General features: G+C 40.2%; 2 protein-coding genes across 4 annotated transcripts in view; one reads left to right on the top strand and one right to left on the bottom strand.

The window, feature by feature from the left end:
• The first annotated feature begins 42,101 nt into the window (after window positions 1–42,101).
• LOC148037930 (beta-glucosidase 4-like) lies at window positions 42,102–96,368 on the top strand. Of its 2 annotated transcripts, none has more exons than XM_087676950.1 (13): window positions 42,102–42,601; window positions 52,460–52,526; window positions 52,638–52,696; window positions 52,781–52,856; window positions 52,964–53,038; window positions 53,123–53,210; window positions 80,359–80,515; window positions 83,695–83,810; window positions 84,743–84,963; window positions 94,012–94,043; window positions 94,176–94,278; window positions 95,696–95,804; window positions 95,922–96,368. In XM_087676950.1, exons 1-13 carry the CDS (start codon window positions 42,296–42,298, stop codon window positions 96,100–96,102), a joined length of 1,590 nt encoding a protein of 529 aa, XP_087533076.1. In that variant the 5' UTR covers window positions 42,102–42,295; the 3' UTR covers window positions 96,103–96,368. The 2 variants fall into 2 exon arrangements, with proteins under 2 accessions (XP_087533076.1, XP_087533075.1); XM_087676949.1 differs by having other exon boundaries at window positions 42,103–42,601; window positions 80,359–80,608.
• Window positions 96,369–144,107: 47,739 nt separating this feature from the next.
• Window positions 144,108–144,179, bottom strand: part of LOC148037929 (nodulation receptor kinase-like) — an 11,782-nt gene continuing 11,710 nt past the window's right edge. For both annotated transcript variants that reach the window (XM_087676947.1, XM_087676948.1), the window contains one exon: window positions 144,108–144,179. This exon is cut by the window's right edge and continues 156 nt beyond it. The gene's annotated coding sequence lies outside the window, so the exon portion shown is untranslated.

Below are 144,179 nucleotides of genomic sequence, written 5' to 3'. Positions count from 1 at the left end.
TTTTGTAGGTACATCTTAAATTGAAGTGGCCATAGCACTTGTCAATGATGGCCAATACTATTTGCTAGAGAAGAGCGGAGAAAAGGTTACAAAGAAGGATAATTGTGTTAGATATTCACTAAGCCTTTGTGACCCAAGGGCATGGATTGGTGTTCACCAACACTTTTTTGTTTGAAGAGTTAATCAAAGGTCTAAATGCCTCTCTTGTGCAAAGTCAAAATAGCTCACAATATATTTGAAGAGTTTATGAAATTTCTCATTAGGATATCAAGGAGTTGTAAGGTTCATAGAAGAGGTTTTTGACATGGGCGCATAGGATAGAGTAGTGTTTCTCTAGCTGGTACACCTGTATGAGCTTGATCTAAAGATCATGTTGTTGCTCTATCGAGCTTGATCTAAGGATCATGCTATTGCTCTATTAGATACACCTACACAAAAAGAGCATTGTTCAAAGTGTATTATTTTATTTGAGTTCTTTGTAAATATATTTATAGGTTGATATGCTTGCTAACAAAGATATATAGTCTCATCTCAACCTTCTCTAAACTTCATGAATTGTGCTAGAAGTATATGGCCTCATCTCTTCCTTGTCTCAAATTCATGAATTGTGCTAAAGGTTAGAGAGAGAGAGAGAGAGAGAGAGAGAGAGAGAGAGAGAGAGAGAGAGAGAGAGAGAGAGAGAGAGAGAGAGAGAGAGAGAGAGAGAGAGAGAGTTTTAAGCATTTCTGTAGAGTTTTAAGTTATTTGAACATTTGATTTGAAATAGAGGAGCACACTTTTTAAAAATGTAGACAAAAATAATCATACATGACTCAAGTATATGGTTATTAGAGATAAAGTCACTTGCTACTTGCATCATAAATAGCATGTGCACAATCTCACAAAGATACAAACATATTATGCATTTTTTGATGAGCTTTGGGGTGAAAATGGTGAGAGCTTGCATCTAGACATGCTACAAGACTTGCAAAAAGAAGAGATAATTACTTGAAAATGGTAAACATAACTTAGGATAGAGCAAGGCCACACCTACTATGCTTACCATGTAGAAGGTTCTCTTTTTAATATATAGTGTCTACATGAAGAGAGTATATTGCCTTCAAGATACTTTGTTCGTGAGGGACTTTTTAATGGGATTGTTCCTTTTCTTTGTGAGGTCCAAAGAAGGTCCTAGCATTATAGCTATACTCTCTTGGAGCCTACTTCATGGCCTCAATCTTTGCACTTGCTATGTACATACTCTATTACTCTAAGCTATCATTTGTATCCTTATCTCTCCTTTATCGAAGAACCATACTTGTACTCTTTACCTATCTCTTGAAGGGAAGATTTGGGTATCTAGGACTTGATCTATGTCTTTTTCCCAAAGGATATAGAGCTTCGAACATATGAAACTAGCAACCTAAGATTACCATGATGGTGTAAGTGCTTTAGTATCCTAGTGAAGGAAAGTTGAGCTTTCTACTAGTCCAAGGTGTCAATCACTAACAACTCCCTTGTTATACCGCCTTAGGGACTTCTTGGCTCTTTGTAGACCCACTCATCCTAAGAGCCCATTGAGTCAAGTTTCAAAGTTAATGTTGAGGCCTTATAGCCCTCATACTGTGAATACATATACTGAGTACATATGTAATACTGAAGGCACATAAATTCACATATAAATAGTATAATAAATGCACAATAAAGACACACCTATACATAATTTTAAAAATTATTTGGATACATACACCCCATTAACTCTATGTTAAAGCATGAATGTACACACACACATATATAAGCACTAATCGTAATAGATAGTAAACATGTAAGTTACAATGTTAATCACAACCTTCATGAGAGAGAGAGAGAGAGAGAGAGTATTGATTATTAATAAGTTATCTAAAAGCAATCTATTAAATTGAAAAAAATGTAAGAAATACTATCAAATATATATAATATAATAATAAAGACATGGATTTACATATATGTAGACTAGTAAATGCATAATAAAGACACATCTATTCATATTTTAAAAAATTGTATGCACACACACACCCCCTTAACTCTATGTTAAAGCATAAATATATACACATAAAAAGCAATTAATCGAGAGAGAGAGAGAGAGAGAGAGAGAGAGAGAGAGAGAGAGAGAGAGAGAGAGAGAGAGAGAGAGAGAGAGAGAGAGAGAGAGAGAGAGAGAGAGAGAGAGAGAGAGAGAGAGAGAGAGAGAGAGAGAGAGAGAGAGATCATGTTAAACACCATAGAATTTGGACTGTCATCAAAAGTGCTATGAATTTTCAAATAAGGAAGTGAAAAGAAGAGGCTCTTAACAAGTTGTTGCATTATGACCTATTGGATATGGAGAACTCATGTGACACCTCTAACTACACTTCAATATTGCAACCATGTAGCCTATTTTGACTCTAGCTCCTCCTTTGGACTTTGTACTCTTGTCTATCCCTATTATTTTAATTGTGAGGGTGTCCCCAACCATCTTCCTCAACATTGTATCTCCTTTGTTGAGCCCTCTCATGTGTGGAAATTGCACACAAAAAAAGAGAGCAAGTGTTGCTAAGGAATTGTTGATTGCCTTGAATCCATGATACCATTTAGTCCAACAACTTTGCCATCGTGCATGGGGAATGTCTAACGTTTAGTATACTAGGTAAAACACTTGGATTCATGAATTCAAGATAATAGAATATGTTCCAAGAAAGTGCAACTATGGTGTACTTGGCAATGCCAAAACCTTGTAAGTTTAAATATCAATTATGATTATGTAGGCATCTTTAACGATTTTATGAATTTGTTCTTGTTTGAAAAGTGCTAAAGCAAGACAAACATTGGTACCAAGTGGAATCTTGCATGAGCATTATAGTGCACTAGACTTGGGATTCACCACCTTTTTCCACTTTGATTCATACAGTTGAAGGGTAACAAACATCTCAATAATTTTTTCACTACATCAAGACCCATGTCACCAACTTGTATTTCTCAAAAGGAAAATGTAATATGATGCAATACTTTCTCCTTTTAATACAATGTCCATGCACTAAGACTATGATACTTTTCCAACACAAATAGGTCCACCACTTACTTTCTGAAGCAATGAAAAAATACCGGTCAACATATTATTTTTTAATTGATAAAAGAAAAGAGGAAATAAAAGAGATGCATGCCATCCACAAGCCATGAGACCCAAAAAGAAGAGATGATTACTTGAAAAAGAAAAGGGAAATGTTCACCTTACCACATGCATACACTATGCATAATGCAACAAACAACAAAACTATTTGATGTTGGACAATGCAATGGACTAGGTGGTCCATTTCCTGTGGACCACTATGCCCTCTAGTTCTTATTTCTAGTCCTATGATTACATTGGATGAAGTTGCTCCAAATGACTCCAAATATCCTGAACATTGACTAATGTGGGTTCAAGTCCTCTATGCATGCCATGTGTTGGGTGCTAGACAATACACCAAACATCAAATGGATAGTCACAATGTATGGTTGAGATGAATAATCGTGTATCAATAGTTATGTCTTTCACGATTTGTTGATCAATAGTGTGGCTTTAACCACATATGTATTATGTTTTCTTGACATTCCATCAAGGGTGATGATCATAATGAAGACAAAATGTTGTGCTCTGTGCAATCTTTGTTTTATGTGTTCTTTGTGTATTCTTTCTTTGAGTACTTCATTCACTATGATGGGGTATTTGTTTCTTTGTGTAGACTTTGGATATGGTGTACCAATGTATTTTGTGGAGATATCTTTAGCCAATTATGAAAATCAAGTAACTCATATGATTTAATGAGAATTAAGTAACCCATCTAATGTAATGAGCATCTAGTATTCGCATGGAAATTACATTCCTTCAAATCCAAAAGTTTGGAGGCCATACATAACTAATATACATATATTTGCATCATTAAGTTGGAGGCTACAAATAACAAAATAATATATATCACTCAATGTAATGAGCATCAAACCAAGAAGTGGATTCTTTTTTTAAAAAGAACAATATGTCCTAAAACCTAGTTGAGAAAAGGACAATATGTGTAAGTAGGCTAGATGTGTGAAAGGGTTTCCTATATATAGTTCATTGTTGCTACAAAGATTCCAGGTGCTATCTTCTCTCCTTCTATCTTATCAAAAGGGTGTGGCTACACCTTTTCAATGGTATACCATGGGAAGAAGTATATCAAGTTGTGAGCAATACCACAACGCAATGATCATTTATAATTTAACAGCTATATGCATGTTCAATAGCACTTTCAATTTACCCTCACATGGACCTTGTTATCATAATTTATTTGGCTATATCTTAGACCTATCCATATTGTATGATGGAGCATGAAACTTACTTTCTTTGTAAATCTCAAAACAACCCTCAAATGATCTACAATTGTTATAAAAACTACCCATCCCTTGTCTACTATAGAAAGTTGTCTACCATACTCATTACAACCTTTGTGATGTTCTTAGAGTACAAGTTTCACCATGGAGCTATACTCACATCCTCTAGAATTGCATGGATCAATGATACTGGGAGATCTACAAATAAAATTTTGCAAATCCAACACCTTAACCATGGTTGGCACTACAAAGAAGCCCGTTAATCAAAAAGCATGTAAAAGAGAAGACACCCAACCTATTGAGCAACAATCACTTTGTGCCACCCTTGGTGGTCAACCCATTAGTCATATGATTTTTCAAGAATGTTATCAAATTACTAAATGCTTGGTATAGCAATGTTTAATAGTTGTTTGAAAATATAATACTTGCTTGCTTTTTGAAGCTGTGATCAATGAGTTCACCATGGTCTCAATGTCTCCTCTTACCGCTTTGATAATAGAAAGAGGAGCAAGAACCAACCTTCATTATTTTTTAGTGTATGTGTTTGCAAATATCATAAGTTTTCCACATGTATGCGATTATTGCCTTCATTTCCCCCATCATCATCAACTACTACAAGTTTAGATATTGTGACATGCATCTAAACTACTGATAGAAGGCCTTTATCCTCATTATATGTATTCTCTACCTCTTCGTTGATCCCCATCCTACACTGATACCTGCCCCTATGGTATCCCTTGCCCCTCTCCGAACTTTTGCATCAAGTAAGCATTTTTCCTTCTTAGATGTCATCTCTATAAGGGCATCATGGGCCATAAAGCCAATCATTTGATTCAAGAATATCTTGCAATGATTTTAAAAGAACTACAAAGCCAACATTTATTTGGGCAATGCATGACAACACACATATTTCTATACTCAATAGCATTTTCAACATTCAAAGACAATACCCTCATATAGACCCTCTTCACTAGAGTGCCATTCTCCATCAGGATACTCTATCCATTTGATGGTTGCCACTGGAACAACATACAACCCTTAAATCTCTTTGAAAATATGCACTTTAGGCTTTCTAAATCTAGCCACTCTTTAAAGTACGATGGTGGAGCTAAAATCACACTGTCTTCTAATAAATTGCATAGCAATCTATAATGCTACATGACATACACCTATTGAAGGAAGTTGGTGACATGAATCATATCATTAAGGAGAAACAAAAACAATGGCATTCTCTAATGACTTGTTAGATCGACCATTCAAGATCTAACTACTTCTTTGGCATTTCTACATTCTTCATAGCACTTTCTAGTTCCCTTTATGCCTTTGTGAAGTGCATGTCCTTAGCCTCATTGTTGCAAAAGGCACCCAATGTGTTATGGAATGCTTCTCCCTCTTTCATGAATTCCACTATTTCTTTACCTTTTTGTAGCCTACCATTAGTGCATACTCTCTTTATGTATTAATGAAAAGGGATGTTGGATGTTGGATGTTGGATGTTGGCATCTTCATCCTCTCACAAATAGTAGATGGTGACACAACTACTTGAAAGATTTTCTTTTACTTGACTAAATAGTTTTGAGATGGCATGACTTGTAGACAAGACAAAAAGTTAATGAGGAAATACTTCCAAGAGTGCACAATATTTTTTTACAGCATGCATGCTATCCTGTTGAATGATCTTGAATCTACCAATCAAATATAGCTTGGGATGGATTGGTGAATATTCAAAACTCAAGAAATGAAACAAGTGTATTGTAGGTAGTACTATGTGCATTCTAGATCCTTCTTTGTAGCTTATTAGGACACACCCAAGTTAATAAGGAAAAAGGACTCATACATGTGGTTTTGTAATGATGACTCCAAACACACAAAGCACCCAAATAGAAATGTGTCTGCAGCCCCCTAAAGTGCCTCTTATTTGGTTCGTTGAACTTGGAACAACCTTGATTGAAAATTAAGTAAATAACTTGCAGCTTGATGGATTTAAGCTTTTTGATAGTATAACTAATGCATCAATAACATCTACATACAAGATTAATAAGGAGGTGAAACATAATAGAGGGAGAGAAGAGGGGTGGCATATCAAAATGAGACCAAAAAAGAGGATATCTAGTGCATTGAGCATGGATGGAACTATCTTGATTGAGAATGTGGTTAGAGCATGCATACATGAGATTTTTTACTAAAGAGTGAAGATAGAAAAAGCACATATGAGGTGCACATAACAACTTGTCCCAAGTATCCTACCTATATTTTTAGAAGCTACTAGGGAAAAGAAAGCCTAGATTGTATGCAAGATTATTAGCTTCATGGTATTGCATGATATGGGATACCATCGTTAATGAACATATTTTTGTTCACCAACCTTCCATACGAGCCAAGTTTGTTACAAATTCATTAAGGATGCATGTCCAAGGCACCTACTCATAAATGCATTTGATTCTTTCAAAACCAATGCAAAAGAGCATTGTTAGGGTTTACTAGATTTGCCATCCATGCAAAGGATGCATGTCAAGGCACATATTCATAAATGCATTTGGATTCTTTCAAAACCAATGCAAAAGAGCATTGTTAGGTTTTACTAGATTTGCTATCCATACAAAGGACCATTCCTGTCCTATATATATGCAATTTTGTGAAAATACCCTTTTTTGACTTGTCAATTTTGGTTTCTAGTGTGGAAGATGCTGCAAGTTGTATATAGTATGCACATGTTACTTGTTTGCATTGGAAGTTGCCCTTAATTCCATATAATATGCACATGGTTACTCATTTATATTTGAAGATTCATTCGATTCTATTTTGAATCATTTCATAAAATAGTCTTACAACATTTTTTATTCCTCTCTTTTAGTCGATTATTATGTTTATTCAAAGATGCAAGGGGAATGAAACCCCGAACACACTAAATTAAGGACATGTCATAGGGTGTCTACCACAAAGTCTATGATGATGTGCATATCACTCCTTTGTATTGGAATATGCATCCAATTCTATTCTAAATAAGTTTGAATAGTTATCTACTAGTCTTTCCATTCCTCTTTTTTATTTGAAGGTGTAAGTCAATTATTATGATGATTCAAAGACCCAAAGGGAATAAAACCCCAAATGCACCCAACAAGAGCATGGCCTAGCATGTCTACCAAGGAGCCTCTAATGGTCCCATCTTATTTATAAGGATTATCACACTTATAGTTTTGAGAGCTTTTTGTAGTGCAATTTGTGGTGAAAATTATGGTTACTCTCTTACTTCTAAAGAAGATTCACAATTTTGATAAGAAAGCTCACTTATAAGAATGCAATGAAAGAAGTCCCCCCCCCCCCCCCCCCCCCCCCTTCCTAAGTGCACTCAACACCTACGCTACTTGATAACTATCAACTTCATGGCTTCATAGTTTGTAGTTCACATGCATGGAATATATGTGAGAAATGAGGGTTAAAGCTCAAGCTTTGTAGTTCTTGGAATGTGCTTGAATCCACTTGAGTAGTGACTTTGGGAAAGCTAGAGTTAAGGATTTTGTTTGATATGAGTGAGATTCTAAGAGAGTTTTACTTCTAAAAATTTATCATAATTGCAAACTTAGTTTACAACATCAAGTGCATTCTTAGATATGTAGACTATCAACATGATAAGTCAAACTACTAGCATTGACCTTAAGGACATGATATTGTAATTGTTGTAGTGCAATCACGGTTAAAGCAATTGAATTGCTCCAAGTTAACTTAAGTCCATGATGATATTTCTTACTCCTATTTCTCTTCCTTCTCCTTTTTTTGAAACCAACATATCTCTCTCTCTCTCTCTCTCTCTCTCTCTCTCTCTCTCTCTCTCTCTCTCTCTCTCTCTCTCTCTCTCTCTCTCTCTCTCTCTCTCTCTCTCTCTCTCTCTCTCTCTCTCTCTCTCTCTCTCTCTCTCTCTCTCTCTCTCTCTCTCTCGTGCACACACAAAACTTGCCCATTTTTCAAGGCAATGCTCGAAGTGTGCAAGAGAGTGCATTCTTATTATTAAAAACTTGTATATGCTTCTTTAGATTTTTGCCTACCTTGAAAAGGCCTTTGTATTCTTATTGATTTCTACTAGATATTTTCAAAGTTCAATTGAATGTTGGTGTTAGTATCTAATGTTTTTAATTTAATCAATGCTTCATGATTATCTTTACTTAGCATGCTTAACTAGTTAAGGACTAGCCTAAACACTACATTATAATATATAATGTGCATCATTCCCAAAGTGACATGATCTTGGTGTAGAGTACATTTAGAAAAAGTTAGAATATTGAAAATAAAAATTAAACAAGTAAATACACGACTCCCAAGCACTCAATAATATTATAGCAATAATTAATAATGACTCATAATGACTCCATGCTATCCAAGTGCTCCATAACATGGTAATATAGACCTTCTCATTGCCTTAGGATGTCTTGTGCTACCCTAGTTCAATTCACCAACCAAGATGAGAAAAGGATATGATACTCATATTCCAAGTAGAGATGCAAACAAGAGAAATGGGATGAAATGAAGGTAGCTTACTGTTATAGCACAATGAGGTGCTATTGTGATTCTCATATGTGCAATGCATGTTGATGAATTAGGAAAATACATATTTTATCCATTGTGTCAAATGTTGTATTAGCAACAAGAGATAGAAGACTATCCTATTCCTCTGCTCTTAACAACCTCCCTCAATCTCCCTATCGTTTCATCGTACTCCTTTTAATATCTCATCATTGAATCCAACAAATCCATATTTTCTCTATAGAAGCTTCATAATCCACTCATGCCATCAGTGTAATCGAATGTTGATATCCCTCAACAAGTACACATGCACTTGCAACTACGGCCAACCATCTCTACAACATGATTTCCTTCATAATAAAACCCTAAATAACAAAACAAGGTAACACTTCCATTCTACAATAATTTGATCAATCATTTTCCCTATCTCTGATTACACTAATATGCATATAAATCATTGAGTCTTTGTCAAGTGGTTGTGATAGTGATTGGAAAAAGTATCCAATTTCATCGATTCCCCAAATCATTGAGTCATTGTCTAGTGGTTGTGATAGTGATTGGAAAAAGTATCCAATTGCATCGATTCCCCATGGAATGCAATGCACCTTCCCCTTGCCTTCACTTCCTATCCCCTTGCATTCAATCTCTTCTCCCACTTCATATCCCCTACCAAATTAACCATTTGCGTTATGAGTGCATCATAACCTCCATTCAACTACATCACATGGGCATATGCATCAATGTATTTCATGGGCCTGTGCATGAAAGTACACATACTTTGGAGAGACACATGTAATCAAGCACATTATAGCTTTATTATGTGTATGACTGTGGTGTTTTTAATGTCCAACTTATATTCACTTCAAAGTTTGTTTCCTTGTTTATAAAAAACAATTGTATTCTTTTGAAATGACTCCTAATAATTTAGAAGCATGTTTACAATAGAGAATTGCATGATTAGTATAATGATCGAAAACTCTACAATTTGCATCATATTGTGGGTTATTACTACAATGTATATTTTGACTATGAATAAGAAACATACAATAAAAACTTATAATCAATAACAGTATCTAGTTGACATGAATGATCTTAAAGAGAGTCTTTTGAAACTAGAAGAGTATGAAGGAAGACTTTTGAAAGCAACCCTCCCACAAACAAAAACAACCACAAAACCAAGGACAAAGCACACAAAATCTATGTGTATAGCTCTGCCATTAATCTCAAAACAAGAAAGAATCACAAATATCGCACTTAATAACAAATAGAATCATCATCTTCATCTTCATCCTCCATAACTTCAGTTCTACAAGAGAAAAGGGGAAAGGGAAAAGAGGAAAACTTTTGCACAGAGGAGGGAGGAGAGAGAAAGATTAGCACCATCCAAAAGGAGAATGTGTGAGTCTTGGAAGAAAGGAGAGAAAGAGGCACATAATCAACCGTGCACTCCACCCCACCTTTTCCCCAAAATACACACAACCCTTCATATTTTTATTATTTCTTTGATTTTTTGATATATTTGTATTCGTAAGGCTTTAAAGCCTTTACATTTCAATTCCTTCTAACATTTTACAAATGCATGCACGTACCCTTTTGTGTATATCATTTATTTATGATGGATGTGGATCTGGCCCCCTCATGTGTAAGGTATATTTTAGTGCTTTTGCAACAATGTAAATATTATTCCCTTTACAAAAGATGAAATTATGATATATGCATGGACATTTTTTTGCCTTGTTTTTATGCTTCTTTTGGTATCATCATTTCCTCCCACGTTGAAACGTGAAGCATCCTCACGAACCTTGTCAAAGAAGAACCACTATCTAATACAACACTTCCAAAATTGTTAATAAAACAACTTCGATCACAAGGCCTAGCCATGGTAGGGTATGGGACTCCAAATCCATGATCACCAGAGTAAGGGAACCCCTACCTCCATCACACCCCACACTGAAAAACTTGTATAGTCTTCAAAATATAGGGTTTTATCTTCACCAAGGGATCACAAGAACAACTTTTGCATTCCAATAGGAGAAATAATAATGATCCCCTCCATCATGTAGCTCCAAAGAGATGCGCATCACAATGAAGCTCTCACTTATGTAGGGAAAAAGAGGAGAGTACGACTATTGTTGGCATTAGGGATGTACGACTGTTGTGCCCATCAATCTCCTAAGGAAGGCAAAGTGCTCAATAGTGAGGCTTTTCGTGAGTAGATCTGCTGGATTTTTATCAGTGGAGATCTTAACAAGGTCAATAGACCTGTCCTCCATGACCCCACATATGAAGTGATACCTCACCTCAATATGTTTCGTCTTCACATGGAAGACTCGATTCTTGGCTAGCTGAATAGCACTCATAGAATCTGAATGCAGCATAGGTATAGCATCAATCCCAAGGTCATGAACCGAATGGTCTAACCATATGGCCTCCTTGCAGGCCTTAGTGGCTGCAATATGCTCGACCTCAGTGGTAGATAGAGCCATACACTTCTGAACCCTGGATATCCAAGAGACAAGACCTCCAACATAGGTCAATACATAGCCAGAAGTAGACTTCCTACTATCTACATGTCCTACATAATCAGAGTCTGTGTACCCCACAACTCCTGTATCATGGCTGCTATAGCAAATACACATATCTGTTGTGCTCTTTAAGTATCTCATGATACCCTTCATGGCATGCCAATGCTTCTTGCCTGATGTAGCCATATAACGTGCCACAACACCAACTATAAAGGGAATATCTGGTCGAGTGGCTATTATGGCATACATCAAACTGCCCACGGCTAATGCATAAGGGATCTTGGCCATCTCGGCCCTCTGTTCATCTGTTTGTGGACAATCGGTCTGTGTGACCTTCACATAAGAAGGTAATGGATAGCCAATAGGCTTCACATCCTGCATGCGGAAATGCTCAAGGACTTTATGAATGTACTCCCTCTATGAGAGGTAGAGTAGTCCTTGATGCATGTAGCACTTAATGCGTATACGAAGAATGTGAGAGGATTGTCCCAAATCCTTCATCTCAAAGCTCTTCTTCAGCTAAGATTTAAGAGCATTCAGCTCATCATGAGCTTTCGCTGCTATCAGCATATCATCCACATAAAGTACCAAAATAAGCAATGAGCCATCACGGGTTTTCTTCTTGTAAAGACACGGATCCATAGTACTCCTATTGTAGCCATGTGACTACATAAAGGCATCAAACTTATGATACTACTCCCTAGGTGCCTACTTCAAGCCATAAAGACTTTTCTTAAACTTGCACACTAGGTGCTCCCTGCCAGGTTCTACAAATCCCTTAGGCTGCTCCATGTAAATCTCATCATGCAAATCCCCATGCAAGAATGCAATCTTGGCATCCACCTGATACATGTCCAAGTCAAGCTGCGCGACTAAGGCCAAAACCAAGTGTAGGGTAGTCATCTTGACCACAAGAGAAAAGACTTCATCAAAGTCAACTCCATGCTCCTATTTAAAACCCTTAGCAATAAGTCTTGCCTTATAAGCCGGCTTGGGGTGTCCAGGGGTACTTTTCAACTTGTACATCTACTTGCATGGCAGGGCCTTCTTGCCAGCAGGCAAGGAAACCAAATCCCAAGTCATATTCTTATGCAAGAAGTCTATCTTAGATTGTATAGTCCTCTCCTAGGAGTGACTATCACCCCTGTGCATAGCCTCATCATAGGTGAGAGGCTCTCCTGCATCTGTAACCAAGACGTAATGCATCGAGGGCTCAAATTTATCAGGTGGATGTCTATCTCTAATAGACCGTCTCATGGTAGGCTCTACTGCATGTCCAACACCATGGCCATGTGTCCAACTGTTGTTGTAGGTTGACCATCTGGTTGTGTAGGTTGTACTGGAGCACGTGGCTCCTCCTGGAATATAACCGTGTGTATCTCTACCACCTTCTTAGGCTACCTATGCATCTTGTCTTCATGGAAGACTACATCATGGTTGCGGATTACTTTCCGCATGTGCGGATCCCAGAGGCGGTAACCCATCTCGCCTATATCTCCATAGTCAAGGAAAATGCATTTGACACTCTTAGGATCGAGCTTACTATGCTTGTCCTTGGGCACATGGCAATATGCCTCACATCCAAAGACACGTAGATGTGCATAAGATGGAGGTTTCCCAGTCTATACCTCCTCTACAACCTAGAAATCCAAAACACTGGAAGGTGATCTATTGATGATATGCACCATTGTTCTGACTCCCTCATCCCAAAAGCTCCATGGTAGGCCTACATGGCTAAACATATTGCGTACATGCTCTTGGATGGTTCAAGGAAAGCACTACATGATATGATTACCCACAACCAAGAGCAATGAGCTCAAAAGCTAAGGCTAGACATAGAAATGCGTGAGGTCGAACGTATCTTAGTGCTCACCAACCGAATTACACTGAGAGAGCTTCTCACCAAGCGACTCTTAGACAACACAACTAAGAGTAGAGTGAAGCAACTCTAGTAACTTCATTTACTAGCAGGACTAGGAATCAGCCTGAATTCTAAGAGCCAAACCAAGATACTTTTGGTTGCCAAGCAACTCGACAAGTATCAATCCGACAATGACCTGTATAACTTTATGGAGCAATTTTAGCAAGTATGCAAGGCGAACGGCCTCACGGACCTTGCTCAATGTGCACAGGATTTTGGACTTTGCTTAGGAGACAAAGGACGGATATGATATACTAGTCTAGACAATGCCAAATGTAATGACTTTAATGACCTCAAGAGTCTCTACATCAAGAGATTCTCTTCTGTTGGATACTTTGACAACCTCATCTTGTTAGGTTGATAAATACTAGTCAAAAGGACAAGGAGGATATCCAAGACTATGTCACCCACATGGGGAGTCTCTTTAAGAGAATCCTATTCGGCAGAGTGACCTAGTGAATGAGTGGTCTCCACTATGTTTATAAGCGGAATCTCAAGTGAAGACCTTTACAAGGCCTTGTTGAGAAACTCAAGCCTACAAAGGGATGTGCTAGGTAGGGTCTTCGAAGAAGCCATACGAGTGGACTACTCAAGGAGAGGAGATCGAGACCCACAACTTGAGGCAACACTGTCTCTAGAACCTCAAAAAGGGCTATGACCGCCATTGGTGAAAGATCTAACCAGAGCACCCAAGACAAGGGAAAGAGTGTTCCAAAGCCAAGAGTTGGTAGACGTGAAGCTAGATTGGCTAGGCTTCAAAAAATGATGAGAAGTCCCGCATGACCTCATGTGCAATGCATTCATTGTGGAGGAAACCACCTTCCGATTGAGTGCATGAATCCTAGATCCTGACCCTGTGCAGGTTTGGCCATGATGCAATGCATTGCTGATTACCAAGGCGATTGCCATACTCACAGCCATACAATTAGCCTTACTACCTAGGGAGTAGATTTCCATATATCGGAAAGGGAGCTCCACTACCTCTCCTAGCACCCAACAATTCAAAGCTAGCCATCCCTAGGATGGACATCAATCCCATAGGGATAGCTAGACCACTTGGACCCATTGTGACCCATCCACCAACAAGTGATGCTTTGATACATTACATAGAGAAGCCAAGAAAGGACGAAGCATACGTAAACCCTTATGTCATGTATGATGAAGAGGGTAATTCCATCTTGATGGATTTCAGACTAGTGTTAGCGGCGATGCCATTGGGCAAGGGAAGAGGTAGAGGTCTAGGATGACAGAACCAAGAACTCATCACATGCTGGACTTGCAATCACCCAGGACGCATCTCATCTTGATGGCCCGAATGGGAGCAAGGCAATCAAGACAAGGCAGACTTGAGATGTCATGAGTGTGGGACCACACACTTGTATGCTAAATGCCCTAGGCAGAAACCTTGAACTAGTTTGACTATTGTGTCATCCATACCATTAGGATTGTTCGAAGTTGAAACACTTGTGGCAAAGCAAACAAGTATTTCATTACTAGGACCTAGCAACCTCGATGCACCTTCAATAGGGAAGAGAAACCGTAGATTACACTATGGCAAGGGTTGAAGCAGTGGGTACAATGACATGATGAGCTTGGTGTGACCAACTTGCCTGACCAGGATGCACTAATGCACATATTGAGCTTAACCTTGAACTTAATGCCTAATTCTTTACATGTAAATGCCTTTTGGGAAGGCACATAGATACATGTAGTCTTGTATCTCAACGCATTAGGAGATGCAATAAGAAAGGGAATTTTAGGTATGGGAGTTGGAGCTAGTGTGCTCAGCCATGCAATCCTACAGGCTTGGGGTAACCGATTTGTAGAGTCTGCAAGGTTTAATGTCATGTTGGCTAACGGAATGAAGCTTAAACTATTTGGAAAGCTAAAAGATTGGCCCTTGAAGAGAGCGGGGGTCCACTTCTTAGTGAACTTCATAGTCATGAAGGAAGTGGACTATGACATCCTGCTAGGTTGACCCTATATGCGTAACGCACGAGTGATAGAAGACCAAGACAATGGTCTAATATTCTTAGGCATCAAATCGAAAGTTGTGAGAGCCAAGATGGATACTTGGAAGACCACTCCAATCAACCCAGATGCCATCACCGCTATCTTGAAAGGAGACTCACATGTTAAGAATTCTTATGAGCCACTAACGAAGTATATCCCTTCCCTCGAGAATGAGAAAGATTGGATGCATGTGCTAGCCACTACCAATCTACCATTCTCCGATGAAGAGGAGGATTATAAAAAAGCTGCCAAGGCAACTGGTAAGTCCCACAAAGTCACACAATCTCAATTGCCGAAGAGTAGGGTTTCACCATTAATAGCACTTTGCATGATGGCCATGAGCTCTAGCAAATCGACCAACACCAACGCACCCACCACACGAGTCTCCAATGCTAGAACCCCTTGTAAACATGAGAGTTCCCACTATCACCAAGATAGAGGACGGAAATGAAGAAGAAATTTCATTACTTTATGGATGTTGACTGGCAATTCTCCCAAGTCAAGCTCGTCATTTGGCGGGTCGGTGCTAGCTCCTAACATGTTGCTAACTTATTGAGTAACTAGGGCATCAATCAGATTGATGGGTAAAGCTACACCCCTAATCGTGCCTATCATTGTTACTCCTGAAGTGGCTCGACAATTCAAGTTTCTTAGTATTCGGTGATTAGGATCCTTGGCCATTGTTTGATGTTTGGGGATCTCCTCCTATTAGTGGGTTCGTTCAGCTTATCTCACTTGGGTGAGTTTCTCGTTATTTAAAATAATGTTCAATGTTACGGGCACTCAAATGTTAGTTGTGTGCTTTTCAAAAGTGTGATGTGCAAAATCAAACTATCAGCTTTTCTGTGCACGTCAAGTGTTTAATTGATGTAGTGTGTGAATCCAATGAAAACAATACAGTGCAGCATACACTTTTTCTAATTATTTCATGCACTTAATGACCACTCTAGCTCATTCGTTCTAATCTCTATAGTATCTTAGATGTGTGGTCTAAAGGGTAGCAGATTTGGTCAATTAGTCCAAGTCTCTATCGGGACACGAGACTGAGGGTCAATGCCATGGTTGTTTTTTGGACCGTTAGATCACGATTCGTGAGTCTGGCCCTATGAGCCATTCTACTCGTTTGGAGGCCTACAAGGGTATCCTCTAGATAGGGCTTAGCCTTTTCATTCCCTGGGGTGGGTCCAATTTTCCAAAATATAGGTTCTGCAGAGCTCATCCGAGTGGAGTGTCTAAGTCACAGCATCGGAGTGCCCGACTCAGACCATCTGAATGGAGTGTCTGAGTCTGAGTGTACTAGGGCTCGATCATCCGATCCTGAGTGAATGGCCATCCGAGGGAATGGGCACTCAACCGTCCGAGGAGGCCAAATATGGGGGATTCCGAGTGGATAATTTTGGGGCATCCGAATTTGGTTGTTTGAGGCCGAATTAGGTCCAAGGTCTGAACTCCAATCTCATACTTGGACGGTTTTTTGTTGTCTGAGTGGGCTTGTGACTCGGACCATCCAAGTGGTAGTAGGACTTGGATGACTGTGGAATCCATCCAAATGCAGCGACAGGGTTCCAGAATGATGAAAAATCATTTAAATACTCTTGGCGCCTATCCTAACATTGCACTCAAGGTCCTAACTAGGATTATTAAGCATAAGTTGACACTCAGAGCATACCTATAGGGCTCAGGGATGCATGAATGCGAATCGATGAACAAATATATGCTCCTACCTTGTAGCTCTCTCTCTCTCTCTCTCTCTCTCTCTCTCTCTCTCTCTCTCTCTCTCTCTCTCAAGCTCTCAAGCTCTCTCTTAACTAAATGCACACAAATGAGCTCTCTCTCTGCCCTCTTGGCTTCTTAAACCCTTTCTCTCTTGCCATGTTACTTCCCCCTTCTCTCTCTTTGCTATCCTAATGCCTTGAAGCTCTCTTTTCCCTGTTTTTTCATGTTTTGGGCTTGCTTTTACAACAAAAACTCTATTATATATTTCTTTGTTTTTCTTGATTTTTCCTTACCTAAATGCATCCAAATCACAAGCAGTCACTTACGTTAAGTCAACCTACTTACCTAAATCCAGATAACCAAAAAAACTTACTTGTAAAGGAGTTCGAATACCTCTTCAACTCCCTCGTTTCCCACCTATCTCAAGCATTGATTTGGGGCAAACTTTACTTCAATGCTTGATTCAAAGTGTGCAAGCACTCAAAGCTTAAATCCGTTGGTCTCGGCAATGGAACCAAAATGTGGGACCTTCTTGTTTGACCACCAAGACCCACGGACCACTTATTGTTTCAAGTGTTTCAAGCCAAGTGCAATGACTCCCTCTCACATAGTCATATGCAATCTCAAACTTACGAGTGTAGTGAGCTTACCTCCATGCTTGATCAATTTGTCTCCTCCTCAAGCACTCCAATAGCTCCATGATCTAAGGTGTAAGCTCAAGCAAGCTCGATCCTCAAGCTCCATGCTCTATTGTTGCACACGAGACAAGATAAGAGACGAGAAGAGAAGAAGAAGAGAGGAGAATATGGAGAGCTTCTCCATCACAATCCCTCACCCTCACACACCCACTCCCTCACACTTCCTCTCTCAAGCACAAGCTCAAGCAAACAAGAAGAAGAAGAAGAAGAGGAGGAGGGCCATTTTAGCCTAGGTCCTCTTTTCCTATTCCCTTTCTATTTGAACGTACTGACTAAGGTAGTCTCTACCTCACGCTGCATGACTAGGACAATAAACTCATGTTAGCACTATGGTCCTACAAAACATACTACAAGATGACTGTGTAGGGCAAACATCATTCAAGCTTACATATGGGACCGAAGCGATCCTTCTGATGGAGTTTTCGTTCCAAGCCTGAGAGTAGTAGTACAAGAGAGATGGGATGGGAAGGAGGCACAGACAAAACACTTGATAGAGCTAGAATGACTTTTTGAGACCAACTCCTAGCTACCCATGTCCTAATTTGCAAAAAGACAAGATACAAGAGCTAGTTTGACAAACATGTCAAACAACGTGACTTTGAGCAAGGCAACCTAGTGCTATTGTACTCTATAAAGGGCCATAAGCAGAAGATGAAGTTCAGTTGATTGGGGCCTTTCAAGATCCACAACATTATTGAACTGGCAACATAGAGCTCGTGACCCCTAAAAGGAGAGGACCTAGCTTTTTCAATGGAAATTGCCTCAAGAAGTATTACCCTCCAATGCATCCACTACATAAGCCTCTAATGCTAGAACCCCATGTGAACATAAGAGTTGCCACCACTATCACTGAGATAGAGGAGGAAGTAGTAGAATTTGTCTACCTACGTGTATCAGTGAGACTGCCCAAAAGACACACGTCTTTGACGCACTTATTGACAAGGGAGATGACTTTAATATTCTTACACATGATCATTTGACCCTCATTGATTAGCCTAATTGCAGCCTACGAATGCTAAACTCAACCCATTTAGGGGACAATCCTACTACTCGATGTTGGGAAATTGCAAAATAGTAGTCTTTATCAAGACTAAAAACCTACCTATGATCTTCTATGTGATGCCTAACACCAAGGCCATCGGTAAGGAATCATTGCCAGAATGCACATTCAAAAAACAAGCGCATTACCATGTCGACTATGACTCATAGTGCATTCACCTCACCATTGACAATGTTCAGATATTGATGACTTTTAGCAAGAGCAACATAGCTCCATCCCAACCTGCAATACCATTGATAGAGAAACCAAGTGCAAGGTCTAAGGAGGGGGGTCGTGACTTGTCCCACCCTACCAAAACAAACTAGCCACAACCCAAAGGAGCAACACCCAAGGACATTGAGCAATATCTCAAATGGTTGCCCAAATGCCAACTGCAACCCCCAGCCAAACCACATGAACGCACAACCATAGAACCTCATTTCCTAGGCCTATGAGACAAAGTTGGCGCTACAGAAGCAGATGAACGGTCAAGCCACCACAATGGGTGCCCAAGGACCTGTTGCATGCTTAAGGCTACTATGAAGGCAACAAATGGATTTGATTGCCCAAGACTACAAGCGACATGTGTATCCCTCCATCTAGGCCCTCCAACCTATCTCCACAAAAAGCTAAGCTAGCAAGGATTGAGAAACCAATTGATTCAAAAAGCACCAACCCCAGAGAACCTCAATGAGTCTATTAACCAAAACTGCAACCAAATGTCCCTAGACCAACTCACCTTGATCCCTCTAATGTCCCAACAGCCAAAAGCAGAAAGTAATGCATCACCTAAGCCCCAAAAGCAACCCATCGCAAAAGTGGCTGCTAAATGCCCCACTGACCAATCCATGAAGTTAGCATCAATTTCTAAGTTATCTAGTCCAACAGCCAAACCCCAACCTCCCACCACAGGTCTTAGACTCTCCTACGAGCGCAAATATATCCTTACATTGGCCTCAAATCTAGCCGTGCACCTGGGAAGAATCCGAATTCATGTTTGTTAAGATTCCCATGGTAGCCAAGTAATTGATCGCCACCAAAATCTCTCAAGAGCAAGCTCGCAAAAAACAATTGATCACGCCCGAAGAATACAAATTGATCACACCAAAATCTCTCAAGAGCAAGCTCGCAAAAAATGATTGATCATGTCCTATAGTAGGAGCAAAGTCTCTGCAATAAGCCAAGAGCTAAAAGAGGTGAAAAAGCTAGCAAGCTCTAACTCTTCTTTTTTGCACAAATGGTACGCTCTTTGTCTCCGATAGGAACAAGAGGGCTACTAAATTATGACCAATGTTGAGTAGAGGTGGGCAATCAAAACCTTTGAGTATGACCAAACATATGTGGCTCCTACCTCATTTAGAGTATTGGTCATCTGTCATCACGATCGACCGTTAAAGGACCACATCATGGCCCACCACCCCTATTTCAATCAAATCCTAACCAAGGAAGAACTACATATATCACTAGCATGATAAACTCCAATGACTTCCTCACTAATGTCCTGAGCTACATTACACACATAGGCATTAAACCTCATGACATGGACCGTCATGCCCACTTGGAGTATAACCCAAACTTCTAGGAGTGGCTCATGACGAAGTAAAGCACTACACGTGTGCGTTTCATGCCCTTCATCGTTCCTCCTCCAATCCTAGGAAGGATTTTCATTGCTCCTGGGGAGGAGGGGTTAAGGGAGAAAAGAAGACATGACTGGAACCTTTTAAAAAACTTTAAAAAGCAAAAAGAACTAATAAAAATCAAAATTTTGTACTTAAGGAAAATGTTCATGGAATTATGGATTGAACTATGTGGACTGCTTGAAGCAAAAATTGTCATTCTATACTTGAGAACTTCATCTTTCCATAGAATATATTCATAATCCCCTCATCTTTTCACAAAAAGTCATTTCAAGTAAAGTAATAAGTGAGATGTTGCATCATGATAGGAACCCAAGATGGCTGGGCATGACAAAGGCACCAAGCTCCCATTCATGAAGGCAATAAATATAATTTTACGGAATCCACCGCAAAACCTCACAAAATCCACCATGGAATATGCCGCCTGGCATCATATCCCCAGGGTGGGATAGCAATTATCCTCAATTGCTATTAGCTCAATGTGGAGCCAGCAGTGAGGGGTAAGCACTTAGGTCTCGAGCGTGCATCCATTGGGCCTCTTCAACAGGATGATTTTTAAACTTAACCAGATATCTAGAATATCTACGGCCAGTTCTAGTGGTCATAAAGTCAGTATCTAGAATAGTTTCAGGCTCAAGGATTTCAGTTTCTTCTTCTAGCAAAGGAGGGTTTTCATAGACAAGGTGTATAGGTGATTGGCCTCTAAAAGGTCGTAACAAACTAATATGAAAAGTGTTGTGGATTTTCCAATGTTGTGGTAATTCTAGTTTAAATGCATTGTCATTGATTTTGTGAATGATCTTAAAAGGTCCATAAAATCTAGGAGCTAACTTTACAACAGGGTGTTTATCAACACTTTGTAATCTTCGCTTTTCAATACATAACCAAACATAATCATCAACTTTGAAACTCATAGCTTTTCTTTTCTTGTTGGCTTGTTTTATGTATGATTGCTGGGCTTTGGCAATCATATCTTTAACTTCATCAAAAATAGTAGCATGCATATTAGCAATACCATCAGCAGCTTTAATTTTGTTTGACAATGATGTAACAGGTGTAGGCAATCTATATCCATAAATAATTTCAAATGGTGCTTTCTGTGTAGCTGTATGTGGTGTGTTATTGTATGCAAACTAAAGTAAATGCACGTGTGTATCCCATGTTTGTGGTTTTGAAATTGTGTATGCACGCAAAAGACCTAAAATGGTAATGTTAGTAGCTTCCGTTTGCCCATTTGTTTCAGGATGAAATGCAGATGAAAAATCAATCTTTGTTCCTAAATTAGCAAACAAAGTAATCCAAAAATTATTGTAGAATCTAGAATCACAGTCAAAAATAATAAATTTTGGCAAACCATGATTAGTGAAAATAGTTTTTAAGAACAATTGAGCAGCTTGAGATGCAATTAACGTTTTCTTGCATGGAATAAAATATGCTTGTTTGCTAAACCTATCAATAATAGTCCAAATCATATCATGATTAGCTTTAGTGTTAGGCAAACCAGTGATAAAATCCATTGAGATATGTTCCCATGGTCGTTCTGGAATTGGTAAAGTCATTAATAAACCATATTGTTTACCATGGTGTCGTTTAACTCTTTGGCAAATTAAGCATTCAGATACAAAGTTAGATACATCAGATTCCATTGTGTGGCCAATAAAAATCTTCAATGCAAAGTAGAAATAATTCCTCTGTGGTCTTGGTATGGGGGACAATGAATTTCATGCAAAACAAATGATCGAAATGGAACAATTACACATAAAAATTTTTCATAAAACATAAATCCATCAGTGTAAGACAATGAATCAATGGGAATCCAGTTATTTGCAATTAATTTATTCCAATCAGCTTGAAAACTAGGGTCTTGGTCATAAGTATCTTTCATAGGGAGAAGAGAGTCAAAAGATATCACAGAAATATTATGTATAGTCAATCCTCTACTTAAAGCATCGGCAGCAACATTCTCTTTTTCGGGTTGATATTGTATGAGTGGATGAAAACTTTAAATAAAAGTAGCCCATTTAATGTGTCGGTCAGATATTTGTGGTTGACTAAGGAGATGTTTAATGCTTTGTTGGTCAGTTTTGATCATGAATTCAGATCCCATTAAATAGTGTTCCATTGACGTAAAGCTTGTACTATAGCTAGCAATTCCTTATCATAAGTAGAATACTTAAGTTTAGAGGGTTTAAGTTTGCAGCTAGAGTAGGCTATGGGATGAGAATCTTGCATAAGGACTGCTCCTATTCCAGATCCACTAGCATCAGTGACTACTAGGAAAAATGATCTATTGAAGTTAGGTAATTGCAATACAGGAGCATGAGTTAAAGCATGTCTCAGTAAATCAAAGGACTTTTGTTGATTGTCAGACCAATGATACAAAATGCATTTCTTTAATAGTTTTGTCAAAGGTAATGCAAGCAGTGAAAATTTTCTCACAAATTTTCTGTAAAAGCTAGCAAGACCTAAGAAAGAACGTAATTCGTGCACATTTTTAGGTATCGGCCACTTCAAAATTGCTTCTATCCTTTTAGGGTCAACTTTAATACCTTCAGATGAAACAATATGTCCTAGGTATTCAATTTGTGTTTGGAAAAATTCACTCTTTTCAAGATTAGCATATAATTGATTCTCTTTCAATAATTTAAAAACCAAGGATAAATGTTCATAATGCTCCTTCTCATTCTTACTGAAAACTAATATGTCATCAAAGAAAACAATGACACAATGTTGATGCTTCAAAAATATGTGATTCATCATACAATTGAATGTGGCTGGTGCATTAGTTAAACCAAAAGGAATAACAAGGAATTCATAATGTCCAAATTGTATTCTAAATGCAGTTTTGAATATATCAGATGTGTCCAATCTTACTTGATGGTATCCAGATTTAAGATCTATCTTGCTAAATATTGCAGATCCTTGTAGCTTGTCCATAAGATCGTCTACCCTAGGAATCGGATATCTATTCTTAACAGTGATCTTATTTAGGGCACGATAATCAATGCACATGCGATAGGTATTATTTTTCTTCTTCACTAATAGGACAAGTGCACTAAATGGAGAACTACTAGGTCTAATGAGTCCTCGAGTTAACAATTCTTCAACTTGGGCTTGAATTTCTTTCTGTTCAATTTGGTTATGTCTATATGGTGCTTTACATGGTGGTTGTGATCCAAGAATCGGGTCTATTTTGTGATCTTCGGGACGTATAGGTGGTAATCCAAGTGGTAAGTCAATAGCAAAACAATCTTGAAATTGTGAAAGAAATTGTGTGTGCTTAGGATGCATCTGATTTTCTTTAGCTTCAATTTCATTCACCCATATTAAATAGGATTTGCTAACTTTTCGTAATGCACATTTAGCATGTGTATGACTAAGCAATGGAAAATTATCAAAAGTGTGTATACCATGCAATGTGATTTGTTTCCCACTAGAATAAACCTTCATTGAATGCGTGGAATAATCTATATTGGGATTGTACTGATAACGCCAAGGCATTCCTAAGATAATGTCACTAGATTGCAAAGGCATAACTAAGAAATTTCTACATTCAACATACTTACCAATTTTAATTTCTAAGTCATGCACTTTTTGTGTCCCATTTTATCTAGTGCCTAAGAATGCAGCCTTGATGTGGTAATGAGTAGAAACAGTATGTAAATTCAATTCTTTGACCAATTTTGCAGAAATAAAGTCGTGTATGCTTCCATCATCATGTAAAACAGTCTTTTCTTTACCATGCACAAGATATTTCATCGTTAATAAAGAATGAGGATTTGGCATACTTGGTAAAGTATCTCAAGTAGTACCGATATCGTCATCGTCTTCCGTGAAATCTGGCATTTCTTCATGTTCTTCATCTTCTATCACTCTCAAATAATTGATATGAACAGTTGGCTTTTTGATTTGACAATTCACCGCTAGATGTCCAGGTTGATGACATTTGTAACAGACTATGGGTTTGGCTTTAGATACATTATTGGTAATAGCAGGAAGTTTAGGAATGTTGGGATTTGGCTGGAAAGATGGTGTAGGATTTGGATTTGTGTTTGATGGTAAATCAGGTGGTCCTGTCCAAGATTTACGGAATGAAGATGGAAGGAAACAATTTTGATTGAAGCTTCAAAAATTTGAATTGAATTGTTTTGAACCAAAGTTACCATTAGTTTGAAATTGTTGTGGTCGCTTCTCTCGTCCTCGAATTTTGTCTTCAATACCGTGGGCCAAGAAAATTGCATCTTCGAGAGTCGTTGGCTTGAACATATTGATCTCCGCATAAAAATGTCCAAGTAAGCCAGACATAAACTTGAGTTTATGGGTTGCCTCAAGTACATCTTTGAGCATTCGAAATTGCAATAAAGCATTCCAAAAATGCTCAGTATATTGTGAAATAGGCTCACGATCCCTCTGTTGCAGAAGATCCCATTGTTTGATTACTTTTTCGTGGAATTGGGGTGAAAGAAAATTTTAGAAAAAATTCTTTTGGAAAGTCTCCCAAGTAGTAGGACAATCAATGCTCTTGCGGGCAACAATCCACCATAGAGATACTATGTCCACTAGATGATTAATGACACACTTAATTTTTTCTTTCTCAGCATACAGTTCTTCATGGAAATAATCATCAAATTGATTGATAAAAGCAAGTAGAGTCTTTCCATTGCGTGACCCATTGAAAGTACAAAATTTGAAATTTCTTTTACTTATCTTTGTTTCTTTCCAAATAGATTGCGCTTCAAGTGTTGCATCGATCGTACGTCATATAAGATCTTCAGATTGCGGTTCATCTTGGTCGGCGGTAAATCGTTGCAGATTGGCCAATTGAGCTTGCAAAGTTTGACGTGCTCTTCGTTCCTCTAGAAGCTGCATCATAATCAAATCCAGTTTTTGCTCCATCGTTGGTTCGGGTAGATCACCTTCAGCCATAAAATCTTCCATGGTTTGATCGGACATCCTATAAAATCCAAAAGACCTCACACACTCGAAATCTTGTTAGCGGGATGAGCGTAGCTCAAAGTTGGGTTTACAAGGCTTATTTCTCTCTTTTTTTTTAAATGGCTTTTTTCTAGTATTTCTTCTTTACGAATACGGAATTTGATATCACCGTCTTCTACCAAGAGGATATTCGTGCATGCAGACTGCGTATAGCAATCTGTGTGCTGGAATTTGGTTATGTCAGTCCACAGATGTGAACAGGGGCTTGTCGGAAAGCTGAAAATTCGTTTGAGGCTAGCTGTGTATGAACAGCCACTATGGGAGGGGTTAAAACTTAACCTTAGTGTCTTAAAACTTTAAAGCTTAGTAGCTTTTTTTTTTTTAAACCAACTTTTTTTTTGCAGCCGACATCGAATCAACCAGGACGACTTTATAGACTTGACGGCACTGTTGAACGGCAGCACGTCCTACCGTCATAGTGTAGTTCTCTGAGAAAGAAGAGACTTATCAATTGGAACTTCCCGGGTGGTCCTCCGCCTATAGAGGCCGGTCCTTCGCAATCCAACAATGTAGTAAGGGGTTCTTCATTGCTAGGAACATGCTAATATTGACGGATTACCACGAGACTGATTGTAGAGCTCGATCGTTCTAGGAGCTCTGCCTTCGCGTGAGATGGTAAGCAATTGGAAGCTCTCGATCTTAGCTTCGCTCTGATACCACTGGTGTGCAGATCGGATGCTATATGCGTGCGAAGTGAGCGCCGAAGAACAAAAGAACTCTACTTTTGTATAAAAAACAAGAGAGAAGACTTGCATGACATGAAGCCAAAGACTAATTGGGTACAATCTCCCCCCATGCCTTGTGTGAGCGCTCCACAAAGCATGTATTTGATATATTATTCATCTCCAAGCTCAAAAAATAGCCCAATTTACAATTAGCACGCTTTAGCTTCTGTATTTGCTTTTGTCCCACTAAAGATTTAAAGCTATTGGGCGCCCAAAGAGTCGGGTTGTGCCCAAATACAATGTCCAATAACAAATATTTAAATCGTGCGTCCATGCGCATACAAAATAATAAATAAATATCAGGCACTTCAATAAATAAGCACGTCAAAATAAATATTGGTGCCACGCCTAAGATGCTTGCCCATCAAAAATGATAATTTCTTCTAAATAACTTGAATACACGCTATTGCCCAGTGCTTCCCAACGCCACCGCTGCCTGCTCTACACATCAACTAAAGCATTCACAATTGTTAAAAAATCATAAAATTAAATCGATAAAAGTAAATATCTAGCAGTCTTCAGCTACAAAATAAATAAATTGGTTAGAACTCAATCCTAACCTTAATTTATTACGAGTGCGCACTCTAAACTCATAAACGTCTATTAATTTAAATATGTATTTTGCAGAATCACCCACTTGCACATTAAATTAACAAGATGCCCGAAAAGGACAAGCGTCCCCATCGATTTTTCCCACAAGGAATCCACCTTGTGTATGAGCCCTAGCAATAAATATAATTTTATGGAATCCACCGCAAAACCTCACGGAATCCACCATGGAATATGCCTCCTGGCATCACAACTAGAGAAGACAAAGTAAATAACTATCTATCAACAACATGTAAATGACCTAAAGAAGGAATTAGAGGCAAGGAAAAAAAGGGAGACGAAGAAGGAAGAAGAAAGTGCAAAAGAGCTACAAGTGGAAAAGATAGAGGGAGAAATGGGGTTGGAAATGGACTTCTCAAGCCTCATACAGGGGCAAAAGGATATGGAGGAGTAATTTGAATAACTAAAGAACCTGGGAGAAGAGCTCACCAAGGAGCTGAAGAGGGTAAAGACACAAGCCCATGCAAAGTTCCAGAAGGAGAGGAGGCAAAAGGAACAACTACTGAAGGAAATTCATGAGATCAAGGCCTGAAAGGATAGGAGTCAACTAAAGGAAGCAGAGAACTGACTCCTCAAGACCCTCCAAGAGCAGGAATGACTACAAGAAGAGTTGAATCGCCATAAACAAGAGAAGGAGAAGATACTATTAATCTAGAAGAAACAAGAAGAGGTGGTGACAATGTTGTCATAAGAGCTGAGGCTAAGTCAAGGCAAGATAGAGGAGAAGGCTAAGGGCTGGGAAGAGAGAAACCTAAGAAGAGTCATGGACCTAGAACGCCTTGCCCTAGCAAAAATCAGGAGAATCATGGTGGAAGCAAGGACCAAAGTAGTGAAGGCAAGGCTATAAGTCCATCAACACACCTTTCTAAACACAGTACTCCATGTGACTCAGGCCGAGGATGATGACTTCGTGGAAGGGTTAAAGAGGAAGCTGAAAGTCTCAAGGAGAGCCATAAGTTATGGGCTCTAAGAGTAGACCCCAAGAACCAGCATCACTAGCCCAAGCCTAGCATAATGGAGACAACTTTTGATGCAAGTAGGGCTCTCAAGATAGAGGAGTTCAAGTAACTTGGAATTGGAGAGCAGGAGCATGAGAGCAACTAACCATAGCAGCTCAGGCAAAACCACCAAGGGACAAAGGGCTCGATTTTGAGTAGCCTAATGACACTGATGCACATCCCGATGAACAAAGCCCTTCCCCACCTCTGGCAATAGAAGTAGAAGGCCAAGAAGAAGAAGATCCTGCCATCGTAGAAAGAGTCATCAAGGCCAAAAGAAAATGCACGGAGCTAGCTCAACGCACAAGGAGAAAGTTTAACGCCAAACCCCATAGGAAATGCCCGATGTTCAAATGCTACAATGAGGAACAACTACCTATAAATTGGGTACTGGAATTGAACCATTGGAAGTAGTGGGAGAATGGATGTAGTCCATTTGAATTTAGGGAAGTGGTGGCTAGATGAGAGGGCTAGAAATCCCACATTATGGAGAAGAGAGCCTACGAAATACTAGGAGGACAAGATCATGGAAGAGCCAAGAAAGGTCAAAGGCTATGAAGCCCAAACTAAATGGTGCCGAAAGATCTGGGACACTAATTTTGAGGCATGGATGGCTTTTTGCAACATGCTACCATATGAAAGAGATGACCCCACCTACATGGCTTACTCAAGGTGCCATGGTGTGGATTTTGACTGGGGCAAGCATGTCAAGTACAACTTCCCTTTGATCTACAACGTTAATGTTGCCACCCCTGAAGAATGCTTGACTTTGGGAGCACAAGATCTCCAATCCTCCATTACTCACTTTTTGGACGAGTTCACGGCATGCCCTGACCCCACTTTCCTTACCACTTGTAATTTCCTATGCCTCTTGAGACTTCTACTAAAACAAAAGCCGGTAGCCTGAGAAGAGCACTTGCCACTTCTCTATTTTGATATCAATGTAGGGATAGACAATCGTGCAATGGCCCACCTAATGTTAAGGGCTACTCTCTTGCCAGCTTTTTGCATAAGCCTTTTGGAAGATATGAATGACACCAGGTTCTCAAAAATGCAATCATCCTTTCCTCTTTACTATCCCCCTCAATGTAAGAATTAACCAAAAAGGCTACATGCAAAGCCATGCATTCCTTAGCAAATCTCTTAGGCCCCTCGAAATATAACTACTAAAGAGTATTAGGATAAGGTTTAGTATACTCCCCCAATGTATCCCAAAGAGAAGAAGAAGAAGAAAAGACCCACAGGAAGTAAAAGGAAAGGAACAAAGAGCTTTCTCATGCAACATCAGAGTGTCACAAACAGGTCCTCAAGTGTAGTACAACACCATAGGATTCCCTGAGACCCAACTCCTAGTTTCACTAGCACAGACACTATGCACTACACAGTGAGGGTAAACGCACCCCCAAGTAGCGCACTTTCTCTTCCTTTTCAGGTATGTTTGTGTTGGGAGTAAAGGCGCCTCTGCCTAGCCGCCCATGTATTACTACACTGACAGTCACCGCCACTGCACACTACAAGTGGCGGATGCTCGTCACCGTCACTTTATTCTTTATTCTTTTAGTGACAATTTGAATAAAGAAAGGCCCGATCACACATTGTGACTGTTGGAGTTCCCATCTCTAGTCTCTCCCTTTCTTGCTCTTGCTCTCCCACCATAGCTCTCAAGTCCAACCTTCGATCCGTCGCTCCCTTTCAACTGGTATCAAAGCTTTGCTTTCCGACTCTTAAGCTTGGTTCGTGGCATTCTCAGCATCCCACCGACTCCCTACTTGCATTAGGTCTCCTTCCCGGCAGCCATATCCGACTCCTTTGAGCTCCCGTCACTCCCCGGCTTCCTGAGCACCTCCCCGGCATTGTTAGGCACCTTCAGGGCATTACATTAGAGGTATTTGATCATTTTCTTCAGGGTTTACAAACAAGATTGGGGAAGCCACCATTGAAGCTCCCTTGCTTTTCATATCTCACTTGCTTTTGAACAAGACTTGCTGGAGCTTGTTTGAGGCCTTCCTTGGCTTTAACCAGACCCCTTCAAAGCTTGGCCACCATTTTTTGCAGCCCCAAGACCAGCATTTATAGTTGGCAGAATCACGCAGCCCTCCCATATGTGTCTTCAGCATTGACAGTCACAATAGCAGCTCTCCCCCTCCATTGGCACTTGGAAAGGCTCCATTTCGGGCATATGAACATGCTTTGATGCTTGGTTTTGATGGTTGATGTGTTTGCGTAGCATTTGGAATAATTTAACACTGTTTTGCGACTGTCATAATAGTCCACAGGTAGTTAATGACAATGTTACACTGACATTTGATGCTACAGCTTGTTTGGCATTGTCATTTGATGCTCGGTTGGTCCCGTTTGATGCCCGGATGTTAGGGGAATGTATGCCTATTGTTTGGAAACCATTTGGAGCTGATTTTGGTGCTGAAATTCTCAGTTTTGAATAGTAAATCACTACTGTACACAATTGGGCTGAAGTCATTTTAGTCATGTATACTTATACCTATGCTTTTTGGGCTATGTTTCAGACATATATGGTGATGTATTGACACTTGGGGCTCAACATAGAGCTTGGTTTTGATTCAGGATCTTTGGTTGAGCTTGAGCTCACTTTGCAAAGCATTTGGATGCTCCATCTTGGATGTACTTATGGCATGTATGTTGCTTATGTCTGACCGGTCTTGACATGCTTAGCCTATGCCATTACTACATGCTAGTTACATTGTTTGGAGCCTATTGCTACTAGAGCTCGATCTTGGCTTGACCTTGGATTCTCAGAGCTTACTTGAGCTATTTATTGGCTTGCCAGAGTTGTATCTTGGGATGTACTTGATGTCTTACACACTTATGGATGCTACATACAGATGCTCTACCGCCTACATGTTCGGGATGTACTATTGATGTATTGTCTTGGACTTATGTCATTGGCACTGTGTCTTGACTTGGCTTGAGCTCTTGAGCTCGTACATACGGCTTTTGTGCCAGTGGGAGCATTCTTGAATGCTTATCAGACATTGAGCAGGTGGTACTTTTATGCATTGAGCCGTTACATGCTATTGAGCAGTTACAGACACTTGAGACTTTGGGACTTCTTACCTTTTGGGATGATACATCATATGTCTTGGTTCACTGTATGCTTATGAGCTAAGTCTCAGTTTTGGATCCGTATCTTTGTAAACTAACACCTACTTGTGTCAATTTTTTGTAGTGGCAGGAACATTTTGCCCCGTTGCCTGGGGGTTGTGCCTACTCACTAGCAAATGTTTGTATGACATACTTGGGTGTTGGATTCACGCTTATCGACCATCATATGCTTCTACTATGCCGCATGATGCCGGCTTTGGTCTTGGCAGTATCTGATTGCCTTGGGATCCGATTTTGGCAATGTTAGCTCTCTTTTACTGAAATCTGAAATTTATTATAGCAAGCATATATGTATGGACTAACATGGATTTTTCATGCTGAAACACTCTGAAATGATGTATTTTCACTAGTAGTTGGTGGGCAACAGCTTTGGTTCCACTTTCTTTGCCATTTTTCCTCGATTTTGGTGATTTTTTGGTCATTTTCTACAGTAAACAGCAAGCAGTTTTGAACTGTCTACAGTCTTCCAGCCTACATTATGGCGAGTTCGTCCACTGATCATGCTATTTTCAACATCACTAAGCTTGATGGTATAAATTACTCTTATTGGAAGAGCCATATTTGGCAGGTGTTTGTGTAGAAATCACAGATCAAACCTTTGAGGTTAAGCGAACATCCACTTGCAACTATGCCAGATGAGAAATGGCTTGAGCTTGATGAGTTATGCAAGTCCACTATTGTATTGTCTCTCACAGAAAAGGTTCACTATAATGTCTTTGAGGAAGAACAAAGTGCATGGCAGTTGTGGGAAAAGATAAAAAATCTCTATGACAAGAAAAGTCTAGCGAGTCAGATGTATTGGCTAAAGCAGCTTATGGATCTGCTCATGAAGGAGAATGTGACTATGTCTGCTCACTTGAGCCAGTTCCATGCTATACTCAAGAACTTGACTTCGCACGACATCACTTTTGCATAGGATGTCACTCCTCTTTTCTTGCTTGGTACTCTTAATGAGTTATGGGATGTATTCTGCACTGCATTATGTGCCTCTACCTTAAAATTATATGATGTTGAGAGTGCTCTTCTGCAGGAAGAGGTTAACCGTAAGAATTTGGATACCTCTCGTGTGTCTCATGCTATGACAGTTAGAGAGCAGGAATGATGGATATGGAAAGCATGGCAGTGGTAGTGGCCGTGGTGGACGGGATTCTTAGAAACCTCGATCCAAGTCTCGTGGGAAGTCACGTAGCAAATCCCGTGGCAGGAATGCAGATGTTACTTGTCACCATTGTGGGAAAAAGGGCCATATTAGGCCACAATGCCATGAATTGCACAATGAAAGATGCAAAGATAAGGGGAAAGACAAAGTGCAGGATAAGTCTTCTGATCGCAGCATAGTACCTGCAAAGTCTAGTGTTAAAATTGAAGAGATCAATGTTATGCAGCCTGAGAATGTTGATTATGATGGTTATATCCTAGCAGCTTCTTCTAGTGCTTTGCAGATGACAGAGATATACTCTATGTATGCACAGTGTTGGCTCTTGGACTCAGGTGCGTTCTTTTATGTGACACCTTGCCGAGAGTGGTTTTATTCATACCGTACTATTTCGGGTTCTGTGCGCTTGGGTGATGACAGCTGTCTTGATATTGTGGGCATTGGTGATGTTAGGCTACAGTTTCCTTCTGGCTGTAGTTTTGTTATGCAGGATGTACATCATGTACCTACTTTGACACGTAGTCTCATGTCAGCTGGACAGCTTGATGATGCAGGATATCATGTATGTTTTGGAGACTCTGCATGGAAGATCACTCGTGGCAGACTTGTGATTGCGAGAGTTGCCAAGGATGGCAGTCTCTACCCCTTGATTGTATCAGCTTCTTCCCTTGATCATGTTTTGTCTGTGGGTTCTATTCCACATGTATCTCTTTGGCATGCCCGTTTGGGCCATATGTCTTTGAAGGGAATGAAAATGCTTTCTGGTTTGCAGTACTTACCACCCCTTGATTATGCATGTTTTGATTCATGTGAGCATTGTCTTTATGGTAGGCAGACTAGGTATACGCATAAGAAGTCTGGTAGGCCACGCATGAGTGAGCCCTTGGCATTGGTACATTCGGATGTCTGTGGACCCATGCCTTGTCAGTCTATGGGTGGTGCAAAGTATTTTGTTACGTTCATAGATGATTTTTCACGAAAAGTTTGGGCTTATCCCATTGAGCTGAAATCCGATGTCTTGGCTGTGTTTCAGAGATGGCTTGCATTGGTTGAGAACCAGTCTGGGTATAGGCTAAAATGCCTACGGACAGATAATGGGGGTGAGTATGTCTCACGTGCTTTTGAGCAGTTATGTGATGAGAGGGGTATTAAGTGTTAGTTGACTGCCCCCTACATCCCCCCCAGAATGGTTTGGCTAAGCGGATGAATAGAACCATCCAGGAGCGTGTACGCAATATGCTTAGCCATGCAAGCCTACCATAGAGCTTTTGGGCTGAGGCAATTAGTACAGCTGTGCATGTCATAAACAGGTCACCCTCTAGTGGTTTGGATTTCCAGGTTACAGAGGAGGTATGGACTGGAAAACCTCCCTCTTATGCACATCTCCGTATCTTTGGATGTGAGGCATTTTGCCATGTGCCCAGGGACAAGAGAAGTAAGCTAGATCCCAAGAGTGTCAAATGCATTTTCCTTGGTTATGGGGATGTAGGCGAGATGGGTTGTCGTCTCTAGGATCCGCAGGCACGAAAAGTCATCCGCAGTCATGATGTAGTCTTCCATGAAGACAAAATGCATAGGCAGCCTGAGAGAGTTGTTGAGATCCGCAAGGTCGTATTTCAAGAGGAGTTGAGAGCTCCCGCATAGCCAGTTGGACAGCCTATAGCTCCAGCAGATGCTCATGGTCAGGGTGTTGGGCAGGCAGCAGAGCCTGCCGTGAGATGGTCTACTAGAGACAGACGTCCACTTGATAGATTTCAGCCCTTGATGCATTATGTCTTGGTTACAGATGCAGGAGAGCCTTTCACCTATGATGAGGCTATGCGCAGGGGTGACAGTCACTCCTGGGAGAGGGCTATGCAGTCTGAGATAGACTCCCTGCATAAGAATGACACTTGGGATTTGGTTTCCTTGCCTATGAGCAAGAAGGCTTTGCCATGCAAGTGGGTGTACAAGCTAAAAAGTACCCCTGGACACCCCAAGCCGGCATACAAGGCTAGATTGGTAGCAAAGGGTTTTAAGCAGGAACATGGTGTGGACTTTGACAAGGTCTTTTCTCCTGTGGGTTAAGATGACCACCCTGCGCTTAGTCTTGGATTTGGTTGCTCAGCTTGACTTGGATTTATACCAGATGGATGTCAAGACAGCTTTCTTACATGGGGACTTGCATGATGAGATTTATATGGAGCAGCCTAAGGGCTTTGCAGAACTTGGCAGGCAACACCTAGTATGCAAATTGAAGAAAAGTCTTTATGGCTTGAAACAGGCACCTAGGGAGTGGTATCATAAGTTTGATGCCTTTATGTAGTCACAGGGCTACAGCCGGAGTGCTATGGATCCATGTCTTTACACGAAGAAAGCCCGTGATGGTTTTTTATTGATTTTGGTACTCTATGTGGATGATATGCTGATAGCAGGGAAAGCTCATGATGAGCTAGATGCTCTTAAGGCTCATCTCAAGAAGAGCTTTAAGATGAAAGATCTAGGACATGCCACTCACATACTTGGTATGCGCATTAGACGCAACATGCATCAGGGACTCCTCTACTTGTCACACACGGAGTACATTCATAAAGTCCTTGAGCGCTTTCGCATGCAGGACGTAAAGCCTATTGGCTGTATATTGCCTTCTTATGTGAACGTATCACAAGCTGATTGTCCGCAAACAATGAGTAGAGGGCCGAGATGGCCAAGATTCCCTATGCATCCGCAATGGATAATCTTATGTATGCCATGATAGCCACTCGTCCAGATATTGCCTTTGCAGTTGGTGTTGTGGCACGCTATATGGCTACACCTGGCAAGAAGCATTGGGATGCCGTGAAGGGTATCATGAGGTACCTGAAGGGCACTGCAGATATGTGAATATGCTATGGCAGCCAGGATACAGGAGTCAAGGGGTACACTGACTCTGATTATGCAGGACATGCAGATAGTAGGAAGTCCGCTTCCGGCTATGTATTCATCTATGTTGGAGGTGCTGTTTCTTGGATGTCCAGGGTGCAAAAATGCATGGCCCTTTCTACTTTAGAGGCCAAGTATGCTGCAGCCACCACTGAGGCTTGCAAGGAGGCCATTTGGTTGGGTCATTTAGTTGCTGACCTTGGTATTGATACTATCCCTACACTGCATTCGGATTCTATGAGTGCTATTCAGTTAGGCAAGTTAGCCAAGAATCCGATCTTCCATGCAAAGACGAAACACATTGAGGTGAGGTATCACTTCATACATGGGGTCATTGAGGACAAGTCTGTTGATCTTGTCAAGATCTCGCGACTGACAAGAATCCTACAGATCTGCTCACGAAAAGCCTCTCTACAGAGCACTTTGCCTTCCTCGGGAGGTTGATGGGCGTGGGATGAGATGACGTCTTTCCTCATCCTATTGTACATGTGTACATGTTGTACTGTCTTTTTTCTTTTTCTTTTCACTCCTCCTCACTAGGGCAGATTCGCCTTTAAGTGGGAGGTTGTTGGGGATAAAGGCGCCTCTGCCTAACCGCCCGTGTATTACTACACTGACAGTCACCACCACTGCACACTACAGGTAGCGGACACCCGTCATCGTCACTTGATTCTTTATTCTTTTAGTGACAGTTTGAATAAAGGAAGGCCTGATTACACATTGTGACTGTTGGAGGTTCCATCTCTAGTCTCTCCCTTTCTTGCTCTTGCTCTCCCACCATTGTGACTGTTGGAGTTCCCATCTCTAGTCTCTCCCTTTCTTGCTCTTGCTCTCCCACCATAGCTCTCGAGTCCAACCTTCGATCCGTCGCTCCCTTTTAGTTTGACAACCATCGACTTTGAAGGCTCCCATCACCCACTCAATATACTCTCAACCTCCACAACCCCACATCCATATTGAAACACTTCTTCTCCACATCCAATCTCTATGAAGCCCTATCATCGACCCACATGGAAACCCTTCGACCACCTGAGCCCTCATCAACAAGGGCCAGCAAAGTTCAGGGCAAGCGCAAAAGAGGAAGGGTGCATTTTAAATATAAAAATGCACTCTAAATCCTTGTAAAAGAGTGTTAGGCTCCCTCTTGTGCAATTTGTAAATGTAGAATGGGTATGGGTGAAGGCACAATGCAAATAGGAAGGGAATAGGAAAATATGACCTAAGCTAAAATGGTCAGGTATGTAAAAAAGGAATGGGTGCCCAAAAGAGATTAGGGCTTGTATAAAAGGCAAAAAGTGAATGAAGAAGCTCATTCTTGTGTGTGGCCAAAACTAACTCTTCTCTTCTTCTCTTATTCTTCTTGTTCTTGCTTGCTTGAGCTTGTGCTTGAGAGAGGAAGTGTGAGGGAGTGAGTGCGTGAGGGTGAGGGACTATGGTATAGAAGCTATCCATCTTCTCCTCTCTTCTTCTTCTCCTCTATTCTCTTCTCTTGTCTTGCACACAACAATGGAGCATGGAGCATGGAGCTTGAGGATCGAGCTTGCACCTTGGATTGTGGAGCTACCGGAGTGCTTGAGAAAGGAGGCAACTCCATTGAGCATGGAGTTGGAGGTAAGCTCACTACACTCGTAGGTGTGGGAGAGCACACGACTATGTAAGAGGTAGCCATTGTACTTAGCTTGAAACTCTTGAAGCAATAAGCAGTTCGTGGGTCTTGGCAGTTGAGTGACAAGCTCCCACGACAACACATTAGTCTATGCAACATCAACCATCTCACATGCAAAAGCAACCAGCAAAGCCATCACCGCCACAAAACACAAAAAGCTCCATGATATCACTTGATTGTTAATGATTGTCAAGAGGAAAGCTCAAATGTGGTCCCGCAAAGGCCAAAGGACATGGAGATAGCCAAAGCCTATTTAAGGCCTAGAGCCTTTAGCAAGATTATTATTGTCCTCATTGCCAAATTGCAGTGTTAGGCGTGTGCATACGCATGCGCACACACACACACACACAGAGTTAAGAAGAAGAGAGGGTGAGATAGAGAGATGAGGGATATAGGGGGGAGATAGTGAGATAGAGAGAGGGGTAGTCAGGGACTTGTATGTAGATCAAGGATCTTGAGGACTATACATCGGTTCACACTCATCATTATAGAGATCACCTATCCCATCTGAATTACTTCACCATTTTCTTCATCCCATTCACATACTCGAAATCTACCCATCTACCTCTACCATCCCTCTCCATTTCCTATTATCATCAATTTGCTCTTATCATATTCCCTATCCATGGAATGCATCTCAAATTCTTCCAAAGATCCGGCCATAATCTTATTACAAAATCCATCCCTATAAACCCAATTTCTCATCTCCAAAGTGGAGAAGTTTAAGAGTTGGGACATGAGATAGCACACACAAGCAATGCCCCATTCCACAACCCCAAGTCTAGGTTATTCCTTCATTTTTCATAGCAATCATGTTAATTTTAAAAAATAGGGTTAAAATAATAATTGCATCAAGTAATGTAAGCTATTGTGCAGCTAGGATTCTTACGGATGCCCAGGACGTCAAGTAGGACTAACATTGGGCTCTTAGGAGGAAATTTGATTGAAATTATCCTTCCATGATGGCACTTTTAGTCCTTACATCCAGTCTTAAAATAAATCAGACATCTTCTTACTAGAAAGGAATTGTGAGTTGAGATAATCGATTTGTTTCCTTAGTAGTAATGGGCTATGGGATATATAGTTTATAATGTAGCCATTTTTGAAGGGAGTGATGGGAGGTATTAAATCAACGCTGTTAGGATAGGTAAGTACCTTGCTAGGGCTAAAAACATAGGGATTGATCCTTTAAGAATAAATGTCGATACTTAAATCAAGGCATCACTATTGCCTAGATAGGACTAACTTGATTGAGAAGACCCAAAATTCATGACTCTAGACTACAGAACCTATGTTTGTAAACTCATGACCTATATAAGCACTTATGCACACAAGAGCATTTGCTTGCTGCATCAAAATACTATTTGAACAAATGCTTGTGATTTTCCAAAAAGAAAAATACTTAAATACAAGTTAAACATATGATTGAGTACACTATGCCTCCCCCAAGGATAGTTGTGTTGGCACTAAACCAAGGGAGTTAGATTTTATGACTTTGGATTGCTAAGATCAGCATTAGATGTAAGAGATCTCTCTATGGGGACCTATTGTAGGGTAGGAAGTGCGAAGGAGCCAAAGGGGGCTCTCGCTATAATTCCTTGGGCATTCTAGGACTAGCCTATCCCCCTGTGAGCTTGGGTGGATCTCCGAGAAGGCCCTAATGTTGGCTGTGGGTGAACTTGGTGGTTTTATTTGGATTTTTGGGTAAAGTTTGGACATGGACTAAAATTATTATTGAAATATAATTTTTGTGTGTGTATGTGTGTGCGTGGAAAGATTATTTTTCTTTATACCTAATTTACATAGAGGAACATTGTTTTAAAGAGCTAATTAAGGAAGCTAATTGCTATATGTCAAATTAAATCATGCTAGGAACAATTAGCAAACTAAAGGAAACCCTAGAGAAAAGTAGGTGGCTAGATCCCTCACATAGGTCTTGCCAAAGGTAGGATGGTCTCAATTTGCCAATAGGCTTCCATTACAATTCAAGTTTTAGATAAGACAAGTCTAGGAAGAGTTGATAGCATGTTCTCATTAGAATCTAACCAATGTCATTTTAGGGGGGCCGTGAGACTTTACCCTATGGGTAGAGGGGTTGATACACACCACTCCCCCTCATTTCCCACTCTCTTTGAACCAAGTGCAGCAAGGCTATTTTAACTCGTATAGTGTCAAAAATGTATATGCAATACTAATACAATATTTTAGAAAAGAGTTTCATTACATTGTTCAAAAGATGATGATTCTTGTACATAATTGACTTTTTTATTCCAATCGCCCTTCTTATAGTGTGTTTGAATTTGTTGCAATTATTGCACTTGGGTCTCCCTTTGTTCCAACAATCTCTCTCTTTTGTCGAGCTTTTCCACGTCTTGCAAATAATCTTTGAAGATCCTTGCCATAGAGTGTACATAATATGGGACTTGGTAAAGTTTATTGGGTCTTCTCTTTGAGTTTGCTCTCTTGCTCATTTAGAGTAGCATCCACTGAGTTTAGTTTTCTATCTAGCACATTTCTCAAAGTTGCTACCACCAACACATATCCTTTGTTAGGTTGTCCATACTATTAACATATCGATGGCTTCATCTTCTTTGATGTTTTTATTAATGGAGGACAATTGCACCTTCAAGCCTTTAAATTTATTTATCAATGATGTTAGGGAATGATAATTATTTAAGTCCATCCTAAATAATTCTATTAAAAAAATTAACTTTGAGTTCTTTGCTTGGGAACCAAAGGTTTTTTCTAGCTCAGCTTAGGCTTCCTTTGCGTTTCTAATCCCAGATATGTGATGGAGAACATCCTCTAACAAGCTCCATGTTGTTATCCCAAGCACCTTATTATTCTTTCTTTTCCATGTTGGGTCATTAAGAGCCTTGGATTCTTCAATATTCCTAAAGGTCTTTCTTCATTAGGTAGTACATGTTTTTAAATTTCCAAGTGTGGAAACCATTGCCATTGAACTTTTCCACTACTTTGATTTCTAACATTGGTGATGGAGAGGTCTTATTACTCACTCTACATTGTCTAACTCCATACAATGAATTTTAGGATTTTACAATGAGGATTGACTAAATTTTAATAAGCCAAACATTGCATGGGAACAACACTTTTGAATTTTCTACAATGAATATCTTTCCAATTTGAAGTGCAAAAAAACAATGTTTAGTAATTAAACTAGTCTACATAGTAGTGTGAATAAGGCTTTAAAATAACAAGCTTTGAAGAAGTCAAGGTGAACATGTGCAGTTTTAAACTAATTTGGAGGAAGCAAGTGTGAAAGGAGGCTTAAATTGAACTAGCTAATTGAGTAGTGTGAAAGAGGTTATTTGGGGGCCCTGAACATTTTTAAAAAAAGAACCATGTCTCTCTAGAATAGCTTGCGTGTTGTTTTTGGTGATGCTTCTTCACATTGGGATGAGAGGATGTTGGTGATGGCTTCAATTCTAGTGATGACATATTGAGACAATAGATGACTAATTATGGAGCTTCAAAGCTCTTCTAAGCATAAGAGCAAATGAATTTAATCTTCTTTCTTTTATGTTTGACAAACAAAAAGCTAACCTCCCCCTCTAGCTTTTGAGATAAGCAACCCTTGAGCTTTAGGCCACAAGTTACCCCTCAAGTAGGGCCTTTAAGGCACAACGTTTAAGCTATCCCCTTTGCAAGTCATAGACATTGCAAACTTCCAACAAGTAGAGCTTATGTAATCTTTCCAATGATCGGCTTTCCTCTTTTTCTTGCTAATGAAAACCTTTGAAAAATTGATTGAAATTGATAATGGACATAATGAAGGAGCTAGACCTCAAGGATGATGGCATTCAAATCTTAAACTTCTTGGACCTCATGCATAGCCTATCAATGCCTCCCAACAAGTCTCAATGATGTGGCTCTGATACCATGTTAGAAAATATGGTTTGAGCAAGGAGATGAGAATAAACTACGGGGGAAAGAAGAAGAACCAATAGACAATTGTGATGCCATGAAAGAGACTTGCTTGATAGTTGAGCCAAGTACATTCTTTTACAGGTATTTGAGCCAAGACACACTCTCCTTTCCTTACTAATGTGATACAATACTTTGACATACATTGCATGTGCCTTTAGCATTGCTTCTAACACTGTATATCTTAACAATCAATACTATCTCTTATTGTATGAATTTAATAAGCCTATAACCAAGCCTAACATGGCAAGCCCAGGCCTACATGGCAACTTTGCATTTTTCTGAGCACCCAAGTAGAAAAATGTTATGACTTTTTTACATATTTAACAAAATCTCTATCTCTTTAAATTACTATTTCATACTTCCTTTATTGCCCAACTTTTTACCACATGGGGTGTTGAGATGTCAAGCTCAATGCAAGCTAGCACTCACATACTTGGATGATTGTTTCCACATTCATATCACTGGCATGGTTGGTACATATATCAACATATACTTCCAATGATGCTTTACTACAGACGAGAACATCAATTAGTTCACCTACTTGAGTTATGGAATATTTATTTAGTCATCTTATTAGTTAGTGTATTCTCACTTTGGACTACTTATACGTTATGTATATTGTACTTTCTCTTTATTCTTGGTAGATTGTTTATAGTGAAGAAGAATAAGAAGAAGGATAAGGATTACAGCTTTTAGCTTCCTATCTTGTGTGCATTCTTTGTGTATTTGTGTGTCTTGCAAAAGCTCAAGCTCCCTCTCTCTCCCCCCCTTATCTTTTCATGGTACCAAAGTCTTGTCTAAGTGAGGAGCTACGAGTCACAAGCCCAAGAGTCTACAGTGACACCTTGTAGAGTACACATATAGAGATCTCTCTCATACGATCATTGATTGATGAGCTATCTTATCAACAATCAGCTTTACATTTTGCTCCAGTAGTGTGTCCACATGGGTTTGCAGTCCAACATGCCATACTTCTCCAACATATTCTGTGCATACTATTTTTGAAGCATCTAGATTCCATGAGATGTACGCATAACTTTAATCCCTAAGGAGGGTAATAGACCTTTGGTCTTAGCTTATGTAGTCAAATTCACATTTTAAGCATCTCCAAAAAGCAAAAGAAGGAGCAATGCATGAGAAGGAACTCGAAGTTGCAACCATCCTTGCCCACTCAAAGACATAACATGATGAGCTATGCAAAGGTAATTTTTGAACAATAGTCACAAAACTACCTTATAGAACCCCGTAGTTGCACATATGAACTCACATCTAAGAAGATCCCACCAATTTTTCATAGACAAACCAATAGCTTAATTATGATGCTACCAAAAGTTATCACATGCCCGTTGCAAGATATAGACAGTGTTGCCAATCTTTTGTAAAAAACTTGACTTCTCTTTATTCATTTCAACTCTTTAATGCAAAAATTTAATATTATAAACTATTTAGATTCGAGTCTAATTCAGTCGTTGGTCCAATCAGTCAAATATATTTTTAAATGTAAAGTTAAAGGGATACCATCCTTTCACTGTAATTGTAATTCTAATTCTAATCTGTTACTATGATGTAGACCCGGCGACGAGTCGTCGGCAATGCTCGGCATGTCGAGCAAATGCTGTGTTTACAGGACGAGTTGGACATGCAAAGGAGCCTTCGTTGGCTGATATAATACCTTACATGAGTATGGTAATGCATCATTTTGTCATGGAAAGCAGCAGCAGCAGATTCAGCAGATCCGTCATGGGATGCTTCACCGGCTGGTGTTCGGGAATCCGCATCCGTGTTGCTGTGCACGAGGCATCTTGAAGCTAGCGAAGGCTCACAACTGCCTGCCAAGGCGGAGAGAGAGAGAGAGAGAGAGAGAGAGAGAGAGAGAGAGAGAGAGAGAGAGAGAGAGAGAGAGAGAGATGCCTCCTCCCAGCCCTAGCTGCGTCTGCTCCCCAGCCGTTACCGCCTCCTCTTGTGCTGCTAGAATGGTTGCTACCGCGACGATCCAGCGATCCGATTTCCCCCCGGGCTTCATTTTTGGCACGGCTACGTCAGCTTACCAGGTTCTTCATGTTTTCTTTTTCACGACCAGCATTTCTTTGTGCATGATGCTGTACAACAATGCCGGATGCACTTTTGACAGTCCTTTCTTATTGCTGCAAAAGGTTCCTCTTGCCCCGTTTCTAGATTTAGGCGCACATAAAGACGGTTGTAGATTAAAAAATGGACAATTGAAGTAGAGAGCTTCCTATACTAGCTTAAATCAGACAATTGAAGTACAGAGCTTTCTCCAATAGCTTGTTCCATGGTACACGAAAGATTCTCGTCTTTGTAATCCACATTATATAGAATCAATTTGCTTTCCGAATCTCCATAATTTACATTACACAAGGTCGAACATCATTCTTGCCTATATTCCAGTTTCTTTTGCAATCTCTTTCCACAAAATTGCGTGTTTCTTCACCTCATAATCTGTGTTACATTGGATTTTGCATGTTTTCTTTACAATCTGTAGTGGACAAAACGGTCTTTTTATTTTCTAATCCGTGTGACACATAGTGCCTTTCTTTCTCTCTTGTAATCTAAATTGCACAGTTTGCTGCCTTAATAAGTGACTTATCCCAAGGTGACTGCTCATAGAAAATGAGCCACTGTAGCTTTTTCTGATTTTAAGTCTCAATATTGTTCAAAATCTAGTATATCGATCAATTTGGTAATGCTGTCCACCATCCTTGGATTTCAGTGTCCAAAGTGGCACTGACGAGCAGCTTCTTTTCCTCTCCAATACTTTTGTCTTGAGTTCATTCATTTGGCTCAATAGTTGGTCTTGCAGCTGTTTCCTCCAAAGGTTAGTTCTCTATAGACAAGAGAGTCAATGGATTTTTATCCAAATAGAGGGACTAGCATGGCTCGATGCTGCAATGGGAGAGTGGCTTGCTGTTTGGGATTGACAGGATGATACTCGGAGACAGTGACTCCATGGCCTTGGGGGAACTAGTATCATTGTAAAGACAGCGGCAGCTAGTATCATGATAGAGACTGTCAGAGGGAGTGCCCCCTGAGTGGAGGACAGATATAGACAAATTTGCATCGTGATAGGGACACTGGCACTGAGCATCCTGATAGAGACTGTGGCAGAGGGAGTGCCCCCAAGTGGAGGACCAATATAGAAAGCTGCTAGACCTACCAAATGAAATTCTAAGAGGTCTTCTATGAATCCCTTTAAGATTACTCTAGATTTGTTATATATCCATCCTACAAAATCTGCAAAAACTGTTTTGCTCTTGATATCTTCCTTCAAAGTACAATTTATACTTTACATTTGTAGTAGATAAGACTGTCTATTTATATTCTGTGTGGTCCAACTTACTAATGACAATCAATGCTATCAAACGATGTAGTTGCAAACACACATCACACTCTAGAGATGTGCAAACAATTAAAAGCTTAGGGACAGCTGCAAGGTAGGCAAGCACTATTCTTGATAAGGGACAGCTGCAAGGTAGGCAAGCACAATTCTTGATAGATGTTGGGTGAAAAAAAACTTCATTTCCTTGTAGTTGGCCAAAGAGCTTTGATTAAATAAAGAAGAGATGAAGACTCTAGCAAAACTTTGCCAAGCTTTAAATACCAATGAACTACCTTACATTGGCAAGCTCAAACTCCAAATCCAAGGCTACAATTATGAAGATGCCTTTTGTAACATAGATCTTGATAGTTTTGACGTGATTCTCGATACACCTTGGAATCATAGGGTAGACTCAACCATGTTTTTTACTAAAAAGAGGGTAAAACTCTTTAATTTAACTGGAATATTTGGAGACACTATACTTATTTAATCCATATGCAAGTCTCTAGAGGAATTAAGGATGGCGTTCAATGTTGTTTGCTTTATGTTAATGATATAAAATATAGTATGAATGCCAAAAGCTAATTCCTAGAAAGGCCAGAAAACCACCATATTGATACTATATTGAGTAGCTCTTCTGTTGATATAGCACCATACCATGTGAGCCACGCCCAGCAAAAAGAAATTAGAGAGCAAGTAAAAGGCCTACTTAACTGTTACCTAATCAAGGCAAGTAGCTTACCATTTTGTTCACGATTTTTCTCCTTCAGAAGAAGGATACCACATTCAAGATGTGGATTGATTATTGAGCCCTCAACAAATCACTATAAGCATCGATTACCTATTCCTAGAATTTACAAAATTTGGATTATCTAAGATGCACAAAAGTTTTCAACCGCATTGATCTAAAAGAGCGATTATCATGAGATCAGGGTAATACCACAAGATGTGTACAAAACTTTACTTTTCACACTTCATATGCTCTTTAGGAAATTTTGGTTGTTCCTTTTGGATTAAGCAATGCAACAACCACCTTCAATCATATGTTGGAATGCATCTTTAGAGACCGTTGTCAATATATAGTACTTCCTTTGATGATATTGTAGTGTTTAGTGAGAATGAAGAGGGGAGGGGCCTCATCAACACCTGGAGACTGTTCTACAAACACTTTGAAAAATAATCACGATCAGGGTAATACCACAAGATGTGTACAAAACTTTACTTTTCACACTTCATATGCTCTTTAGGAAATTTTGGTTGTTCCTTTTGGATTAAGCAATGCAACAACCACCTTCAATCATATGTTGGAATGCATCTTTAGAGACCGTTGTCAATATATAGTACTTCCTTTGATGATATTCTAGTGTTTAGTGAGAACGAAGAGGAGTCTCATCAACACCTGGAGATTGTTCTACAAACGCTTTGAAAAATAACTCTTGATGAATGGTAAACAAAACTACTTTTCACACTTCATTTAGTCTTTAGGAATTTTTAGTTGTTCCTTTTGGATTAACCATGTAGTAGCTACCTTCAATCGTATGATGGAGTGCATCTTTAGAGACCATTGACAATATATGGTATGTGCTTTCTAGTATTTACTAAGAATGAAGAGGAGCATCATTAACACTTGGAGACTGCTTTACAACCACTTCGAAAAAATGAACTCTTGATGAATGGTAAAAAGAGTGAAAATTTTATACATAAAATAAATTATATTGGGCATGTCATCTCTTTTAAAGAGATTTAAATTGATCTTAAAAGATCAAGATAATTCAAGAATGGCCCGATCTTTGTGATATACATGAGGTGCAGTCTTTTCTTTTGCACATATGGCTTCTTCTCTTCATGATCTTGATAAGAAAAAAAGCTTCTTCCAATGGAGGGAGAAAGAGAAGGCCACCTTCATAAATGCTGAAAATAACCCTCACCTCTAGACCCGTTCTTACCATTTTAGATTTGGTAATACCATTTGTGGTGGAAGAGGATGCTTGTGGTGATTATATTGGTGTACTGCTCAATCAACAAGGCCATATCATAGCCTTTGAAATTAGTTGTTTAAATGACGTGGAGAAAAGCTATGGCCTTTGTGAAAAGGAGCTCTTCGCTATGATTCATGCTTTAAAGATATGTAAGTATTACCTTTTAGGCAACGAATTCATCATAAAAACCGGTCATTAAAGCTTATGTAACCATTATCTTTTAGGCAACGGATTCCTCATAAAAATTGATCATCAAAGCTTGAAGTATTTCAAGACTCAAAAGTATTTATAAGAGAAACATGCAATGTTTCATTTTCAAATGATAACCATTGGGCCTACAATCCAAGGGTAGTGATCACAATGAATGTGCACAAATGTGCCTTGAGGCCTATTTATAGGACTTAGTTGACCGACATGTAAATTGCCCATAGTGTATTCATACACTGTCACTTATGATCCAAAGGTTATGACCAATGCTATAGGCGCCCATCTTGGATGTCTAAGGATGTAACACAAGGTCTTCTCTTGACAAATCATGGTTGACTCAATCAAGTGATGGAGCATATCTTTGAGACCCTATCTACTTCTATTGTTTGCTTTGGAGCTTTCACATCTATCGTCTCACCTCCTTGTCCTAGTCAAGACATGTATGGGTCCATAGAAGTTGCTAGTGTATGTAGTTAAAGAAGAATGGAGGCATGATGAAAGAGAGTGGTGCTTACTAGCTACTTACTTCGACACCTTGACTACAGTCGCAATTCCCTACAAAATGCATTTAATCACTCTAAAAGGGGGCTATGTATCCTCCAACAACCCAAAAGAACTCCAAGGAGGCTTCCTCCCAAGAAAGACTGAATCTCTCCAAGTGTAATGTGCCTGTCTATCGGTTGTCCAAGCATGCTTTTAGCGGTCTATCGAGAGACGAGTCTAAGCGATGTCGCCTAGCACTCCCATGGAATGTTACGGGGTTTGTTGCCTAGGGTTTCCCGAGTCTGCCTCGCAATGGAATGTGCACGGTCGAACCCACTAGGATCGACTTGAAATTTGGGTTCCTAGGGTCAAGGTCTCCTAACAGCATTCTAGCGTCGGGTTTTGGACATCCTACTTTACGTAGAGATACCCAATCCGAAGCAGATCCATACCGCACTTGGTTCAAAGAGAATGGGAAATAAGAGGGATGCGCTGCTCAACCTCTCTGCCCGTAGGGCATAGTCCCATGCCGGTCCACTAAAACGGCAGGAATGGGTTCTAACTTAACAATATCTAAAGTCGAGCAGTGATAAATCCTTGTGAGAAGCCTCCCAGTTCTCTGGGACCACCCTGCCGTAGGACAGACCTGTCGAGGATTCCGTCCATCCGTTTCCCTTGATAGCTTTAGTTTTCTAATTAAGTCCTACCACATTTATGTGCGACATTTAAAGTCAGCTTCATTAATTAAGCCTTTTAGGGAACAGGGTTCGTTCGCATAATTTACAGCATAGACACGAAAACAAAACAAGCAGTCCTTTTGACAAACAAGTTCCTTAATTTATCTTCAAGTTAATCTTTGTCTCCTGCCCATACAGGAGAATTATGTATCCCTTCTGTCCAACAGAAGTACCCGGTCCAAATCACATGGCACCATAATTTCCATCCTTTATCTAGAATAGGATCTTCCAACGCCCCAGATGTTGGGCTCACTGCAATCTACAATTCGGTTTCGGTCTAGGCAAGGGGTGTCCAGAGCTCCACTGACCCCAAGCGACCTAGGAGTGAGATATAACTTCCGTGGTTGGCTTTTTCACCACTCGACCTTCGGCTTGTGAATTGAGCAGTGCTCTCTCGGGGTAATCCGCGGTGCGATCTTGGAGATGATCCACCTGTGCAAAATATCCTTCCTTAATTAATCCAATTAAGAATCAAGCACGATCAAGGCAATCAGCCTAATATCATCTTCCAGTGAAACATTCATTTATTTTCCATGGCAACTTGTCATTATTGACCCTTGCCATGCTTTTACCATCAAACATAATTACTTGGAATATTTATCCAAATCACAAATGCAACAATCAGTTGATTGAAAAAAAACATTTAGGGTGTTGTTCAATCAACCTACAAAACTAATTGTATTTTTTCCAAACAATACAAGAATAGACACGATAATAATTCCATCACATATTCGCTCTCTCCCTTGGGATCAAAGAGTGATTCTATGCAAAATTTACTTAATACTTATATGCACAATTTCTAATGTTATTCTTTTTATGATTATGCTATTCATAACCCCTGACCGATTGCTCCATCAACAAATAAGCCATACGCAACTAAGTGCAATTAACTTTTCTTAATACATGCACTTGCAAAATCCATCTTTCAAATATGTGAAAAGAGGCCTATCCCTTCCCATGACTTATTCTCGTACATCATAGTATGGAGCCTAATGTATCTCATGCGAGAATCAAAGCAAGCATCTATCAATTTAGAAATACATTACTTACGACCAGAACCGCAACTGGATTGACAGTGATGCCTTCGCCTGAAGCTTCGTTGCTGGTTGTAGGGTTGCCATCCACACGCAACATTCTTTGCTTGGAGGCCATCGTCCGCAAGTAGACTTAAGAGATTAAGAATGTGGAATAGATTCGAGATGGGAGAGTGTAAGAGAAGATGGTTAAGTCGAGGATTGAGATAGAGGGAATTGTGCAGCCTCTTAGGGTAACTCTTCTCTCTCTTTCTCTCTCTCAAGCTCTCTCACAATCTCTTGGAGGGGTATCCTTCTCTCTACCTCCCTCTCACAGCCTCTCGGGGTCTCCTTATGCTCCCTTGTGCCTCCCCATGCCTCATATTTATAATGAATTAGAGAAGAGGGTATGAGACTGAGAACAAGAGTTCTTGGTGGAGGGACTCTTGGAAAACTCAGTGATCTGATACTTAACTCGTAAATCTGATGGTTCCATTGGCTCCAAAAGGGAGGTAAAACCCCAAGACACTTATTTGGAAAGCTTTTAGATCACTCTTTCTTTCTCTCCCTGTTCGAAGTGCTATCTTTGCCTGTAGACTGCGATCACGGCGCACGTGATTTCGCCAATCACTCTTTATATTTTTTCTTTTTATAAAATTTCCAAAACTAACTAAGATATCACTTGTCTTTTCTTTTAAATGACATCCAGTTCTATCTTTTTAGGATAATATCTAAAATATATACTAGTTTTTCGCCCAAAAATCTAATATCTTTGAACCATCCATGTTATATGCATTAACATTAATGATTAATATGACTCATACTCTCGTTCATGTTGTAACTTCCGTGAAAGATGGTTACGGTCCTTGCCAATCCGAGAAAAATGTCGGATTACGACTCTCGGTTTTTCTTTTAATATATATATTTTAATTAAATAAAAATTGTTAGCGATTAACGTTAGTTAGTTTTTACCTTAGTTAGTCTTTAGTTAGTAATCTTACTAACTTATTAATTGACTAACTAACTTTCAAACTAACCAACTAACTTTTATTGCGTGGAAATATTACACCAAGAATTCTATACCTCAATTGCAAAAAAGAAGACATCCTACTCTTCCTATTCTGAAGCTCATCCCTTGCTAAACCTTGTTTTCTCCAAATTTGCAGTTAATGATATGACCACCTTGAAAGACAAACTTGTGTAACATAATTTTCTCAAGTACGTTTAAGGGTCCTACTTGCAATGTAGACAAAACTAAGTCTATAGGGGTGTATTCTTTGCAAGGAGTTGGAGGGAGGCGAAAATTGTTAAATGAGGGGAATTTGGGGGGGGGGGGGGGGGGGCGGGGGGGATGAACTGAGCTTGCCTACAAGGATGAAAGGTGGGAAGAGGATTTTACACTGATTGTCCAACAAGAAATCTGTTGGGACTATTAAATCAGTTATTTGTGTTGAGCTAAAAATTCATTATCCATTGATTAGCTCTTTAAAACAGCCTCAAAACAACAAATTACTAGAAGTTTCATTAAACAGGGAGCGGTTCTAGAGAGTTTCTGTGTTCCACATGCAAAATCCTAATTTGGGAGGATCCTTTCACGTCTATAAATAGACAGGCTGCCTACCATTCAACTGTATTCTTGTCTTGTAGGTTTCAGCCCATCAACCCTCTTCCACTAGCTGTCCAGCCCCAAGCAACTGCTGCTATGTGGTCTATAGCTGTTGCCCAGCCTCCCATTGCTGCTAGTGATGAGCTTCCATCATCTACATTGGATTGTTTTTGTGTTTTCAGCACTTTTCTTCATCAGCCTTTACTTTGATTGGTGGTTATTGCACTTGGAATTTGTCTTCAGTGGATGACACACATCGACATCTCCCTCGGCCTGCTCCCATGAGAGCCATTGGTTGTTGGAGAGATCTACCCTTGAGCATCTTGTACATCCTTTCCTTCATTCACATCATTCATTCATTCACTTTAGAGTTCTCTCTCTTCTCTGTTTGTGTTTGTGTGTTTTGCGTTTTGCATTTAGGGTTTGGGTTTTGCATATCACTGTCTGAGTCTTTGTGTTTCAGTTGTAGTCATACATTTTGTGTTTCCTTAGTGTAAACCCTATTATATCTTCACATGGTATCAGAGCCAATGCTCTTGTAAAGAGTATCTTGCGGATATTGTGGAGACTTGGTTGTGTGTAAGATCCATGAACGACATGTATTTGATTCATAATGTCTTAGATACCTTTTCTGAAGATCCCACTATGTCTTATTAGGCTTCTCCATCATTAGAGGCCTTGAGAAGGCATTATGGGCTTAACGAGGAAGATGATATCCCATCTTCACCTTCACCTTTTTTTCTTTAAGGCATTATGGGCTTAATGAGGAAGATGATATCCCATCTTCACCTTCACCTTTTTTTCTTTCTTTTGTTCCAGATTTCAATCTCTTGATAGAGGAGTTTGAAGAGTACTTGTGCATCATGAAAAGTTAAGCTTACACCTCTCCTACTAGCTTTGCTACTCCATCCAGACCGGTTGGTGAGGCTGGTCACCTCTCCGATCATGGTGAACATATGACATTTGGGATGATTGGCGACCCATTTTCTTCATCTCAGCCAGGCCCAGACTCTAGTGCTGGGTTCAACCCCTTTGAGTCGTACGAATCAAAACCTTGTCTTGTTTCTTCTTTTGGTGTGCAAGATTCAGATGATTTTCTATATGTAAACTTCAATAGAGGGGGCTCTCAAAGTGGACATCCTTCATCAAGTATATCTCCATCTTCTGTTTCATTTGAGCATGTAAACAAATCTTCTCAAATCTCTCCCATTCCACCCACTTCTTATCCACACCTCGATTTCCTCTCTTCTTCATGTGAAAACCTTGGCTTACACTCCACCTCCTCATCTAACACACTAGGAGTTGGATCCTCTATCTCCACTCATAGCATTTTCTCTTTCTCCACACCAGCTTCTACCTACCCTTACTTCACTACCCCTTTGCACCCCGGTACATTGTTAGGGGGAATGCCACCCTTTAACATTGTGCCTTTCATTTATCCACAAGTGAGCACTTCTTTTCACCCTGGGATGACTGTGATGGGCATCCCTCTCACTATCCCTGGACCCTCAGATACCCTTTCATTGACCTTCTAGATGCAGGGATTTCCATCCTCTGCTAATGGTGCATCATTACACATTCCATGGTCACTCTCCCAAACAAGGATTTCCATCCCTTGCTCCATGTGTCCTTGTCCCTTTCTTCTTAGGCTCCTCATGCGGTTACCATGCCAATGCTTAGTTAGTCTATGCCCACATTTGGATCCATTGTGTATACTTCCTGCATGCATGGTGGGCACTCTGGGATTAATTGTCAAGTATATTCCACTCCCCCACCCTATCACCTTACCTCCATTGCACATCTTATCCATCTCCTAGCACTACCACTCTTGTTGCAATGGCCAGGAATCCCTTCATGGATAAGACTCATTCTAGGGGTTTGAATTTCACCACTTGGTCGAACTTCATACAATAAGTGCTTGAATCTCAGGGACCTTGGGACCTCATTGTTGGTTTAAAGCCTATGCAGCTCACCTTGAGTACATCAGTCAATGAGGAGCCTGCAATGTCACAACTAATGTTGAGTTAATGTAGGAGTTACTCTCTAAGTTCCATTCTCAGTTATAGCATTTTCCCCTCACATTTGAGTGCTGGAGTCATCTATCTCATTGACCACTATGTGGCGCAAGATCTCACTTCGCATATCAATCTCAACTTTGAGCTTTAGGAGTTTTCCATTAAGGAAGGGGATAATGTGAAAGTCAAGTTGGCCAAATGTCGGCAGTTACTCGCTAAGTTTGCTATAGCAGATGATGATTAGGTTACATTCTTTTTAAATAGGCTGCTTGAAAAATGCTTCCATTTCATTTAACACACTATCTTGTTGCCCTGATTGCTGACCTTCTAAGAGTTCGAGTGTTAGTTCTTGCATTATGCAAAGTTGCATGATTAAGTTCACAAGAAGTCCTCCACGTACTCTTATTCAACTACCTCTCTAGGCACTTTGAATGTAATGAGGTGTAAGAAAAGTAAATTTTAGCTAGCTTCTTTTTTCTGATCAGTGATTTGCTCTTCCTATTTTGTGGTTGGATGTGGGTTATCTCAACAGGTTGAAGGTGCCGCGCAGGAGGGAGGACGAGGCCCTAGTATTTGGGACACATTTTCTCGCACACCTGGTATCTCAAATGTCACCAAGTCTAAACATTCTATATACTACAGCCACGCTCTGCTTTCCTGAAAATTTTCTTGTAACCATTCGTCATACTCAATATAGTGTTTATGAACAGGTAAAATCATGGATGGTACTAATGGTGACATAGCAGTTGACCAGTATCATCGTTTCCAGGCAAGCCATGATTTGTCTTAAAGATAGCTATCCTGTTTTGATTATTAATTAGCTTCCAAGTTTGATTTTCTGTTCTATATACAGGAAGATATTCAACTAATGGCCGACATGGGATGGGATGCTTATCGTTTCTCTATTTCATGGTCTCGAATTTTCCCTGGTAGATATTGATCTTTAAGTTTACATCTATTGTTTGTATGAACAAACTTGTCAAGGAAGCAAAAATGCAGTTTGTTCTGCTGACAAAGTTCTGCATTCCAATTGCAGATGGCTTTCCAACTTTGTTGAATCAGGAGGGCATTCAATATTACAACCTATTAATTGATGGTCTTCTTCAAAAAGGTTTATGCCATTAAAGGCTTCTATTCCAAGTCTCTCATGGATTGATTATATTATAATTTCATTAATGCCAATTTCACTTTCCAGGCATCAAACCTTATGTAACTCTCTACCATTGGGATCTACCTCAAAAGCTTCAAGATAAGTTTGAAGGATGGCTATCCCATGATATTATGTAAGATGTTTGTTTTAGGATTCTTACATTATTTCACATAAGATTTCAAACAACAGCATGAAAAATAGGAAAATCATAAGATTGTGTAATTTTGTAGTATGATTTAGTCTGTTCCCTGTGGAATAGTATCGGAAGGGTAAAATATGGAGATTTGTTATGACGTAGGAAGGTACTGTTAAGATTAAGATTGCTAGAAGAATGGGATTAATTTTCAGGTGACAATGCTTTGGATCTGTCTCACATTCCTCCAATAAAGTATGAAGGGGTAGTTGCTACTGGACTGCCAGGTTATCTTTGTTTTAGTTGACAGGTTCATGATCAAAAAATTTTCTTTCATGGGTTGCATGAGGATTCATAAACCAAGACTTATTCTTAGTGGCAGTGTTGCATGTAGCAAAGGCCATAGGCGAGATGGAGCAGTCCATCATGGCCTAGAGTGTTGATCAGAAAAATTTCTCACATGTAAGAGAGAGAGTTGCAGCAGTCCATCATGACCTACAGTATTGATCACTCTTAAGGTTTCTCACATGTAATAGCGAGTGCAGCAAGATTATATGTGAGACCACCAAAGAGTAAGGAGTCCTTTCAAAATAAGCAGGTTCAATGAGATAATGTAATGAGATTTATAATCCAAGAGTAAGTGCACACACATACGCATCCTTTTTTTTCATTTTGGTGATATATCTTTGTCTCTTTATTCATTAACATACAAAGGGGAGAGTCCTCATAGCAGTGAACATTCAAAAGAATGTTAGGAACAATGGTAAAACTCATCCGCCTAAAAATTATGCATGCTACCAATACAGGGCTCCAAGGAAAGTATTTTTCCTTCCTTTCCATCTCGCCCAAATTGCTAAGTATCTAATCCAACTAAAGAAGGTGACAAACTCTGATAATATTGGAAGAAAAGCTGGCAAACAGTCAAAATTGTTTCACAAATCTTTGGCAGGAAATATATCATGCAGCTATGGAATTTATATATTGAATGGGCAATTCCAATGTAAATGCAGTACTATCTCTGTGGTCTATAATGTTCGTTGATTTGAGGGATGGGCTGATAATCTCCTCAGATTTCTATCATATAGGTTGATCATGCATGCCAAGTGCATATCATTATTGGGCTCATGGCAGTGAGCAATTGTCCAGATTCCCAATTACATATCAATGTGTTTTGATGTCTAAATTAGACAAAGTTTAAGCCCATGCTTTTGCAATGCTATGGTTCATAAAAAATACATAGAAATGTAATACTTAGTAGATGCATGGAGTTGTACTCTGAAGGTGTTCTTCTAGTATATACACAATAAGCCTTAAGAGTTGACAAAGTATCCTTTGATTGTGTTTCTGTAGGTAGGAGGTTGCAACACAGAAGATAGGTGTGTACAAGTTTGAGCCACCTTGTAGCATCAAATCATCTGATGGCAGTAGTAGGAATCAATTAATGCAGGGAAGCAGAAAATAACTAGGTGAAAACACAACTGAGAGAGCTTTAAAAACACAATGGGGAAGACCACTAGCAGCAGCAATCAAGGTGGGAAAAAAAGAGCCATTGATTGAACAAGGGTCAAGTCTTTTGGATTCCTAGACGTTCTTGTTACTATTGGTCTAATGTGTCAAGTGAAACATAGCAATGATAACTTTGTGCAGCCCTATGGCAGCTTCATGCTGGTAAAAATGAAATATAGAGAGGATTCAGGAAGTGGTACGAGTCTTTGCAGCACTCCTTTCGTAGTGCTAGTGTCTATGATGTCCAAAAAGATTTCACTTGCCTAATGGTTCTAAGCATAGGCCAATTGAGCACTACTCTTACCTTTTGGGGGTGAATCCTAATACCATTAGCTCAGATGACATGTCCAAGTTACAAAAGCTTCGTACAAAGAAAATTGTGCTTGGATAGTTTCACAAATTACAAAAGCTTCATACAAAAATATTTGCACTTGGATATTTTCACAAATGATTGCTCTCGTCTTAAGAGATGTACAATGATGTGCAAGTAAATAACCATTTATCATTTGCTAGAGAGTTATAGTGGGAGCATTGGCCAACCTAAGAGGTAGGACCAAAAACTGATACTAGCCATGTTGCATACAAAAGTGGTTTTCAGGATGTCCTTAGGTGCTATCTGTATCTGATGGTATCCCAACCTATTGATCTTGGTGAAATATTTTGCACCATAGAGTCAATTAGTATGATCATCCATACTAGGTAATAGATAGATATTCTTGATGGTCACTTTATTAGGATCTTTGTAATCCATACAAAAGTGCATTGTACTATCCTTTCTTTTATCAAGAAGGACAGGTGCACACCATAGGTAGTATCTCATATTCTTGTTTTTGGCTAAACCTATAAGCTATCTAAGAGATGAGATGGCTATTGGGCAGTGTCTCTATCCTATGATCTAATGTTGTGTGTGTCATTAAAATCACAAATGGGCTTAATGATCTAATAAAAACGAACTCTAATTCTGGTATCTTAGCTCTTGGCACGGGGACAATGCATAGCAATGAAGGATTTGACATTGGGTCATGTAGTAGATGGACAAGTGTACAAGTTATATGGTACAAGGATAGGGTAAAAGGAACAAGCTGTAGTGTGAAACTTATGTTCAATGGAAAGTTTGCAAGGTTGTACAAGTCATATGGTACAAGGATAGGGTAAAAGGAACAAGCTGTAGTGTGAAACTTATGTTCAATGGAAAGTTTGCACCTTGCAATTGAGTTAATTGAAAGTTCCGCTTAGTAAGCAACTTACCTAGGGCACTTGAGTTATAAAGTAGGCCCCAGGATTGTCCATGTCCGATGGATGGGTCTGTCCGAGGTTTAAAAAAAAAAAAGACTATTTTTAACTCGTTTTTGGGCTGTTTTTCTCCAACAACTCCCTGAGTCTTCTCCAAACCCCCCCCCCCCCCCCCCCCCCCCCCTCTCTCTCTCTCACACACACACACACACGTATCTAGACAAACTACTATTGCTCAAACCAATCCTAGCAAGTGCCAAAGGCCCTAAGTATTGTTGTATACTAAGAACCATAGTTACCCAAGAGAGATAAGAGTGCAACCAATGTAGGACATAAGATCACATCAACACTCCCAAGTGAAATGTTTATATCATGATAAACAAAACTAATAAATGATCCAATTAATCACATAATTTTCAAGTGCTCGCCCAAGGGCAATCTAAAAACAAAGTGTAAGGATCCTTGGCCAAAAAAAATCCCTTGATAGAACCAACATTAAAGCTAGAGAATGACATACTGTCAAGTGAGGTTTCCATATCATGGACTAACAAATCTAATAAATGGCCCAATTTATTGCACCACTTTTGAGTGATTTCCCAAGGACAATCCAGAATAAAGTATAAGGAACCTTGCCCAAAGTGTCCCTTGATAGAACTAACAACAAAGCTAGAGAATGACATATTTTTATGAGCATAGTGGGTGATAACACACTTAGTGATAGATACCCAACCCCCCTAGGTGTATACATGCATTTTTTGAAAAATGGGCATAAGCATGTATGCAACACATTTACACACCAAAAGGACACACTTTGCAAAAGTAAAATAATAATATTTAACCTACCACTTTCATGTTTGGCTTTAGAATCAAAAGGTGTATCCGTATCCATCACTTTGTAAAGTGATGGCAAGGAAGAGTGGCCAAGGAAGGGAATTTACCAATCTAGCATATACACAACATGATATGTCTTCTCTAGTGTGTAAAGAAGAGTGAACATCCAACTCCTAAATAAACACTTAAATTCATTCACAACTTGCAAACACTGGGTGTATAATTAGCCTAGAACATTGGGCCTAATAGGCTTTCCATTGTCCTATTTATTGTCAATCCACCATTTTCGTATGGACTCATCTTGGCTACATACCAATAGACATCAAAATCACATAGTGTAATTACAACAATAGGCATCAAAATCACACAGTGTAATTACAATTGCCAATGTTTATTAAGGCATTATTTAAATCCTAGATAAAGAACTTAGTGATTGGGTTGAGATGCAAGGCAAGAGAGCACAAGGATAGGTAGGTTTTAAATGCGAATATACCACACTACACTAGATCCTCACACTCAAAGCCATTTTCGAGGAGGGTCGAGCTCGAGAAAAGAGGGTCTAGACTCTTATCGCTACTTTGTAGATTTTTGCAAGGCTTTTAATATAATACTTTGTACACCCATTACCAGGGACTGCAAAATATTGGAGTACTAGAAGGTATACGATGGAGTATCTATATTATATATGAGACAATGATAGGTCATGTACGGGCACCTGGCGGGCTATCAGAGAGGATTGACAATATCATAGAAGTGAAACAAGGATGCCCTCTTTTATCCACATTGTTTGGTGTTTATATAGATCAAGTGTTTGATTACATTGATTGAGGAGGGGGAGCTGGAGCCAGCCTAGCAGGGGTATGGATATTGCTATTTTTGTATGCAAATGACATTGTTCTTATTTTTTTGGAGGGATTGCAACACCACTTAGAGATAGAGAGCTCATAGCAAACCTAGGGAAGGCTAAAACCATGGTCTTAAATACTTCAACAGCATGGGTGACTAGATCTATATACCAGTTCGCATTTGGGGGAGACAAGTGGAGCATGTGAGGGAATATGTTTATTTGGGAGTCACCCTCTCTAGCCCACGATCTATGTTAAGAGGGGCATGAGAGGCATGTTGGCATGAGGCTATGCAACACTAGGGGCACTCAAGAGTCAATGTGCTTACATATAGTTCCAAGAGCCTTGCACCAAACTATGGCTGTTTGACATCGTGGTCACACCTACACTACTATATGGAGTAGCGATATGGGGCTATAGCTTGTACCACATGCATCTCAATCCACTCAGTGATAAGATCGGAATAGATAGTGATTATCATGATTACTAGGATAGCATGGAAAGGCCATTGATTATGATGATAGCACGTATGATTAGGAGTAAGCCCTCCACCCCACATCCCATTGTCAGAGCAGAGATGGGGGCAACTCTTATCGTCATGGAGGACTCTTCAAGGTAGTGACCTTTTGGCATAGATTATGGGATCTCCCATGTCATAGATACTCTAGATTGGCACTAACTTCATTTAGACAACTAGCAGCAAAGGGTGGGAAGAATTGTTGGTTTTCAAAGATGACTATCTGGATAAGCCTACATGGTTTGGACACCTTTTGACTACAGTCTTGCCCTACACTTTCTCTTAGCCGATCAGAGTTGATATCTTGAGGAATGAGACAGTGACCACCGCTCCCTCTAGGATCAAGGATGGAGTTCTACCAAAGTTACTTCTTGTGTCTCTTTGATGATGGATTCACTATTCGACGAGCATACATGGACACCGATCTCTTCCACAACATATAGGCTTTTATCAGAGAGATTATGCTTTGATTGCAGCACCTCTGATTGATCTACTAAAAAAGCAAGTAGCAATTGTATGGTCACCTGCTGAACAGACTAGCTTTGACAAACTAAAGCAAAGCTTGGTATCAACACCCATCCTGAAACTTCCTGATCTTAGTAAGGAGTTTGAAGTGGTAACTAATGCTAGCGCACTTGCTTTAGGATGTGTACTTATGCAAGAATGTCGTCCCGTAGCATATTCTTCAAGAAAAGTGAAGAGCCATGAAATGAATTATGCTACTCACGACCTGGAGCTGTTGGCTGTTATCCATGCTCTCAAACTTTGGAGACATTACTTGCTAGGTAACAAATTTTCCTTAGTAACGGACCACAAGAGTCTTAAATGGATTTGCACCCAGAATGAGCTCAACATGAGGCAATGTCGATGGATCGAAGTGCTGGAAGAATATGATTTTAAAATCAAATATAGACCTAAAAAAGAAAATGTAGTTGCCGATGCACTCAGTCGCAAGGCATTTCTAAATTCTCTCATTTTGCAAGATCCATCAACAAGGTCTCTAGCCGCAAAGGTATCAATGCCAAACAACCCGATTCTTGAGCTAGCAAAAGAAGGGGCATATCATGACTCAGTCTATCAGAAAATGCTAAGGGAGATTCCCATCAAGGATCAAGACCCGAAGCTAAAGACGAAGTATCAAGAATTCTCCATCTGTAATGGACTTGTCTACTTTAGGACAATATTATGTATCCCTGCGAGCCAAACTCTCAAGCAGAAGATACTTTGAGAAGCCCATGACTCCCATTTCTCAGGGCATCCTGGTTATGCCAAGACCCTTAATACGGTTAGAAAGAGCTATTATTGGGAAAGGCTCAAGGGAGACGTACTCAAATGTCACGGAATGTTTGTCTTGTCAATGCATTAAGACAGAACATGTTAAAATGCCTGGGAAATTGCAACCACTTGACATTCCACAAATGAAATGGGAGTTCATTAGTATGGACTTTATTGTTGGCTTACCCCAAGTTTAAGGAGGATATAACTCTATTTTGGTTGTAGTAGATATGCTTACCAAGGTCGTACATCTCATCCCTGTCAAGACGAACTATAAAGCTTCAGACATCGCAATTATCAAGGAAATATTCAAACTTCACCAGAAGAATCATTAGTGATCGTGACTCTCTTTTCACATCACACTTCTAGAGGGCTATCTTTGAGGCTATTGGAACTCAACTCTGTTTCAGCACAGCTTACCATCCCGAAACTGATGGTCAAACAGAACGAGCCAATCAAGTTATTGAAGATATGCTTAGGGCATACTGCTATTGCGAGCCCAAAAAGTGAAGTCAATACTTACCACTAATTGAGTTTGCTTACAATGCTTCTTACCAATAGAGTATTCAGATGACCCCTTTCCAAACATTGTATGTGCATGATTGTCGTACCCCTTTGAACTTCTCGGATCCAACTTTGAGGGTAGAAGCTTTAAGACAGATGCTGGAAGACATGGATGATCAAATCAAATCGATAAGACAAGACATTCAAGCTGCCAAGGATAGACAGAAGGCCTACGCTAACTTGAAATGGCAAGACAGATCCTTCGTCGAAGGTGATATGGTCTTCATCCGTGTATACCCTAAAAAGAGTTCATTGTCCTAGAGTACAAGAAGCTAAGTCCGAGGTATTGTGGACCTTATAAGATCATCAAGTGCCTAGGGCCTAATGCTTACAGACTATAGCTGCCCACAACTCTAAAGATTCATAATGTATTCCATGTTAGCCTATTGAAAAAGTATTTACCTAATCTGAATCATGTACTTGATGATCAGCAAATTGTAATGCGTAGCCAAGGAGTCCTTGAGCTACGGCCTGATAGAATCCTAGATGTTAGGGAGAGGCATTTGAGATCCAGGACCTTGAGAGAATACCTCATCCAGTGGAAAGATTATTCCGAAGAGGATGCCACCTAGATGGATGAAAATACTCTCAACCAACAATACCCCCAGATCTTCTCGAGATGAGGACATCTCGATTCCTCTAAGGGGGAGAGGATGTAACATTTCCCCTACAAATGCCTTCCCGTGCCGCTCCCATAAAACCCCCCCCTCCCCCCTTCCAAAATTTTAAAGCTACCTTTAATTAAGATAAGTTCAAATTTTTTTACCTTTCTCTCTCCCCTTGCCGACAGCGTGTCGGAGAGAGAGAGAGAGAGAGAGAGAGAGAGAGGGGGGGGGGGAGTAAGAGTGGAAGAGGGAGCATGCACCCCCCAGGTGTGGGGTGGTGGCCCATCAAACGGCCGCCTTCCCCACCCATGAACCATCCCCTCCCCACTATATAAGGGGAGCCCCCCCTCCCCCTCTGGGAGGATCGTCTTCAACGCCACCCCCCTTGCTCCGCCTAACACGCCGCCAGGCTGCCGGATTGCCACCACATACCTTCATCATCATCATTTTCGTCATCATCACCATTCTCAGCGCGATTGAGGAGGAGGAGATGCTGTCAGGTCCGACTGACAGAAAGCAAGAAACTAAAGAAGCTTCCTAGAAGCTTCCACCAAAAGCTTCTTAGGGGTGCTTCACCCGCAAATCGCGTGAAGGACACAATTTGTTGTGAAGGGAGTTCCCTTGCGGGAAGGAAGGACTGCCAACTTACAGAAAATTTCAGCACACCCTCCATCTGCTCGGCTTATTCCCAAATCCCAATTGCAATGGCTCCAAAGCGCCACACAAGAGAAGCACGCGCGGGAGCAAGAGGAGCACGTGTAGGAGTCCCCACCCGAAGCGCAAGAATCGATAATACCCCTCCTGAGGATGTTCAGGTTCCATCAAATTCACCCTTTTCATTTCCGCATGATATGGGTGCATTAAGTATAAATTCGCATAGGGAAAACTTAATTGCATTGGAAATTTACTATATTAGAGCGTTTTGTTTTAAAAAGATCATAGGAATGTTCGAAAAAGTTTTAAATTGCATGTCAAGGTACTTATATTTCTCGCACCATCATGATGAAAGATTGTTGCACTTTTGAATATATGGGTCATGTGTTAAAAGATGCACTTATGTAATAATGTTCTAGTCGCATCTCGCATATAGGTTAAACTCTAGGTTGGATTATCGATCAAGGCCTACGCCTTGGACATTTGGAGAGGATAATTCCAGATAATCATCGGATTGTTTGATTAGACAATCTTACTAGGGACAAGTGGTCCATAAGGGAAAAGGATGTGATCTTAGGGTTCTCATCTTAAAGATCGAAGGACCAAACATTAAGATCTCACAAGAAATCCTAGAGCCAAATCAATCTTCAGTCTAGCGGAACTAGGGTTTTGGATTGGGGTCTATGGAACTCCCAAATCCTATACCTTGATCAAAGATATTCTTAATCAAAGAATGCCATATAACAGGAGATGTAATTCCTCAAGATAGGTACTGCTACCTATCTCGTGCAACAAGTCTGCAATGTCATATGCTACTGCAATTAAATCATAAGATGATACTACTACTAGGCCAAGGAAGGTGAGTTCTAATTACAAGTTAGATTCGTTAAGAGTCGAGTAGTCGCCCTACTACAACTCTCTCTCCTAGGGACTGTTTTGTCAAACTTAGGGCAATTGTGAATTGCCAAGAAGCAAATTGACCAACCAAGGACAACGGGGTTGTCCAAGATCTATTTGACTATAGTATAAGGAGACCTAAGGTAATAATAATTGGGGTCGGTAGGGTATAAACCCTAACCCAAGGAAAAAGGGTAAACAAGCAACCTAGCTTGCCAAGCCCTTGGAATCTCGCCAAGTCGCGAATGATCCAGGATCGAATGCTGGGAGTATTCGGAAAGAAGGAATCACACCTTAGCAGTTGGTCGTACGAACGACCACTGAAATGATCGTGATTGTACATTTAGGTGCATTGTTTGAACTTCTTTGCTTAAGGAACTAATTCAAGGCAAAACACTTAATGCTTCAGGTTAATAGCCTGGAGGGAGAGGCATGTTCAATTACCTCCGACTGCCTGCTTGGCCCTATCCAAGGGGGTTGTTAGCCGCGCCGGGTACATGGACCGAACCTGCCGCGAGAGGTCTCTCCGTGGGTGCTGCTTGGAGCAGGAGGACGCTTGGGTACCAGGGGATGCTCTGGCTGTAAATTCCTTGTCTCCGGATCCCGCACAAGAGGCCGACGTGACTCGAGATGGGATCTCGAGGCCCGTGTACTAATTTACGGGCGAAACTTGGAGCAACAATCCTGATGATTGTTGGGATAGCCTTGGGGCACGATACTTGATGTATTCCAAGACTATGATAAATAAAGATCAAATATTTGGAAAAGGAACTTGCTTGACATTGTTTTTTTATGTCAGTGCCTAAGCTACGTGAAGGAACCTGTGTTTAAATTGGTTAATTAAGGAAGCTGCTTTTGCATGTCAAACATAATGTGGTAGGTAATTAGATAACTAAGCAATCCGAGGAAAGTGCGGTGGATGTGATTTGGGTCCGTCCTACGGAAGGGTGGTCCCGGTTAGCTGGGAACTTTTCTCAAAAGACGTGATAATGAAACTGTGAAGACTTAGAGTCAGTAGAGTTAGAATCCCGATTTATGCTGTTTTAGGGGAGCGGAATGGGACTATGCGTTATGGGCAGAGAGGTTGAGCTTCGCATCCCTCTCGTTTTCCATTCTCCATGAACCAAGTGCAGCATAAATCCGATTCGGCCCTGTTGTTTCTACGCAAAGTGGTTCATCTGGAGCTCGACGCTAGCTACTTCCTAGAGACTTGAGTGATAGAAAAAAAACCCGGACTTCAGGTCGGTCCTAAGTGGGAACGGCCAGATACTTCCGCTTCGGGGCAGACTCGGGAAGACCTAGATCGCAAACCCTGTGACAATCCTTGCGAGTGTCAGGTGGCGCTTTTTAGACTCTCTTCCCGATGGGCTGCTAAGACACGTCCCACAAGTGGACAAGCGGACATGTTACAGTTGGTATTATATTTTTGTATGCAAATGACATTGTTCTTATTTTTTTGGATTCACCAAAGGGATTGCAACACCACTTAGAGATAGAGAGCTCATAACAAACCTAGGGAAGGCTAAAACCATGGTCTTAAATACTTCAACAGCATGGGTGACTAGATCTATATACCAGTTCGCATTTGGGGGAGACAAGTGGAGCATGTGAGGGAATATGTTTATTTGGGAGTCACCTTCTCTGGCCCACGATCTATGTTAAGAGGGGCATGAGAGGCATGTTTGGCATGAGGCTATGCAACACTAGGGGCACTCAAGAGTCAATGTGCTTACATATAGTTCCAAGAGCCTTGCACCAAACTATGGTTGTTTGACATCGTGGTCACACCTACACTACTATATGGAGTAGCAGTATGGGGCTATAGCTTGTACCACATGCATCTCAATCCAATAATTATTAAATTAATATTCATAATTAATATTTTGAAAATGTAATAATACTGAAAAATGGATTAGGAAGCTTGGCACTTGACTTAATTTGCCCATGCAAGTGGGGAGAAGGCTGTTGGAGGCTGAGAGAGGGTTATTCTAGCTTGAGAGAGGCTGAAACAAGGACAAGGAGGACTACCCAGCTATAGGTGCATGTTGTTGGAGCTGCTACATCTATTGGAAGAGGCATTTGCAGCAGGCAAAAAATATTGTTTCTTGTCCCACCCCCTCAACATTTGGAAGTACATAAAAAATGATGGGGAGGCTTTCAGTCTCGATGGTGATTATAGCACTACACTTTCCTAATAAGAACTATGGTTTTCCCCCATATGGAGTAATTTTGGCTATGGTAGGGGCTAATTGGGGTTGTCCTCAACTTTGCTCCAATCATCGTACATGAGTATGTTATTATCATCCCCTTCATCAATCAATGTATCAAGGACATGATCTTTCTAGGTTGTGATTCACACCCTCAAATAGGCTAGTGCAATGGTTTCCTCATCTTCTAAGTCAATTTTAGTAAATGGTCCATAGAGATGGCGATAGCTGTGGAGATCAAGTGCCAGCAGTTTTTTCACTCCCTAGGGCAGGTGACAACATTTCAAGCCCTTGTAGGGGCTGGGCTGCAGTGAATCAGCCACACACAGCAGGGTGGCAGCAGATTATAGCCTGTTTTGGCGACAAAAATCTGACTTTTCTCTCTCCTCAACATTCTCTCTCATTTCCCAGTCAATTATTACATTTCCTCAATAAATTCCCATAGTTCTACCCATTGGAGGTGGAGATTTTTAAGAGTCTCTGCTGTAAACCCTAATTTACAACAAAAATTAGGGTTTGACAGCTACCTTAGAAGTGTGCTCATATTTGCAAGCCTAGAGCTTGGATTTTAGCAATTGAAATTAAGGAATTTCAAAAAATTCAAGAGGTTAGCTAGGCAATAGTGATTTAGGGCTGAATTTGTCACCCAAGGAGCACAATGAAGGTTGATTCCCCAAGCAAACCAAGGGGCAAATTGGTGTGAAGTCTTGCTGGTCATTTGTGATAGCAAGAGGCAATTGGAGAGCCAAGGAGATTCAAGGAATTTTAGTGTATTCCATCCACATTGCAATACAAGATAAAGAAATATTGCAAGGGGTGCCAATTTTGGGTCCAATAGGTTGTCCATTGCCCTAAATTAAGTGATAGTGCTTAATTTTCAGTTTATGTGAATTTTATGCTTACTGTAATTAGTGCTTGATCAGGTTATACACCACCCTATCCAAGAAGGAAGACTGGTTTCATGGTTTCATTGTACGGACACCATCAATTCCCTTAATTTATGGGCTCGTGGCACCTAATTAAAGTCAAAACCATTGCTTTGGTGCTGAAATCATGACCAGGTGAGCAATATAGCAAGAATGTCTACGTATAGTGAGATGGGATCAAGCAGCAATAATACCTCTCAGTTTGAAAATTCACAAAGTGTTGGGAGAAATGCAATGTCTAATCTTGGGCAAGGAACTTGGCATGGGCGGGCAATTAATGTTGGTTTTGACCAAGACTTGTGGGCCTCTTAAAGCTGATGACTAGCAAGAGGAAGAGGAATTTGATGACTAGTTTAAAAATCAGCAAGAGGAAGAGGAACTTGATGACCAATTTAAAGTTCGGCTGATGACTAGTTTAAAGATCAGCAAGAGGAAGAGGAATTTAATGATCAGTTTATAGATCAGCTGAGGATAGCAATTGAAATGTTTGTGCGATTACACGCGCTCTGCATATTTACCCCTCTTGCTATGAGTGCCCCCATAGTGTGCTTCTTGAGATGAAAGGGGACCCATTAAACAAAAAACATCATGGTTGTGTGAGCGCATGGTGGCTTTATACATGTCATTGAATCTTGCTACCAAGAGTAGATTCATGCTCTAATACTAGTGAATCATCCCCCTAGGATCCAATCTACACATAAGGTACAACACAAGCTTTACTACAAAATAGAAACCATAAGGGAATAAATATTAAACTCACCTATCAGCCATAGAGCCAAATGGGTTCACCCTCGAGCTTGGGGCGAGTAGTGTATCAAGCCACACTCATGTCACGAGGGGTGACATCCCATGCCACAAATCTACACCATCCCAATGTATGGACATGACAACTATTGGACCTATAATCCAAGTGTAGCAATCACAATGGATGTATACAAATGGGCTTTTGAGTCCTACACACGGATCTTGTTGAGCTAAGAAATGCATTACATGCTGACTAGCCTCTTAAACAGCCCCAAAAGATGCTTATTTCATGAAAACTCAAAAACAGTGGACGGTTTGTGAGAGTTTTAGTGAAATGCTAATTTGGGAGGGTCCATCCACATCTATAAATAGACAGGCTCTCCCCTTTAGTCCTTATCCTTTTGTGCAGGTTTCTCACTCTACCATGTAGATTTCAGCCATCAGCCACCTAGCATCTGCTGTTCAGCCCCATCATCAATTGTAGCCCATCACTATCCAGCCCTAGGCGGCCTGTTTTCAGCCATATTCTTGGTGTTTGGATGTCTCCATTTGTTGCGCCATCATAACACATGATTAGCTTGTGTTTTCAGCATTTGGTACCAAGTGGTAGAGTGTTGCCATCTCTCCCCCTAGGCGATTGCTTTAGTATCTGTGTTTTTGTTGTCCAATTGGCCACCTACATCAGCAAATACCTCTCTTGTTGTCTCCTGACAGTTCTCTACCTTAGATGATTAGTTTTCAGCCTTCTCTGGTGTGCTGCATTTACCAAACTTCAGCCTCCGACTGCCGTGTTTTGGTGTCCGGCTTGCTGCCCTTCATTATTCAGCACTCTCTCATCTCGGACTGGTGGTTACAGTACTTGGGATCCGTCTTCGTTGGACATCATTGTCCGGTACTATTCCTCCGCCCTTGGCCACTTTGTAGACTCTTCATTCATTTATACTTTTCATTCACTTCAGAGTTGTATTCTTTCTCTCTCCTTCTGCTTATAGGGTTTTGAGTTTTGCACGTTTGTGTCTGTATCGATCAGAGCCGATGCTCTTGTAAAGAGTATCTTGCAGATATTGTGGAGCACTAGGTTTTGTGCGAGACACATGAATGACTCGTAACCAAATCACAATGTCTTAGTCACCTTCTTCTCGGAACACCATGATGGCTTATTAGGCTTCTCTATCATTGGAGGCCTTGAGGAGGCATTATGGACTCCGTGAGAAAGACGACACCCCACCTTTACCTTCACTCACTTTGTTTTCTCTTGTTCTAGATTTTAGTCTTATGTCAAAGGAGGAGTTTCAAGAGTACTTGTGTATTATGTATAGTCAAACTTACAAATCTCCTGGGGGTTTTGTTGTTCCATCCAGAATGGTTGGTGAGGTTGTCCACTTCTCTGATAATGGTGGACATATGACATTTGGGATGAGTGGCGACCCATCTTCTTAATCTCAACTAGGTTGAGTGTCAGGTTCGTACAACCCCTTTGAGTTGTATGAATCAAAACCCTTTCCTGTTTCTCCTTTTGGTGTGTAGAATCCGGATGATATTCTGTATGTAAACTTCAATAGAGGGGCTCTCAAAGCAGACATCCTTCATCATGTATATCTACATCTTTTGTTTCATTTGAGCATGTAAGCCACTCTTCTCAAATCCCTCCTATCCCACCCTCTTATAGCTTACATCTCAATTCCCTCTCTTCTTCATTCCAAAACCTTGGATTACACTTTAGACCCACATCCTTCATACTGGGAGTTGGAACCTCCGTTTTTGCTCATAGCACATTCTCATTCTCCATTCTATACTCACACTTTCCTACCAGTTCACATGAAAGGAAGAAATTGAAGAAGAATGTTGAATACAATGATGAGGACTGATCAGTCCTTGCATGCAGCTTGGAGCATGAGTGAGGTCACTAGATCAGGCCGAGATGATGAAGGCAGTACCCAATGTCCGAGTTTATTAGAGATGAGTGTGTTGATGATAACTTGCAAAAGTGAATGAGTGAGCCATCGGTGAGGTGGCTATAAATACCCAACATCCTCCAAATCTATCGACTACTGTAGGAGGCCCTAAATTTGGCCGATTGTAGCAAATGCACAAAAATGGCTGCAATAAATGCAGTCCTATTGCTGAAAAAAGTGGGAAAAATGATGACAAAAATATCCAGTAGTCGTGGAGCAGTTTGGCATTGACTAGAGGGGAAAACCTCCTGACAAACTAGGAAAATGCACAAGAAATGTGCCTAAAATGGGAGAAATGCATACTAAACTATCATGGCTCCCACGTCTTCGTCAAACTCTAATAGGAGTTCACAACCAGGAGATGACAGACTGACATGACTAAATCAGGCATGCTAACATTTCCATCCTCTGCTTATGGTGCGTCATCACACTTTCCATAGGTCACTCCTACGTAGGGATTCCCATCCTTTGCTCCATGTGTCCCTATCCCTCCACCATGGGCTCCTCATGCGGTTACCATGCCCACATTCGGATCCACTGTGCACACTTCTTGCATACATGGTGGGCACTTTGGGACCCACTCCCAAGTGTACTCCATTCCCCTCCCCTACCGACCCTATCCATCTTATCCAAGCACTACCACTCCTATTGCAGCAGCTAAGAATGCCTTCACAAATAAGACTCATTTAATGGGTCAAATTTCACCACTTGGTCAAACTTCATGCAACAAGTGCTTGAATCTTAGGGAGTTTGGGACCTTGTCATTGGTTTAAAACCTATGCTGGATCCTCGATGAGCTCACCTTGATCACATCCATCAATGGGGAGTCTACAGTGGCAAGCCAATGTTGAGTTAATGTAGGGGTTGCTTCTTGAGTTTCACTCTCAATTACAACATTTTCTTCTCTTATCTGAGTGTTGGGGTCATCTCATTGATCACTATGTGGCAAGGGATCTCACTCAATGTATCAATCTTGATTTTGAGCTTCAGGAATTTGCGATTAAGGAAGGGGATGATTTGAAAGTCAAGTTGGTTGAATATCGGCGGTTACTCGCAAAGTTTGCTACTATTGGCTCCTCGAAGTTAGGTCATGTTCTTCTTGAACGAGTTGCTTGATAAATACTTTCATTTTATCCAACCCATTATCTCATTACCTAGATGCTCGACCTTCTACGAGTTTGAGTGCCAATTCTTGCACTACGCAAGGTTGCATGATCAAGTCTACAAGAAAGCCTCCACACACCCTTACAGCAGCAGAGGAGGTTGGTTGTCTCTTCTTCGGGAGGGAAAACCAAAAGTAGCAAGAACTCGCAAGATACGAAGGCAAGCCAAACCAAGGGCGATTCCCCTTCTTCAGACAAAACCAAAGAATCAAAACTCATCTGGCAACAACTCCTTGAGAAAAATAGGTTTTGCACACACTGCTAGAGATCGGGCCATGTGGATGAGGAGTGTCATACCAAGGCCAGGGTCTTCCATCTACAAAACCATAGCAGACCGCTGTGTCTCTGCTTCGGCTGGCTAGTCCAATGGAGCTATGCCTCTCGTTGTTGCCTCATCTGCTCCTTCAGCCCAAGCAATTGGATATATGACACGTGGATAACCCCGACAGATAGTCTCTTTGAATACTCCTAAGAGGTTGTCTATTTGGTCTGCAAGTATTGATTCCACTACACTTTACACATCCACTTCACATTCACCTCCATCTAGGACTGCCTCACCACCTCATCAAGCGTTTCATTGGCAGAACCCTGCTAGTTGGCATGTGCGATGGTGGCCACATTCTTAGCTTATCTCCATCTTCGCACTCTTAGGTCTTTAGGCTATTGAGTCGGGTCCATAGGATTTTGTCCTTAGATTTTCCTCCTTATGTCTTTTGCTGCATTTATTTACACATGCATACACATTTGGATCATTGCATTGTTTATTTAGTTAACTTTTCATTTCAGTTTTGTTTTGTTTTTTGGTGCATCTCACTATCAACCTCTGTGCTTGCAAATCTTCCATCTCTTTTGCAGGGTTTTGTTTTCAGTGTAGGACTAACTTGCAGGTTTGTATTTGTCCTACTTGGGTTGAAGACTTGGGATGCTCGCCGTTCCATTCATGGTTTTATTATCCAAGGAGTTTTGCTCTTCTAACAACATGGAAGCTTCCCCTCTTGTGGCGGATTGTGCAACATCTCTCTTGATGTTATCATGGCAGTGACTTCTATCTTGATCTTCCAATTGATACTTCCTCACATCATGGTTCCTCCTTCGGTGTTAGAATGTGATGGCAGCTCTCAATTGGAGCTAGAGTAGACAGTAGAAAGAGTGAGAGTGAGTGTAGACATAGCTCAACACACGATGCAATTCCCAAGTGTAAGTGAAAAGTACAAAGTACAACCCTTAGACCTTAGGATTGTGTAAGTGCCTTGAGTTGTGTTCACACTTGAGAGTATTTAAAGTGCGGTAATTGACCGAATTGTGTGATATAAACACATAAATAGAGAATAATGTGACTGAGGAAAAAAACCTCTCGCATGGAGAGTAGAAGGTGCCCTAGTGTCCTAGTGCGGATAACTGACACTCCTCTGTGAGCGTAGGCATGAGTGAAACCCAACAAAATTTGCTAGAGTGAAAAGTGATATGCATACAAGGATCATCCACCAAAGGAGATCAAATTTAAAGCATTGCGAAATGCTTTAAATTTATCATAAGGAAGACCTTTGGTGAAGCTGTTTGCCACATTGTTGTTGGTAGGGCAGTAGACAAGGCTGATATCCCCTGCATGTAGCCTCTCTTTGACAAAGTGAAAATGGATCTCTATGTGTTTTGTGCGTGCATGAAACACTGTGTTCCGTGCCATTGCAATGGCACTTTGATTGTCAGTAAGCAAAGGAGTAGGCTCTGTGATAGATACATCAAGATCAGCCAACAAATGTTTGAGCCATACACATTCAATTGTAGTAGTGAAAGCTGCCTTGTATTTAGCTTCACAAGATGATATTGCAACAATGGATTGTTTCTTGCTAAGCCACGAAATGCAAGATGAGCCAAGAAAGAAATAGTTTCCACTTGAAGAGTGGCATGAAACAAAATCACCAACCCAATCAGAATCACTGTAAGCATGTAATTGCTGCAGCCTCCCCTTGGCATAAAGCAAACCAAGAGTCCTAGTGCCCTGCAAATAATGAAAGACACGCTTCACAACTTGCCAATGTGACGTGTGCGGGCTATGCATATATCTACTTAGGATTGAAATTGCAAATTGAATATCTGGCCTTGTGTTGCATGAATAGGTGAGACATCCAACTGCTGGAGCATATGTATGAATGTCAAATAAATCACTGTCATAATGCAAAGACAACTTGAGTCCAGTTTCCATCGGTGTGCAAACTGGCTAACTGGCTTGTAGTCCTGAAAGCCAAATCTCTCAAGGAGTTTACCGATATATTTGGATTGTGACAATCCAATGCCTCTAGCATCATGGCTTTCTTTCCAACAGGCAATGTCACTAAATCCCATGTTTGATTTTTCATGATAGAATCAAATTCAGCTTGCATTGCTGCCATCCAATGCACAATCTGTTAACAATCAGGCTGCTCATTATCATCAAGTGTGTGTGCTGCCATAACAAACTCCATTGTGTTAGCATGATCATGCAGACGTGCTTGTCTTCTAGTACGACCAGTAAGAGGAGCATCCAAATGACTATCTTTTAAGTCTACAAGTACCACCTAGGCATTTGTCTAGCCTCCTAATTATGTAGCTCTTGATGAACCTCAAATTCAGCATCTTGCTGAATATTTAGATCAGCCATAGGCTGAATTTCTGCATTGTTTAATGGAGCAGCTGGCTGAACATTTTGTTCATTTAATGAGGCTCTAGCTGTATCACCAAAAGAAATAGGCAACAGCCCTTTAAACACATCATTTGCAGCCTGATATGTGTCAAAACCAGCAAGAGATAATTCTGATTTTTCATCAAAAATTACATCTCTACCGACAAAGACTTTCTTGAAAACAAGATCATACAATTTGTACCCTTTGCTCTCACTGGTGTACCCCACAAATATGCACTTGACAGCCTTGTTGTCCAACTTCTTTCTTAACACTTTGGGAATAGGAGCATATGCAAGACGCCCAAAAGTACGAAAGTGGCCAACTGAAGGTTTACGGTTGTTCCAAGCCTCAAAAGGCGTGACATTTTTTGAATACCTTGGTAGGGCACCTGTTTAAAACGTGACGAGCACACTTTACTACTTTTATCCAAAAACCATGTGGTAGATTTTTAGCTTTCAGTATACATCTAGCCATCTCCATGAGTGACCGATTCTTCCTTTTTGCAACCCCATTTTGCTGTGGAGTATATGCAGTAGTATACTGATGCACAATGCTTTTTTTCTTTAAAAAATTATTCAGCAAAAAAGACGTATTCCTCCTCTCGGTCTGAACGGAGAGTCTTAATCCAATAGCCATATTGATTTTCTACAAGTGCAATAAAAGCAAAAAATGCATCATACACGTTTGACTTTTTTACCAATGAATAGACTCAACAAAAGCGAGTAAAATCATCAATGAAGGTGACGAAATAATAACATCCACCTAATGACTTTGTTTGCATAGGCCCACATACATCCGAATGCACAATCTGCAACCTGGCTGTTGCCTTAAAAGCAACATCATGAGAAAAAGAGAACCGATGTATTTTTGAAAAAATGCATTCCTCACAAATATGCTGAGGAGGTCTCTCCAAGAGAGGTAAACCATCTAACATCTGAGTACGCCACATAAACATCAAACTGCCATAGTTAACATGCCCCATGCGAGCACACCATAACTCTGCCTATGACATAGCAAGAGTAATAGTAGATGCCAAATAGACTAACTGATCAATCGAATGAGCATCTAACTCACAGAGTCCATGACATAATGTGCCAGTCAATACCAAAGTCAAGAATTTCTTATCCTTGACCATGCATTTGTCATCATCAAATGTGACTTGCATTCCACACTTTGCTAAAGAAGAAATGGACAATAAATTCTTCTTTATCCTTGGCACATATAATGCATATTGCAAACGAAGAGTAGAGCCATCAATGGCTTTCAAGACAATCTCTCCAACACCTCTAACAAGTTAAAGATGTATTGTTTTGGCACATTGCACAAATTTGCCAAAAAGAGATGTAATAATAGAGGTAAATAAATCCCTGCAGGATGTAATGTGCTTAGAAGTACCACTGTCGAAGAACCAAGTGCTAGCATCCTCTGTAGAGCTACATGCCCGCTCTATCTGCCCAAGAAAAATCATAACTGCAAGTGTAAAAACAGTAGTCACGATCAACAACAAAAGACACAGACTTTGTAGCAGTAGAAGGTGCATCAGAAACAGACATCCCAGACTCCTCCTTGGCAATGCGTCTCTTGCATTCTATGATGTAGTGATGTGGCTTTTTACAATAATGACACTTACCCTTCTTGGCTTGCATGCCCCCTGCTTCTTGTTGCTCTGTGAAGTGCTTGAACTTCTAGAACTCTGCGGAGCATTCCTAGACTGATTGCCCTTGCCCTTTTGTCTCACCATAAAAGGCTGTTTTGAGGCTACAACATCCACACCACTGTTCTTCCTTGTTTGCTATTCTTCCAATAGCAAACTAACCAATTGAAGAAAGGTAAGTTAGTGGTTGTGGAGAAATTGTCATTGTGAGATGCAAGGCCATGTGAAAGGCCAAATAAGAAGGTGGCAAGGAATTCATAGTAGTAGAGATCATCTGTGTATCAGAATAATACTCATCTACATTCATCAACTGCTCACACAAGTCTTGAATTTTGTTAAGATGATCTTGCATGGCATCACTTTCGTCTGTCTTCACATTTTCAAGCTCCTTTTTCAAGAAAGAAATGCGTCTCATTTTTTCCAGCAAACATTTGCTCAAGCCATGCTACACGTGAGTAGTAGCAAACCGTAGTTGCGGGATTATGGATTGCTGAACTGCCAATGCAATCAGTGACAATGCTTGGGCATCATGAGCGTCCCAAGCCTTTTGTGCAGTTATTCTTTGGGGAAGTGGCTAAGCTGGAGTTGGTTGTTGAGCATGTCCTCCTTGGGGAGGAGTTGTAAGAGCCACAACTCCAGGATAGACTTCTTTACCACTAACACTCCCAAAGTTTTTTAGCAATGAGCACATTCTTCATCCCGAAGGACCATAGAGAATAGTTATTGCCGTCCAATCTATCCTCTTTGGATACATAGGTGAATACATCACTTTGTCCTTGATTGGCCATGATAAATGTCAAATTTTCAAAAAACACAAGAGCAAGAACCAAAGCTGGAATAACCTGGAAATCTGTAGCTGTAATTAGCAAAACTATGTCACACTTGATCACAACTGTCCAATGTGCTGAAATTTCTACAGATTTCAGCAAATAGCACGTTGTCCAATGTACAAACAGTGCTGAGCAGCACAAAAAATGCAAAAGCCCCAAAATTTAGCTGTCCAAAATGCACAATTTCAGTCAATTTCAGATTGAATCTTCAGTACATGTGCCAATGTTTGCCATACATGCAAAAGCCCTAAATTTTTCGACCCGAATTCCAAGAAATTTCTGCAATGTGTGCCCAAAAGTACTTCTAGGAGCAGAAATGTACCTTCTTGGCAAAAGGCTCCTTGTTGTACCTCTAATCTCCGAATAAAATAATAAAATTTACATGTTACCTCCGAAAGGTGAGTCGAAATCGAGCCAGGCAAAGGCCGCGGAACTGACCAGATTGGTGGTGGCAGCTTGGTGGAGCTGCGCAGCAACTGTAGGACCTGGCGGGGCTCAGGCAGTGGTTGGAGGTGGTCAGCGGGTCAGGATGGAGTGGCGCTCCTTGACAAGGTGGTGGTGCAACTGTTGGATAGGTGTTGGTGTAGGCGAGTGATCCTGTAGGGTGGCAAGCACAGGCGTTGGCAGCACTGGACACAAACTAGGGGTGGTGGCGCTGGCGGGCCTGTGGCAAGTGATGCAGGTTGGACCAGGCGCTGCTGGATGAGGTGGCAGTGCTGGTGGTGGTAGCTGCTTGGCCACTAGTTAGTAGGGTGTCTAGCCTGCTGGCTGAAAATGGCTGGGAGCTACGAGAGGCTGAGCTGGACTGTGTTGAGCTTTGATACCAAATGTTAGAATGTGATGGTAGCTCTCAGGTGGAGACAAAGTAGACAATAGAAAGAGTGAGAGTGAGAGTGAGAGTGAGAGTGTAGACACAGCTCGATACGGGATGCAATTCTCAAGTGTAAGTGAAAAGTACAAAGTACAACCCTTAGACCTTAGGGTTGTGTAAGTGCCTTAAGGTGTGTTCACACCCGAGTGTGTAAAGTGCGGTAAGTGACCGAACTATGCAACATAAATGCATAAATGGAGAATAATGTGTCTGGGGGAAAAAAAACCCTCTCGTACAGAGAGTAAAAAGTGCCGGGGTGTCCTACTGTGGATCATTGACACTCTGCGAGCATAGGCATGAGTGAAACCCAACATTCGGCAACAGGTTTCAGCATTTGTCTTCGATATCGGCCTTTCTTTCCCTGTTGTATCTCCTCCTTTAGCATGTAGCATACTCATTGTGTAGAGCACCACCTAAGCTGTTTTCACTAGCGGTTTGTACACCACACCACCATTGCTTCCTCATCCTTTCCTCGTCATTGACACCCTTGAGTAGATGGGTAGCTTGTTTATTTTGTGATTGGCTGGACCTAACCATCTCTTCTCATTCCCATATGGTATAATTACTTAATCGACTACAAGCCATCTCTCCAAACACTTATATTTTATTTAAAGAAGAAGAACAACAAAACCAAAATAAAGTTCATTGTGGTTCCATCCGCCTTTGCAGGACTTGGTAGACCACTGGGCAGTCGACACACACCCTTTGTCCAATGCCCTATTCTCTTTGGGATGACTACTTGGATTCCTTGGTAAGATACCCATCACCTTTGTAGTCTTGGTAGGCCAGTGGGTAGCCATTGTATATCCTTTGTCCAATGCCTTGGCTACTTTGGGATGGGACAACTTGGGCAAACTTGGGTGGGCTTATGTGGGTTTGCGTCAAGGGAGAGGGGGCTGTTTGGGTACATGATATAATGAGGTGGTACATGTATTATTGAGCTAAAAATACATTAGCTTTACTTAAACAGCCCCAAAACATACTTAATTAATGAAGAAACCTTGTTTATTTAAAAGAAACGCGATCTTAGAGAGTTTCTGTGTCCCATAAGTACAAACCCACTTGGGAGGGCCCAAACTTTCAATAAATACGTATGTTGCCCTCCATTCAGCCCTTAATCTCGTTTTTGCAGATTTTAGGTGTTTTAGCTTGCTGCCCACACCTTGTTCGCAGAGGACATCTCAACCGAAGCTGTCCATTGCTGTCTCCATCAGTTGGCGTCTGATTTCCAGTCCTCTTCACGTAGTTAGGAGCTGATTCCAGCCAGGCGACTGCTGTTTCTGTGCAGACCTGCTGCCGTACAGCTTGCTACGTCATCACAGTTCTGCAGTTTGCGTTTGTAGTCTTTCTCTCTCCTGTAGGCTATCTTGCCTGCGTTTTTAGTATTTCTCTCTCCTGCAGGCTGTGTTTTTAGTCTTTCTCTCTCGTCACTGCTGTCTGCATCAAATCCAGCTTCTCACTGTAGCACCCAAAGAAGAAGAGTGAGATGCATGTTCATATATACAAACCCTAAAACCCCCATAGGCGCCCATCCCTTGTTACACGACCGGCCATTGTGGCAATGTCCCTTTTCCTAATTCCCTCTTCTTGCTTCATGCCCTAAGCCTATACCTGTCTATTCCTTTACAAGTCGCACAGGAGGGAGCCTGGCGCTCTTTTACAAGAGTTTTTAGAGTGTTTGAGGCGCCTTTCCTTTAAAATTGCTCTTTTTGCCTCAGTTTAGTTTTCAAGGCCACCTCTACGCCTTTGCTCTCTTTCTGTTCTTTTTGTGCTTTTTCCTTTATTTTTCCACCATTCCAATTTGAGGTTAACATCTAACAAGACTAAATGTGTAGAATGATAGCCCTTTTCATTGACAATGCTATCAAAGAAAGTGCCCGAGCATCCTTTGAATCCCATTTCCTCTCATCCTCCAAAGCAAGGGAGGAGCAATAGTAGTAGTAGCATCAACCTGTCCTCAAGCGTAACACTGAGGTGTTTGAGGTACGAGACCTTCTGGTCGCTGCAAGTCACCTGTAACATAGTTCCACAAGTCCTTTGCAACAAGAAGGTTGCGGACCATAAAGCTCCATAGTGGGTAGTTGGAGCCATCAAGCTTGTCCTCCCTAAGTGAGGACACCAAGCTTCCTAAAATTTCAACGAAATTGAGAAAATTTTTATCTTACAATTTGATTTTTTAAAAAAATGTCACCTCGAGATGTGTGCCAACAATTAACAATAGCTAGAATCCATCTCGTGATGTGTGCTGGAGCCAAAATTTTGAGATGTCCCAAATTTCTTGCACCAATGTCGAAGAAATTGTGCAATGTTGGCAATTTGAGTGGAGATTTATGCACGGGAACTTGAATCGGGAAAAAGCCCCAACTTTCCTTGAAGAAATTTTGAGAAATTTTAGAAATTGGGAAAGTCAGCCGAAAATCCCCAAATTTCTTGGCATGGAGTTGTGAGAAATTGAAAATTTCTTTGAAATTAGGTATGAGATGAGCAAGACAGATGAGAAATTGCAAAAATTTTCGAAAACCCCCAAATTTGGAAAATTAGGGTTTTTGTGTTTTTTCTTAGATCTTTTGAAAATGGTGTGTAGGGCTGAGAAAATGGCGAGCAAGGTTGAGCGGGTAGGGCTGAGAATATTACGAACAAGGCTAAGAGAGGCTATGTGTGCACAATTGCATGCAAGAAGATTGTGTATAGGATTGCGTGTAGGCTGAAACAACAGCAGCACCTCCTCCAAAACAACTTCTTCTCTTCCTCAGGCTGAACGTTGGCTGGCTGCAGCAAGACTTTGGCGGAGTAGCACCAGTTGATGGTGGCTGTTCGGAACCCTCGCGTAGAAGCTACTTTGATACTGAATGTTGAAAATGGAAGAAGAGAGAGAGAGGGAGAACACAAGACAATTAGCAAGAGGGGGCAGTAGTTCCACACTCGAAAGATGGAAGTGCTAGAATGATAGAATGAAAGTACCACACAAGACAATTAGCAAGAGTGGGCAGCAGTTCCACACTCAAAAGATGCAAGTGCTAGAATGATAGAATGAAAGTACAATAGGTCTTAAGTAAGTTAGACCTATCCCTAACTCAACTAGAGTTAACGTAACTCTAGAAGTAGTGACAAAACTTATTAATGTAGTTGTGTTAACAGTACAAACAACTAACTAAACATTGGACACTACCCATAGAATTGGCAAATTCTAACATCCCCTACATTGATGAGATGGCCTTGTCACCTTGTGATGATCAGCCTTCTATCAAACACAACAAGCATGAACATTTTCCGGTTGCATTTGAGGCCCCTAATCTGAGTGATACTCCGCCACGCTCCTATGCACAAGTGGCCTCTCCTTTGCCAGATTCCCAAGAGTCAAATTGGGAGCAACTATTAGAGTTTGCTCTCTTTTGGAGGAGTATGTTGAGCATAATCATAGAGATATTCCTGTCAATGCGGAGGAAGAGATTTTGGACACACAAGGGAATATTTAGGATGTTCTTTGCTCCTTTTTTACCTTTCTTGAAACGAGGTATTATTCTCTTCTTTCCTGTCCTCACCAGGATCCGTTAGTGGTTGGTATCTTTTCTTTAGATTGATGCCATGGAGGAGATTTTCGCTGGTCCACACGGCTTCTATGAGGTAGTGCTTCCCTCTCCCTTGGCTCGGGACTTTCTTCTCCATCAGTAGCCCCTCTTCTTTGATAAACAGTTGGTGCATATTGTTTCCCGGTGTTTGATGGCAGACTTTCAATATCTACTCAAGCAGGCATGTTCAATATGGGTGGAAGTAGACTGATGCCCGGCTGTTTATTCGGCCCTCCTCAAGGATGCCATGGCTACTATCAGCCATGTGTTGGTGCCCCCTAGTCTGAAGGAAGCTAACAGAAACAAAATGTGCATGCTTTGGAATACAGCTAGGAAGACGCCCAACTGGTTGTGCCTCAATTGCAATGGTATATGACCTCTTTGGTTTCGACTCAAGTGGGGTACTCTTGCTGGATACTGTTTCTTCTGCCGTCAACTGGGTCACTTCTTTGTAGTGTCAAGATAGAAAGACTACCTCAGTGGACCAACCTATGGATAAAGAGCTAAAGGCACCCCCTTGTCTTGTTGAGCAACAAATTATCAAGCCCAGTCACTTAAAACCACAACCACCAGCTCCTCCCTTAGATCTAGGGACATAGGGATGGACGGAAGCTCACCACACTAAAGGAAAAGCCATGGAGACTTTCATGCCTACAGCAGCTGCTGGCGCTTCTTCATCATTAGACCATCTCTGCCCTTATTCACGTCATTGAGATGTGCAGACCACTTCCTACTACTCCCAAGGACCCACAACCTCCCAAGGAGTCACAATGGCAACAGCCTGCACGTGATCACCAGCCCTACTAGCCTTTGATATTGATGGTCAAGTGATTACTCGGTGGGATCACAAGTACCTAGGTTCTACCTCCCACCCTATGGATGGGCCTTCCTACTCAGAGGCTGATCCTCCGCTGTCCAATCCTTTTGCAATGTTAGGAGACTTCATTGAAAATGATACTTGAGACATTGGCAGCGAAGGCTCAGACCCATGCAGCCAAATCTCATCCAGACTCTTGATCCTGTCTGTTGTTTAGTCCCAGGGTGCCTCTTGCACACTACTCGTCCTTTTTTGTTTGTTGAATCCATTGTAACTATTTATATATCATGGTCTAGAGCTACTTTGTAAACTTGTTTTCCTATTACTTTTTTCGTAGTTAATATAAACAACCCATTATGAAAAAACAGAGAATTATATTAACGTCTACAAAAGGCCAAAGCCTATGAGACCAAAATGTTACATCTGAAAAGTTTGGGGATTTTCTAAGTCCCAAAATAGCTGTCATCTAATGCTATGACTAACTAAATGGAAAATAAATAATAAACAATACATAGCTGATGAGTACAAAATGATGTCTAAGCCAGATACAATGTGGAACTGCTCAAGAGGCACTCTCATCCCAAGATATCTCTCATGGGTCTACCTAACACACACACACACACACACACACACACACACACACACACATTACCCTTATTACGAAAAAAAAAAGAGTTTACCCTTGACTCTTATACTTTTCATGTGATTACGAATATACTTACCCATTGCACGAGAGAGAGAGAGAGAGAGAGAGAGAGAGAGAGAGAGAGAGAGAGAATTACGAAAAAAAGAGAGAGTGAATGAATCTTCTTGCTGTGTTTTCAGTGAACTCTTTGCAAGCTATGCTGAAACTTGCTTCAGAGCATTTGGAGATCGGGTCAAGTGCTGGATAACATTAAATGAGCCTCTGCAGTTTGCTTACAATGGTCATGGTGCAGGTGTCCATGCACCTGGAAGATCTTCAGATAGATTGTTATCACCGGTTGGAAATTCACACATAGATCCTTACTTGGTTGCACATAATGCTCTGTTGGCTCATGCTGCAGCTGTGGATATTTATAATAAGAAGTACAAGGTACCAGTTATTTGTTATTTATCATTGTATAAAAGCTTATATTCAGCAAAAAATAGGGGAAACCTTGCAGCACTTAAAAAGTCTTTGATCTCTTTGATTGCATGGTCATGAGAAGTGTGCGTACATAGATTTGTGTGTGTATATGTGCTGTCCGCTAGCTTTCCTTTCCAGATTTTGAAAACTGTGGTGGCTGTTTGACAGTTTTGTTCCAGATTATTGAGGTGTTCCACTTATTTCAGTCGGATTAGATGCTACATGCTTTGCACAATATGCAAAGGAGAGTGTGTTAGTTTTATGCATATCATGGGTGTTAGGCACTGTATTTATATGCATTATATATATATATATATATATATATATATATATATATATATATATATATATATATATATATATATATATATTGGAGAGAGTGAGATTGGAGGCACTATGGCTGGCCATGTATAACGCTGGTTACCTATTGGTATTGTATTCATTCTCGTGCTTTCCTTATGGATTTTATTTCCTGTTCATGAGTTCTTTCAGTTCATTCTTCTTTCTTGTTCACTGTTTGTTGTGTTGTGTTTTGTGCATTGTCTTTATTGCTAATGCTTCCATGGTGCATTCTTACATGGTATCAGATGTCTAGCTTGCCAGATCCTGGTGCTTTCCGTTTCCTACATTTTGGCTGCTGCAGGTGATTAACTTCTGTGTGTTACTTTTGCGTGACTGTTGATCATTGCATTTTCATCCCATCTACTATTGTCTACTGCCAGGCAGCATTTTCTCTTGTATGGTTGGCCTGTTTTGAGGCAGCGACAGCATCCACTTGCCTTCCCTTCTCAAACTATCTGCCAACCCTGGTTTTCTGCTGCTGCTGGTGTTCACTAGCTGTTTTGGCTTGTTCTGGACTGATGATTTGTCTTTCTGGCTGCCGTTTTGACCGAATTACTGATGTCATGCTGATGGGACTGATGTTTTGACTTCTTAATTGCTTTTGCATGCTGACATTTGTTTGTTTTGCTGTTTTTGTTGACTTTGACTGCTCCAACCTTGATTATACCCTGCATTTTACACTTCTCACACTCAGACATTGCTTTCTGTGGTTAAGAGGTCTTCCATATTTGATTCCAGGCTAACACTCAGGTTTGTGCAATGAGTTTGTGCAATGTTGATCCTAGTCTCATTTGTACATTGTGGTTTTGTTGTGTGCAATTGAACTATGACCTTTGGAATTGTTGAACTCGTGCTTTTGTTTAGGCTTTTAGGATTTTTGACCACCTAGTTGCCCCAGGTTTTTCTCTCTATCTTTCTCATTTTTTTCTTGAGTTCTCCCCCTAATGGCACCCTAATGTACTAACCAGGAGGACAAGCTCCAATATTGAGTCAATTTTCCACGTGTGATCTCGTGGTTGCTGGAATAGACTCTCAAGTTGCAAGGGAGACTGCTTTCTCAAATTGGAGATAGCTATACGATAGCGCTTATGGCTGGAGGGAGGGGTGACAAGGAGGAGGGAAAATGCTACTTTTGTGGCAAGAAAGGGTATCTCCAGAAGGACTGCGAGAAGCTAGCAGCTTTGCGGAAGACAAAGGAGGCAAAGGGCAAGGGTGACTATGTTGTTGTGACCACGGAATCCATCTTCTAGCTCTGGTGATGTCGTCACTCTTCATGAGTTCATGAGCTAGAAAGGGACTATGAAAGGATGGTGGTAGTGGGGCATCCCTGACTCACTCATATCTTTAGTGTGGTGGTTCCCTAAGTGTGGGTTTCTAAATGCATAGATATATCTGGCACTTTTCAAACCCTAAAGTCAGTGTGTCTTTAGTCCATGATGGAAGATACAATAATCAGCCGGCTTTGCTTTTACTTGGTTCTCACATTGGGGACCGCTTTGGCAAGATGGTTGAAGGCAGGGAATGTATGTTTATGATATGCTTCTATAGGGTTGTTCATGACAAGCAAAGAGGATTCTTATATTTCTACTCTTTGTGATGGAGGCTTGAGTATGATCAACATTGACATGAATGTCTTCTCCAAGGCACTTTAGCATGGGCTTGATTATCCAAAGCTTGGGTACCCATTGTTCTATCTATTGTCTTAATTGTATGTACTACGATGTTGAGGGTTTCTTGGTGCCTACTATGTTATAGAACATGGTGGACATTTGGGGGATCTTCTAAGGTTGCTAATTTCTGAGCCATATATCATTTGTGTATTTCATTATACAGATCACCTATGATCCAAGAGAAGGTGGTAGTTTTCTACATATCATGGGTATTAGGCACTATATTTATATGCATTTCATGGGCTTTAATCAGCACCACATTTGGACCATGGTGATTCACATTGGGGGGCCTAATCCTCTTGGATCTAGGGTCCACTGTAGCTGTATATTGCACTTCATTCCTCCTCCACCTGTAACATCATCATTGCAGCACCTAGTATCCTTGGAGAGAGGGAGACTAGAGGCAATGTGGTTGGTCATTGAGTGTTGGCTACCCTATTGGTATTGTGCTTATTCCTGTGCTTTCCTTGTGGATTTCATTGCATGTTCTTGGCTTCTCCAAAAGTTCATTCTTTTTTCTTTTTCAATGTTGATTGTGTTGTGTTTCATGCCCTGTGTTTATTGCTTCCATTTTTGTTGGTTGCTCATTGGGTTCTTCTAGCAACCATATGGTATATCACTTCCTATTGGGCCTTCTTTGGGCCATTTATTGGCTAGCTGAAGCACCTCATCAGGGACTTATCTACTCAAGTGAAGATGGGAGCATAGCTAGGGCTAAGGTAGCTTGGGATGTCATCATTCAGCCTAGTTACTGAAAGCAGCTAATTATCTGTTATTTCCATGCCCTTTTCTGTAAGGGATCCTATGAGATCTACCTGTACAAAGCTATCTTTGAGATCTTGATATTAGCATGGAGCTTCTATTTACATGCACTTTAGCTAAACCAATTTAGTGCTTGGTGTCCAATGCAGTGAAATACTGATGATGTATTGTGCTGCCTATGCTATTTTGATTTGTACTGAAGAAATGGAGACTATCTATATCAGATTCAGATACAGCAACTGTTTTACAATACTGAATTGCCATGGACTTTTACTGCAGGAAGTACAAGGTGGATCAATAGGTATTACAGTTGATTGTGAATGGGCTGAGCCATTAACAGACTCATTGGCTGACAAAGATGCATCTCAAAGGCGGCTGGAGTTTCAACTTGGATGGTAAGCCAGTGTGTTGAACCACGCTAGGGTGTTTAAAGCATATGCTGTCTATTCTACCTTTAAGTGTTAGCTAGCCAGTGTGATAAAGCAGGATCATCTGACTTACTACAGAGATTTGTTTAGTGTCTTATAAGATAATGTTTCTGGGCTGTGTTACCTATTGTCATGTTTTCTCATTTTTTCCTTAGGCTATTTTTCCTCTTATGCTGAGAATCCACCAACTTAGGTATACCCTCATCTCAAGTGTATGGCAAAAATTAGAGGTATCATTTGGGGGTATGATAATAACTGACCCTAAAGGCATGTTGTCAGTAAGGATGTGTCTATGATCCTTAAGAAACCGTCTGCCAAAAGACGAAGTGCTACAATCATTTTAAAGGAAATCAGTTTGGTTTTTCAAAATTATCAGGAGGATCTTTCTCTTCATTGAGTGTAGCCTATGTTAACACGCTTCATAAGAGTGAAGACTGGAGCAAAGATATTCCACCTCATATTGTGCATGACAAGCAGCATCGTTAATTGCACTAGCCTCCATTGGAGTTTCTTATAAGTCTCTGTAGGTTGTTAATGCATCACACAGGTCCTGGGAGAAAAAAACCACATCACACATAAGTACATTGAGCTTTGGAGGTGCTTATCATGGTGTTTAATGCTATTATGAAAAAAATGGTAAGCTAGTTTACATGGGAGCTCCTCATTCACAAAGTGGGTAAGTTCTGCTTGTAAGGATGGTTGAGACGGTTAAGAGGGAAAGTGTGGTCTTGGTCGACATAACTCTGTGGTGTATCTTATTGGCTTTCCAACTATAAAGGAATGCATGATTCAAGATGAAACTAATTATGTTTACATTAGTATCACAGAAAACAAAGTCCGTTAAAGATGATGATGTGTGTCAAGCTTGGCATCCATATTGACAGTTTATCCTCTTCCAGGTTCTTGGACCCTTTGTTTTTTGGTGATTATCCTACTGTGATGAGGAATGAAGTTGGCAAACGACTTCCTGAGTTTACTCCTCAAGAAGCTGCATTAGTAAAGGGATCCCTGGATTTTGTTGGCATCAACCATTATTCAACAAGATATATCACATCCATTACTGAACCAAAAAATCAGGATCAATGTGATTATTTAGATGACCAACGAGTATTACGAATCCGTAAGTGAAACCTGTCTGTTACCACTGCATTTCTAAGTGCGTGCATTTGACTGTGGTGTGTTGTTTCCCTGCATGTTGGCATGCACTTTTCTGTCTGTTAGCATGTATAGTCTCATGTGATTGAAAGCTATGTTCAAATAGCTTAGGTGTTTCCCTGCATGTTGGCATGCACTTTTCTGTCTTTTAGCATGTATAGTCTCATGTAATTTAAAGCTATTGCTTAAATAGCTTAGATGGGGGAAAGTAGAAAGAAGATGAGGACTCAAAGTGCAGAAAGTTGCGTAAGAATGAATGTTTCATGTTTTATTATTCTTTTGTTAAGTGCCAGGGTTCTTACTCTGTAGGCCTTCCAGTCACTAATTGCATTCTAGGTCACCGTCAGTTCCCGAGCTAAACTTATCATGTTAATCACACAAATATTTAAGTCTTGTATGGGCTTTAAGCTAACTTTGTGCCAAAAAGAGGGTGTTTTGTTAACATCATCAAATACACAACAGGTCATGTCCCTTTTTGCATTTCTAACTCTAATCCTCCTCCAAGGGATGTCAGGGAAGGCAAGACCCTGCTGCCCTCTGTCCATTACTAACTGGCCGCCCTCCTACCTGTTGAAGAAGGTAATGGAGAAGGTGCCTTTGACTCTACCTGCAACCTGCACTAGGATACCTGTAGGTGAAAACAGGCTGCCCACCCATGGGCTCTCATTGGGAAGAGGCTACCTGACCATGCAATGTGTGGATCGAGATGCCATTACTTCCCTTGGAGTCCTATGACTCTAATCCTCCTCCAAGGGATGTCAGAGAAGGCAAGACCCTATTGCCATCTCTCCAGTGCTAACCGGCCACCCTCCTACCTGTTGAAGAAGGTATTAGGGAAGGCATTTCTGACTCTACCCACAACCTGCACTAGGATACCCATAGGTGAAAATGGGCTGCCTACCCATGGGCTCTTGTTGGGGAGAGGCTAGCCAATCCTGGGGAATTATTGCATCAATCTCCTATGGGCTGCCCACTCATGAGCTCTTGTTGGGGAGAGGCTAGCCAATCCTGGGGAATTATTGCATCAATCTCCTATCATCTAGCAACTGGGTGTTAGTGCTGAATGAGGAGTACGCTGGGCAGGGTGGGGGACTGGAGTACACTTGGGGATTGACCCCAAAGCGTCCACAATACAAGCAGGATGTATGCATAGTGGATCCGTAGGTGCTGCTGACTAGGCATAGGCATGGTATCCATATGAGTACCCAAGGAGGATGGATAGGCACATTGTAGGCAAAGGATAGAAATCCGTGTATTGGAGTGGCACATGGAGTGTGTGATGGTGCACCATATGCTGATGATGGATATCCTTGCATTTGAGTGGTTAATGGACTGTGTGGTGGCACACCATAGGCAAAGGATGGAAATCCCTGCATTGAAGTGGTCATAGGTGCATGTCCAAGTTTACCAACACAACCATCTGAGGATAAACAGGTGGACTCGCTTGTGGTTGTGTGTAAGATACAGTATGTATGGATGGCATTCTTGATAATGGTGCACCAGGGTGCCGAGTGACATTCATATGTGGATAACTAACATGTGGAACTAAAAAAGAAAATGTGCTAGGAACGAAAACAGAAGATCCTGTTCCTGTTGTGCTACAACAGCTGGGCAACTGATCGGACCTGCAAAGGCAGATGTCCACGTGGCTGGAAAATCTGGCAGCAGCTGGTAACAGGCTGTCAGGTTCTGGAGATGGGTGAGGAAACAGTCAACCAGGTAGAAACTGATGACCAGCAATTGGGTGACAGCAGGAATCTGCAAAAATGCAAGTGTTGGCAGGTCATGGAGCAGGGCTGCTTGTTGACTTCAGCAGTTTCGCTGGAAATGCAGCAGATTTGGATCTCCAAAAAGCTAGGCAACAGCTGGAAATAGGGCACCTGGCTGTTGATGGCAGTCACTCTCTGTTGAGGCATGGCCAACACTCCGGGAAGCCCTCCTAGGGAAGGAGGTTCCAAGTTTGACCACCTTGTGTGAACCTAGGAATCACTAGCCTGCCTCAAAGGGCCTAGTTCTAGCTCTGGTACTCTAGATCAATAATCCGAGTCTGGTGTGAAAATCCACCTTAGAGATGGGTCTCTACTCTCCTTCAAAGCATGGCTAATAACATTCCTGGAAGCCCTCCTAGAAAGGAGCTTCCTAATTCTGACCACCATGTGTGATCCCACAAATCGCCATCTTGCATTTCCCTTCTTCATGTGTGGCCAGTTGCATTGCCTAGTATAGAACTTCCTCTGGTCTGGAGTCAAATGGATCTAGGGACTCCTACTCTAAGATGACTCGGTGGACCATCATTTGACACCATTCAGAGGGAGGTTTAGGTATTATTGATCCACAGTACCAGAGATAGGCCCTTCCGGGTGCCAACAAGAAGCTATATACCAAGCTGTCGGCAACAAGACCTGGTTGACCACTAGCAATTAGCCTGCTAAGAAAAGGCAAGCCGTGCTCCAGTAGATCAGTTTTCACTAGATGGAATCTAACAGTGGTAGGAACTACTGGGCTGCTGTGATGTTTAGACCTACCTAGCAAGCCCAGTATCTGATTGTCTATCCCTTGTACATCCATTTGAAGCCCAACTGACCTCCTCACTCGATGCAAGAGCCTGGACTGTAAGAAAACCAGCCAACTTCTAGTTGATTTTCACCCCTATTGTTGTGTATAATACCTCTAGTGGCAATCTCCCTCTCTCCAACATCAGGTCATCATCCTCAACATGAAAGGCAATGTCATCTAGGTTTTCTAAATCCAGTAGCTCCACTTCTGTCTGCATCAGCAGCTTGAGGCCCTTCACGACACTGACTCTCGAGTCTCGTAAGGAGGAAATAGGACATCACCTGCACAATGAGCAGAAAGAGGTAGAGAGCTAAAGCGCATCCCTATCTGATTGATCGCTCCAAACAAAACTCTGTGCCTTGTCTCCCACCTATGATCACTCTGTTGCGGACTGACCTATAAAGTGCTGAAGCCTCACTAGTCCTCTATCGAGGAAAGCCTAAATGGGCCATGGTACCCTCCATGAAGTGCCAATCCACCCCGTCATAGGCCATATCAAAGTCCAAAAGAGTAGTACAATCCTTTGCCCACTATGTTGGCCCCACTCTTTAGCCTCAAATAAGGTAAAAATGTTGTCCAAGATGCTTCGATCCTAGACAAAACATGTAGAAGTATCATAAATGATGTGGAGAAGAAAAGGGTGAAATCTTTCAGTGATCATCTTTGGCCATTCCTTATAGGCTCAATAAGGTGATCGAGCACCACAGACCACAATAAGGGATCCTTCACCTCCTTCAAGTAGGTGGGAAAAAATGTCTCAGAGAGCCCATTCTCACTTGGGGGATTTTGCGTGTCTTGTGATTGGAGGACACAAAATATCTCCTACTCCATGAAGGGTGTAAGGAGTGAAATCCTGATCTCCTTCGTCACCAAAGATAGGATGGAGTCCCATACCTACTCCCTATAGCAGAGTACACGAGCTAAGACTGTCTAATATTGAAAGTGTTGTCTAAAAAAATTAGTGGTGAGCCCCTTACATAGATCTAGTTTGGAAAGGCCAGTGTGCTTGGAAAAACTCTTGGAACATTGTCTCCCCTTTCCACATCCAACATGCAAATAAGATGCAGAAACAAAGTTCTATCCTTCGATCCTCTAGACTCACTAGTGCTGCTGAAACCGGTCTACGACTCACTTAAAGTGATAGTTCCTTCAATTAACACCTGGTCTTTTCACACACACACAAAAACAAAGATCTCACTCCCTCGCTCAACACCAAATTGGCCGCGAAGACCGGCACCTCTCTCAGTATTTCTTTATCAATTAAAAGATGGAAAGTTACAAAAATGAAATGTTCCAAAATACGTAACTTGTGAACAGATGGTTTTCATCTTTTCTAAGTAAATCCCAGCTGCATAAGGACAGTGCAGCATGACCAGATCAACATCCTTTTTGGGAAAGCATTTTTTGTAACCATAACTCAATGATTCATGTGCAGTATTGTAGTCTGCAGATCTCTGAATTCACTGTTCTTACTGTCCAGTATGTCCAGAACAACATCCCTTTTAGGAAAGCATTTTCTGTGACCAAAACTCAATGATTCATGTGCAGAATTGCAGTCTGCAAATCTCTGAATTCACTGTTCTTACTGTCCAGCATGTCCAGAACAACATCCCTTTTAGGAAAGCATTTTCTGTAACCCTAAACTCAGTGATGCATGTGCAGAATTGCAGTCTTCAGAACTCTGAATTCACTGTTCTTACTGTCCAGCATGTCTAGAACAACATCCCTTTTACTCTAGCATCATTCCAGCAGTAAAACAGTCCCATGAACAACACTAAATCAGAGCTGAAAAACCCTGTTCCTGTGTGGCATGGTCATTACTTCCTTTAGTTCGTACATTGGAGAAGCCAACAGCTGCTCTTGAACCTGGACAGTGAGGCTCTTGCCTCGGCAAAAGTGCAAAGAAAACACAGAACTGTACCTTAGATGGAATCAGCCCATCATGCAAAGCATTTCCTTCGAGAATAGAGAGAGAGTTTATTAGAGAGAGCAAGCTCTACCTCCGTACATGAGTCAGAGTCGAAGAAGTACTCTCCATAGCTGATGAAATTGCAACAATCTACCCTCAGCTCCTCAAAACTTCATTCTCAGACCTGCCCCTTATGCCTATTACTTTTTTTTTAATGCTCTCTCTTTCTCTTTTGGGAATTTGTGCCACATGGCATTCATGTAACAATTTTCCCGTTTAAACCTTCCGGTCTAAAATTCTCCATGATCGGTGCAAAATTTGACCTCAGCACAGACTAGAGAATTAATCCTCATGCAAAAACGAAGATAATGACGCGAATAGATTCTGGGGTTCAAAAATAGTAACTCCCTAAATTTTAGGGATGGTGACCCCTGCATTCCTCAAGTTGTTCTGTGCAACTTTTATCATTGCGATCACATCAAAAGTGTAATGTGGCTCAGTCACAGTGACTTTTATTCCGTGAGCATTCTCACATGTGCATCTTCTATCTTGGCCAAGCTCATTGTCCTGCACCATCTCCAGTGGCTAAGCACACAGTCCCAAATCACTGGCATTCTATTCTTCAGTGCCCATTCAATATGGAACTGGTCCTAAGGATTAGACAAACCATTAGTCCAATTTGTCCCAATGGCAGCCTCTTCTGGCCATGCAAAGATCTCGGCTAGGGGTAAAAAGCAACGGCAACTAAAGAAAAGAAAAATAAAATATTTATATAAGTAAATAAGGAAAGCAACTGCAAAAAGTATCACCACCTAGTGACAGCTACTCTTGCCTACAACTCCTTGGCATGGAAAGATGTGATCTTTGAGGCTTCACATACCGGCCTCTTAATGCTTGCCAAATCTCATTGTAGAGCTCTCTCCTCCTCTCAACACTACTCCCTCACGAGAGCCGCCTCCTAACAAATCCTGCTCAACTTTCATAGGGTTTATGCCACCTCCTACACAATTCTTCCATCCTACACCTAATCTCTAGCTCAAAGCTGCTTGATCTATTTGTGCACTCCTCTCGCTTATAAGTTAAGTTCTGGATCCAGCATGAGTGTGGGTCAAGGGCTGAAGTAGGTGCATCCAAAGATAGACAAACGGAGACACGATCCAGTGGTATGGACCTTGCCAACTACACAATCTACGCCCCATGGGAGCTACCCCAATCACCCACATAGAATTCGTCCAACCCGTCCAAAAGAATGCACTCCAATTGCTTGTAACTCAATGAGAAGTCCAAGATGCATCATGCTTGCAAAAGGCTGGATCTCTCCAGATATCTCAGGTACCTATTGCAAAAAGGAATGCCCACTAGGCCTCTTGCTTATTATCTACAATACCGTGGAAGTTTGTGCCTCCACCTTGCTGATCCTCTAGGGTCTCCATGCAATAGAGATCGCCTCCAACAATCTAAGAGTCTAGCTCAAGAATTTGGATGCCATTAGTGAAATTTTTACCACGAACGGGTCTTTCAAGTAAGGATCATTTCCAACCCTATATTTCTCAAGTTTCTTGGCAATAATCACAATCTTATATTGTTCTTTGTTACTTAGACTAGTCCCAGGCCTGCTTAACAAATTGGTCGCCTAAGTTTACACTGCTTTGGGTTGCCATGTAGTTGTCTAACTTCTCCTTGAGTAAGAAGTGGACAGAGAGTCTATGGAGGTTCCAACAACTCTTGCCATGGTAATTATCCTGTTAATACCCTCCATCTCCTTATCGTGCTTCTTCTTAGATTCTTAATGTTGAAGGTTCCACTTAATCGTATGCTCTATTAGACTTCTGTCCAATCTAGCCCGTAGTGATGAAGATGGCCTTTCTCAAGTCCATTTATCCACCTCACAATGGGCTTACGATATCATCTATTCCACATCTCAAGCCATAAGTCTCATTGGACTCTCATACCCTTGAGGTGAGAGCCTATCCGAGGTTTTAGATTTAGCTTTCGAGATTTAGTGTAGTGGGCAGTTTTACCCCACAAGGCCCTCAACTATGACCAAGATTCCATATTAGAATCCACCACAAGTGTTATCTACCATAAGAGCCAACTTCTATGCCACATGAGATGTACATACCCTAGCTAGGCTAGAGGTGATGTTTGGTAGTTGCTCGAACCCCCTTCCCAAGCAGCACACCAAATCCTAAGTTTCTTTTTATGTTTAGGACCTAGGTTTTGGGTATGTAGATTTAAGACCCTCTTTCATTTGTAGGGATCCTTGGGTTTCTATGGGTTCTTATAACTGACTTGTAGTGTGACTACTGCCCATAGTTGCATTTGTACTACATATGGACTAGTTTGTTCTATATGGTTTGTACCATACTGTACGTATCCGTAGCAATTCGTTCCAAAAAACAAGTTATTTTTGCCCATGAAGATTGGAACATACAATATCTTCCAACTTCCAAGCCTTACGTTTATTATCATAGTTTCAAGCCTGTGTGTGTGTGTGTGTGTGTGCACGCACGCACGCACAATCAAGTGGTTACCCTAGTGTAAGCCACTTTTGTGTGTGTGTGTGTGCGTGCACGTGCGCACAATCAAGTGGTTACCCTAGTGTAATCCATTGACGCGGGTTCAATTGGGGAGGGGGAACCAAACAAGTGTAGTTTAGTTGGTTAAGTTGAGTAGGGTGGTGACCAAAAGGTCTTCGGTTCAACCCCTACATTTCGCACAGTCATTTTGTATAGGTGTTACAAAAAGGCCCCCCCAAAAAAAACAGCCAAGCCTCTCTCTCTCTCTCTCTCTCTCCACACACACACACACACAAAAAGAATGTATCCATCCACCCTACACTTTGCTTTTCCATATGGTGTATGATGTATGATATAAACACTTCCATCTTTCTACTTGTAGTGCATTGCTCATGAGGTTTTGCCTTGTTACCCTCGTGTAGTCATCCTATTTGCTCAAGCGACGTTGTTTTAGCTCTAAATATGTAGTCCAAAATAACCAAGTTTTCTTTTTTTGTACTAATATCATACCATACCTTACAAAATCTCAAGGTACCAATTAGTAACGCATTTTATTATACCATACTATATCGTACCTTTCATATTGGACAACCCTGCTAGTGCCATGGACCTTAATTGGCACTTCATAGTAATATTCTTGATTCCTTAGTCTATTGAATACAAGCTTCTAGTATAGCAATATTTTAGTCTGCAATGAGGCATACACTTTTGGTTGTTACCTTTATTTCTAATCCCTTTTGAAGGGGCCCAAGAGCTCTTACATACTTTAGATGTGTTCTTGAGTAAGGTATCTTCTCTAGAGAGAACATTACTAAGGATGCCTTATGAACTAAACAAGGTGTTCGTCGTCTTTAAATGTTTAAGACTCATTATTAGAGAACAACATTATAACCTAGTTTCTTGGGCAAGTTGCAATTCCACATACAATACAATATTACTTGCAAGAAGGGAATGCTCACTAGTCATTGACCCTCTTCAGTCCTTGGGAGGGTCTCAAGAATAATTCTATATTTTAACAAGTGCATGATGGGGTGCAGTATTGCTTCTAAGAAAGTGTTAACATCAAGGTTCAATCAGTTCTTATAAGAGGCATCTCTTTTACGTGGCCATGATAAAACACACTAACACTTCAGCTTTTCCATCCTATCCATGTCTCTCTAGGGTGGTTCTTTAATCTGTTTGAAACGACCATTGATTGGATGGCTTTAACCTACTATCCTTGTGAAGGTTCCTTTAGTCATGAACTCTTTCATAAGATATCTTTTTACTCTAAGACTCTAAAGTAGTCCTTTTTCCCATAAGATGTACTGAACAATTCTTTACTCCAAACTATGAAACAATCTCTCAATATAGGAGTGTATATATGTTCTAGAAGAACATGGGGGTCCTCCACTTCTTGCGGATTCAACATAGTCGCTTGATTCCTTTTCCTAAGTTGCACTATCCAAATCCCAAGGAACGTGTGGACTCAGCTAGTCAAGAAGGTTCCAAGTCTACCTTGTAGGAGAACTGTCTGGCCTCATCCCACTAGGATCAACTTGACTCATTTGATTAAAAAAGAGAGACAAGGAGCAGAGCATCAACCCCTTTGCCAATGGGTATAATCTCTCTCCAGCCTCCTAAAATAGTGCTAAACTCCGGTACATTATTCGCTATGTTATAACACCTGATGAGCGAGAGAATTGGATGACCCATTTGATATCAAAGTAGCATCCCCCCACACCCACCCAGTCACCACCACCAGCTCCCCATCATCCCCCCCCTCCAAAAAAAAGACAAAAGAAAAAAAATGAAAGACTTTTTGTTGTACCCTGTGATGAGCATTGCTTTCATTTTGCTTTTTATTTCCATAATGTGAAGGTGTCATTCAGAGACATGTATGTAATGTTTTGGGTCTCATAGGTCACTTTGGGCTTTTGACTCCCAACCATAGCTGTCTGCCATGCAAACATCTGGTACAAAGTAAGGCTGCTATAAGCCAACATGACCGTTTCTCGTTTGATAAGTTGTTGCTTGTTTCTGCCAACAGATGAGGTGGGTGGGCAACCAATTGGAAAAAGGGTAAACCATTCAACATTCATGCCTCTTTTATTTCTGGCATTGTTTTGTTAGATAACAAGTTTGTATTTTCAAAACACCACGAGGAGAATGACCTATGTTTCAAATGATTCATTGGCAATTATAATCATGCAGGCTGCATCTGAATGGCTATACATTGTACCATGGGGCCTCAAGAAGGAGATATTGTGGATTACAAAACGGTACAACAAGCCTCCCATCTTGGTGACAGAGAATGGTAAGATCTTGGTCTGCGGCACATGGCAGTTAGTCATTTCGAATTGAGTGACTTTGCTTAGCTGGGAATCTCTGTGCACTTCACATGATCATAATTTGGAACAAGCCTTTGAAGTTTTCCTCAACGAGAGTTTTTCAACTTTAATGAATCTGGTGTCTAATGTTCATCTAATTGTGATTATTATTTCAAAACTGAGCTAAGCCAAGAGGTCTATTGTGATTTTGAAAAGGCTAACCCTAATGACATCATAAGCAGAGAGACAACAGAAGATCTGATGTGTCGTTCAGTCTTCAAGACTGGGAAGGGGCACTGGAGAGCAGGTTACCAAATGGCTAAGCCCCACATGTAGCAAGAAAGTAGACACAGAGAGAGTGCTGTCTCGTTCCTTCATATGCCACACATACATGAGTAGCTGATTGCGTCAGCAGCTTATACTTTCACCCTCTTTCAGCTAATACAGAAGAAGATATGCCTACACTTCTCTCATGCTTTGAACATTTTTTTTGCAGTGTGCTCTCTGCTTTGATACGTTGTGGTTGTACTTTCATACAAAGGAATAGACTGCATTAATTCCTGTGCTAAGTCCTTCACCCTTGCCTCAAACTTGTATCCAATCTGCATACTGGATTTAGTATTTTGACAGACTGGTTTGCTTATTCAAAAGCAGTGTGCGTTTAATAGAGTAATGTAGGGATCAGATGATTTATCATCAGGTCCATTAACTAACTGCATTTATCAAGGGCAGTTACTTCAGGATATGCCACTTTCAAAGGAGTTCACTTACTACCTTCTATCTTGTATAGAAACATAGCCTCAAGGAATCATCAATCTGATCAACATAATGAAATTCATCGCCTCCTTGTGATCTCCCTCTGCCGAAGAGCTGGGTTCACCATTTCTGTCCTCTAAAAGGTCGATTTACCTTTCATTTGATCTCATTAGTAAGAGGTCCGTGAACTCCAAGAATGAGATTAATATATGGCCTTCAAACACACACAAGGTATGACAGACCTGCTGGTTTAGGCCTTCAAACACACACAAGGTATGACAGACCTGCTGGTACAAAGTTAATTTCTGTGGCACAATAAATCTGTTCTCTTGCTAAGTATAGTCAGTCAGTACTTGACCAAATTATTTCCAATCGCCCCTCGCAAGTCTTCATGTGTGGCATGCAAATCATTTGTTTTTGAATATCCCCCAGAAATGCTGGTATAAGCTTTTCTGCTGCTTCTTTTTTCTCTCCCTTTCCCTTTTCCAGTCTTTAGGGCTTATGTTTCGGTTATTTGGCATCTTGTCCATCAATTTCATCACCTTCTCCATGTCAGCAGATTCGATCCAATGCATGATCATCAGGTCATGTTACGTTTACCTGTTGTTTTACAAGATTAAACCGATGTTCAAATCATATGGCTTGTAGGAATGGATCAGGAGGACTTACGAGACGCAAGTTTGGAGGAGCAGCTAAATGACCCATTAAGAATTCAATACTATCAAGACTATTTATCAGCTGTTGCAAGTGCAATAAGGTGAATGGTCTTGGCTTCACAGTTACTTCAGAATTTGTTTTAAAGTACTGTTGAGAATGATAAAAAGGAATGGCACACCACATTGTCACATGACGTTTCTTGTCTCTGGTGCCTCAGGGAAGGGGCAGATGTTCGTGCCTACTTTGCATGGTCTTTCTTAGACAATTTTGAATGGAACATGGGCTATTCCAAAAGGTTTGGACTTATATATGTAGATTACGCCAACGACCTCAAGCGGCATTCAAAGGCATCAGCAGTCTGGTTTTCTAAATTTCTCAAGGCGAAGGAGAGCAAGTGATGGAGGGCAGAGCCCCTACGAACACTGAATATGCCTAGCGACATTTTTCTTCTGGTAGGGTTGGTTTTAACCGGTAACAGGGGAAACAGTGGCAGAGATGGGGGGGTCCTAAAGGCCCTGTATTGATTGAAAATCTTGGTTGGAGGGCCCCAGTGAATTCGACAAACAGGTCGTATATATTTTCCCAAGTGTGTGCACTGCAGTGATGCATCGTGAGCTGCCGTTGGCTCTCTCTATGAAAATTGAAATTACCTTTCGCTTCACTTCATCCTGTAGTTTGATGATGCGGTTTGTAAGCTGGTTTTGTAGTCGAAGGTACGTCGTGTTTTCGAAGCCCTTCATTTGATAGTGAAGAAATAAGAGCTTTTACAACAATCAACCGATACATTGCAACGCATGGTCATCGATAAAGACCAGTTGGGGCTGACGTGACGTGTCAAGCTCGCCAATGCCCTCAAGTAATATTGACAAAATCAAGAGAGCTTTGCCCATTAAAGAGCTTTGGGTCTTTGGAGCCAAGCCACGTTACCTTCGTTGGAAAGCTTGTGTCGAGTTGGCCTGCCCTGCCTGAAGCCAAAGGCCCCTATCTAAGTACCATCTAAAACTCCCTTTAGGTTGTGACAAGGAGGCACCATGAGAGCCACTCCCAAAAGAAAAAGGTCACTCTCAAGAGTTTATAGCTTTTAAACGTAACTAATATGGATATTTAGCTATGAAAACCAGAAACATGAGGCAAAGTGCTTGCATCGACAATTTTAGTGTCATCGAAACAAAACTAGGTAGGGACAAAACATAGCCATGTAAGCACATAGTAGCCCAAAACACAAGTGTGTCATGTTGATGCACAAATGCAATAGATAGAATCTCTTCTCACCTTGCATCTAGTGGGTGCCCAAGTTAACACTTCACACAATTAGCAATCCTTTCATTAAAGAATGCTAGTGTAGAATATTCCCAACCAAAAGACTAGTAGTGTGGTCAACATAATATATATTTGCAACCAAAATGCAAGTGTTCATGGAATTAGTAGTGGCTGATAAAAGCTACGAACTTATATGATAAGAGAGTTATCTAAAGTGAGCAACCAAGTAGTCCTCACACAACTAGAAAACTCCCAACACAATAGCCTAGCTAAAGTGCATGTCGAGGAAAGTAACAAAATGAGAGTGCCATGAGGAATACCTTATATATAGATAATATAGGCAACAAGCAAGAGAGATGAGGAAGTAAGTAGGATGGCCACCACATCAATTTAAGTTGGCCATATACATGCTCAAGTCTCTAGGAAGTTTTGTTGTAAAGACCATTAAATGTTTATCCATCTTACATGTATAAAGGTCATGCGTTTTTGCATTCTTATCAGCCATATACATGCTCAAGTCTCTAGGAAGTTTTGTTGTGAAGACCATTAAATGTTTATCCATCTTACATGTATAGAGGTCATGCGTTTTTGCATTCTTGATAATTGTGTTGCATTGATGGAATGGTTCCAAATGTACTTTATTCAATCTTAGTGTTGTCAACATCAAGCCATCCCCTTGGAGATGCCTCTTTTAAGTAATTTTTGTAGAATATCATTTCTTTTGGGGTGACTTCTTTCTAGAACCTTCATTGTTACGTCTAAAGTTTACTATAATATATTATATTATGAGAAGAGATTTCATGGAATCAACTATCGTGTGCTAATTATCAACTTATTTGAGTATGAAGTGTTTAGTAGTAGTGGTGTCACCAAGTAAGACCCTTGGAGGCATCTCTTTTTTAGTACTTTTGTAGAATATCATTTCTTTTGGGGTAACTGCTTTCTAGAACCTTCACTATTATACTCAAAGTTTACCACATTATGTCGTCTCTTGAGAAGAGATTTCATGGAATCAACTATTATGTATTTGGTAGTTATCAACAGTATGAAGTTTTTAGTGCAAATTGTGAGGCTAAGAAAGAAAATTTTAAAGTGAGGAAAAAGAGCTAGTAAATGCATGCAATGTGGTGGAGTTTCATTTCTCAAACCATGATTAAATTGTAGATGCAAAATGATATTATGCTTATTATATATCAAGACTTAGATTGATAGTTGTAAGGGGCACCCAAACCTCTCACTACCAACTTTAGATGTGGCCCAACTCCCATTACAATGGAACCCTTGACCCTGCATTTAACACACCATGTCACTATTACTTGAGCTAGTGGGTCTTGGCAAACCAAGATAAAACTTTGCCATGGATTGTGGATAGATATGTAAGCCACGATTGGCGCAAACCAAGATAAAACTTTGCCATGGATTGTGGATAGATATGTAAGCCACGATTGGCCCTTGAGTGCTTTATTATATGGGGCTACCAATCCTAGACTAATCATCTAGTTGTCCTCTATAGCATATTGCCATTCCCCAAATTAATTCTACTTTCCAAACTTATATTAAAGTAATATCCTAATAGATGCTCTATTTAGAGAGGACTACACATTAATGCTCTTTTCATATGAAGACTAGTACTACCATACTAGATACAAGAGGAATTTCAATGACCACTCTTTTTTTTACTATAATTTATAAACAGAAGCACATGTTTGCTTTTTTTCTACAAGATTTGTCTCTAATCCTTTTAAAATCTATAAGAATAATATTCCAAAACAAATTATTCACTAATTTCTTTCATACAAAATGTTTTCTAAGTTGACATTCAATTGTATATTTTCTAGTTTGATACTATGACAAGTTTGTCGAATACTTGGGAGTAAAAATTCTTCTAAAACCTTAGTTGGAAGGTTCATACCAAGGTCTTAATTAGTCCATACTTAGAAGTGTAAATATTACATTGTGTAACAAATAGAATTTGAGCAAGAGATACAAAAAGAGAGTACACAACATATAAGAGGAGAATATAAATTTTGTTTAACTCCAAACAAGCTAATACAAAGATGGCTTTGTCCACCTATGTGCTTCCAATGTGAAGCTTAGATGGCGATCTAGATAGAAGATAGGTAAAGAACTTAAGGTTAGCTTGAATAACTCTAATTGGATGAAAGGATGGATCATGAAAGCTATAAAGGGATCTACCTTTTATAGCTTGTGAAGGGGGTCATGATGAATGACCTCCCTTATGCACCTGTGTATATTGATCTTCCATATGCACATATGTATATTGATCTTACATGTACATCTTCATTAGTTGACTATGGAATATTTTCTATCCCTAAAATTAAGGGTTACTTATGCAGCCCTTAGACCCAAAATAGGGGTCCTTAAACTTGCTTACCTCACAACTCGATGCAGTGTGCCTCAAGTTGCTATCGGCTTTAACTACTGTCTAACCCAAAGGCTAGACCTGTAACAATTACCTTTTGCCCATCCGATCACATATATCTCATTTGATATATAAGTCAGAACCCATCAATGTCCAAGCTTACACATGGCATCTCCTCATAATGGGGGCCTTACAACTTTGAGCGCCATGGATCATTGGTGGCACCCTATGAGGTTAGAGTATTGAGCATATCTAACACATGGTATTGATCATATCTAACACCCCTCTCAATGTCCACCCACAGGTGAACAAGCTTCTTGGTCCAATGTCGAGTCTTTAAAGATGAACTTGAAGTAGATCCTTCGGAAGTGCTTTGTGAAGATATGTGCTCCATTTTTTTTTGTTGGACACTAAACCAACTCCACTAACCCATCCTTGATCAAATCAGGCACATAGTGATACTGGATCTTTATATGTTTTGTGTGTGCATGAAACATTGAATTCTTTGCAATGGTGATGCAACTCTAATTATCCCACCTTAGCACAGTCGGGTCTTCATCTTGCACTTTCATATGTCATACTATCGTCCTTAATCATATTGCTTCACATGCAACAAAAAAATAGGCTATCTTGTACTCTACTTCAATAGAAGATAATACCATTGTTAGTTGCTTTTTACTAATCCAAGAGAGAATTCTGAAACCGAAAGAAAAACAATAACCAAAAATTGACTTTTTGGAATCATTGTCTCGTGTCCAATTTGAGTCACAGTACCCCACAAGAGAAGTATCGGAACTGTATGTGATACCATAGTTAAGAGTTCCCTTCAAGTATATGAGCAGCTGCATCCCGGCATTTCGATGACTCTCATAGGGTTTGTTTGAAAACCTACTCAAAACTCTAGCAGTAAAACTAAGTATTGGACAAGGAGATCAAGTTGTTGACCAACCTCCTATACCTCCCAATGTTTGCTAGTGTTGATGTATTCTCAATGGATAACTTCGCATTGACCTCCATAGGTGTAGCTATCTCCTTACACTCAGGCTCTTGTGAGTCTTCAATCCCCAAACAATAGTGCAACAAGCCCAAGTCTGTCATTTCGAAGCTCAAAGCCTTTCGAGTTTGATTGATCATATCTTCATAAGTACCTATAATAAGAAGGTCGTCCACATATAGGATAATAATTACAGACTTTTCACCATCCATGTAGACATACAAGTTAGCATCCGAGACACATCTTTTGAAGTTTAAGCTTAATTAGAACTTATCTATTTGAACTTATATATACATTGGTGCCATGCTCTAGGGGCTTGTTTTAGCCCATACACCACCTTGTTCAGCTTCTTACACACTTTGTTATCAGAATGGGGGGGCCTCGAACCATGGTGGCTAAACCATGTACACCTCCTCCTTGAGGTCACCATTCAAGAACATTGATTTAACATCGATTTGGTAAATTGGCCACTTACTATGGGCGGCCACTATAAGTACTATGTGAATAGTGGTCATTTTGGCAGTTGGAGCAAATGAATCTTGAAAATCAAACCCTTTAACTTGTGAAAATCCCTATGTAAGTAATTTGTCTTTGTACTTATCTATGATTCCATTAGCGTTACACTTGACATTCCAGACCCACTTGGTGCCAATAATCTCTCTCTTTGGTGGCCAACGATCCACTAGCTCCCAAGTGTCATTTTTCATTATATTGTCATACTCAACTTACATAGCTACCTTCCATGGATTTGCAAGTGCTTCTTCCAAGTCAGATGGGTTCTTTACTTCTCTCGTAATCGCAACCATCAAGGCCATATTGATTGTGTGAACAAAAGCCCTTCTTTGCTCGTCTATTCTTTGAGACCTCCTTGGTCCATTTGCTTTCTCCTCAACATATGGGCATAGGATTATTTTGGTCATAGAGCTGCATCATCCATTGCGGCAATGGCTTTTCCAGTGATGTGATGTTAGATTGGTGAACTTTCTCTTCATCATCCGAAGATGATTCTTCCTCCTCCTTAAGGATAGAGGTAACTCTTGGTGGGACATGTTCATAGTGGACTATTCCTTTGCTTGATGATAAAGTGGAAAAACTTGCTTTCTCCTCCTCCATTGTATGTGGCTGCTCTTGAACACCACATCACGGCTTGTTATGATCTTCTTTACCTCTTGCTCATACAATTTGTAAGCCTTTTGCTCATCACTATAACCCAAGAAGATACATTTTCTACTTTTTGGTTTTAACTTATTTCCTTTCTCATCAGGAATATGTGCATAGCATTCACATCCAAAAGTTCTCAAATGTAAGAGAGATGGTCTCTTACTAGTGCAAGCCTCATGAGGTGTTTCACATTTGTGAACCTTTCTGTAGCTCCAATTGAGAATGTAGACTACAATATTTATAACTTTGGCCCAAAAATGGTTTGGTAATCCCTTGCCATTTAGCATGCACCTTGCCATCTCCACAATTTTGTGCAATTCCTATGTTCCATAACACCATTTTGTTGAGTTGCATGAGGCGCCATCAATTGATGCTTGATTCCTTTGCTCTTGCAAAAGTCTTCAAACCCCTTTGAGTTGAACTCGCCACCACCATCTATTCTAAATTTCTTCACAATTTTTCCTATTTCATTCTCAATGAGTTTTAGCCATTATTTAAACATACCAAAAGCTTCACCCTTATCACGAAGGAAATACACCCACATCTTCCTATTGTAGTCATTGATAATCAACATGAAATAATATGGTCCTCGAAAGGCTTGTGTAGGTATCTTACCACACAAGTTAGTATCATGTATCAACTCTAGAGTATTTTTTCTTTCTTGTGGAAATGTCTTTCTCTATTGCTTGCCCATCAGACAAGCTTCACATGGATCCTTCAATTCAATGTAATTGCAAGTAGGTGAGCAACCATACCTTGCTTATGCATGTCCTTTAAAACTGCAAATCCAATGTGCTTTCATGCCAAAGCTTACTTGTGATCACTCCAACGGTGGCTATAAGAGCACTTAGCTCATATAGGTTGTTCCTCCTTTCTCCTTTGTCAATAACTTTGCCACAGCACTATCAAGAATTTTTACACTTGTCTTATTGAATCTCACTTCATAACCAAGATCAAGTATGGCAGCAAGTGATAATATATTTTTTCTAATTTATAGAACATACAATAATTTGAAAGCTTTTCAACTTAACCATTTGTAGCAACAAAGGACATAGTACATGTACCCGTAGCAAGGTATTTTGCATAGTTTCCAACCATTATAGTGATGGATTCTTGTAAAGGTTGCATGATTCTTATAGAGATTGCATAGAACTATATAGATCTTTCTTGTTGCTCATATGACGGGATACACCAGTATCCAATACCCATGAATCAATGGTAGATTATTCTTGTGCTGAGAAATATACTTCCTCAATGGTTGCCATGAATAAATCCAGCTCTGCTTTACTCGTGTTGGTTGCCTCCTTCCCCTTATTTTTAAGGGTACCATCTAACTTGCCTTCGTTGAAAGTTAGTGGACGAATGCTTAGTGTTTGAATAGTCAATATAGCAACACCGCCTCCAAAACTATTTTCTGATGTGCCAGAACCGCTTGCAGAAGTCGATTTCTTACTATTAAAGCCTTTGTCTCTTGCGTACTCCTCAATCCCTAAAGCCGCTTGGGCTCTTACCGTGTAAAAATTACACATCATAGCGAATATAATTTGAGCAAGAGATACAAAAAGAGAGTACACAACAGATAAGAAGAGAATAAAAAATTTCTTTAACTCCAAACAACTTGATACAAAGATGGCTCTATCCACCTGTGCACTTCCAATGTGAAGCTTAGATGACGATCTAGACAGAAGATAGGTGAAGAGCTTAAGGCTAGCTGGAATAACTCTGATTGGGTACAAGGATGGATCATGACCTTCCATATGCACCTGTGTCTATTTTCCTTCCATGTGCACATATATCTGTTGACCTTCCATATGCACGTGTCTGTTGACCTTCTATGTGTACCTCTACTAGTTGGTCATGGAATATTCCCTACCCCCTAATCAAGGGCTACTTCCGCGGCCCTTATACCCAAAATAGGGGTCCTTGATAACTTCATTACCCCGCAACTCAATGCTGTGTGCCTCGAGTTGCTACCAACTTTAACTACTATGTCTAACCTGAAGGCTAGACCCACAACGGTCACCTTTTGGCCATTTGAACACACAGACCTCATCTAACATACAAGTCAGGACGCACTAATGTTCAGGCTCACACATGGCTTCTTCTCATAATGGGGCCTTACAACTTTGAGCACCATGGATAATTGGTGGCACCTTACGAGGGTAGAGCATTGAGCATATTTAACAAGAAGTTTAGCCCACATATAGATGTCTTCCAAGCTCTACTTTTAGAAACTTTGTAGGCTATAAATTCCACCTCTAAATACAATCCGATTTTAGTAATGTCTAGTCCCAACCAACTTTGGTTTTATAGCAAGTTGCTATTCTAAAGTACAATTAAGAGGCACTAGTTTTGGAGATTCCTAATCTACAAAGTTTAGTAACATCAATCATTCATAGAACAAATAGTTATGTAGTCTTGATTCCTTCTTAGAAGTGAATAGTTTATAATACACATTAATTCCCAAGATAACAAGATGGTGTTCTCTATTGTTTTTGAACACTTATTACAAGGAGTGTCATATATATTTTTTCATTATCCCAAATCTACTGTCTACTTTATGTTGAAGTAGTAGTTTTTGTGAACTTTCTATTCCCAATTTTATTGTTGTATGTTCAAATGTCTATTAATATGATTTCTAGATATATTTAACTTGGATTTATACTTAGTGAGATTCTTATACCAAATATAATCAACTTTGGCATTACGGAAGAAATACTAGGGCATTTATGTTCACCTTTACATGAATCTACCCTCTAAGGAGAATGGGGCAAGGGCCACCTTATCAAACATGTAATGTACCATGTGAGTTCAAAAGAAAGGGCATTTTTACTATGTTGACTTACAATTTCTAGAAACAAAAGGGGTTTATGAAGGTACATCATGTAAAATTTACACTAGGGATTTTTTAGTTTGAAATGTTAAAAAAGCATACTTTTAGGGGGGAGCGAAGTTGGGGAGGAGGGGCTACTGAGGGGGGTGTGGGTGGGGGAGGGGAGTCAATACTTAAACTTGGCTCTCTCTCTCTCTCTCTCTCTCTCTCTCTCTCTCTCTCTCTCTCTCTCTCTCTCTCTCTCTCTCTCTCTCTCTCTCTCTCTCTCTCTCTCTCTCTCTCTCTCTCTCTCCAACATGCAATTCCTAGGTAATTTCCATGTCTTGTGTCTCTCCAAGTAATAGGTAGTTTTACAGGAGAGGCCTAGGAGAGGGGGTTGATGAATTAACACACCAAAATCCATGCATGCTTGGAAAAATATATATACTTATTTACCTATACATTTATGACATTGCTTGACTAAAGCATTCAATGGAGAATCGTATCCTTGTGTGACGTAATTCAGATTATAGGGTAAGCTCTTACCAAGAGGAAGTATTAGAAAAGTAATGCTAGATTGCACAAACCAAATGCACATGAACTTAACAAGACTCAAAAGTTCTTAAGAGTCACAATTTCTAAATTTCTAGTAATAAGTAGCTAGTAACTACTTAGAACTTACATCACCATAGATTAAAATTTTTAATACTCCCAATCCAATCTTGAATTGTCAATTCTCAATCTAGATTTTTTGAACTCTACCTATACACAAAAGAAGAAAACATTGTTGCCCTTTGCTCATTGAATGCCTACACTACACCTATCTCCACCATCAAGATGGCTCCCAACAACTAGTGTGAGAATTGGTGGGAGCCCATAGAGACATGCTTGTACGTGCAAGAGAGAAAAAGGTAAATTAAATGTAGTACTGATTGTGTGAAAAGTAGTGTTGGTGTGTTTTGCTACTAGCCAATTGAAAAATGACACTGAAATTTTTTAATTTAAGTGGCTAATACTCACCAATTGGCTAAATTTTTATTTTATTTTTCGAAAGTTAAGTGGGGTGAGTTATAATTTTGAGATTTTATATTTGCCCACATTTCTAAGGTATATCAAGGTTAGAATGTTGTTTCACCATTTAAGTGAAATAAAAATTCAAGGAGATAGATTAAACTCACCCCAATTTTCATAAGTCTTAGGATATATGTAATTATGTTTGCCGCATTATCTTGTGCTTAAGGTTTATCTATATTATGCTTAGGGAGTAGAAACATTCTAACACTTCAAGAGAATGTCACGTCGAGTTTAACATAACTGTAGCTCTATTGATAAAAGGTGAAAAAATAAGTACTAAGCTTAACAACTACAACTACAATCATGGACAAAGAATAGGCATTATATTCATAAGGATGGATCCAAGGATGTTTAAAGCAAGCCAATAATACATCACTTACAACATCCATGTTATTAAAAAGATGAGAACTTAGGATTGGGATTTATTCATATCAAGCAAAAATGATATACATATAAGGTTACATGCAAGGATTTTGAGATGCTCTCTTTCAACTATATCACATTATTAAAAATGTTACATTCCTTATACCATAGTTTCACTCACATGTACTTGCAAGTAAGTCCATAACACATAGTATATATATAGGCACATACACATACACTATGGACCATATATTGCAATAACATGCATGCATTTAGGCATACACATGTAGGTAAGAATATTGAGGCACATTGATCATGTATCAGTTACATAAATGTGTCTATATATAAACAAGACAATGATATAGAGGTATATTGAGTATGTATGCGTGCGCGCACACGCACACACGCACATGTCTCTAGATAAATTAAATGTATAATATATAGTGCAATTTGCTAGTATTAGTGTTTTTAAAAACATAATAAAACTTACTTCAATATAAAGCATGTGTAATGTTGTTTAATGATTGCACTCATTAAAGTATGGTACATGTATAGGTGTTTGTGTGAGAATAGCTATGTGTGGGATCACTCCAATTAATATAATCATAATGTGATCCTTTCTCATAATTCATATAATGATGTAGCTTTGCACAAATAGACGAGTTTTGTGGGAGTATAATCTCTCACTCTGACATAAGTACACACAACTTATTTGAATATCATTCATACATAATCATCTAAAGAAACATGCATTAGTCAAGTGCAGATGTTTAATAGTTAGAAAGGGTTATGCTTAATAGAAGCGGATTCATTTTGATGATATGTGTGCATCTACCTCACATGTGACCATTATTTGGTGTGTTGTTGCATTGGCTATAGATTTTGGTTGGAATATACATTAGTTCAACATTGCAACTTCTTTCATTAATGTTAACTTTCAACTTAAAACTTGTTTTTCTCTACTTCTAAGATATCCATCAATACCACTTGATGCACATGTAGCTTAGCTCAACTTGGCACATTAGTAAGGTCACGTCATCGGCCTCATCCTAGTCACATGATGTTTGGCTTGTTGGCATGACACGTGTGTGGGTCATGGTTGTCACAACACATACCCTTGCCAATGCCAATTCCATGCCGAATTGAAAAAAAATAGGGTAGGCTCCTGCTCCATGGAGCCCCTCTTCAACTACCTCCCCTACAATGATCAGAACCCCCTTATTGCAACCCTATATGAGACTACTTGTTGACCCCTTTTCCTCATGTAGTATGATAGAGCAATGGGCTCTTGATGTTGGTGGAGAGTGCAAGACAAATAGCCATCTCTCTCCCATTCAGTGTACCCAACAATCCTAGATTTGGTGGCACTTTCTCTCCTACTCCAGTTCTTAGGATTGAGATCATAGAATAGATGTAGAGGCTATTGAATGGGATGTGCACAAAGATTGCATAGATAGAGGGGAGAAGGAGCTCCAAGAGAATGAACAAAATCATTTTCATTGCCACTTTTTACTAGTTCACTAATTTTGTAGGCTCCATACAAAAAACATACAAAAGAAAAGTTGTATGTATGAGATGGGCTCCCTGACATTAAACATAGATGTTAATGGTATCTATGGCAATGCTGCACTTTTTTTTAATGCACGAACAACTTCATCCAATTTAGATTTAGGTACAATTTGATCCATGGTTGTCATCCACACGAGTAGTGTGAATACATAAGGAAAACCATCCTCCTTACTTAGATCACACCCTAAGAGTGCATTGGCATGTTTCATTTTTGTGTTTTGGTCAAGAACTCTCTCTCTCAACATGATCGTGCTACTGTAGGGTAAGGAATTGCACCACAAAAGCATTTTGCATCTAACGTCCAATTGTTTTGGCAATGTCCAAATAGCCCATGATGTACACCCTTCTCTATTAATGTTGCACCTTTATGAGATAGAAATGACAGTCTCCTTCGAATTTAAGGTAAATGGCCTTTGCCTCAAGGGTGAGAGATGGAGTTATGATAGTGACCAAATGGGGAATGTGGGTGTGGGGATGCATTGTCTAAGGTCTGACAATTAGCGAGGAGGAGTGGCCACATTGAGGCAAGGGCCGATGGAGGAGGGAAGGAGGGAGAGAGAGACTCAACGTGGAAGTAGCCAAGTTATAGAGGGCATGAGAAGGAGAACAAGGCCATGTGGACACAATCAGAAAGCACATGACCAAGTTCAAGTTGGAGCTTAAGAACATCTATGTTGACATCCTTGGCCCCTTTCACAACCATCTCATCTCGTAATCTACTCAGGTATGGCTTATATTCAATCGTACAAGTCTAATGTTATCATCTAGTGTTCATCCGTTCAATAGATCCTCATTTTCAAGGCAAGTCACTGATTGCTTACAATTGTAATTAGTAGTTGTTCATAGAGTTATGAGACATTGGAATGAGGATTTTAGAGGTTTATTGTGCAGTTTCATTGAATGGTATCAATCTAGTTTTGGATGTAATGAATGGTAGCGATCTGATTTTGGATGTAATGAATGGTAGCCATTTGATTTTGGATTTAATGAATCAAAACATAACTACAGGCTCTATTCTTACTATTTTAGCCTCTTTGAATCTTTGCACTTGCTCACTTATGAGGAATCTGTTCCACTACATGTCCATGTATAATTAGCAAGTGGGAGCACTACACAAGTCCTGGCAAATCTTGCAACCTTAGTTATTCAGTTCTCATTCTGGACCTACTTTAGAATTTCTAAATGGAACTTCCAACTAGCTCTATCTAGATTTATACAATTGTCCTAGTGAAATGTATTGATAAGCCGCTCATGTAAATACATGAATGCTTATCTGTTGGGGTCAATGACTACAAATTAAGGTATTACAAAACCATTTAGGAGTAACATCATGTTGTGAGAAACTTATTCTCTCCACCAAGAATTAAACATGTTTTTTACTAAAAGATATGCGACTATCTAAAAGTCAGAAATTCAAAGGTAAAAATACCTACATTTATAATGTATTCTTTATGAAGCTTTCCCTTTCACACAAGAAAGTGATTATGGTTGTAATTACTCTGCAGAAGCTTTAGCATGGCTACTTCTTGTTAATAATGCCTTCACTTTTTAATACCTAATGGTTGTGATCATATTCCTCTAAAGATTTGAGCATAGCTGCTACTTGCTAGATCAATTTTAGTAAACTGTAGCTCAATATTAACCCTACAAATGTTTTGTTATTATAGTGGACCTTAATATCTTGAAGTGTTGGATGAAGAGGAAGATGAAATGCCTTCATACTTTCCTAAATCAAGCAAAATTTTTGGTAGCCTCTCCAATTACTTTAAATTGGCTACTTGTGACATGTTGCTATGGTAGTAGCAAAGGTAGCACTAAAATATCAAGCATTGAAATTTGATATTGTAGGCTTTCTTTCCAAAATTCAAATTTATGATATGCTCAATTAAGGAAAATATGCCATGTAACAAAAATTAGGAATGATTTGGAGCTATTGAGATGACACATTTCTATCTTTCAATAACCTTGATCTCGTGGAAAACAAAATTGTGATACACCAAAAAGAGAAAAATGAGATGTGGACACTTTGTAACTTGTTTAGTTTCCATGAAGATGCTAAAGCTGATAGAGTCTAATGACAATGGTTTAACAAATGTCTAGTATGATATGACATCTTACTAGTGTATAGAGGGGCCAAAGCTCAAAATGATATGCATCGGATATTCACCTCTTCTTGTGTGGTGGCCTTTTTGTAGTAGTGGTAGGAACTACGTTGGAGCTATAGCTAGGAATGAATACATCGCACACATGTTAATAAATTGTTGGATTATTGTTTATCCTTGTACATTATGCATCCAAAACTTGAGCTCTCTTTCACTCATTAGCTCACAAGTATAAGCAATGTAGGATCACTTTCCCTATGTGCTAGATCTAAATGTAAATACACATATCAATCATGTGCTCTCTCGAATCGAGGTATCTTATGATCTCTCACTACAAGCTCTTCTACCATCTACTCCCACTCACTTGACTAGTCTTGGACTAAATCCGCAACCCATCAAGCAAGCAGAATAAATCAAGTGAATAGTCGAATCTAGAGAACTCGCCAATTGTTATAGTCCAAGTGTCCATTGATGAGCTCCAAACCTCCAATCATGCCATTGATCGTGCTCACAAGCTCCGCAATTCTTGTTGCTTCATCCCTCACATGCAAGAAGTAAATCTCCTATGCTTGTTCCTCCAAGATGAAGCGAGTCAGTCCTCTCTCTCTCTCTCTCTCTCTCTCTCTCTCTCTCTCTCTCTCTCTCTCAAGCTCTCTCTCTCTCAAGCTCTCTTGCTTCTGTCTCATAGACGATCTATCTCTCTATCTCTCAAAGAAGAGATGGAGAAGTTATAAACAAGATGCACAAGAGCAAGCTCACAAGCCTAGTTGGAAACCATTTCCCAATCTCCAGAGCTTAGCTCATAAGCAACAAAGAAAGCTTCAATGATGGTTGACACAAAGAAAGAGAAATGACATAAGCTTATTATTAGTCATTTGGAATGCTTACATCAAGGTTTTTTTCAACCTTATATATAAAATTTGATTTTTAAACCTTGGGAAGGGCCTCATTCTCATCAGTGCCCACCACTTATTCCTTTCAAGCCCACATTCAAGGTCTTATGACCTTCAAACTATTGATTCCCTGAAAAACACGACTCACTCCACTCGCACCCTATTAAATGTGCCTTAATTTACAATATGCATGGGAGTGAGTCTCATGCTTAGTAAATTTTAATTTTATATCCTTTTTTCCATTTAGACCTTATGATAACATATTTCTCATTTTTTGGGCCATGCAATCCTTTGTCATTTTTTGTTGCTTGTGCTTTTTGAGTTTTTGAAATTTTTTTATTTTCCTTAATGCCAGTCTTTTGATTTGCTTCTTTCTTTTCTCCACCTTTTCTTGTTTCTTGGTTATTTTCTTTACTTTTTTCTCGAACTCACCACGGGTTAACATTACCTTCCTCACTATTTGAGTGTCAGTCCCATGACATTGGTAAAGATGCTCAAATTTGCATGGAATGGTAGTTGGAAGGGTAAGAGGTCACACAATGTTGAGAGAAGGGTCATCAGTGGTCCTTCTCAACACTTCAAGGTACCTGCAAGGGAATAGCGTGTGTTGTGTGGGAAGAGTGAGAGCGGGTGGTATATGCAATTGAGAGATGGGTCTATGCTAAGAGAATAGCGTGTGTTGTGTGGGAAGAGTGAGAGCGGGTGGTCTATGCGATTGAGAGATGGGTCTATGCTAAGAGAATAGCGTGTGTTGTGTGGGAAGAGTGAGAACGGGTGGTCTATGCGATATTGAGAGATGGGACTATGCTAAGAGAGCCAAGACTCCTTAGGACTGTCCCACGCTTAATGACCCAATCAATGAACGGTTATTGGTGTGGTGAGGTGGTTTTCTGAGAGATAGGTCTTTCAATTTCTTGGAATGTCCTTCCATTGAGGACCCTAATCATCTATGGTGGGGGGAGGGGCTAAGGGGTTGATGATAGAGCCAATCGATTGTTGTTACTCGAAACCCTCAACTTGAGGATCCCTAGGTGTATGTGCACATGCCTTTTTTTCCTATGGGTCTGATATAAGCACTACTCCTCCTCCTTTTCCTTTTGGTTCTTTCAAGAATGGTACATCTAATACCTATTGAGGCATTTCCTTGAATTTAAGCCACACTTCATCCAATTGCTTCTTCCACCATTATTTTGGATCCTTAGGAGCACTTAAAGAAGTAGATTGATCAAGAGATTGTTCAATGTTTGTTTGCTCAAGATGGAATCCTAGATCCTCCACTATGTCCCAATCTCCTATGTCAATCGGGGGTGGTGATAATGTAGGCTCCTTTGGAATCATGAAGCCTAGTCTCATCATATGCTCCTCAATGAGCCCTTTTTCCTTAAGTTAGTGTGACACTTTTATCTCCTATGGTCTCATACTTCAGTGTGGCTAGGGCAATGATCCGAAGGTGCTTTGAAGAGCCTCTCTAGCCATTTGCAATTTTCTTTTAAGCCCTCCATTGTATCCTCCTCAATGGACTTGATGATTTTTGTTAGAGCTTTAACGAAGCTCATCTTAGTGAATCTTCATTATTTTCTTTTCCATTTTATCCCTATCCTTAGCCACTTCCTTGTCATGCCTTGATTTCACGAGACTGTGAGCAAGATCTTGCATAGGTCATGTGTTTCTCTCCTCTAGCTACTCAATCTTTTCCTTAGCTTGCTGTAGTCCCCTATCTTGCCGCTTGGTTAATGCTTCCAATATGGTAGTTTTCTCCTTTTGCTTTGTTGGAGCTTCTCCTTTCCCTTGGTTAACTCCTCCACTTTTTGTTCAAGGGACTCTTAGTTCTCGATGGCTTCTTCATATTGCTCTACCAATGTGAGAAACGTGTCCTCCATCTACATTGTTTTCTCTTAGTCGCATTATAGCTGACTAATTTGATATGTCTATTGTTTTAGCTCACCTTTTGATTGGGTTATGATGGTTTCCGCTTGCTTATGGCACACCTTCCATCTTTCCACATTCTCCTTCTCTTGCTCATATTGGCACAACACTTCCTTATATTTTTCATTATTTACCCCTTTTGCCAAGGTTGCTATTTCCATCTTAAGGGCATAGGTGTCTCTTGTACAGTGCCTCTAAAGGGTGGCATAGGCTTTATTTTCCTTCTCCAATGCAAGCATTACTTGCTTCCTTTCTTCCTCCTTGTGGTCCCTTTGTTCTTCCATGGTCTTAACAAGTTATCAAAATCTTGTCTAGGCACCCTTGGGTGATGAGGGGCATGTGTGAGGATATTCCTTGTATTCTTGGGACCTTTTCTCCCCTCATTCTACCTCTTTCACAGCCAATCTTTTTTATCTTATGAGAGTTGGTTCCCCTAACTTGCTCTTGGAGACTAATGAGTAGATGGCATCTAACCATTACAACTATTCTACCAAGCTCATATGGCTGCCTCCTTTGCTTATTACAAGGGGTGGTGGTAGGAGTGATGTGCTTGGTGGTAAGGTGGCTTTTTCTACCAATTAGCATGGTTGGGTAGTGGTTGTAAAGGTTGAATTGGTTCCTTTCCCTTTCCTTTGATTGATTGTCTTAGGCTCCTCCCGCTTGTGGTGCTCTCCACTTTCTTTGCACTTTTGTTTGAACCTATTCTAGGTTAGGGTGGTGGAAATATATGTCTATAGTTCTTCCCCTTCTGGTCTCCTCTATTGAATTCCTTACGATCTGATGAAAATCTTCTCTCTCCTTTTGTTACAACTCCTCTTTCTCCTTTTGAAGTTTATCTTATTGCTCTACCTCTGTCCTTCGTGAGTCCTCTAGGACTATCTCCAAGGTGTCTTGCTCTTTCGAGGGTGTTTTTTCCTCCTCACTATCTTTCTTTGTGGTGCCTTTCTTCTCCCCTCCTTTGGTAGAACCTTTGTCCTTGCTCTTCTCATGATCATCCTTCTGTATGTCTTCTCCTGATTTTTCTCTTTGTGCTTTCTACTTTTGAATGGCCTCTAACTCAACTTGTTACACTTCTTCGGCCTTTTTCCTTCTCTTGTCTTTAGTCTTTCTTTCCTTCTAAGTCTATAGTATTTTCTTGGTTTGTGATGTTTGAGAGCCCTCTACTTTGCAATGTCTTCTTGGATAACTATTACTAGCTCACTGGTTGTATTGGGATCATTCAATGCTTCCTCAATGATAGTGGTTAGTATACCTCCAAGCGCAACCATGTCTATCTTACCTATAGCCTTTCCCCTTGCAAGTTTCCTACTCCCCATTGTGACCTCCTCACATTCAATAGCATCATTGAGCACTTGGGCTGCGACATGGATTGTGCTCGTTGTATACTATAACCAAATCTTCAAACTTACCAAAATGGATCCTGTTCATTTTTTAATTATGGCAAGGGCTAGCTAACAATGTTTGTATCATCTTGACCTGCAATTTCAAGTCTAGGTTAGGGGTTGCCTCAAGCTTAATCCCATCATTACCCATTTCCTGCTTTGTGAATTTGAGTTTTACCACAACATCAGATTTCTCCCGAGTTTCTCTTTACAAGCACTTTGGTAGGTCTAGATCCATGTGCAACAACTTTGTGAAAAGGGGAATCTCCACTCTTTATATGTCTTCTCCTATTTTTATAGCAATTGTCCCGGTCCTCTTATTAAGATTTTACTTGGTCAGAAATTCTATACACTCGGGATGGTTTACCTTGCCTCCAAATTTTTCCACATATTTGCCCATGGAGCACATTTCCAATAGTTCTTAGGCTTTTTGCTCTCCATCTACAACCTATCTAAGGTTTTGGATTTGCTTGTGTCTCATATTTACATTCCTTAGGATGTATGTGTTCATATTGTACTTTGCTAGTTCTGCATCTGTGAAGGGAATCAGAGGCTTCTTGTGACTTTCTTGGATGACCTTCTTGTCAACTCCTACCAATTTCCAATATATATTTAGGAGAAAAAATGAGACTTGTGATGATAAGCTAGCATACTTCATTTGTTCAAAAAATTATTCATTGTTGCCTAATTCTTAAAAGAAAATGCTTTCTATTTACCCCCTCCCTTTCCCTAAAATTGGCAATGTTTCCTATTTTGCAGGAGGGGTGAACTATAGAGGTGTAAATTTGCATGGCTCAAGTATTCTTAGTAAATAAGGGAAGAAAAAGTTAGAAAAAGAAATGAATGAAGTGCATTTACAACACGAATACGATATATGTACAAATAAATTTAGACTAGTTGGATTATGTATGACCTGCTATGTAGAAGCCAATCATAAAAGTTAGGATTGTATTCCAAGGTAGTGTAATGGTACATATCACTTGGCATGATGCCTACACGAATGATGTATGTGAGGACATTTGTGAGGAAATCTCCTATGCCCAAGCGACTAGCAATGTGAAGTTCTTCCTCATTGAGTATTTGATCCAAATATAGAGCTAGTAGAGAATGGTCCTCTAATGGTCACTTCCATGTGATGGCTAACACACGGAATGACATTGGAGCCATATAAGTGGGATTTTTTTATGGCATGATGTTGTTCAACATTGTGGATTATCGAGTTGTTCCCACTATGCATAGAGAGTGAACCACTTTTGCAAAAATGGGTATTCAGATTTGGGCAAGCTAAGTTTGTTATTTCTTCCTTTGTGATATTTATGTGGCTACGCTTGAAGGATGTAATCAAGTGGCTATTAATAGCTTACTCTCTACTTGTGTGGCAATAAGCTTTTCGATGATAGAAGCATGCTTGGTGAAGATGAATTCGAATTATTTCCAAGAACAAGGAAGGCTTCTACCTAGTGTTTTTGCGTTGTCATCTAAGAGATCTAGGTCAACATGGTCATAGATGTAAGCGAACACGGTGAGAGTATTATCAAGACAGTGGATGTTGTGGCCCATACTATCACCCATGCCAATAGCCATGTCTATGGTGAGTTCTAGTATGGAGAGTTTAAAGTACATGGGTAGCAATTCCAAGGGTGGTTTTGGTTTACTATGATATTCGTATGGCATACTTTTGCCTAGCCTTGCAAGAGTCATAATAGGCTCTATGATGGGCATGATTGTAGCATTGGGTGTGGGAGCGGATTATAATTGGAGATAGTACATGAACCCCGTGGGGATTGAGAAGAAGTGGACTCTTGGATTTGATTCTTGGCAACTTCTTGAATGGCTTGAGTTGAGGTCCATATGGAGGCCATAGGTTTCGAGTGGTTAAGCTCCCATTTTTGAGTAGGTGGTGGTAGTTGATGGTGCTGAGACAGTCTTGTCCTTGATTATGATGGTGTTGAAGCACATTTAGATTGTGCTAGACTGGTTGGTGTGATGTCTTTTCTTATGCTAGATTAGATCACAATAGTGAGTTCAATAATAGCTTTGGTAGGGGTGTTAGAGTGAGTCAATCTACTCTCCTGCTATTTGGATGGTGTCGAGATGGTCACTATGATGTGGTCTTGCCAATGAGTGTTATGGGAGTCTTGTGAAGCCAAATCCAATAGTTACTCTCGTAGTACCCCATGTGCTCATAGTAGGGCTTTGGAGGCCCATCACAAATTTGCATGTGCTTATTTACCATGACACTGACTCTTTCATTTGGGTTTATGGTAGGAGATCCAAGGTTTGGATCTTCTTGTAGACTAAGCTTCAAAGGGATTAGACTTACCTTGGGGACCCATTTGGTTTAGTGCTTTTGAGTGGTGGCCAACTTACTCACTAGTTCCTATTTATTCTTCTCAACTTGTTTTATATCATTTAGCAGTTTTATACCCCTTCACTAGAGTTGGTGCAAGATGTGGACATCCATGGTGTTACAAGCATTGTAGAAGCCTGAGTATCCTTGTTAAAAGCCGTTATGATATTGGCATTTGCTAGGGCCAAGTGGATGTGTTGGGTCTCATAGTAAACATTACATTGAGTTTATTTTGTTTGTCCCTTCATCAATTAGTGCATCGAGAACATGGTCTCTCTAGGTTGTGATTCTTTGCCTCAAATAGGTTGGTGCTATGGATTCTTTATCTTCAGGGCCAATCTCAGTGATGGAGATTGCCCGTATATTTATAGGTGGTAACCCTCAAACGAACTAAGGTGGAAAATCCGAAAAAGCTTAAGCAGAAGAAAAAGGCCAAGGAAAAGTGAAACGAAAGACAAAGGTGCACAAGGAAAAGCGCAAGTCAATAATTTTGTAAAAGAGCGCAAGCGCATCATGATTTAATTTAAGGAGTGCGGGGCTCTCACCCATGAAATTTGTAAATATAGACATGCGATGGAAAGGAAGCTAGGAAGATAGAAGGACAATGGGAAAAATGGCCTAGGCCATGGCCGGCCATGTAAAAAAGGGGATAAGGGGATGACCGCCCAAAAAGGGATTTAGGGTTTTGTATATAAAGTTCAAAAGTGAATAAGAATCTCATTCTTATGTGTGGCCAAAAGTGGCTCTCTTTTTCTTCTTCTTGATGGCTTGAGCTTGTGCTTGAGAGAGGGAGTGTGAGAGTGTGAGGGAGTGAGTGTGTGAGGGTGAGGGATCGAGGAGGAGAAGATCTCCATCTTCTCCTCTCTTCATCTCTTCTCTTCTCTTCTCTTCTCTTCTCTTCGCTTGCACGCGGCAATGGAGCTTGGAGCGTGGAGCTTGAGGATGGAGCTTGCTTGAAGCTTGCACTTGGATCGTGGAGCTACCGGGGTGCGTGGGAGAGGAGGTAACTCGATCGGCATGGAGGTAAGCTCACTACACCCATAGATATGGAGGGCGTGTCGGCTATGTGAGAGGTAGCCATTAGTGCTCGGCTTGGAACGCTTGAAACAATAAGCGGTCCGTGGGTCTTGGCGGTTGAGCGAAAGCTCCCACATTTTGGTTCCATTGTCGGGACCAATGGATTCAAGCCTTGAGCACTTGTGCGCTTCGAATCGAGCATTGAAGTAGGGTTTTCCCCGAATCGGTGCTTGAGGTAAATAGGTAGGAAGCGAGGGAGTTTGAAGAGGTATTCGATCTCCTTAGCAAGTAGGTTTTTATTGTTTTGGACTTGGGAAAGCATGATGGAGTAGTGTGGGTATTTTTCTTATAATTTTTTCTTGCATTTAGGAAGGATAGGAGCAAAATAGTGGAGCAAACAGTAGGGTTTTCTGTGGCTGTATAGCATGTTGAAACAGGAAAATAGGGGCACAGATTCAGAATTCTTGCTGGAAGATTGTGAGGAACTAACTTCTGAGGTCACAGCAGGCTGGGATGGGGCAATAAGAGGCCTAGGGAACCAGGAAAGACCACATTTGACATCCTGCCTTTTGAGAAGAAAGTGAGCTTGAGATCTAGGGAGAGAGCGAGAGAGAGAGAGTTGCGAGAGATCGTCGATGTGCTGATCGATTCGAGCGCCACACCATTTCTAGGTACGCCAGGCGTTTCCCTCTGTTGCTTTGCATCTAATTAGAAGGCACGTCACAATTCGGTGAAGTAGACGTCGGCCTAGAGGCATCACGTGCAACTCGCGAGCTGTCGGCTGCGCCGTCGAACCAGTTCGTCCAAATCCTAGAATAGGATTACCCTATCTCTGGAGTTGGACCGTCCGACTCCAAAAATCGAACCTCTCCGAAAACCGTCCGACTCTGAAAATCGGACCACCTTTTCGATTCGACTCCCAAAATTGGACCACCTTTGCCTATCTGATTGGACACTCGACCCTGGAAATCGGACACAAAGAATTGGACACCTGTCAAAATCGGACATCCAATTCTAGAAATCAAACGTGACCAAAATAGGACCACTGGGCCGATCGAACCAACCAAAATTAAACATCCGATTCCGATAATCGGACTCCTGAAAATCGAGCGTCTGAGAATCGAACAAAAAACTGTCAAAATCGGACAGGTATCTAGAACACAAATCTTGACGCATCTAAACCCCAAAATTGACCCCAAAGGCCACATAGAGCTAAAGGCACATCACAGATCCATTAGTGGGCTGAAACTTAGAGCAAGTAGTTCAAAATTTGGCTATAAACGGTCCTCCAAAGTGCGCATGGTGTTTACCATAACGGCCCTGCGGGTTGGGGGGGACTGCCTCCCCCGGACCCCCGCAGAGGGGGCTCTGCCCCCTCCGCACCTCCCCCAAGTAGATTGAAGAGAAAACACGCGTCGTGACAGGTCCTCCAACTTGGACCCTAGTGTAGTAATGGCTCTACACGAGCATGGATTCTCACTTGCAAAAGAGCAACCAAAAGCCCATACCCGAACAGAGAGAAACAGAGACCCTAGAACATCAATGGGCCAATCTAGCCAACAAGGGCAAAAAGGCCACACTGCAAAAACACATGCGTGTTGCATTCAGACTGCATCTAGTCAAAGCGGAAAGTAACAACATCAAGCTACAACAACGAGAATGACTAGATATGACAGTCCTGACGATAGATGCTCCTTGAATAGCACTACATTGACGAACCAAGACATCAGTGGAGAATCCACATCTGGTCGTACAGTTGGGGACTCAAGGGCATTTGTCAGAAGGCTTAAATTTACAAGCCAAGACCCAAAAGACGAAGACATAGCACCACCTGCTTATCTTAGGGTCAAACTCACCGCGAAAAGAGAGCATACTAACAATGCTCTGATTGATGAAGGAGCAAATTTTAATATCTTGACCTATGAATCATGGACCCTACTAGGCCAACCAGAGCTCACACCAACTAGTGCAACTCTTAGCCCTTATGGGGGACACCCACAAGTACTCATAGGGAAGTGCAAAATCCTTGCGACAATTGAAACTGAAAGCTTGCCTATCCTATTTCATGTTCCTCCAAATAGTGCTAATTACGGGAAGGAAACCCTTCTAGGAAGACCCTTCAAAAGGGCAACCAAGTGTGAGGCTGACTATGTAGCACAGAGGATACATCTGACACTACCGAGTGTGAGGATAGTCATGACCTTTAGCAAGGGTGACCTCATCAAACCTCGAGGGAAAGGCAAGGAAGGTGCTGACATAACAGTCAAGACTACTAACGAGAGCAAGGACTTGTTGGAAGAGTTGATACAAGCATAAGTCGAACAACGAGAACCAGTGAGTGAGGCCATGCCTGAAACAAGAAGGTCAAGAGACAATGCCAAGGACGGGCTTTGGACTTACAAATATCGTAGAAGACCCCAAAAGAAGCCCAAGCCTTATAGATGAAGACATCGATGGAGGGTCAGCACAACACCGCGATGGATATCCAAAGCGTTGCTACGTGCTGAAGGATATTACGAAGGTAACGGATGGATTTGGGTACCAAAACCTCCTGCTAAACCACCTCTATCAGCTAAAGGCCAAATTGCATCAAAAGCAACGAAGCGCAGGAGGAAATCTAATAGAAACTCCAGGTCTCGAGGCAAGAAACCAAACATGAGTGTTCGAAAGAGAGAGCCTCAGCCTAGCATGCTTAATAGGCAAATGTCATATGTAACCATTGAGCATGCACAAAAGCCATTAGTGCCCAAAAAGCCTTTGATTTCCCAAGAGGATAACAGGCATCATAGGCACAACATTGCTCACGACAAGGCTGATCACTCAACAAAGCAAATGGCACAATCGTCTAATAGCCTCGAGCAAATCATTCAACTAGTGCCCAGTCCACCTAAGAGTCCTAGATCTCCTACACCCTCTTTTTCCAAACGGACACAGGAAGCACAATGGCAGTCATCAAGTGCAGCTACTCAATCCCAATCTCTATCTCCATCTAAGCTTCCAAATGTCCAAGAGGTGGGACATGACACCATCTGTAACTCTCGGCCCAAGGATATGCATGTGCAACCTATTGTGACTAGCTCAACTCATGCTCGATCTACACAGGTGAATGCTCAAAGGGCAACAAAAGACACGACCACTTCCGATCGCCCTAGGGACTTGACACCGCAATCCACCAAGAGTAGCCAGCACACTGGACTAGCAGCTACTACTTCCAAACAGGAATCACAGTAGTCACAGTCCTTGGCCGTGACATTGCCCCTTGCGAAACGTGTCCTTAGTAGTTTACCTGTGGAGAAGGTATCGCAACCAACTTCCTTGACAACTCCAGCACTTCCAAAGTGCCTAAAGCCTAGGCTGGAGGAGTTAAACACAAGGGAATTGGTTGAAGAGCCAGACTCTCCAAAAAGGGAGGCAGTTGTACCCTCACAACCTAGTGAGGCTATTCAGCAGGCCATGGCTATATCTCATGAGAACACACTAGAGAAAGAAAATGCTGAGGCCCAACCAAGCACATAAACGGTTGACCTAGTCCAGGTGTTAACCCTCAAACGAATGAAGGTGAAAAATCCGAAAAAGCTAAAGCACGAACGAAGGTGGAAACTCCGGAAAAGCTAAAGCAAAAGAAAAGGCCAAGGCAAAGTGAAACGAAAGACAAAGACACACAAGGAGAAAAGTCCTAAATAAGGAAAAAAGGTGCGCAAGGAAAAGCGCAAGTTAATACTTTTGTAAAAGAGCGCAAGCGCATCATGGGTTAATTCAAGGAGCACCACGGGCTCTCACCCGTGCAATTTGTAAATGTAGACGGGTGGTGGAAAGGAGGCTAGGAAGATAGAAGGACAATGGGAAAAAGGGCCTAGGCCACGGTCGACCATGTAAAAAGGGGATAAGGGGATGACCGTCCAAAAGGGATTTAGGGTTTTGTATATAAAGTTAAAAAGTGAATGAGAAGCTCATTCTTGTGTGCGGCCAAAAGTGGCTCTCCTCTTCTTCTTCTTCTTCTTCTTCTTCTTGCTTGCTTGAGCTTGTGCTTGAGAGAGGGAGTGTGAGAGTGTGAGGGAGTGAGTGTGTGAGGGTGAGGAACCGGGGAGGAGTAGCTCTCCATCTTCTCCTCTCTTCTTCTCTTCTCTTGTCTTGCTCGCGGCAATGGAGCTTGGAGTGTGGAGCTTGAGGATGGAGCTTGCTTGAAGCTTGCACTTGGATCGTGGAGCTACCAGAGTGCGCGAGAGAGGAGGTAACTTAATCAGCATGGAGGTAAGCTCACTACACCCGTAGATATGGATGGCGCGTCGGCTATGTGAGAGGTAGCCATTAGTGCTTGGCTTGGAACGCTTGAACAATAAGTGGTCCGTGGGTCTTGGCGGTTGAGCGAAAGCTCCCACATTTTGGTTCCATTGCCAGGACCAACGGATTCAAGCCTTGAGCGCTTGTGCGCTTCGAATCGAGCATTGAAGTAGGGTTTTCCCCGAACCCATGCTTGAGGTAGATAGGTAGGAAGCAAGGGAGTTTGAAGAGGTATTCGATCTCCTTAGCAAGGGAGTTTGAAGAGGTATTCGATATCCTTAGCAAGCAGTTTTTGATTTGTTGTTGAATATTAGAGTAGGACCATCCATCTCCATCTCTCGTTTTGATTTTTGTTGCATTAGGTTAAGGTTAGGATAGGAAAAAAGAAGGAAAACAGTAGGGTTTTCTGTTGTTGTATAACAGGCTGAAACAGGGAAATAGGGGCACAGATTGAGATTTCTGGCTGGAAGAGTATGAGGGACTAACCTCTGAGGTCACAGCAGGCTGGGATGGGGCAATAAGAGGCCCAGGGAACCAGGAAAGGCCACATTTGACATCCTGCCCTTTGAGAAGAGAGTGAGCTTGAGAGCCAGGGAGAGAGAGAGAGAGAGAGAGAGAGAGCTGCGGGGAGATCATTGACGTGTTGATCGATTCGAGCACCACACTGTTTTCAGATACGCTAGGTGTTTCCCTCTATTGCTTTGCATCTAATTAGACAGCACGGCACGATTCGGTGAAGTAGACGTTAGCCTAGAGGCGTCGCGTGCAACTCGCGGGTCGTCGGCTGCGCGGTCGGACCAGTTCATCCAAATCCCAGAATAGGATTGCCCTATCTCTAGAGTCAGACCGTCCGACTCCAAAAATTGAACCTCTCCAAAAACCATCCGACTCCGAAAATCGGACCACCCTTCCGATCCGACTCCCAAAATCGGACCAGTCCCAAAATCGGTCCATCTTTTCTTGTCTGATTGGACACTCGACTGTTGTGTATCAAATCTTAAAAGGATCATGGTACCTCAGGATCACTATTGTCTGAGCTAACCTTGAATTCAAAGTTATAACACCCCTCACTGGATGAGGGAGTCTAACTAGTTGATCAGAGTTTTGATGGTGGAGATCCTATTTCATACAGCATCGTAGATTCTTAATCTTTCTTATTCATAATCTAACTGGGTGGTTCATAGTCAACTACCTCTAGGTGTCCTGCCAAGATTAATGATTGCAATCCACCCTAGGGACTCCTTTTTCAATCCTGAACACATCACTTTCTTTGAGCTTAGAATCCATAATAATCTGCTCAATTGTCCACCTATCCATGTCATAGTCAATGGTAGCTAGTTCCTCACCCCTCATTTCACTCCTAGAGTCACAGTCTATGTATTCATCATTAGAATTCATTCTTCAGAGAGCTCATCCTCTACTTGCTCATCAACTTTGAGGTGTCCTTGAGTATGGCACAATTATACAAGAGATTTAGGTCATGCACTCTAGTCCATTTCCATTTTGGGTTCTCCATGAGATCTTTAAGAGTTTTCAGATTGGCTATAGGGTTGTTGATGACTAGTTTCCCACTCAGATATCAAGGATCCTATATAATTCTAATCTGCTCATCAAAACATGGTATGACATAGGCATTGGCATGTTACTATAGCTTCTTACCATCATGCAAAGAGGTACTACAGGTAGGTCATTGTCCTTAGGCATAAAGGCTTTCACAATTTCATCGAATGTGCTCACTTTCTTAATAGCCCTTTTGTAATCATCCTTGTCATCAGAGAATAGAAAGTCAATGCTTGCCAGTACATGTATCCAATCACGCTCATCCTCTTGATAAGGAATATATTTTTCAAGGGGCCAAAATTGGGTTTTCTATGTGATTCTCCCTTGAACATAGCAAAAATGGCATTTAGGATGATAGATGAGGTCCTCCAAGTGTCCATTTCCACTCGAACTACTTTCATTCTATTCCCAAAGAATATCAACCCATTGCCCTAGTCTCCTATTACTTGCGCACCTCTCATCCATGGTCTTCCTAGTAATATGCCATAGTCCATACCCTTCATTGCAATGAAATTCATAGAGAACTAGACTCCATCTATCTTGATTGTTCAATCTTTCAACACTCCAATGGAAAATTGACGTGCCATTAGTGAGTGTCATGCTGAATCTAGCTATTTCCACACGGGGACTACCCCACGCTTATAATACTATGTGGCTAAGGACATTCACTTTTGCCCCTCTGTCCATGATATGCCATAGTAATACCCTTCATTGCAATGAAATTCATAGAGAACTAGACTCCATCTATCTTGATTGTTCAATCTTTCAACACTCCAATGGACAAATTGGCGTGCCATTAGTGAGTGTCACGCTGAATCTAGCTATTTCCACACGGGGACTACCCCACGCTTATAATACTATGTGGCTAAGGACATTCACTTTTGCCCCTCTGTCCATGATGCCTTTTCAAGTACATCTCCTAATGCCACAACTCAAAGGATAGGATGCATCTTAGTTCCTTCCTAGAAGGCATTAATCTATAATGAACTTGGCATTGGGAAGGATATCATGCTTGGAATGTGGGTGTCATTGTCAACCTCTCATGCTGATGTTGAGTGTCCTTGTCCCTCAATCCATGACTTGAATGTATTCCATAGGCCCCAATTTTTCTTCATTAGCTATCCTAAGGATAATGCCTAAGTGGATCTAAGGGCTACTAGCAGTCCAGTGTTGACCTCACTGGCTTTGTTCCCTCTTGGTGGCTGAGCTTGTGTCCCTAGGTCATGTTTGGGGCAAGGCAATTTCACTTAGTTGGTCATGAGTTTCTTGCCCCTAGCTTGTCAATGATTGTATGTAAAGTGGAGAGGAGGGTGACTCTATTGTGGATATTTATTGATCCTCACGATCCGGTATTGATTCTCCTATATGTGCTCAAACTTCCTCCACCCAACCTCTCACTTTCTCTATGATTTGCAACATGTGTCTTGGGTCACAATACTATCTACCTTATCACTCCCCTCTTTTCAATTTTTGGGGCTGATGTTTCAAGTTCAATGTCCAGTTTTTTTTCTCTATAACGTCAGTGTAGTAGCACTATTACTTTTCAAGTTGATCTTTAATTCATCTCTCTTCTTTTTCCTCTTCATATTCTTTTTTTCAATGAAGGGAACATCTACATTACTAGATAACTTTTGGGCTTTAGATTACAAGATAGAAATTTGTATGTAAACATTCAATAGGTGTACTGTATATACTTTGATACTGATGTGTGAATAGATTTAGGATCACCCAATTTTTTTACACCCTTAATATTATTTTCCCCTTAAGATGATAAACGCATTACCTAGTCCATTGTAGGGTCATGCACTTATATTTCACATTTTCTTCTCTTTCATTATCTTGAATAGTAGAGCTATAAGCTTTCTCTTGCTCTTTCATTTCTCTTCCCCATTACTACATGCATTCTTGTTTTACCCTCTTGCCATTGTTTCTAATGGGCATGAAAGTCATTAGATTGCTATTCAGGGTGGACATTATAATCAATGTGAGGGATCTAGGTATGCTAGTTGGATTAATCTCTGTCCTAGGTGCAATTGGTCTTTGAACATAGGAACTGGAAGAGCTAATGGAGCTCCCGTCCAACGAGAAATTATAAGCTCGTTGGATATTATTAGTAGTATGGTTGTTGATAAGGTAACCTTGGAGGCATTCTGCAGTGGATGGCCTCCTAACCATATCTTCCATAGCTGGCACATGTCCTAGGCCTAGATTTTGGGCATTTTGCTGGCAAAGTGGTTATTGCCATAGTGCACACATTGGACATTGGCTCTAGTGGTTCTGTTTAAAGATTCTTGGAGCTTAGCTATCTCTAATTTGAGATTAGACATCTCCTACCAGATGTTTGAGCTTTTGCCCTTATCATGAGGTTGCTTGTTCACCATGGATGGTAGACCTATCGCTGTGAACGGTGATGACACATGTTGGCTAAATAGCCTCACCGCTTGTTTCTTTTAACAAGATGTCAACTCGTATGGCTTCATCAAGCACACTTGCCAATGCATCTCTTTGTGAGCTTGAGTTGCTCACTAGGGAATTATGTAGCTCTTCATTCTTTATGTCATTGATGAATATGGTGGATAATGCTCTAGCATTAGGTCATTCAATGGCACGGATTCATTTGTAGGGACTTTTCACCTAAATGGAATAGTCTTGGATCTCTTCCTTGTCCTTTTGGCTTACATTCATGAGCTTGGCAATTAGGTTATCTTCTTATCCCACTTTTGAGGAGCATTTTATGAAGAACTTCATAGGGACATTAAATTGTTATTCTAGGTATCGTCTAGACTCCTGAACCATGTTCTACCCTTTTCTACCTAGACAAAGTGCAAAGGCTTGTGCTCTTTGTCCACATCCATGAGGTTATTCACCTCACATACCTACTCAAATTGTTCAACAAAGTTGTAAGGATCATCTCCTACCCTATATTAGTTGACTTACTTTAGTGACAATTTGTATTTTTGTTTGGCCTCTAGTTCTTGGTGATGCTCATAATCCAATCAAGAGTGTTGTTGCTAGAACAAAATTATCTTTTTCTATAGGGGTTTGATCTAATAGCTGCTTGAGAAGGAGCTCGAAAGGATTGAGATTTGTATTAGATGCCTCAGCCTTGTTTGCATCCTCTCTAGTTGCCATCCCTTTGGCTAGGTCCAAGATTCTTTGGATTTGACCTAACTTTCCATCCTTCCTTCATTTTTCTTGTCTTCTATTTCTTGTGCACCATGCCATATATCTTATGAGGTCCTTCCCAATTTTTCTCTCAGCCTCAACATCAGCAAGGATATCAGCTATGGGTTTTCTTGAATGTTCTACTCTTGTGCATTGGTCATAAAGTGTGATCATTTGCTAGATGTCCATGGGGAACTCCATGGCATCGAGTTCCAAACCATCCATGTTAGCGCTTGATCCAGATGCAATCACATGTTATTCTTGGTTTATTGGGCACTCGATAAAGCCACTGAGCTCTGATAGGGAAGCGGGAGTTCCTATTGGTCTTCTCTAGAGAGATGTAAGGTTCTCAATACCTGGTTCTAAAGTTTGTGGGATTACAGCACTTAAAGAGAGTGTGCTTCAATTACAAGAAATTCAATAGTGCCATGAAGAGAGACAATTATCCATTGTCATACACTAAGTATAGGCTCAAGAGGATAGCTAGTAAAGAGGCCTATAGTTTCTTAGACGCCTTCTGCGGATAAAATCAAGTGCAAGTGTATCCTGATGATAGGCACAAGACCACATTCGCTATTGAGTGGGGCATCTTTGCCTACATAGTCATGCTCTTTGGGTTGACAAACACCCTACCCACATTCCAAAGGCTCATGTGTGCCATTTGCAAAGACGTCCTTAGGTGAGAGTTAGAGGTATCCATTGATGATTTATGTGTTCACTCTAATTGGAAGGAACACCTAGATAAGCTTTGAGTAGTCTTTGAAATATGTAAATTGTATCGTATCTCATTGAACCCCTTAAAGTGCTAGTTTTGGATAAAGCATGGATGCATCCTAAGGAAGGTGGTGTCAAAGAATGGCATTGCCACCAACTTCTCGAAAGTTAGGGTTATCGTCGATCTTTCACCACCAATTGATTACAAGGGAGTTCAGTGCTTCCTAGGCCATACATGGTACTATCGACGATTTGTGTTGAACTATGATTAATTGCTAGACCTCTGTACAAATTTCTAATAATATTTGAATGGACCAAGGAATACCAATGCACATATGAAGAGTTGAAGAAGGATCTAACCATAACACCAATCTTAAGAGTCCCAAACTGGACCATAATCTTCCACGGTCACATTGACGCCTGGAAGTCTATCATGGGAGTTGTGTTGTGCCAGCTTGGTGAACACAATTTAGACTATTGAGTGAGCTTTGCTAGCAGACAACTCACGAATACTAAAATGAACTAGTTCACCACCACGGAGAGGCCATGGTGTTTGATGTAAGCAAATTTCGACATTACCTTTTGGCTACACCTTTGCCTTCTTTGTTGAGACCATCAAGCCTTGCTTTATCTTGTTAACAAACCCTATGCTATGGGATGCATTGCTCAATGGCTAATTCTACTTCTAGAGTTTGATTTCTATTTGGTTATTGCTAGAGCCCCTTGTGAAGGTATGAGTTTCCGCATTAATGAAAATTGATGAGGAGGAAGAGGCAATAGGACCTACTTACCTGCGCATAACAGTCATTGCCCAACAAACACATACCTTTGATGCATTGATCGATGAGGGAGTTGATTTTAATATCTTAACTCACGATCATTGGACTCAAATTGGCTACCCATAACTACAACCTACCAATGCCAAACTTAGCGCATTTGGGGAACCGATCGTATGCCCTTTCAAGAAAGTGTAAAGTTGCAGTATCTATTGAGTCTGAAAGCATACATGTATTTTTTTATGTGTTGTTAAATACAAAAGATGCTGGTAAGGAATCACTATTAGGACTCTCATTTAAAAAGCAAGCACATTGTTATGTCAACTGTGAGTCTCAACATATTGACTTTGCTATTGGCAATGTATAAATAGTCATGACTTTTAGCAAGGGCAACACGGTTCCATCAGAGCCCGCGAGGCCACCGGTAGATCGCGAAACTCTCATCCGCACAGACTTGCAAGTGCCATGGGACTCGCACTTGTGTAGGAGGGGATAATGGTAACCCTAATGCAAGGCAAGAAAAAGAAAATTCAAAAATATGGAATAATGTGAAAAAAAAACAGCTAGGCAAAGGAATAAGAGATGAAAGGCCAAAACTACAAGGGCGACCTCAAAGTTCAAGTCGAAGACAAAGGCGCATCTTAAAATGCAAGGGTGCCACTAAAATTTTGTAAAAGAGTGCCAGACTCCCTCCTGTGCAAATTGTAAAGTCTAAACGGGTATAGGTGAAGGGATAAGGCAACTAGAAGGGAATAGGGAAAGAGGACCCTGGCAAGATGCCCGATCATGTAAAAAAGGGGGATGGGTGCCCAAGGGATTTAGGGCTTGTATATAAACTCAAAAAGTGAATGAGAAGCTCATTTTTTGGTGTGTGGCAAAAGTGATCTCTTCTTCTTCTCTTATTCTCTCCTTCTTGCTTGCTTGTGTGTGCTTGAGAGAGGGAGTGTGAGAGGGCGAGGGATCTTGGACAAGAAGCTCTCCATCATCTTCTCTCTTCTTCTTCCCTTTTCTTCTCTTCTGTTGTCTCGCACATGGCTATGGAGGATGGAGCTTGGAGGTGGAGCTTGAGGTTGTTTGAGCTCACATCTCGAATCGTGGAGCTACCAGTTTTTTTGAGGGAGGAGGCTACTCATTTGGGCATCAAGATAAGCTTACTACACCCCTGTAGGATCAAAGGTGTGTCAACTAAGTGAAAGATAGCCATTTGTGCTCACTTGAAACACTTGAAGCAATAAGTGGTCTGTGGGTCTTGGCAGATGAGCATGAGCTTACACTTCAAATACAAGTAGCCTTTGCAGGGGTTATCAACACTATATGATCACTCCTATAGCTAACACCCCTTGCCCATAGCCTAGGACACCTACCTGGATTCTATCCACATGTATCCTTTGCTATGGTAAGAATTATAGGAGCACTCATAGCTAACACTCCTTACCCATAGGTGCGTGAGTACACTTTCATTAGACCATGTACTTTAGAAAATCCTTTCTTGGCCTATCCATAAGTAGCTATAAATAGGATGTAACATCATCTTAAATGCGCATGATCACCATTGAGTAAACCTTAGGATTAGGCATCCTTTGCATAGGGTCATCTGGTTCCTAAGCCAAGCCTACATTCCATGCACCCAAGGTACAACATTTCTAGGTTTCATTATGAGGAACTAACATATCTAGTACCTAGGCAAAACACAATAGGCTAGAATGGCCTACATGCACCTAGGATCTCAAGGCACAAGCTAGAAAATGTAATTAGGCCTCCATTAGGCATGGGACAAACTACAAGTTGGGGGTAGGGAATCATCAAACCAAGCTACTACCAAGTGCCAAATTCTAATTATTGCAAGGGCCTTATGAGAGAGGAGTAGTTGACTAAGTGATTGTGAGTATTGAGTTGAATTAAAATTATTGCAAGCCACATTCAAAAGTGCACTAAGACTAAGGGATCAAGAAGAGAAGCCAATGTATGAGCTAACAATCTCAACAACAGTGGAACCAACTTTATCTTCTTCATGCTAAACTCAAGTGAGTTTCACTCACTTCCTTGACCAAGACTTATAGGGTTGCTTGCTTAAGACATAGTCACTTGAATTAGGTAAGCATTGGACCAAATTATCTTGCAAGTGACACACTTGATTACTCATTGACTATCCTAATTGAAAGGCCTACTTTTTGCCACAAAGGGCCAATCACACCTACATTTGAGCATGCAAAACCAATTGGATTGCAATTCCAAGGGATCCAAAATTATCATGAGAGAAAGGCCATAAGAAGATTTATCATCTAAAGATAAGGACACATTAAGGAAGATCCAATGACAATTTTTCCTTATGTAAGATTGAAGGTAAAGGATGCTAAGTCAATAACTTGAGGAACCACATCTAAAATATGAGAACTTGAGGAGATAAAGTTTGAAAGACCAAGTTGAAATGAACAAACATTGAGATTCAAATGGCAGAAGCACATACACAAGAGACCACACAAGGACTTTGTCATTACAAGAAGAATCAAAGAATTTGTGATCTTTCTATTAAGAGCAGAGAACACATTCAAGATGATTGAGCTAGCGATAGAAAAACTATGGCTACATTTAGCAAACTAGATGGAGACTAATACCTCACTAATACATATCATGAGGGTGACCTAAGATGTATCGAGTGTGGCATCACTTACATGTATCACGATTATCCAACACCCAAGGTGTTTATTAGCACCCTAACTAAGGCTACTAAGCCGCCTAATATTAGAAATGTGAAAGCCACAAACATTGACCTAGAAGATGAAGAGCCGATACCTAGGGCATATATTAGGGTCAAGCTAATTGCCAATCAAGAGATCCTTATTGATTCTCTCATTGATGAAGATTTGGATTATGACATCTTGACTTATGAAGCATGGGCTAAGATTGGATAATCTAAACTTGTCTCGATAAATGCAACCATCGGATCATACAAAGAATCACCATATTCTCTCCTAGGAAGATGTAAAATTCTCATGATTGTTAGAGATTGAAAATACCATAATGTTGTATGTGCTTCCAAATTGAGAAGATATGGGTGATAAAGTTCTTCTTGGAAGACCTTTCAAGCATGCAACCCAATGTGAGTTGGACTACATAGCACATCAGATATAGTTGAGCTTGCTAAGCATCAAGTTAATCATTGCTTTCAGCAAAGGCAACCTTGTTTCTTCTCTCTAGGGAAGGGCCAGCTGTTTGCTTCAAAGTCAAACAAGAACCCTAGATAGGACATCCAGAGAGTCTTAAAGGAAATACTCAAGGCATACGAGGATAACAAGGGACTGTTTAGTGTGAATCCTTCTAGAACAAAAGGAAAGACCCAAGATCCTAAGAAGAGTACATCAGCCTTTAAAGTTGTTGAGAAAAGAACTACATATAAAAGGAAAAAGAGATCCATGTCAAGAATTGTCCTATTCATATGCTCAGCCATATCGTTTTGGGGTGGGATGCATGGGGCAGCCAACTAACATTTAATACCCCTCTCATCACAAAACTACTCAAAGGCCTTAGTAGAGATATATTCAACCCCATTATTTGACCTTAGGCATTTTAGCCGATACCCTAAATGGTTCTCCACCAAAGCAAGACAATGTTGAAATATAGCCAATACTTCTAATTTCTACTTAATAGGATATGCCCAAACCTTATTTGTATACTCATCAATGAAGATAACAAAATACTTTGTGCTACCTAATGACTTGCAAGGCATGGGACCACACACATCCAAATGAACAAGAGCTAACGACTCACCTATGCATGCCATACCAAACTTTTTATATGTATTATGTGTCTACTTGCCATTATTTAGTGTCTACCTGCTATATGAATAATGATCACAAGACTCAAAGCACTTATAGTCAAGGGGTGAAAGATATTTCAAACAAGTATACATTTTCATTCCTTTCAAGGACATGTATCTAAGGCAACAATGCCATAGAGATACATGGGGAACTGCATCCACTATCAAAATATGGTCAACTGACTTAGATACAAGTAAGGGGTAGAGAGTATTAGACTTAGCACCATGTGCAATGACAAGATTCCCATGGGTAATCTTCCATGAGGAATCGCCAAAGGAAACTATATAGCCTACATCATCCAAAGTGCCAATAGAGATAAGGCTCTTCATAAGAGCCAGAACATGGCATACATTGTGAAGAGTAAACATATGACCTAAACCAATACCAACTATTTCCAATGCGAGGTCATTATCCAAACAGACAGATCAAGTCAAATTGCGGTAGGAGTCAAACCACTCTCTATGACGGGTCACATGAAAGGAATCCCTTGAATCTATTAGCCGATACTGAGTATACCCTAACAAAGCATCAGTCACCTATGAATTATCAAGAGGAGAATCTATTCATATGAAATCATCATAAAATTCAGTCGACACAGCATTAATCTCTTCAATCTTAACACTCGACTTGCTAGGGACAATGTTGTGATCATCATTTTTGTCTTGTGCTTTATCCTTACCCTTTTCTTTGCGCTTGTCCTCACATATCTTAGTCAAAAGCATTAATGGAGAGTTAGCACCATGCCACAATGGGTTCCCAAAGCATTATGTCATGGTCAATATGAGAGAAATTGTTGGATTTGGTTGTCAAAGCATTGTTGCATGCTCAAGGGTTGTATGCAAGGAATTGTTGGATCAAGTTACCAAAACTTCTGCACAACAAGCTTAATTGACTACAATTGGAGTCCATCGAAATCAAAGAGAAAGAGAAAGAGACCAAAATAGAAATCTTAGTCAAGGATCAAGATACTTGACCATTGTCATGAGTGATTGTTGCATGTGATAGATCACCAAGATTAGAGTAGTGAAAACTTTTTGAGTTTTTGATACCAATTTGACCGCATACAAGCCCTATGGATGCAAATGGGCACTAAGAAGACTCAACTCACCTTGATCTTGTAACTCTAAACCCTGTCAAACAAGTTAAACAATCATCAATTGGATCACCATGATAGACTTAGAAGGTGGTCACCACCATATCATTGAATCAAAAGGTGGTTACTACCATGATTCACTTGAAAGGTGGTCACCATCATGATTGACTTAGAAGGTAGTCTACTCTGCTATGGCTCATGCATAACATGATGCATACCACAATGACTCATCCAAGGAACACCTTTACTAACAAGAAAAACTTCCTCTATTAATTCAAATCGTCTACTAGGTGTCTAGAAATTTAGAAGAATAGCACCTCAAGTCACTCCTTTACCTTCTTGTGGTGACCTTGACCATTGTTTATTGGAGCTACTTAACCTAAACACCTAATAGCACCACATGGCATACCCCATATTAACCTAATTACCTAATATCACAACATGGAGTTCCCTAGATTGACCATATCCTTGAGATAGAGTGTAAAGCATCACCAATAAGAGTTACATTGATGATTATTACTATTGGGAAGATGGGCATGACTAGTGGCTTACACTTTTTAGGTATCCCTAGATCCTCTTTTGCTAATGTACATGAAATTATGGGTGGAGTGACTAATGTTGGGGGTAAAGGCACCTCCGCCTAGAAACTTTGGAGAGGTCTCTTTGGACTTTAGGGAGCCCTTGGGAAACTTTGAAGCAATGATAGAGTTTAATATAATGCAAACATAGGAAAGCATCTATCCACCATAAGCTATAGACCTTGAAGTACCAAGGGATAGACACCATTGATAGGCATTGAGAACCAACCATAAAAATGCAAAAAGAAAGAACCATAATGAGAAGAGAAATAGATGGCATCAAGTGGTTGGTCCTAAAATTATGTTTGGTAGGACCATCTAGTGACTCCTTGTTAGATTTTGTTCGAAGGTGGCTCCTTCACAACTTTAGTAAAATCCAAGCTAGCTCACAAATGGCCAACACTTTCCTCACAAGACTAGGGATGACACTTGGCACAAAGAAAAGGCTTTAGGCTATATCCCTTTAGCCAAAGTGCATACGTAAAACCTTGATAAGTCTAATAAGGCATTCAAGGCATTGGTAATTAAGGTGCCATAATGGCATGGTTTCACCACCTACAATTATTGCTCCTTAAAGCCCTTGATTTTTGTGACAAATATCACCATAGAATCACCTTCGTTTCGTATGATTAGAATCCCATTTACCTACGTAGCAGGTAATGTGTACCTAATTACACACCTAATAGAGCTTGGCAGTTATATCCCAAGCCTATTAGTAGTTTATAAGAGATAAATATGAGGTATCACAATTTTCTTGATAAATAAAGATACTAATGCATGAGCTTATGCATCCTTTACATATAATCTATATTGTTGTTTAGTAGGTGGCACATCTTTTATCACATCACTAGGGTGTATCTCATCCTTCATAGCCTTTTAGGAAAAATATTCCACTATCCTTTGACACCAACCTATGCTACATCACATAGGACCACAATGGATAGTTGATCCCATCAAGCTTCTCACTAATTAATTGTACATTATTGAATAAATAGTTGTGAGTCATTTCACCTATATAATAAAATGAATCAAATTGGTGCTAGCATAAAAAAGATTGTACTGGGAGAAATAAGAAGAAATTGTTAAAGATATTAATAATGGACAAAATTTATGCAAGAATTGGTCACCATAATATACCAAAATGATCAACAACCAAAAAAACGGTAGGGTTTCTAAAGCTATAGAGGTCAAACATACTTGGAACACCCTTTTTGGTCAAATAAACCACTACATAGACTACACACCTCCTTAAGATCTAAGTCCACCTTGAATAGCAATCTAATGACTTTCGTGCCCATTAGAAACAATGGCAAGAGGGTAAAACAAGAATGCATGTAGTAATGGGGAAGAGAAATGAAAGAGCAAGAGAAAGCTTATAGCTCTACTATTCAAGATAATGAAAGAGAAGAAAATGTGAAATATAAGTACATGACCCTACAATGGACTAGGTAATGCGTTTATCATCCTAAGGGGAAAATAATATTAAGGGTGTAAAAAAATTGGGTGATCCTAAATCTATTCACACATCAGTATCAAAGTATATACAGTACACCTATTGAATGTTTACATACAAATTTCTATCTTGTAATCTAAAGCCCAAAAGTTATCATTTGCAATGAAAGTTAGCATTTTCTAACTTCCATTTGTTTATTGTATAGGGGCCTTTGCAAGAGGAAAGCATTGATATCACATGGGTCTTGTAAGTTCTTGGATACCATATATAATCCTCTTTTGTGTTGTAACATGTGCATTCTTGTATAGAGTTAGATGACCACCTATGGAAAGCCATAGAAGAATAGATTTAAGAAACCTATGTTTCCCATTAGATGTGAACATTAATGAAGTCAAGAAATGTATGTACTCACCATGATAAGTTTAGAGACAAATTGCCCATTAGTAGAATCTAAAAGTTCAATCTATTACTTGGCTTCTTCAACCTTAAATAAGTTGAGATCCAAATGCTATATTTGACCATACATGGCATTTTCCTATTCATACATTCACTAATCACATCATTAATCAGATCTAGAAGTTCAATCTATTATTTGGCTTTTATGACCCTAATGAGGAGTGCTTATGATTGTGGTAACAACTCAAAAATGAATGTATCTAGGACCAAACGTTCTAGCTCAATAAACTTCTTTTGCTAAGTTTATGGGACACCACACTACTCTTGCAATGATTAGGAAATGATTATTGGAATCATAACCCAAGTGTTGCCCGGTTTCGACAAGATGTTACAATGCAATTTATCTACGTATCATCAAATTTGGAGGCTAAATTTGCAAAACTTTTCACTATGAGGTTCATAAGGTTTGTATGGTACTTCATGATCCATACGGACTACAAGACATGCTTCTAATAACTCAAGATAGATTCTAAGCTTATCCAAAATGTATACTTCTATATGTTACCACTTTGGGACCAAAAGAAATGAATAAAGAAAATCTTTCTTATGATGGTGTTGGTCCTAATGCTTACTAGATTTTGTGGACATCTTGTGAATGTAATGTGGCATTTTATTCTATCTCTTTGCTTTCTAAAAATGCGGTTTCAATAGACTCTAGTAAAGTGCATGGATGTAGCATCACATTTAAAGGGTTCTTACAAGTTACATAATGTAGATGAGATTTTGTATCAACCCTCATCATCATGAGCTTCTCCAAAATGGTGCATTGATACTTTACAAGGGATGCTTGATTTCAAGGCCAATTCCTTAAGACTTTGACATCAAGAGAGATTCATTTTCTCATTTTGTGCTTTATTCATTTCCTCTCTCCACTTTGTCATATCACCTATCTACAATAGGTACCACTAATAATACCTCACCTCTTCTACTCTAGAACTCTCTATACCTATCCTACTAAGCCTTTGATATTGATATGTTTAGACTTCTCATGCCTCTTCCAAGGCTCAATACCTCCTTCCCTTACTCCATTCTATTTATAGCCAACTTAAGATTCACACCACCCTTCTAATGGCCTCCTCCATTACACCATAGACATATAATGGATAGTAACCACTAGGCACTCCACAACTAGGCTATGCAGAGCATGGCACTAAGCCACTGCTTCACACAAGGAATTGAACACGTGTGGGTCGACATTCCTAAAAGCATGCTAAGAATGAAGACAAAAATCAAGATGAAGAGGAAGGGAAGGGCCTAAGTGAGTAGTATCAATTTAATTGTTGATTTCAAGCTTGGAAGCCTAATTTTATAGCACCTTGCACGTAGAAACCTCTTCCAAAAAAGTGCATGTAATACCTTCTTGATATGGCTCAACAATATCCTCTATCTTGGGAATTCTTGTAGAATGAATGCATATACATCAATATCATTTGGGCTACTAATACTTCACATATTAGAACCCCATTCTCCATGCAAGCACTCATTTACTCAAGCTTCACATTATTCAAAAAATGAATATGCCATGTGCCTGCTCTAGACAATGCCACAATTCATCCTTCAGCTTCTCCTCCTTGTTGCACTTGCCAATAATTGAGAGCATGCACATTTATATGCTCTTTCTTCAAACCTAGTGCAATAGACAAAGGAAGGAGGAGCAACCCAAAGCCATAACAAAATCCAATCAATCAATCAATCACAAATGAAAAGCATAGACACAAAGAGCAAGAGACAAAAGATGTGTGCCTTGGGTGTCTCCTTCTAGTCCATTAGAATTTTGGCCACCATAGAAGCCTTGCGAGATGGTTCATTGACCAAAAGTAGAAAGGGCTAGGTCTTAAATAAGATGCTAGAAAAGATCCTATGAGAAGGTCTCATCGAACTCAAGTTTTTTACCAATTCACCTATGTTTACAAAGCCATCACCATAGTAGAGGTTGTACCTACATCATAAAAAGATTTAAAAAGAAAAAAATTTAATTAATACTCATCATGTTTTGTAACAAACAATTATGAACACCTACAAACTATAGATCGTTGTATGTTTCTACATTTATAAGAGAGAGAGACAAAGACGGAGACAGAGAGAGACAAAGACAAAGATGACAGAGAGAGAAATGTGAAGATTTGGATTTTGTATGCCTAAAACTCAACTTATGAGAATTGACTTTAGGCTTGACTTTGGGCAAATCTATATGTGGAAACAAGACCAAACAACTTGAGAAGTTCTTTAAGGGGTGATATGTATTTTGGTCAACTGATAGTGCAAGGATGTCAAAGGGAAAGATTTAGCTAATGCATTAGAATTTCAATTTGCTTATGCCAAAAAGCTTTGAGAATCTCTTCAAACGAGATTTATGGATAACTTAGTAATGCATTGCATTAAAATTTTGATGCCAACTCTCAACATCCAATGCATGAAATTTTGTTGAAGGACTATGGTACCCTTGGATGTGATACAATTGCTTCTTTTTATGGATAGTCTAAGAGTGTGAATGGTAGAATGTTTTCACCGGGGGTGGATTTTTCCAAAATGAATCTTATAGAGGTTACATTTTTGCTTGCAAATAATGCATTGTGGAAGGATGCATTTCCAAATGTCTTGGAAATATGTCAAATTGCATTGATACAATGTTGTAGCACTGCTATGTGTAAACAAGGATTCAGCACCCGTTGTACTAGAATTAAAACAAAATGATGCAACAAAATGGAGATTGATAGCTTCGATGCATTGTTGAATATTGTAATTGAGGAGCATGATGGCATGGACTTCACAAAGGCAATGGAGGTATGGAAAAGAAAAGCCAATAGACATCTCTTCACTAGTGATGGTGTAGAATCTATGTAGGCATGATTGTATTGTTATCTCATCTAGCAAATGAAAATCATTTTAGCTTTTTTAAAGCTCCATGTAATCATAGCCTTTTCTTCCATGATCTATCACATTTTCAAAAAAAATTGATCCATAAATACTATTTTTGTATGATTTTAACTTTAATTTGACCATTATTTGTGTGATACTTTTTAAAATTGTTTCTACTTGTAGAAGTTTTTTAATACTATATGTTAAGTATGTTTTAGTTATTTTATTATCAAATAGTATTCTTTTCAAGATCCAATGTTGAATTATATCTTACAATCAAAAAAGGAAAATAATGACAAATGAATTGAGGAAAAAGGAAATCAAAAAATTAAGAACTTGCTAGTTAAGTTATTATATCAAAGTATAAATGTATGTTTTTAATAATAGATTTTCCTGAATGTTGTTAACAAGTGTAGTGCTCTTTTGGTGTATCTCTCGACCTTTTAGCTTCAACTTGATTGGTAAGCACCTTATGGTTTCTTTGTCTCCACATTGAGTACTCTTTCTTCTTCCACCATCACACGAATATGAATCTTCTTCATTGTCAAAGACTCATCCACATCTTCGAAATTTTTTTGGTATGATCATACAGGTTTTTGCTCACAAGAAGAGAAGTTCAAATAAGCCCCATGGCCATGCAAGTTGCTCACATTGGTTTTGGTCATAGCCTTGGACTTGTTGAATTGTTTTCATGCCAATGATCATTTGTATATGATTCCCATTTTGGACTCAAAATTTTAGGAGAGAATTCTTTACCTTAAGGACGCCATACTCAATTTTAGTTTGACATTATTAAATGAATCAATTTCTTGGGTTTCAAACAATTTGATGTTTGCTGTTGAATCTAATGTGTGTGTTGGCATGAAAGAATATGACATAGATCTAGATTTACAATCCACTCTATAGAAGGAATTGTGAACTAATGAATAACCAAAGGAGCCACTATAGATTTGCTTAACAATGCAAAAGTCTTTTGCTCCCATAAGTGAACTAAGTAATCATGTGGCAAGCATACATCTAACATGTCTCATACCTAGTGACCTCTTTCTTATTTATGTAGCAGTCGCATGGCATTCATGTCTTGAATGATGTTCACCTTGGACAACTAGATGCATAGTAGTCCATGTGCATCAACCCCAAAGTCAAGTGCTATAGTTACAATGTCAATGATGATACAAGAACTATCACCCACCTAGATACTAGTAAACATAGTATAGCCTCTATGAGGGTATTTCATATGCAAGATGTGAACATCATTATATCATAATCCACCCCCTAAAGTAGTAAACATGTCAAGCGCTCTACATATGTTAGAGAAACAAGGAGAATCAATGGTTTCTAATAGTTTGCAAAAGTGCTTTAATACAAAAGATTGTTGATTTGCACTTGAAATGAACAAATTGTTTGCATTCCATAATGCTATGTGGAATTCTGTCTTCCACGTTGCATAACAATTATGTACAATTGCTAGTCCAACACATGTAGTTTCAAATGCTATTCCATTCAAGCATACTCACCTCATTAAAATACTTGTGCTAATTAAGTTTGCAAGAAAATTTACAATGATAACAACATGCTCTTAGGCTTGATTAAGTTAAATCCTGTGAGGGTTCAACTACTAGTTGATTGGGAGGTGCTTTCCTCTTTTCTAGGCCACATGGACATCATGCTTGCTATTTTTGGAAAAAATGGAAATCGAGGGTGGCCCCAAAAGTATTCCTTATGCTTCTTAGGTAGCCTTAAACAAGAGGGCCTATTAAAAGAGCTCATTATTAAAAGAAAAAATAAAGAATAGCCTTCTTGAATTTCAATAAGGGCCTCATAAACTCTTGCTCACGTGGCCTCAATAAACTAGCAACAAGTGATTTGAATGCCATTACTATTGATGTTTGTTGGTTTGCTAGATTGCTCCTCGGTGTCACTATTGATTGTACATAGTTGTAAAAAAACTAAAGATACTTCATGTTCTTATTAATCGCTGGAATAGAGAACTTTTCTAGGGCATATTGTGTTAATGTGTTCCCCTTTGAGCATTAGTACTTTTCATAGCACATTTGGGCATCTATGGGGGCCATTTTGTTGAAGAAGTGTTTCCATAGAGAATTTTGCTATGATACATTGTGCTAATGTGTTCCAACTTAAGTAGTAGCACTTTCCATGGTACATTTGGGCATCAATGGTGGTCATTTTGTTGAAGAAGTGTTGGTACATAAGATCTTCGAGGATGGTTATGGTGGTAATGCTCATGGGGGATGGTTTTGTTGGGAATGATAATGTGGTATTTACTAGTAGCTAGGCCAACTAACCAAACAAAACAGACGCCTTAGAATCTCAATTTACTATTGGAGAAATTTGAACATGATGATTATATTTTGTGGTTTCTAGTAAGCTACTAAAAAACCATATAAAAAAGTGTTGTGTTAGGCTATTGAAGTTAAGGCCTTGCAAAATATAAAACATCTTTGGTGGCCCCTTTTTTGGTATCAAGATGGCATGACATGGTTGGGCTATTTGATGGAGGTGATTAGTGGTACTTATGGTTTTTATGTTTTCAAGGTTGCCAAGAGAATAAGTAAAGTCCAAAATCAAGAGCTTGAGGCTAACTTAGCCGTTAGGGCCAAAAATGAAGAAAAAAGGACCAAGTTGTTTTTGGATTAATTTGCTAATCAAATTTGAGCTAGATAAAAAGATAAAGGGATCCAACTTCATTAAATGGTTGATTTTCTATAAGTTTGGGTCCAAATCAATATTAAATAAGAAAAAATGCCATTTTTTCTATTCTCTCTGTTTTTCCATTTTTCTTTCTTTTCAATAGACACCTTATTGAAAAACTTGATGCGACATGTTATAACTAGTATTAAGACCTAGAAAAGTAAACAATTCTAGTGGAAACTTATTATTTTGGATATAAGTTCTCTTTCTCAATTTAATTTATCTTTTTTCTTGAAAATAGCAAAATAATTCACTTTTTTCTTGATTTTCTTCACTTTCTCTCTTTCTCAATCTTTCAACCTATTTCTCAAATTTCAAGTATATTAAAAGAGAAACTCACATTCAAATTAGAACCCTCTTTTCCTCTTTGTATTTGTATTTCTACTAATACTATAAGCAAGTTCTAAAGTAAGTTTTCTATTAGTATTGCATTTGTGTGTGTGTGTGTGTGCGTGTGCGTGTGCGCACGTGTGTGCGTGCGTGCATGCATGTGCATGCACATGCGTGCACACACGCCATGCAAGAGGTTCTTGAAAGTGTTATTTTGACCAACAACAATATTGTCTCTTTCTCAATTTACATAAGCACCTATTTAAAGAAACCCTCATTTGGATTTGGATCTTATGTTTATCTTTGTACTATTTTAGAGAAGCTCTAGGTTGAGTTGTCTTTCAATATTGCAAGGATTTGTTTTGGCATAATTTTCATGTGCTTTTTTATCATTCCTTAACTCAACTTCCAACTTACTATCTAAGAATGGATCAAAAGCTATGCACAAAGTCTTAATGGTTTGCACATAGATCTTGTTGCAACCTTCACTAAATTCCAACTACATGTATTTACTAAGTCCCAATTGACTTGAATTATTGCATGCATACGAAGAGCAAGATAATGTAGTACCATAAGAGTTTTCATTGGTTTCTCAAGTTCTAGTTGATTAGTTTTTAGTTATTGTAATAATTTATAGCACTACCAAAGTTTCCAAATATCAAATGAACATTATAACATGAATGCAAGCCATGACGAAGTGCAAGGACTTCGACACATCTAAACAAGTAGATTTAAGGTTGTCATGCAAATCCAATATGAATAAGCATGAACCAATAGTATGCCTCTAAAGTTGAAAGTAGAAATAATGTTGCCCATTTTTACCTCACTAATATTAATACTATGTGCAACATTATATAAACTAAAGAAAACCAATTCAATGTGTTCTAGACCATTGTGGTCAAGTAAAACGGAAAATGAGTCGCTTCTTTTGTGTTAAATCATGTAAGCCTCATAAGTTACAACAACAAAATTGTCTATCAAACTTATTGGCCAACCAACAAAGCTAAATAGATTATTATCATTCAAACTAGCTCTAGGGGTGGTTTGGACATCAAAGACCTAGACAATTAAAGCAAAGTGTTGATGAGCTTGCTATAAGGGGCCTTCTTCCAAGGGAGGAGTCATGGAAAGACATTATCAATATAAAGACTATAGGCTTTTTCTTCTAATGGAAAACCAAGGCATGGTGTTGTTTACCGTGTGGTATATATGCCTTCTCTAGCTCACACATTAACAAAGTGAAGCACGTCATCAAGAATCTCATTTGATCAAGTGGAGATAAAAGCCAAGCAAGGGCTGAAGTAGCCCTAAATGTTACCATTCAATCCAAATATAGGTTTGGTTTGGTAATCATAAACTAGGACAATGATAGCAAATTATTGCTGGTGAGGCTTTTTGTGAGGGGTGTGAACAATGTGAGAAGCTATGAAAGAAGTTATCGACATGGAAACAAGAGACTATCGCTCCTATTGGAGGATCATGGCATCTTTGTGTTAACTAGATTTTTCAACAAAGCTATGCTACAGCATATGAAGATTTGAAGTCAAATTTGTACATACTAATTATCCACAATTGATCAAAGATCTATAAGACTTCACCAAATTACTTCAACCACTATTAAGAAAAGATGGGGCAAATTCTCTTCAATCAACTACACAAGACAAAGATAGGCCCCACCACCAAATAGATAAAAAAACAATTTAGAGGAGGCCCTTTTCAAAAATAGCTTATATACTCAAGGAATGATCTTCCTTTCTTAATCTACCAATTCAAGCACAAAGATTAGAGGCTTCACAATATTTGAAAGGACAAAGACTTACTTGAGAGTATCAAGGAGGTCATATCCATAAAGTGGATTAATATAAACACCCTCAAATATGAATTGGGCTCTTTACTAGAGGAGACATTATTCTCGTAGAGGTACTAACAATGGAGAGAGCATTTACCTCTTCAATACGTGAAAATATAAACTCAAAAGAAGAGAATTTGGATTGATTGGAGTTCATAGGACTCTCAATAAAAGGTTAGGATTGCGGCTCATTGTGACAAGAGTTGGTATTTAGACCCAAACCTCATGACATGCATGATAGTAGATAAGAGGCCTCTCCAATAACTACAATGGAACCCTAAGGAGTTTGGTGTGATCCTTGATGGAGACATCTAAGGATGTCCCCTTTTCTATATACATCAATAGATTGGGGAGGAGGATCCACATGAGTAAGGTTAGAGTGATGCCAACAACTCACAATTGGATTGCACAACGCATCTCACTAGCTTTCTTAACAAAGCTCTAGAGAAGACTGCATGATAGCTTTAAACCTAGAAAGGTTTCACTTTTTCTAGAAAAGTTTCACTTTTTCTATGGTTGTTAACATAAAGGAACGCAGCAATTAGCAATTTCAACTGATTATGGAAGTGATTGAATCCTATTTTAGATGTGGACCAAAGGAGACATAGATATAATATATGGGACTGCCCTGAAGCTCAGGCGGTACAAAGAAGAACCCTCTTGAGGGTGCTTCATGCACAACAAAGTCTTAAAATTGTGGCATTACAAATGTTGCAAACAAAGGCCCAACCTATGGATACAAGAATAGACAAGGGAGTCATGCTTATCTCATTTTGGGACCACCCTTGGCAAGATTGTCACAGTAGATTTTACAATCATGTGAACCTAGTCATTGATGAAAACTGATAGGTAGCATCATCTCTTGGTATATTGAACCACCATATAGTCATGCTATCCACATAAGAGACACTATGATTTGGACGAGTATTGTATACTTCATGAGTAATGGAAGAGGATACATGGCAATTCAAAGACAAAAGACTTGTGAGTTCTGTCATTGAAACCGCTACAACCATGGCTTCTTGGTGTGACACAAATTGGTCACAATCGGTGAAATTAAAGGACCCCACTATTAAGCCAACTCATCCCCCTTATTCCTAATATCCACATCCATCCTCTACAACCTCATTAAATGGGCACACTATTCTACAAGTCTTGCATGCTAAGCAATGAGAATTGTAATTGAAGCATTCTCCCTGTGTTTATTAAACATTAACAGAGAGCATGACACCATAAATCAACAATATGGCATCAAATCACTCAAGTCTTTTGCACTTGCTCATCAAGAGCCACATGGCATACATGAGACTTCTATGAGGTAATTCAAACTACTGATTTTCGCAGAAAACATCTCTTTTCACATGTCGGACAAGTACACGATGAGAGAGAGAGAGCAAGAGCGAGAGAGAGAGAGAGAGAATGTGTGTGCTGGGCAAGACATGTTTGGTTTTCTTGGTGAGCCTGTGAAAGGTAAGTGCTGCACAGTAAGCCCATTTTTATATTTTTACAAGTACAGAATATGGGGAGACATACACATATACATGT

This window comes from Lygodium microphyllum, chromosome 4, assembly GCF_053477565.2.
Source record: "Lygodium microphyllum isolate KBCC chromosome 4, Lygodium_microphyllum_v1.1.10, whole genome shotgun sequence".
NCBI classification, from domain to species: domain Eukaryota; kingdom Viridiplantae; phylum Streptophyta; class Polypodiopsida; order Schizaeales; family Lygodiaceae; genus Lygodium; species Lygodium microphyllum.
This window is presented reverse-complemented; position numbering and strand designations above follow the sequence as displayed.

Coding starts and splice junctions, on each gene's coding strand:
- LOC148037930 (XM_087676949.1), top strand. CDS start 42,296: ATGCTTCACCGGCTGGTGTTCGGGAATCCGCATCCGTGTTGCTGTGCA. Junction 42,602..52,459: donor CGGCTACGTCAGCTTACCAG/GTTCTTCATGTT, acceptor TTATCTCAACAG/GTTGAAGGTGCCGCGCAGGA. Junction 53,039..53,122: donor TGATGGTCTTCTTCAAAAAG/GTTTATGCCATT, acceptor TTCACTTTCCAG/GCATCAAACCTTATGTAACT.